Genomic DNA, 141,472 nt, shown 5'->3' on the forward strand with positions numbered 1-141,472 from the left:
AGTCACTTCTGTCGAGCTCGGTTGCTCAGGATCCTTCTCGTCGAGTTGTGACTCGAGCTCGGATAGGCTTTCGAGCTCGAGTCACCTATTTCGAGCTCGGTTGCCCAGAAACAAATATTGATCCCTTTTTGTTTTCATCTTCCGTCCATCAAGAAATCAAATTGTACTCAGAGCAGACAAGAAAAACAACTGGCTGACAAGAAAAACAACTGATTAGTTTAGCTTCTCAGCCCTCAGTGTATTTGATGTATTTGTAGGAGTATTAACTGAAAAAAAAATTGAGCATAGCAATTAGTATAACTATAATATTCAATTTTCTTCTCTACGGTAAGAATCGATTTCAGACTGAATCTAAGATAAATAGATTCCAACAGTTTGAACTATGACGAGCTAACTTCAAGGGAGATACGTGAGAAACATATTTACAAACTAAAATTCAGAGCACACGGTGAAAATTTGAGAAAATCATTCCGAAACCAAACCACAACGATAATTTGGTGAAGAAATAGATATCAGGAAATGTCAATTCCAGATCTAACTTGTGATCGAACAACGGTTAAGAAATTCTGTGTTTTTCTGAGACCCAAATTAATAACCTCCTAAATGGTTGATTTGATTTGATTTTAGCCAACCAAGATCATTAGGTAGGGCCAAAAGATCTATGATGTTTCAATTTCTATTTTTTGTCTACTTTCCAATTTGTTCATTTAAATTGATTCGAGTTACTTAATGAATCTTGCTTCTCAATTTTTGTTTCAAGAGATGAACAGATTTAAAAGAATTCTAGAAAAAAAAGAGAACAGAAGCAAAAAAAAAAAGGGAATAAAATGTATTTATAAACCTGTTTTATCCTTATGACAAACTTAGAAACGTTTCTGTAACACTCTAGAAGATATCCGGTCTCGACGAGTAGTGTCTGTTTCAAGGACCACAGCATTTCTTCTGTTCATTGGGTATTCAAGACATCGTTCCTCTCTTATTTCTTGTAGGAACATATTTGGATTACTTTGACTGTGGCGACGCTGTGTAGTTTCGTTCTGGCTAGTGTGGGATGGCCTCTCTCTGGTGTAGTTCCGTAACGGCGTCTGTCTAATCATGATAGTGCTGTTGCTCCATTCCCTGCCACTTGACAGGTCTGTTTCATATCGTTGAAGGCTCTGTCGTGAGTATCCTGGCAATGGGATCATTTGATTGCTGATCCACCGCGAAGTACTGGCACTGGCGCGGGAAGCTGTGTTTCGGGTATATCTCTTTGTAGTGAGAATAGGCGTTGTAGCAGCGATGGTAGACCTATGGCCACGCTGTGTTGACGAGCGCGGGCCTGTTTCATTTTGATGCAAATTGGTCTGTGTTTGTTCGGGTGACCTTACAACTTGGCTATTTCGGATCGCCTCTTTGGTTCTTGGTTGAAATTGGGAACATGGAGCGAGGTTTCACATGCATTCTTGCTCACGTGGATAGTTTGCATGAAAACAAGAACGACATTCTCGATCGTTCATTCCTTTCATTGGCGAATCACTTTTATCTTGCGTTCCTCCCTCACTTATGTCTAACTGGCTTATTTCCTCACAAAGCAGTCTGTAAAGTTTGCCGGGCTGAGAATTGCTTGCCTTTACTCTAGATTTCTTTCTATCCGGTAAGAGCGGGCAGGGATCAGGACAATAATCATCCCGAGAAGATCCCTCAATGTTTTCGCTCTTGAAGACGGCCGGAACTGTTTGAGTTCAGGAATATCGACGGGCTCTTTGTCCTCTTCCAATACAATGGATGTTTCGTTCCATTTGGTATTGAAAATCAGAAATTCGCGATCTGTAGGCTCGAGATGAACTATGGTTTGGTGTCGAATGGAAGTGAGAGTCTCTCTCTGCTTCCATAACTTCAATAGCTCGGTTTTGCCGTCCTTTAACTGCTGTTTGTGTTATATGCTGGCTATCTAAACCAAGTGGACCTCCTTCAAACGAACCAGGTAATATTGAGTTCCTTGCCGGCTCTTGCCTATTTTTGGCAGCGATACACAATTTCAATAAGGAAGGAGACCTTTGGCGTTGTTTCATATTGCTTTGGTTAACGAATAAATGCAGTAGAGAAAATTTAGAACATGAATAAGAACGATTTTCAGCCGAATTTGGATTCCATTGATTTTGCCCCGTTGCTCTCTATGATTGGTCCGCAAAGTGTCATCTCCTTACTCCACCAATCGAAGACAAAGCTAAAATTAAACGTTCCTCTGTCTCTCGAAAGTTTTCCTGTCATTTTTTCTGAGCTCCTTTGGACTTTACCCTTTTGTTCTGATTTGCCGAATATTTTTGTTTTGAATATGTGCTTTGGGAATAAGCTGTTGCTTGGAGATGTTAAAAATAAAACGTGATCAGAAAGGAAAAGATCGCTTTGGTATGTCAAAATCGAATAAAGAAGAAATGGAAGGAAAAAATTGATTAAAAAAGGTATTGAAATGACAATCGAAGTTGAAAAATATTTTGCTGCTTTCAGAATATTCCTGAGTTGCACTAAATTTAATTCGCAAACGAAGACTGAGTTTTTCATTTCATGTAGTGCTCATAAAAAGTGTCACGTTTTTGAGCAGAAATAAACGGAGGGTCGGGCCCGCCAAACGGTAGATCAAGGACGTTCCGCCGAGAACTTACAGCGGTGGAAATTAACGCTAATTACTTTTTCCCCTTAACATTCCTAACTAATCAAATTTTTCCTATGGCCAAAAAGAAACTAAACAAACAAACTAAATCCTATTGCGAAAGCGATTGAAGTTAGTAATGTGATGAAAAAAGGAAATGTCAAACAAGACATATGAAGTGTTTAATTTAGGATTTGTATGCCTTTAGTAAACTTTCTGCTGTTGATCCCTGAATGAAATGCCTTATTTTACTGATCGGCCGCGGGGTTTGCCTATTCGGTTTTGTTTCCTCACGTTTTCTTTGTGCCGAACGTGACCTGCTTCCCCGTTGTGGAAACTTATGCGTGAGAAGGAAAATGAGATTCGCGTTACGCCTTCCTTCCAAGACTGGAGTTCAAAGAACAACCTGGTTCCTCACCCCAAAAAGTGTGAAGCAATGATGCTAAAAAGAGGCAGTTTTACTGGCCCGCTCAACGCTCTCACACTGTGCAATCACACCATAAAATGGGTGACGTACGCACGACTATTAGGCGTAACCATCGATGACAAACTCACATGGGCTCAACATATTTCTGAAGTGAAGAAAAGCTATGTTAACAAATTAAATCTACTAAAGCGTAGTTCCTTTTTACCACGTAACATACTCCTAGATTTATATTTTAAGATAATTTTACCATCCGTTTCCTATGCGTTGCCGATATGGGGAAGTTATACTAATAAGGACGGGTTCCTTGCCCTGGAATCTCTACACTGTAGAGCCGCTAAGTTAATATACGGCCTTATGCGAGATATGCCCACCACAGAAGTATTTAAGACTGCCAAATGGAATTCCTTACACTTTATGTACAAAGTCAAGTTGGCAACATTAGCATATAAGATTTTTCATGATTGTACCCCTCCCTCCATGGGTCATATTTTAACCAAGAAAACTTCTTCTATCCATTATTTACGTACTTCGAACACAGTAATTGTGCCACGCTTTAATACATATTTTATGAAAAATTCAATAGCATTTAGGGCTTCTATTGTGTGGAATCTCCTTACCCCGGATCTCGCAAACACATCCAATGTCAAGAACTATACAAGAATGGCCTCCAAATCGAACAAATTACGTAACTTAGACTTTCAGGCGGAATCTCCGCAAACAGTGCCTCACAATAATGATAACGATTTTCTATATTATTGAGTATTAATATATTTTTATTCCTTAGGTTTTAGTTTAAATGCACGACCCCATAAGCGGCAACGCTTTAATTACCATCGTGTTGAAATAAAAGTTGTTGAATTGAATGAATTGAATTGAATTCCATGCGATGGAGAGGTCCTTCGTGGCTAAACTCGTGTCCGAAGTGTCTCAAGTTTCCCTTGTACCTACTTTCTTTTTATTTTATAAATTGCTATGCACGTTTCAAATTTTTGTCCGCATGTTTTGGGTGATGTGGATCTTTCTTATATATTTTTTGAAATTTTGCATGGGAAATTAGCGCACGCTCGGCCAAAGTTGATGCACTTGCGCATGCCTGACGCTTGACTTCTGTCTTGACCCGGTCAGGACTCGAATCCGGAGTTTTCGATTTGGAGTCCAGTGCACTAATAATCAAACTCCGGCTCTTCCACTTCTTTTCTAAACATTTCGCGTGTGGGAAAGGGAAGGAGGCATTCAGGCTGGGTAGAGTTAAATGCTTTCTCATAGACGTTTTTCTCCCTTCAAACCTTAATCTGTATGTCACCGGTTTGCATTTGAACGATAGACAAAAACGTGCTACAAAGCCAAGGTGATGCTTCTGGGCCGTTTTCACACTATGATGAAGAAATGTTAGATCATAGCTTAACCCTTTAACTCCCATGAGCGGCTAAGGCAGAATTTCTCCTTACAATATCAATACAATATCGAGCAGACAAGTGGTGAAAATAAAGAAAAACATTTATGAGAGGATTATTGTTTGATTCAATACCAAATTCTCCTAACCAACATCACAAGAACTAAATGGCAGTTAGTATGGAGAATTACTTATGAGATCTTGGGGAGTTAATGGATTAATTCATACGTAAAGGATTATCTTCCAAGGCAATTCGGAGCTTTTTAGAAAACGCTGACGTCAATACTTATTGTTATTTTGGCGGGTTAATTAGACCATTGTCGTGCGCATGCCTGAGGATGAGGTCACGTGTTTATGTTAATTGATCCGGCATAATGAGAACGGAAAAGATTTCCATTTCCACTCTTTTTTTGAGTTTTCTGATTGAAAATATCGTTCTCGATTTATGAATCGAAATGTCGACAAGACCTAAGATGCATTCACAACTTCATGCTGCAAAATCACCGAATGTCCGCGTCCAACGCACACTGATTCTTGCAGCTGTTATTTTGTGAGTCTAAAGAGACCTAAATTTTTATCAATGTAAGAGACACAATTAGACTTAATTGATAAGCGTCGCGCCGTTTGGTAAACCTTTGAGATCCTCATTATTCTTTTGTCCACTGCTTATCAAATATAGATGGAAACCGTGTTGATTCGACAACAGTTGCTCTCAAATAACAAATGAAAGATAAATCTCGCCGTAAACCAGGCACTCAGTCAAGCCCAATGGATGGAATTTTCAGAATTAAGAAGTTGTTGGCGTTATTTCTGTTTCTAGTATTTAAGAGTAAATGAAAGTTTTTATTAGTTACTACTACTTGAATGAAAAAAAGCTGTCTGTATGTGTGATCAATTTTAAATGGTTTGACCGGCCCATTTAATGTTCTGAAACGGAAAATTTCAAATTAGAAATAATCACCTGATATTGAAAACAGATGTTCATTGTCACTCATTATATTCACTTCAATTATACTATCATCAATTGATGAAGATATAGGTAGCTAAGTATAAATAAAGTAATATCACAGCGGTTTGAATCGGAACGTAATTAATGCTTATCAGAAATGTATGCCCTCTCCTTTGGCGAGAAATTACGCTAATGCTTGTGAATGAGCACGAATCACTTACAAATGTTTTAAAAAAACAGAAGGAAAACATAGCTAAAAGACAAAACAACAATTACAACAACGTCTGTAGCCAATCGAACGTTCCCCCTGAAAGAACTCCTTCAAATTGGAAAGAGCACTACAGAAATTATAAGGATCTTGAAGGCTGATGTGTTTCAGTCAACATGGATTCTGGGACGATGGCCGATCCCTAGAAAATGGTGGTGTGAGTGGGTAGCTGAGACATCATGGTTCTACGTCCACCTTCCTAACGAAACTTTGCGAAAACTCTCTGCGATATTGATCTGTCAATCGCGAGGAAAAAAAAAAAAAGAATGTACGAGGTATGTTTACTTCAGGTATAGAGCCAAGAACTTCTTATCAATAATGCAGTGTAAACTCGTTTACAGCTTAAATGTCAAAATTAGAGCGTTTCAACGTATGCATGAATTTGATGATCACGTACATGCCACTTCTTTTTGCAGATATCCAGTTGGTTAACAACATTTTTAGGACCATAACAATGTCAGATTGTTTCGATTGTGTCGCTGCTTGTCTGGCTGAACCGCATTGCTGCTCTGTAAATTTCAAACTTGCCGACGATTTATCGATATGCAATCTTAATCGACGCTGCCGTAGAGAAACAGTTGAGGATGGATGTCTTATGAAAACTGAGCGCTCTGTTTATTTTGAACTTTCAGATACTAAGGGGCGTTCTTCGGTAAGGGGAGTTATCAGAGTTAAATTGTATTCTGCAAATTTTTGGTCTTACAATGTCTCAATTTCATGGTTTATATATGTTAAAACAGTTTAAACCTCGCGTTAATTCATCGTAACTTTGTAATCGTTTGAATCTTCTCCATCTTTGTCCCAACTTGATATACCATTACACATCTTGTGTTTTCCTCTGTCACCGAACTCATATTGTGAAGTCCCCTGCAAGTTCCAGACAGCTTTTCTCTGCCAAAAAAAATTGATCTAAATATCGATACCCAAGCTCTTTTTCCATCGATAATAAAGACTACACCAACAGAATCTCAGTAAGACGTATGACAGCAATAACGTGCTGCATGCCTTATGCGTTGCTTTAATGTTTTCATGTAGAATGAATAGACGTCTTACGGGTATTCCTCATGGACAAATTTCGCGATACGAGCCTGAATACTTACTACTTCTGAAACCCTTAGGATTTCCGAATAGGGGAGTAATCCAAAACATAAGTTAAGAGGGATTACCTTATGATAAGGGGTGTAGAAGGGACTCAGTATCTAGAGATTTTCTCCTCTGTACCATTTTGTGAAGTGTCATTGATTGCTGTGTCTGTTGTGTTGCTCTGGTATTTGCTTTGATAGGATGGGGATGTTTGTGAATCTTCACCTTGTTTAAACGGTGGCGTTTTGACAGACCCCTGCAATGGCTACAAGTGCGTGTGCTACACTGAAAACACTGGGGAACACTGTGAATATTGGATAGGTTAGTAAATATTTTTAAAAAGTCTGTTGAATGGGGCGAATCAATCTGGCATTTAACAGATAAAGGGATAAATCAAAGAGACAGCGGCAAGAGAGACAACTGTCATAATGTGGTTGTATGCGCGCGTGTTCAACCCTCTTTATAGGGTTAGCTAGAGAGTTTCCTGAACCCGTTTATGTTATAATGAAACTTTGTGACAGTTACGCACGCTATCCAAGAACATGATACGTCGAGATACGTGTTAACCTGGTCAGCACTTTTGATCAGAGTTCACGGGCTGAATCCAATGCGATGATACGAGGCCACGACGAATCCCACGATATCAACAATGAACTAAAAATGTTAACTCTCCATCTTTTGTTTACAGATGACGCAGGAGATTTCGACCTAGAGGTTAATCATGGAATAAGTAATAGCGATTTCGCTTCATTTAATTTTGCGACCTCAGGTTTTTCCCCTGAAAAGCGTTGGGACGCTTTCACTGCCTGTTTTTGGTTCAAGGTTTTCATGGATACCAGCGCTGTTTATTCTTTGCTTGCATTCTATTCGAATGAAGAACTTCTCTTTAAGCTAAAATACAAAGAAGCCACTGGAAGGTTAAGCTTCAAAGGATACGCAAATGAGAGGTACTCTAAAACTCATGATTTTTTTGGTCTCTACATTTTGGGCCTAAATAATCATTACCTCATTATCGAAGCCAGAAAGACTAACCTTGAAATCATTAGTATATCATTCAGTTCTTAAGTCCTGGATTCTCCAATAAACATTACTAAAAAAAATTACCGCTAAAAAAATGCCTCAAATTCTTGCTGTTGAAAAGGAAGCTTTCGAGCCTGATACCTATTGTAAATGACCTACCTACGAAATGAAAAAATAATAAAGACATCCCTTGACATGAAAGCAACATGAACTAATCTTAACTACATGCAAAGCTTAACAAAATGACCTGAATTTTTTTTCAGGCCTTCTTCTCACTAGCACTTAAGAAGTGTTCATTACTGAAAAGATCGTTTCCATATTCATCTCTTGATCCGCAGTTCCCATTTATGATTTTCTTGTATTTACAGTCATTTATTCATTACTTCTCGGGTTTATTACGAACCAACATAAAGGTCAGCTTTCAGTTGGCTTGTTGGCTCAGTTGGTAGAACACTGCACCGGTGTCGTAGAGGTCATGGGTATAAATCCCGTACGAGCCTGAAATTTTTTTCAGGCCTTATTTTCAGTATTGCTTAAGTAGTGTTCATTACTGCGAAGATCGCTTTTAGATTCATTTCTTAATCCGCATTTTAGAGATATGATTTTTGTATACTCAGTCATTTATGCACGAATTTTTCATAGGTATTCATATTGCTCTTTTAATTTGGTATAAGCACGATGAATTTTTTTTCAGATTAACAAAATTGCACGAGCCCATTCAACTTGGTTTTTGACTGCACGCAGTATCTTGGTTATTTAATAAATTCAGTTAATCATTTGATCTATCAGACTCAATTCATGAACAATCTTATCCCTTTACAGTCTCCTCCAAATCAGAACCAAAATTTTGAAAGACACATCGTGGCATCACATATGCGCAGGGTGGGAGAACAAAGCTGGTATTGCAGAAATATTTATCGATGGCATAAGGAACATTCGTAGTTACGGAAGCCTCATCGGGTTCACTTTCTCGCGGGATGCTCTTGTCATTCTTGATAAACAGGGTAGCACTTCTTCCAGAAGTTATTTAACATGCTTGAGAATGTGGCCGAGTGTTATTGAAGACGAAGAAGTGAGAAGAGCATTTGAGGACAAGAAATGTAGCAACAACAGTTCTACCCCCTTCATTTGGCCATTGTTTAAAAGAGCTGAACGAGGCGGTGCTTTATGGACAAATTCGTCATCTCTCTTAAAAGAGGATTTGGGTATGAATTATCTCATTACTACAAAAAGTCACGAATAATTAATAAAAAAAAAATGTTTCTTGCATTAGGAACTGGCGATTCATCATTATCAGGTGGCAAATTGAAGAAATGTAAAATGGTTTCCGTGTTTACATAGCCTGATGTAAACATGCGGGAGGTTGGGAGAACACGAGCGTAGGGAACCACGACGCGAAGCAGAGTGGTTTCCGGCTTATCGAATTGGTTTGATGAATGGTATGACCATAGAAATTATGTTTAAATGGCAGAGTTAAGATTTTATTGTTCCTTAGACATACTGACAAGGCTGGTAGGGCCACTTTACGTCAATACCTTTCTATCTTATTAGAAGTTTGGTGTTTAGTATCGCTGAGTATTTTTACAAGTTGTATCGTATTTTTACCTGACCACAAGGCGAGTCGAAATAAAACAATGAGTCCAAACCGTCCTATAAGTTATTCACTATCCAAATGCTTTATTTCATGTGCATTTCTTAAAAAAAGGGGCGTGAGCAACTCAGACAGTGAAGCAAGCAAGCGCAGCCGACCGGTTAAACAGGTTCTTTTACAGTACAAAATAACCAATTGTCTAATATCGCAGGATATTTGTACTCTATTCGGGCGTTATTTGTACTCATGCAGTTGAACAATTAAAATGCGTCAGTGTAACAATCCACACGTCTGTACGCTTGGGAGATTCTTCTCGATGTCAACACTTGATTAATTTTCAATGTTTCGAATTTTTTCAATCCATTTTTTCTATAGTGACGATTGTCAAGGTGATATTTTTCTTACGGTTTTATTTTTACTTTGTAAAAGATCACATTGAAATTCATTGAATTCATCAGCTTCTTTTGCATTGCAGACTTTGATGTCCATTTTGAGCAAGGCAGCTACATTTCCATGTAGTCCTTCCAAATCACTGCGCTAACATCTTTGACCGTGTGCTTGTGGGAGAATTCTATCACAGATCATCAATCCGGCCAAATGTCTTTCCTCAGTTATACTACGCCAACCGACAGTTCTGCATTTGTTATGGACATTGGAGAATCATCTGGAATATTGCGGTTGACTGCAACAATTAACGGAGTTGTGTAGGTCGCAAAACCTGGGTTATCTTCCCATGGTTTTGTTCTCAGTTTGTGAAAAGGGGAAACGTTGTTAAAGGCGAAAGGTGGGGGGAGGGGTGGAGGAAGGGGTTGGGCAATGGAATTAACTGAACAGTTAGCCTTTCTTTTCGTAGCTCTTAACACATTCGCTTTTTTTTCATTTAACCAAAAAGGGTTTTAGGGTTGTGGTGAGAGACTGAAGCACAGTAAATAAGGGAAAATTCTGTCTTGGTCACTCATAGGAGTTAAGAGGTCAGGGCCTTGGGTACAGCGAGCTGTTGATAGGTCTGCAAGGGATCTGGGGCGACCCCTTTCAAACCTCTCGATCGTCTGCTTATATTTCAGAGGACGTACAGCGTATTCCATGTTCTCTCCTAAAAACGGCGTTTGGAATCATTTATGTCTGGTATGGAAGAACATTCCAGGAACCTACTCATTCTTCATTAATGGCACAGAAGCGATCAGCGGAATATTGGTGGGGCATCAAGGGCCCTATTTGTCTTATCTCTCGATTCCAGCCGGCGGTTTGTTAGTCATTGGTGGAAAAAAGACTGCGGCTCACATGGAAAATCCGTTTGTGGGAAGAATGACATGCTTACAAATGTGGTCCTTTTCCCTTACGGATACTATCATCAAAGCGTCATCTCAAAAGAAAAGATGCGAAAAATACTCTAATCCATTGCTTAACTGGAATGAGGTGAAGAGCGGGATAGCGGCTGGCAACGTGCGCCAGGAAGTTCCATCCTCAGTTACACAGCCGAATGTTGGTTAGAAGACACCCGTCATATTTTCTTACATCGGCTGATATTTTTATTGAAATCCTACAGGGGGATTGGGGGGGAGGGGGAAGCGGGGTTCGAACCCAGATCCTTTTATACCGACCTTTGCTTACACAAGCAGCAATTCCTCCTTCGCTCTGACGAAGGGTTAACGCTTGAAACGTCAGCTTTTAAACTCTTTATGGTGGTCAATTAACGATATCAACTCAGTTGATGATACCAAATTACCCTACCTTTACACTAGAGCACGAAATCTATGATCAAGTCCTTAAGATAGTCAACGTAAATGCTAATAAGAATAAAAAAAAAACAACCAAACGAATCTGTTGAACGATGTAACTAGAATATATGACTGCTAATGTTTGTTGATGGATTGTTGCATCTGTAACGAGCATTTGATTATACAACTCTCACTTAGGAATAACTGGCTCTCCCAAAAAAGTGCTTCCAATTTTATTTTTCTAATTTCAGTGTCGGAGGAGGATTTCGATGTACAGTTCACTCCTGAATCAACTGGGAGTTACGTGATGAAAGAGACGATAACAGGTCTTCAACTTTCTTCCCTGACCGTGAGCATGTGGTTGAAGAATGACAAATGTGATTCAAAACACACCAGTTTTGTTTATTCCACTACCGATTATGATAGCGAGATTTCGTTCAAACTGGAAGGAATCACGGCAATCCGAGAATGCAAGCTGAGTATTATCATGAAAAATTATGAGTAAGTTATCTTTTTCTAACCCAATTTGTACGTAAATTTAGAGGGGTGTTTGTTACATGCCCGTTCCAGGCGTTGAGTATGTAAACTGGGCGCGATAAGGACTGCCGCGACCCGACACATGGCCCCTTCGTATGCTTGCATCTTCTTCCGTAACATAATTACCAATTTAGCGCTTGAGAAAGGCTTCTTTCCTGTTGCAAATATAGCTATTGCTAATAATCAGACACTCACATAAATATTTACGATTTGTAGTTCACTAAAGTGCTGGTACACAAAACACAATATTATGAAATATAGGATGGGATCAAACCTCCAAAATGTCTGCTTGCCCAATCGAAACGTTCCCTAATTTCTACATAGTCAGACAACATTCAAGTAAGCGCACGCGTTATACCGGTCATATTTTGAAGTGTTTTTATGCATAACGACGAAATCAAAGAACGACACCAACGTCCTATCATACTGGGCGAATAAATTTGGTCAATGAAGGAATTTTCTTGTGGCGAAAGATTTCAGTGCTGGACACATTGATGAAAATTAATCTCTACGCCCTTTGCTCTTTCCCGAGTTTGTGTAAGACAGGGAGATGTAGACACAGAACTTGAGGACAAAGTATGTAAGCTGGCTACCTGCACTTTTCCCCTCCAGTCAATCCCGAGCAGGAAAAAGGAATCATTTCTCCTGTTCATCAAAGACAATCACAAGGAGGATTCGTTTCATTTCACATGTTAACAAAAACAGATGGGCAATGTTGACTGATTGAAATTCACTTAATAGAGAGAAACGTCATTCTCGGGCAGGCGAACCTTTAAACGAAGCGATGTTGCTATTTTTAACTCTAATGCCCCTGATGACGACTTCTGCCCGGGATTGTCGATAAAGCATCATTCGCTGCCACCTTGAAAAGTTAAATAGCATCTCTTGAAAGATCCAGCCACGAGATCGGCAGTATGAATTTACCGAAACCAAGGAAGATCTAACTATGAGAAAAATGGTATCAATTGTATGATTTTGAAGAAGAAATAGTTTCACCTTATTTTTTTTCCAAAATATCACCTGCAGGTTAAGTTCGAAATATATTGGACTGGATTCATCCCGCTGGCATTTTGTCGCTTTTGCATGGAGAAGCAAGGACGGAAATTACGTTTTCGTGGTCAACAGTTATTCAGACTTGGGGCTTGGAAAGTTTGAGGGCAAGACTATTGAAAGCGGAAACATCCTGATTGGGCAGCAAAGTGAAACGTAAACTTAGAGAATCCATTTTCTGGACGAATTACTTGTTTGCAGATGTGGAAGAAGTTTCTAAGTAAGGAGCAAATAGAAGAAATCTACAAAGGAAATGATGCTAAAGATGGCAAATGCCAGACCAACGACGACTCCTACAGATTCTTAACTTGGGCGCAGGTGAAAACTGCGAACACGAAAGGCGAGGTGACGTTTCATTGGCCATCAGAGTTAATTTGAAGCCCAAGTACTGCGGTTTCTTACAGTTAAGTGTGGTAGAACACAAACTAAAGTAGTCAAGAGGACCAATAAAATGGAATAGTCTGTGTGAAAACCGGTCTATATTCACGATCACACGATTGTAACGACGAGATTTTAGTAACAGATTTCTGCGCATTTGTAAATAGTACTTCACTGAGTGCCGTGTATGATAACTAGGAGACGGAATGGTATAGTTAACGAAAATAATCTTACTATAATGTATAGTGATCTTGCGACTATAAGCATCTCGTTGGGTTCACTGTTCACGTCCTTACGGTTAGAAGTAGCGACAAGTGCTATAATAGCAGTCAGTCATGTTGTAAAGATACGCCACTAGCCACGTCGCTGATTTGCCAAAATAATCTATATTAATCTGTAACGAGTGTAATTTATGAAATTCAATAACTATATCAGAGGAGATTATTAGTGTGACATAAAGCTATCCTGATTTACGTATCAACTTCATTTTCTTTATTAATTAAAACAGTAACTACCTACCAAGTTTTATTGAGACACTTCTTATACCATTATTAACTGGAAAGACAGCAGATGTGGAAAAGCTGTAAAACGTCACTGATCTAATCCCCTGGAGGTAACCTAACTACCTCAGGCAGAAATCTTGGCTATTTAGAGCCAAGATTGGGTTCTATGTCAGAGACCCAACACTCTTCTTGGCCTAGGTTGCGAATTCGGTAAGCGCAAGGATTGCTGAGATGAAGTTTGTAAAAAGAAGTAGAAAATTAAATGTATATATATATATATATATATATACATCTGTAAGGGCACTTTACGACCATTGATCGCTTTAAAATGATCCTAGTGAAACTACATAATCATTTAAGCTCCTAGGCTGGCTCCTCGAATATCGACGGAGACGTAAATTAAGGAACAGTCAGAATTTTTATTTCAAGTACACTTTTTTTGAGTCTACCACAATTTTCTCAGTCCGCTTTGAGTGCTAAAGAACTTATTATGCAAATTGCATTGCGCGTTGCAGGGTAAACTTTTGCGGGTGATCAAGTTATCGATCTTGGCAACTCTTTGAGAATTCATGGGGATCCGCTAAAACACAGTTGCTAATAGGACGTTTCACGAAAGGAAAAGGTCTTTGAATTTTCATGGAACGTAGATTACAAACTCAGAATAAAATCTCGGTCTTAAATGTTTCAAAAATACAGAATTACAGAGTAAGGCTTGAGAACGGCAACAAAAAGAAATAGTTTGACTGGTTACAGGTCTAGGGAGACATTACTCTATCTTTCAACAAAGAAGAAACTTTAGTTTTTATTTGCCAACAGGCATCGTTAAGATGTGTCGTTAAGAGCAAAATTATAAAATATCCTTCTGGAACTGTCGCTAAAATTACCCAGTAATTATAATGTGTGCCATTCATTTCATAGCTTCAGCAGAAATCTTCATTCGATAGATAAACTCTTTTTTCGAAAACCACTACCCAAACAACCCAGTAATAATAGTGTGAAATTTCTTACATGCCTTTACTTGAAGAAAAATATCATTTTAAAGTAAATTTCCAAGACCCTTATTTCGAAAACTAATAAACGAATTACCGGCCCCGTAATAATAGTATGAAAAACACCATTTGAAATTTCAACACTCTCATTTCTAAAACTAATTCCAATTTACCTAGTAGCTATGGCGTGAAATTCATTACACGCCTTTACTTGCTGAAAAATACCATTTGAAAGTTGTAGTACCCTTATTTCTAACACTATCGTCTATTTTACCTGGTAATTATAGTGTGAAATTCATTTACGCCACCTTCACTTGTTACCAAACGTAACACGAAATGCTATTTTAACATCAACAAGGATAAGTTGAGGTATTGACTTAAGCCTGGTTGAAACCAAGTCACAAAACCTTCTTACAAGTGAAATAATCTACCCTTTGCCCCCTATACGTGTCTTCGGTTTCCTCAACAAGCCATCCATGTTAGCAAATATTGTCCTGGTACCATACACAGATGATTCAACAGGAAAAGACAAAGAGGAAACATTTCCCCAATCTAGTAAATCCCAATGCTCAATTAGAAAACCTTCAAGACAGTAAAATCTATTAAATGCGTGAAGACTTATAATACTTAAAATTCGAGTTAATATGATCCTTGAATTTCTTGGAAAAAAGCATTATATCATTATTGTTCAAATTTAGCAGAACGGATCTCTTGCATCAAAAATATTTTTTCGAATCGTGTGATTCTTCAAGTACATAAAAAGTTTTAACTTGGATTAAATTCTAGCTTAAAAAATTTAAGAAGTTTGGGGATTGCATTGTGAAACATTATCTCAAAAAGTGAAAGAAAGTACTATTCTTTTGGCAAAAAAAAATTATGTTTAACAACATTACCCTCAAACTAGAAAGAAGTGGAAGATTAATCTCTCTCTGATGAAGAATCTTCCGGTTTTGATGTCATTTGATCGGCTTACTGATTACAGTAAGGCTGAACTAACATTAAAATAATAGTCGTCCTTTAATGATTTCGCGAATCACCACAGTCTCTCTAGTACTGACAGAAGTAATCACATATCTTATTAAAGAATTTTGTCGATCTTGATTGTGCTCATCACCTCTTAAGGTTCTTTAAACTGTTGAATTAGGCTCACACTGACTGCTCCGATAGCAGATTTCATTACCTAGGTTTCTGGAGAATTTTCTTCAGCATGTGGAATTAGCGACCCGATCACTTCTTCTTGGGAACCTTCTTGGTTTTCAGCTGGTTGAATTACACACGGAATTTCCTGTGGCTGGTCCTTCTCAGGAAGAGCGGTTGATTCACCTTCAGCTGATTCAATTACGCATGAGATTTCCTGCGAGTGGCCTGAGTCATTTTCGGGAACACCTGCTGAATGAGAGGTGTTTCTTTCTTCACAAACCTCGGCTCCCGCAGAAGATATAACTTGACGCGGAGTGTCATCAGACGCCTTTTCATCGTCAAGTTTACCACTAATCTCCTTGGACGCTTGTCGCGGGGAAACTTCTGCAGCTTGTGATGAGAACTGTTGATGAAGGTTGCCAAGACTAGCGGAATGATGCAAGCCGCCATTAAAACCGGATGCTATACCTAGGCCATATATAGATGGCCCTGACATAACCCGTTGAAAACCAAATCTTGAATTCAATCCACTCACACCGCCAAAGCCACCAAACTTTGATCCCCTGAGTGCGCCGAATTCTCTTGCTTGGGAGAGGCCACCTAAGATTCCAACGGACGGTAGAAATAACTGGTCACTGCGAAAAGAACCTCCTGGCTGTAAAAGGGTGCTGCTACGTGTAGCGTCAAACCCACCACTTAAAGACCTCGCATGAAAAAAAGGAGCAGGTGCGCAGGACGTAAGACCACTCTGAAGAGCTGATGCTGTGGAAGAAGAACCTCCGATGTCATAACCACGACTGGTTAGGTACTGATCATTTCTTGTATTGGAACCCTGCCCTACAGATCGCACATCATGAAGTGATTGGCTTAAAAAAGACCTGCTATCTTTAGCCTCTCGACTCGAACTTGCTAGTTTTTGCAATCTGGAGGCAATTCTGGGAGTTCCAGATTTTTCCCTTTGTTGTAAAGAACTCGAGCTTAGGTCTAACATTGATGATGAGAGCCTTCCAGAGTGACGACCAAGATCGCGGCTTCTCTCCAGACTTGGGGAAAACCTTACATTATTGGCCTGGAGAAGGACAGAACGGCAATTAAATTAATGACTTACTCTGTAAGCCTGGCAGGCTGCTTACGGCAGTGACGGAAGCCAGAAAATTGGAACATTTCATGAGCAGCACTAATCGTAAACAGAAAGGATTCTGGTTGAAGACCAAAGGGGGGGGGGGGGGCGGGGGTAAGGCAAACACTCAAAATTCGTAACACTAACCTTCTTGGATTTTGATCGGAGAGCTCGCGCTTGACGTTCTTCAATGTCGTCCATTCTACCCTTAAGAAAATTCATCTGGCTCTCTAATGAACTCCTCTTCGCTTCTAAGGTCAAGTTCTTGTCTTGTAGAGATTCAGTTACACTGGTGGAGTATCGCTGAGAAAGGAATCAAAATAAAGGATAAATTTCGGAAACTTTTTTAGAAAAATAGTCACAATGTTAACTGAAGCTTCCAAAAGAGTTAAGCTGTTTGGGAGGATCCTCCTGGTCTAGCTGTTTAACATTCACAAGTAGTAAGATGGTTGAACTCAAAGGGAGGAGCCGGTAAAATCTGAGATTCGCGAATCCGTTGCTCTGGAATAAAATACATTATCATCTTTGTTTTTGAGATCTCAGAGGAAAGCTTTTTCAATTATAGAAGACAATGAAAAAAAGGTTTTCAAAACATGAATGGGTACTAGAGGTTAACTGCACTTGTTGAGAGAGGACGACTAACAGTTTAATTGTTGAAAGAACAGTGCGCGTAAACATAAATTAATGCTTAACTCACCAATTTTTTGTCCATTAGCGTCGTTGATTTCATCTGAGCAGTAGTTGCCTGTAGTTTTCTTTTAAGATCTTCAATTTGTCTTTTGTATTTCTCCTCCAGACGATCCCTTTCTCTATCGAACTCCTCTTGCATTTGGGCTCTTTCTTGCTTGTAATTCGCTTTTATATCATATTTCTCTTTTCGCAAGAATTCTATCTCTCGCTCGAGATCATGTATTGTGACTTCCATTTTTCCACGTGAGGCTCTCATTTCCATGTCCAGCTCAGTTTTGAGAAAAGACTCCTTATTCGCAGAAAAGTCTTTGTTGAGGAGTAGGCTATAGGTGCTTTGTATTCCCTGATCAGAAAGCTTAAGCTGAATTTGCTTTCGCTGCTCCTGCAGAGACGTAATCTCTTTTCTCAATACGCGCAAAGTCTCCTCGTATTTCTCCCTTTCTTTGTTGAGAGCAACTCGATATTCCAGCTGGAGACTTTCCCTTAACTGACTCTCTATACTCGTCGTATCTTGTTCCAACTCTGATTTCTTATACTCGAATTTAATCTCCAGTTGATGAAGGTCTCTCCGATGCTTTTCCTCGAGGCTTCGTCTTTTGCTTTCAGAAACAGAGAGCTTCCTTCTAAGCTCGTTCATGGACTTCTGGGTACCTTCTCTCTCTTTTTGAAGTCTTATATCGCACTCTTCACGAACTTTCGTCACGGCCTCTGACAGTTCTTTGATTCGGCTGTTGTTGTTTCCTTTCCCCTTTCTAATTTTGCTCAGTAGGATCTCTTTTTCGTGCCTCAGCTTCTTCACTTCCTCAGTCAATTTTTGTACGGTGTTTTGAAGACATTTGTGCTCACCATCCTTTATTCGTGTAGTGTTTTGCAGCTCCTTCTTTAGGGTTTGTTTCTCACTTTCAAACGCTTCCAATTGAAGCTTGATTTGTCTTCTCAACTCGTCCATCTGCTCTTTGTGATCTCTCACCAGTTCAGCCATACTTCCAACTGCATCTTGATATATATCTTTTGAATCCCTTTGACATGAGTCGGTCTTCCTCAGGTTGTCGATTTGTCTTTCGTAGTCATCTATTTTTCGTCTATACTCTTCCTCAATCTCACTTCTCAATTTCTTAATCTTCTGATCACTATCGTACTCCATATCATCAAATTTTCGGCTGTACTTTCTCGCTGCATCATAAAGATTCTCTTGCAATTCTTTTTTCTCAGATATAAGAGTATCTATCTTACTCTTTAGCTCGATTATTGTTTTCTGAGAAGCCGTACCTACTCCTGGTTGATTAATAGTGTTACTCGCAGGAAACTCGTCAGAAGTCAAAGCAACCTGATTTGATACAAATTCGCTACTGGACGCGTTTTGTTTCCTCAATCTCTCCTCTATTTCATTTATTCGTCGTTCCATTGTTTTTCTCTCCTCCTCAAAACGCCGCCTGTATATCTCCTTTTCGTTGTCAAACTCGTTTCGGATTCGCTGTTTCTCTTCTTCCAAGGTCCTAATCTCCTCGTCATACTTCTTCTTCCTGTCGTACAAAGTGCTTTCCAGTTGCTCCGTCTGCTTCTTAAATACCTCAACGCTCTTCTCAAGCTCTTCTTTAACAGTTTTAGCTCTGTTCCTCTCAAAATTGATTTCCTCTGTTAGCTGAGCCGTTATTTCACTCTTCTTCCTCTCTAGACGTTCGTTTAACCTTTCCAAGTCATAAATTCTCGTCTCTAGGGAATTGATCTCGGCCTCCATGTTTCTGTTAACTTTCACCTGCTCGTTGTACTTTTTCTCGAGTGCTTCCTTTTCACTCAAGATGTCGTTAATTTGAGACGTCTTGTCCTTACTGAAATTTCTCATCCAGTCTTCCTTTTCATTTCTGAAATTTTCCTCCATTTCCCTGATTTTCCTTGAGAGACTCTCTACGTCCTCTGTCAGTCGTTTGTTCTTATCTTCTACTTGCTGCACGGATGACAACGAATTGTCCAGCTCCTTTACTAATTCTCTCTGCTTACGGATCATTTCATCTTTCTTGGACGTTAGCTCTTCGATCTCCTCTGACAGTTCTATGTTTTTATTTTCTATTTCTTTCTTTTTCTTAGCCTCTCGTTCCAATATTTGGCAGGTTTCTCTCAGTTCGTTTATTTCGTACATCAGCTCTTTCAAATTTTGCTTGCTACCCGTCGACTGAGACGTTGCAGTCATGCTGTCCTTTACTCGAGTTGTGGAACCTCCATCAGAAACGTTTTGCTCAAGCAGTTCGTTAATCTGATACAGGAGTTTCTTGTTTTCTTCCTCGAGCCTCTCTTTCTTCCGAATTTCTTCTTCGAGTTTCCGTTTTCCATCTTCTTGTGTTGAGAGTTGTCCCTGTCCACCGGAAATAAGTTGAGATGATGAGTGCGTTTGCTGCACCAAGTTTGACGGAATCATATACTGATTGACTGCTGATCCATTTACGTAGGAGATAATTTCTTCTCTTTCCCTCTCAAACTGAAGTTTAAGTTCTTGAGCTTCACGAAAAAATCTGTCTTCCATTTCCTTTCTTTGTCTGTCAGATTCCATTAATTCTGCCATTAGCCGTTCTATTTCCATTGACAACTCAGCTTTCTTTTGGATTTCCTCTTCAATATTTCTACGCAACTCACTGACATCTCGTGAGTACGTTTCCTCAAGGGTGGTTCTTTCCTCAATTATATCGTTTTCCGTTTTGTACGCTTCTTCGATTTTTAGGAGAATTTCTTTTCTTTCTTCCTCGATTTTTCGGATATTCTCCTCCAATTGATGAGTTTGTTCTTGAAGTTGTTTATTGTTGCTGATCTCTATTTCAAGCTTGATCTCAACCTGATGAATTTCTTCTTCATACGCCTGCTTCATCTGTGACATTTGAAATTCGTAGTCTTCCAGAACAGCAGACTTCGAGTAAAGCTCATTTTCTAACACCTTACTCTCTCTCTTGCAAACCCTTAGATCACTTTCGGCCTTGCTGTTCGCTTCCTCTAGACGACGCTCCTGTTCCTGAGTGAATCTTTCCAGTTCCCTCACACGATCTTCCAGTAGCGACTTTTCCCTTTCTAGCCTTATTACTTTCTCCTCAAACAACCTAAGCTTCTGGTTGTTATTTTCAGAAACTCTGTCCTCAAGTATAGCTTTGCTGTAGTCCTGTTTGTCTATTACATCGATGATTTGCTTAAAAAGCTCGTTTTCGTGGGCCAGTAAGGCCACTTCTTGCTTGTACATCTCAGTGCTCCCCGAGAAGGAACCTTCACCAGAGGAACTGGACAGAAAGACGCCACCGCTAGTACTCAAAGATGCCCCTTCTGATCCACCTTGCGTCGCTGCTGCGGTTCCCAAATTCACTCTTGTCTGGATGGCCGTCCTGAGTTGGCTAAACTGCGCTTTCAGGTGGCTATTTTCAAGGCGCAGTGACCGAAGCTCCTCCTCGTAACTCGCCAAGTTTCTAGAAACTTCCGACAAATTTTCTTCAAAATGTATCTTTTGGTCAAATTCTTGATGTAACTTGATCTCAAGAGATTCTCTGTCTTTCTTTTCACGCTCGTATCGAAAACGGAGCTCATCACGATCCCTGAGAAGCTGTTGATAATTACTTTCATAGAAAGTCGCGTCAAAGTCAAGGGGTAGTTCTGTTTCAAAGTCCAGGTAACTCTCAGCCGCCAACTCTCCGCTATAAGCCGCTTCCGGCTCCTGCTCAACTGAGTCCATTGCTAAGCTCTGCGAGGTTTAGGTGAAAAAGTATGCTGAACAGAAATTGAATAACGCAAAATAACAAGTCAAGAAAATGGTTTGACCTCCACGTTAAAAAAAAATAAATAAAAGGAAACCTCTGTAACTAATTTGGAATCATGTTAGCCACCTCCAGCGATTCCAAAGTACTATCATAACTTCCACCTTTTATGTGAAACTAAAGCTTTAAACGATTCATTGTGGAAGATTATGGGGTAGTGACTCTTAAATCGTGCACAAATTAAGCAAAAGTGGTGGCTCCAAACAAACGAAACACCTTCAAATGGTTTGGAATCGTCATTCCGTTCACTCTTTATGTAAACCACACGTTCAACAACACCGTTTTATTTCGCCTTTTGGGCGAAAATAATTTTTTTAGTAAAGAGTAACTGATGATTGGCGACCGTTGTCATCACTTTGTAATGGACCATGATTTGGAGGAGACTGTAGAACATCTTAATTTTTAATACATTAAATCAACCTAATCCTTGCTACTTGGCCAGCCTAACAACGTTTGTGGCAACGACTGTTTCATTTTGGTCCATGGGTTTTTCCGACTTTTAAGTCTTTGTTACCTTTTCCAACTATTCAGCGCGCCTCGTTGCGATAGTATTTTTTTTGCTGCTTCATCGAAAAAAATTTCTACGAGCTATCAGATATAGGCCAGACGCTGACAATCAAAACACTGTAAACTAATTAACGTTTTTTTTTCGGTAATTTTATCCTTAAAATGGTTAAAGACTACTTTAAAAGAAAACTTCAAGTCAGATACAGTCATTCAAATCAAACGGGTAAATCCTTTGCACTGTCTGACTAAAATCAGATTTGCCTTCTAAATACAGTAGCCATATAAATTCAATCAGCGCCTTACAGCCACCTCCAAACTGATCACTGCGCGTGGTAATAAGTACGAATTAGCTTCGTCAAAGTCAAAATCATAATGCTATTCTTAACTTAGATTTCTTTCATCCGATGATATATATGTCCTATTTCATACGGGTCAAGCTTTTCTCAACAAAACGAGAGATTGTGCAAAAGTTTTGAGTTTTAGTATTAATGCATGCTCCTATGATATAAACATTGGAATGACTTCGATGTAAATGCATGCAATTTACACGTACCTGCTCTGATACCAGCAGCCGTTTGTGAGTACCTGATACAGGTGTAGAATCCTTCCCGAGTTGAAGTGAATGCTTCACACTTTATGATTTAAAGCGAATGAATCTCCCAAGAGGACGAATCTTTGGGATGAGCAAAATCCTGAGATGGACGCCGAATTTAAACTCGATGTGGAGAATAATCCAGACTTGATGAGTTATACTGGTTGTGGGTAAAAGCAAGCGTTTCCATTGGATACTCAGGATGCTAAATCAAAACACACTGACATAAAAGGCAATAGTTATAAATCTGTTGTTTGTCCTCGTGTCCCAAACATAGGCTCTTAAGAGCTATGTGGTTTGAAATCAATCCCAAAACGCCAGCAGCGATGCTTGTTCTAAATAAAAACTCGATTAAAAGTTAGTTGAGGAATTCATATGAAGGACAAGAAAATAGGCAAACACCGTGGAAAAACGTAACTACCGGGATATAAAACTTTTACGTTATTTACAGCCTCGAGTTCTGTTGTGTTAGCCTATAAAAATCAAGGCAAAATCCCTTGTAAAGACAATGAGATCAAAGAGTTTCCTAATGAAGAACACTAGAAACACTCTGTGGTCGCAACTGGTATGGAAAATTCCAGTGAAATTTGGCTCAAGGATGCATTATTGGGATTCCTTTAGCCAATTAAATTTGATTTTCAGCGTTAAATGTAATTAGATAGATCCCACAGCTAAGAAATTGTGGGGGTGATATCATGGCATAATCAGTGTTGCTCTTATGTGTTCCCGACAATTAAAAGAAAGTAAGATAGCTTAAGAATGCTTCACACCTTAACTAACCGGCTACATTTCCTTGCCAGCAACTCAGATAATTAAATAGATCCTCTTAATAATCCGGGTATGATTCTCTCTTGTGATCTATTTCTAAGGGTGTTCCATTGTTTTAAATGTAGAAAGAGACTCGAATTAATCGATGAAATTCTCACTCTATAGCCTGGATATCTGATGAAAATTTGCCCAATATTATAAAACGATTGTGCAACCGTTGTGCAATTATTCCGGATTATACGCCACCCTCTCTTGTTATTGACAACTAATTTTTTGAGGTATACCTATCCCTTTTCTCAATTTGGTAATTCATCTTGGAGATTATAAAGAAGTGCGTTCTGATTGTTGGGAGATAAGCCCATTTCATGGAATGATGACCCAACGCAAGGTGATTGTCATAGCGAAGCACTCATTTTCAAAACGGTTTCTGCGATTTCGCGGTGTTACCGACTAGTCTTGCAGAACTATTTTAAATACAGTGAAGTTGTTCTTGTAATCAAAAGCAACAACAAAAGACAAATTGGTGTCCTTCGCCTCTGTGAATATTATCCCGTAGTCTCTTGGTGAGGTAACGCCGGACCACAAGATATTGGGCAATTAATGGCATAGGACCACTGAGACGCTGGACAGTCGCAAATAAACCAAATTTGTTCTTTTCATCAAATGTACTTAAATCGATGTCAGGGAAATGTTTTCGTAATGCTAGTATCTAAAGGAATTCGTTTGCATTTTGGATGCCAGGTGACACCAAAAGAATAAAAATTCCAAGAAGCTATACGTCCATGCTCATTTTTATGGTCAAAAGTCATAAAAGTGCAAGAACTGTAAAGGAATTTCTGTGAAGGAATGCGTTTAAAAATCTAAAACTCAGCAATTGCAAAAACCAGAAGCCTCATCGTGACTATCTTCTCTAATCAGATAGCCATTCTAATACTGCTGACTAGGATAATCTACACGTAAATGCCAAGGATTTATACAGTGAATGTTTATTTGTTTAAATATTCATATAAATCACGGGTATTAACACGTGTATATAGTGTAAAATTCACCACCAAGTGAAACTAGAGAGCCGCTCTTACTCTGCTCATCAAAATAAGACTCCCCGGTAATGAGAGGTTTCCAATTCTATATTTTATGTAGCATTTCGCTCTCTTCTTGTCACCTGGGCCAAGTTGCATAAAGGGTGTATAACGCTGTCCAACGGATAAATCGCTATCCAGTGGATACCAAAACGTATAGCGTTATCCACGCAATAGAGGTTTATCCAGCGGATAGTGTTATCCCCCCTTCGAACAACCGGGCCGGAATTTTAGAAGACAATCTGTATTTAAATGGCTCTAGATTAGTTAGTTTATTTTGCTTTCTTAATCTTTCTTTCTAAACCTTTCTCTAAAGTTAGTTTTAGGAGGAATTTGTCCCGAACACCCCAAATATTCACTGCTTCAGTGCATTTGGTTAAGGGCTAATGAACAGCTTGACAGAATCAGTTTTTCTTTACCAAAAATTGAGAAGCACCTCGTTTTGACCTTGCCCTGATTGATTCACACTTTGCCAAACTCAGAGAACAACAACAAAAATAGTTCAACCTCTACTAAAGAATAAGTCTCAACTAAATAATTGTCTTGTCTTAAGTGACACATGACTTGAAATATCTACTATAATCTTACGACGTTTGGGTATTTAACAGTGTGCTAAAGCAATTAATTTTGTGAAGTGAAAGACCATAACCTCTGGAGGTATAAACAGCAAAATTGTAAAAATAAACCAAGACATCGACGCTGATTGGCCAAGTCGTAAACATACATTAGATGAACTATCAAAGCCTTGCAAAGGAAATGCGTGTTTAAAATACAGGCTACGGTTGTTCAAAGGCTGAATAGCGCTATCCACTGTCTCTATCCGATGGATCGCGCAGTACGTTTTGTGAACACTTATTCATTGGATATTATCCGCTCTTTGAACAACTGCTCCCAGGTTATTTAAAGTTTCGGGCATTTCCTCGCATTTATTTAGAAGGGCTTGACATATTTAATTCAGTTCATGTAAATTAAATAATTTGATACAATTCGCATGTTTATTTTACAAACTACAAAGCGAACGAAACACCAAACAATTAAATAAAGGCGATCTAAAGATAAAGTGACAAAGAAAACATTGATGTTTTTGATTGGAACAAATACATTATGTCAATAAAACGTATCCAAAAGAAACAAAAGTAAGGGAAAATAGACTATGGCAGGTTTCCTTTTGTGTTTAAGATACAGGATCACGTCAAACTTTCCATGCTTTGTCAGCCAAGCGCCTGAAACAACAACCTTCTCTTACCTTGCTCACAAAAGGCGTTGCGAAAGATAAACTGAAGGCATTGAGAATTTACTTTGTGACGAAAGCTCTAGAATGACGTCATGCCGTAGGTCAAGTCTCATGACAGAAACAAAAACCCAAGACCAATATTAGGTTTTGCTAAGGCAAATATGAAATTTACAGACTCTTGCTTTTCACAGGTTTCTTCTTTGTTGATAAAGTTTCTACGGCTTAGTTCAGTCAAACAACTATGCCCTCTTTTTTTGCTAATTCATTCGATTTTAAGGATCTGTATCGAATCACTAATACAATCAAGAAATAATCCTCCTCAAACTTATTCTCGAACTAACCTGGGGATCTAAATTCTACAACAAAGCGCATATTTACATAAAGTTTGTTCAATTAAAGTAATACTCATTTGCCGCTAGAAGGGGCCAAACCTCCTATACACAGGTCTGGTTCTAAAGTATTTGTTACGAACAAGGAATTTTTGTAAGTCCATAAATGAAAAGTCCTGCTGACTACAAGGCTTGGCAAAGTCGCAAGTGTCCTGCGTGGGGAAATGGAAACTAGAAGTATCTCAATGTGGGTAAGGCATGACAATCTGAAATCCCAGTTGTTTTCAAGAAACGACTTTATTTCAACAGTATAAATTTCTTCGCGGAAAAGAACAATACTTAGTGAGCGGTAGGATTTTTTGGTAGGAAACGCAATGACAATACCATATGACAACGTCCTCTGGAGGTGACTTTTGTTCGTGCTACGTGATTGGCTAATATGTCTTCGTATCTGAATCCTTCGCAGGTCTCGCCAAAAGTGTGCAGCCCCCATAGAATCTTTAAAATCAGTCATTATATGATGCTAATTTTCGATATTCGGTTCTGTTTTCCATATTGTAAAACTATAACTTCACAGACTCTTCCTCTAATGTTAGCCCTCATTGCGCCGAAGGAAGGCTGATTGGCGAACAGAAATATGTTATAAACATTTCAGACTAACCTTTGTAGTATCGGCCTCTGAATATAAGATATTCTTTGATTTTAAAGGAAAGGAACACGCAAACGCTAAAGGAAGAAAAAATGCAAAATTAACATATGTAATAACAAATGGCATTTTTACTTTCCCGGTTTCTGGCAAATTCTTCATTAATTACCGAATAATTTACAACGAGTCTGGCGTTCTCTTGTTTGCGCAGGTTTCTAAATGATTTTAAAAATGTTAACTTTTTTTTTTTGCGATAATTTTACTTTTCCCATCCTGCCTTTTCTTCTTTTGAATTTTCGCTTTCACAAAATGTTTACCGTTTTGATAAATGTCGTTGAACACCGCGAAGGGACGCTGTGGGTTTTAACAAACGCAAACCGTCGCTAAATTATGAATCGGGAAATGGTGGTTGTTCACCCGCAGGATAACAGGTAATTTGTGGTAAATTGATAATTGAATATGCGAAAAACTACAATACGTGGAGTTTTATCTTATGATGGCCCGTTTTCCTTATACTATTTAATTCCTCTTCTTTATTGAATTTCCATCGTAAATTTCTCGAAAAATTATCAGGGAGAATTGGACCTGGCAGTATCACTATTTTCCTTCACTCTCCTCACTGTTTGCCGACAACATGAGACTATTGCAAAGGACAGAAACAGTTTTGACAAACGTACTAACTCGCATGTTATAGGACCTTGTTAAGAAATTTTCTCTTTCTTTCTCTTTTTTTATATAAAATTTTAAATGTTAAAAAGTCCACAAAAGGCAAAGCTGAGAAAAGTGGCTCCATTGGCATGGGAAAAGGAATAGTACACTGCGTTGTTCAAATGGATGGATAGGATCTGCGGGTATGTGGCTGTAGGCCGTACCAAGAAACGTTTGGCTTTGCGTACTTTAAACTCTTTTATCAACTTGTTGTTAATTTATAATTCATTTATGATTCTCACTCGGAGGGGGGAGGGGGGGGGGGTGCCTAAAGCAGCTTCTTAAAGCCTCAACCTGCGCTGCTTTGTTCCCGTCCTATAATTTTTTTCCTGCACCCTTTATGTACCCCCCCCCCCCCCATGCTATAGTATTTTATTTCGTCATTTTTCAAGTGAGTATTTTTTTTCGTATTTTAGTTTACCTTACAAACGTATCCGCAATTGAAACCGAAGGTGTCACCGATGAATCGACGAACGCTTGGGTCGAAAGTTATTATGTAATTGTAAGTAACGATTCTCAACCTGGATCATTCGTCAACTACATTGAAAAACGGGTTATCAGTATTGTAACTTACACTGTAAAATAATGTATGTTAGAGATCCACTGCAGCAATAGTTCACTAGGACGCAGTTTCCGTAACTAATTTTTTGCATAATTATAAGAAAGAGAGAACTTTCATCGAATTTCCGGTAAGAAAGGTGTGCAAATGAAAGAGTTATACGAAGATTGAAATACAGGCAGACAAACAGACATTCAGACGAACAGACATTCAGACAAACAGACATTCCACACACCAATCGACCGACAGAAGATCGGGGAATCAAACAGACCAATTTAAAAAATGCTTGTAAATACAAAATATGCAGAATAATTTAAGTTAGTCAAATTGACTCAAAGCAAGGTTTGCACTAATACAGGATAATTTAAAACTACAATTTGTTGTTTTTGCACGTTGAGATAGTTATAGACATGTATTTATACATTTGTCTTTTACCGAATATATGGGGCGACACTTAACGCTTTCCTCTTGTTTATTAATACAGTTAAAAGCAACATTATGACATTCAAGGTAAAAATCTGGGTCTTGAAGGAACGAGAGCTCATTACATCCGAATCCATCCTATCAGTTTCACTGGCTCGTCTGCTTGCCAGCGTATCGCTTTATATGGCTGCGACTCAGGAAATTACACTATGTAAGACTGGTATGAAAACTTTTCACTCTCCCCCAGTAGAAAATGGCTTTCTCCATGCAGGTATCAGTGTATTCGTGATGGATACCTCGGCTGCCGTATTAAACCTGTAATTTTTCTTCTCAATTTCCGATACACAGGCAATGGGAATGAATTAATTTAGTATCAACTCTGTCGAATCTGTTATTGTGATATATCACCAGTTCCTTGGGTTTCTAAGGTTGATATCAGTTGGAGATAGTAAAGGTATGTAAACCTTCGCACCGAATTTTGAAAAGCTGATTTTTCAAGGACGAGATCCTTGTTGGAACAAAAGTGTTGTATGGTCCATCATTTTAGTTTCATCCAGAAGTTTCATGAGTATATATGTTTTAATTATCCGTGTTGTAGCTCAAGCCTTGTAGCTCTTCGCGGAGTGTTTTAAAGGAATTGATTATCATTTTGAACAGGAATCAATCTTCAAGAAAAATGAAAGGTTATTCTACCGTGGAAGAATAGGAAGGAACCTACCAAACAAACCCCTTTGATCTGCCCTTGTATGAGGTGCAGACTTTGGCGATAGAGATGGGCCCTGATAAACCAGCTACCTTGAATCACATTGGAATCTGGAAAAAAACTTACAAGTCTTACGTTGGAGATGCGGAGGAAGAACAGAGAGAAGAGGAAGGAGAGGAGCAGCATTACCAGAGTCTGAATGATAAAGAATACGAACATATCTACGAAAATCTACCCTCAGCTTTTGAGGTACAAACGCTGATTGTGGAGGTGAACGGGAAAGAGGTCTTACGTTGGAGATGCGGGGGAAGAACAAAGAGAAGAGGAAGGAGAGGAGCAGCATTACCAGAGTCTGAATGATGAAGAATACGAACATATCTGCGAGAATCTACCCTCAGCGTCTGAGGTACAAACGCTGAGTGTGGAGGTGAACTAAAAGAGGTGGTACCGGGAGAGGTTCACAATGAAAACGGGTTTTATGAAAGTGTTTACCCCGAGAGCAAGCTCGACGAGAGACGACGAAAACTAGGGTTTCACGAGTTACCGCCATATCGAGAGATGTCAGAGGAAGAAGAGGGTGACTACGACGATAACGAAGACAGTGACGGTGATAAAGAGGGTTGTTAACGTATTTACGACAACATTTTCTTCCCTGAAGAGCCATCCGATGCTTTAAACAGGCGGACGCTTACATTTTCTCTGGAACAGACGACTGAAGATGGAATTTTCTCTTACGGAAACAAGGTAACAAGGAGATTTTGCTACAAATAGCAACATGCAGCTCTTTGTGAAGAAGAAGAAGAGTCAAGTGCTCCAATTTCTTTGAATTTCCACAAGTTATTCATCGTTTCGCCAGGCGTTCCTTAATACGTTAGGCTGACATGTAAGTCTTTTTCCTAGAAAGTTAGCCGATTTGTGTTTAAGATGTAAAAGGAGAACAGAAGTTTCTAGGTAAATTGTAGTGTTGCTTCAGTGGGGGCATCACAAGGTAACTTGTTTCATGAACTGAATCTGTTATGGAAATTGGTTATTACTTTAGAAACTCTTTGTGGTGGCCAATTTACCAGAAAAACTCAGTTGATAAAGCCAAATGATCTTGCTTTAAGATTTTATTTGTTTAACATCATAGATACGTACATTATATCGTATGATTTATTCAATGTAGAATGGACTCATTTGGTCGTGACTGTTATACAGGCTTGGCTCCGATCATTAAGATCTAGTTTCGTTTGTTTAAGACCGTAAAAATCAATTTTGTAATCGTTATTTGGGTACGGTGCAGACAACGCGGCAATGAGAAGCTGAAAACTTGGATTTTATGTGGCATACGGTTAGGAAACCTTTATTATTTCAATCAAATTCTGTATTCTTATATAATAAGAATGAATAATAAACTAACATTTAAGTAAATACTTGTGCTAATGATTAATCATCAAACTTTCCCTCGAGAAAGTGTGATTCGCTTCGTAATCCAACGGTCATCAACGTTATGTGCTGTGCATGCCAGTCTCATGATCGATAGACCTCTATGATTAGTACACAGGCTGGTCCTAAGGATCTCTCTCTTGTCTCTTCCGCGCGTATTCTGGGCTGAGATAAGTTCGTTAACGTCGCGGTTCACAATAGGCTCAGAAATAAAAAGGCCACGACACAAGCAAGGTGAACTATCAACTTCTTTATTGGTACTTAAGAAGTGCATCCAACAGTGGGCCATTTTACAGTTGCGTACTTTGTTACTAAGCCTTTGATTTGGAGTAAGGCTGAAGGTGGCCTTGTTGTGATAGAGAACAGTGTTTAGTCAGCGGGATAACAAAATAATTTATATTTGAAAACAGGAACTAGAAAAACTTGAACTGAAAAAAGCGATGAATATTCTCCTCCAGAATTGACTAACAGTTTGTTAATTGTTCAAGAAAATAATAGAATTCAAGGCGCTATGTATAATAATTCAAAAACATTTTATGTTACCTTTTTTATACTGAATGAAAATTTACAAAGACACCATCTTAGTAATGGTAGCGATGGTACTTATTGTATTGTCTATCCTCACGTAGCTTCTCTTAGAGGGGTTTGCTTCGTGGAGTAGGTTATTGTTTCGTTCATAGCTCCTGTTCCTGTGACCCACGTCTCTACAGTTAGTGTTGTCCAAACTGTCGTTAATCAAAACAGTAATTTGGAAGAACGGACAGATATCAAAGACACCAGAGTAAGTCAGAAGGGAACGAAGAAAATTAGTGACGGAGAAGATTCACTCGGAGTAGAAACTACAAACTTGAAAAAAAAAAACAAAACCGTTTCGTGGTTTCTCTCCGTTTCTATTGGAACGAACCTCCAACGATCAACAAATCATGAAGTACACAGTTCAATCAACCGGAAAAACAGTTGTTGGTTGCAAGGCACAAGAAGGAAAAGAACCGATTGGATGAACCATCTTAACATTTTTACTTATGTTTAGCGGTCAGATTCTATCAGAATTCTGATTAAGAAAAGTTTAAAATTTCTTCGGAGCTATATAGCCTAGGAAGGTACCATATTTTGTATCGTCATTTGGTCTGATATCGATGGCTTTATAACCATACCCATACGTGACCCTCCACGGGGTTTCAGGGAAAAAGGTGAACGCACGCACACGGCAAGTTATAACACGCTCGCACGCTTATGGTATGATACGCTTACCGTGCAGATATGCGCATAAAAACAATTGATTTTGGAAAGCGTGGCGTAGCCATTGTTTATATCTGGCTAACACGGTACCTTCCCACCGAGGTCAAAAGATTTTTTCTTTGCCTCGTGTGGTTCCCTGTTTCCCTTTATTAGGGCTAACGCCCTTTGGGTTATTCATGGGTTTAAATAGCACTTTAATTTACACTTCAGAGTTAATTCTCTGTTTCACCATTAACACGGTAGAGCTTTGTTTCTTTAACACGCTAGATTTTTTTTTTTTAACACCCTACGTTCCTTTGTTCCTTAACACGCTAGCTTATCGTACAACCCAGCTTACTTTGTTACTTGTGTTTGTCAGCTTCTCAATAAGTCATTGTTAAAGTATATTACTTACAGAATACAAGCGAAAATAAAGAAGATCTTCGGTCCTATTCGAAAGTTGTGATAAAAAAGGAAACATTCACGGCAAATCACGGCTCTTTCCGTCAGGATTTTTATAAGGAATTCAATGAGCACGACGTTTTTCACAAGGTTCAGAGGAGCTCAATTGGAAGACATGAATCACTTTTTCAAAACTTAATTCTTACCCTGTAAAATATATATCCTTATCGCTCCACGAAGTTAATAAGCCCAGTACCGAATCTTTGTGAAACCTTTTACCTTTTAGCAACAGATTTGCAGCTTCATGTCCCCTACGCGGTCGCTGTTCGTCACTCTATGCAAACCGGCATTTTTAAAATAAATAACTGCTAGTTAGCTGGCGCAAAACGAAGCTTGGCATCTCACGAGCTCTTAATCTTTAGCACTGCGGTCTATACTTTGCGTAACGCAACTGTAACGCGAGGGTAATTAAAATTCAAATTGTCGAAGGTATTAACGAGTTTTTTAGTGTACAAACTGAGCAAACTTTAATTTTCAAACTCCTCTGGACCCTGTGCGTGCATTCACTTGCTTTTGGTTTCCATAGTTACATCATGTACACTTCTAAACGTTTGCACGCACAAAGGAACAACCTAACGCCTCGTGACCGTGTTTTGAATTTTGAGTTCTGAACTTTACGGTTCTCCCGCCTTGATTTTATAATAAGAGATAGTGTTTTTTACCGTCCTCTTTTAGTGCAAACTCACAAAATATACATAATTATGATTGCATTAGGCTATTTACTCATATTCTCTTCAAATTTCAATTACTTTGCCTTACGCTCGGAATAAAACCCGTTAGCTAACAGATTGGCTTTCGAGTGTGGTCATGCATGGCGTTGATGGAGCACCAAGTTCTCCAAACAAATTTTCAAAGAAATTAATGGTACCTTAAAGGAAGATCTAAATTTTAGATCTTGGAAGCCACAGGGCTTGAACCAGTGAGTCAAACAGCAGAACTTTATGATAAAATAAATCACGGTGGATGGCTCGTTTAACTAAGCACTCAGAATTTATTTTGGTTAATTTCTCATTCAATTTGTTCAGCTCCGGTAAAACTCCATTCTTTTTCATTCTTTTTCATATTTCGTCAATTTGGTGCTATAGCCTGCCAAATTCACGTTAAAACCCGTTTAACATGTAACTAAAACTTAAAAGCTCCTCAATAGAACTGACAGTAATGTGTACTTATTGATTGGGTAGGAATATCGAACGGGAAAATACTTGGGTCAAGGTCATGTCGTCACATCACTACTTCGTTTTCCAACAAAACTGCGAAAATGGATTAGATATTTATCAGCTGTCGGATGTCATTTTGTTACGACACCAAATTCTAACTATCTCGGTTGTATGGTTGGCAGTTCGATTTCCAACGGGAGACCTAGATTTTTCTTAACCCGACGCTCGTGACGAGAAGAATAAGATATTTATTAATTGCAAGACCGCGCTGAAAATTTATCATCTTTCTTATCTTATTTTCTCACACGATGCTTTCAATGTTTCTGACTGTAACACTGTACAGAATGTAGGTCAAAAGAGGAATCTATGATAAATGGCCTTACTCTGAAGTTTTCTGCTGTTCAATATGAAATCTTAAGGGTCGAAGATCTTTTCTATTCGGAAAGGAGACAGAATGATTACTTCTAATGAGTAGAGGGGATGCGGCATTTATATCATTAAGTTTTTAATTTTATAGATTTTTTCTTCCTTTTTTCCTTTTTTCCCCTCTATTTTCCTAATTTACTGATTGTCGCTTTTTTAACACTTAATCCTATCTCGATTTTTTATCAAAGGAATTGGCAAGAACACCTAAACGAAATTCTCTGATCCATAGTCTTTGGGTTTTTCAGGAAGTCTGGCGATGAAACGGGAAAAAAATGGGAAAGGAAAACTTCTTTAAAGCGTTTTCAAGGGAATGAAATGATTCAAATGTATGATTTGGATTCATCATGAGTTTTTTTTTTTGCCATCAATGAATGATGATCTTGAATAATAATGGAGAATAATATTAAGTTTGATGTTGAATTTCGAAGCCAGCTCATGCAAAATGACTATTTTCACCACGATTGACATTCAGGCAGCAAGAAAAGGCTTTATTTTTTTCAAATTTGTTCAGTCTTTAACCACTCTAGTTATCATGCATTTTTGCACTAAACTATCAACTATAACATCATTTATCATCACGCAAAAAGTTTTATCTATGAGTACTGGATGCCCGTTTTATGCGAATAAAAGGCAACTTTGATTACAATGCAAGAATTATTGAGGGCGTTTTCTCTAGTTTGTTACGAGACATCCACCACCTACTCACTCAGAGGGGTTGCTTTCTTTTAATGAATGAGCGCTTCCTTCCCTTGGTGGGTCGAAGAGAGGCCAATCTGAATCCAAGATTACTGTCCTCTCCAAAAAGAGAAGCAGTAACCTTCAGCTTGAAACGTGGTTCCAATCCTTGCAGAATTTCTTTGGCTTTTTTTTGCTCTTCTGGGCTGACATGGAAAAACCTCATCGCGCGTTCAGTAAGAGGCTTCAATGGATACCGTGGGATTTTGAGAATCTGTTGGCGGGTCTTTCCTTGAAGGAGCTTCCATACCACTGGGTAGACAGGTAGCAAGGGGGCTTGGTATAAAATGCAGGTCTTCCCTTCGGGACTTTCTAGGTTTGGCAGATTCCTGTTGTCGATAAAATCGCTAGGGCTATATTCTGTTCCTTCCATGGGGTCCGTTAAGTTAGCGAAAAAGATGGTCAAGTAATCTGGGCCTCTGTTTTGCCAATCGGACCAGATCCTATCGATAAAGCCATGATGAAGGAAAAATTCAGGAGCTTCAGCAGCAGTAATGCTACCCATGTCACCGCCTATGTTGCGGTGAACTGTATTATGGAGATCCACTCGAAGGCCAATCTCGAAGTTGTTGAAACCATCACTGGTAGCGTTCTCCTCCATAACCAAGAAGACATCTATTACACTTGGGGTTAAGCCTGCGTAAACGAAAGTTGGTGACTATATCGACTTTCAATTACTCACGTCATATTATTATTGTCACGAAAATATGACATTGTAAACTATGAAATTAAATAGTTGCTTCGGGAATAACTCTCCACTTAAGTCGTGAATCTCAGGCGAAAAATATCTCTTTTAAGAACGCAATGAGATTCATGTGTTGCGATAAGTTGGATTCCGTTTAGATTTCCGTGGTTAAATGATTCAAGTATCTGCAAACAAATGAGAATGGCTACGTGCTCTTCCAATATAACATTACCATTTTTTTTTTGCATCTGAGGTTTTATAACGTACCAGATTAATATAGAAAGAACCCAACTAGTGGTCCAGTGAATCAATGATTACTTTCCTTAACCTCACTGTAATAGCGAATGAGCTATTCGTGTTTGCAGTAATCGTTGAGCAAAATAGTAAAATTTGTGAAGCTCCGATGAGTATTTGGTTCTTTTTTCTCAAGACTTCAAGCTTGCGCCCATTTTTTTATGTATTCCTGTGTGGTAGTGAATTGTGGAAACTGATATGATGGCTGCTTGAACGGACTTCATGGACGATTTTTTATAACTCAAGGTCCTGGCAAAACGTGGCAAAAATTTGTAAGTGATCCTGAAATTTGGAGGATAACCAGCAGCTCGTTGTGGCTATGCCTTTTCTATTTCATAATTTTTTTTTAATATTTAAGTGTTCTTTCAAAAATTCCTACCATAAAAAAATTCATATCGTAATTTGTAGCTTTTATCATTAAGAATACATTCAATCGCTTCGGGGAAATTTTCGCCTCCAGTCGAAAAGAAATTCAGCGTAGAGACACTTGAGTGGAATATTGTTCCACCATCAGTAAGGCGATCGGGGATATTAACTTTTAACCATGATTGAGTCAAATATTCAGAATTCGACAGAATACGTAACATGCAATATCCAAAGCCGAGAAAAATTGATAACCTAATATTGAAAGCAGCTAACCATGGAAGCGTCTTCGGAGACACTCCCCGTTTGTCTTTTTCCAAAGATCTTCACGGAAGACTCCATCTTGAACACAACGAGATGGTGGAACCCCATCGCCTCCAAGTCCAGATAGTCCGTCATACCAAACTCTTCCTTTGTCAGTGTTCCATGGGTCACCTGAGACGAGGCTCCAGTCCCAATAGGGCACGGTTACTCGGCAATCAACTCGGCGCAACAGGTTTTCATATTGAAGAATGAACCTGGCGAGGAAGTATCAAACAAGGCGCATGGTGTCAAACATAAAGCTGGTAAATGGAGAGGGTCGTACGTTCTTCAATGTAAGAGATTAGAAGGTTGGAGATATTTGCGTGTCCTTGATACCCGCACTCTCTTGACAGATTCAAAGATAAAGCGAATGAACATGGAGGGAGGCCTCTTGACTAGGCTCTGGGATGTGCATATCTCAATTCCAATAGGATTATTCCACTAGAATTATTTACAGAATTTATTTACAGAATTATTTACAACCAGTCACTCTCAGGCAGGCAGCTTGGGAATAAGTTTTGTGGATGAAAAAAACTTCAGATAACAAGGAAATAATATTTCTTAAGGGAGAACTCGTTGGATGAATTAATGAAAATGTAAACATCCGTATCCGTCACAGGCTTAAATCTGCTGAAATCGACATTTTGTGATACCTATTTGCACTAATGGTTGGAAAGAACGCAATGAGAGTAGTTCAACATGTTGAAGAACATTGACAGCATTTTAAACACGTCACCCTCGCCGCTCTTGCCCTCCTAGTCACTTACCAACGGTGCCAGGGAAGAAACTGGTCCTGCTCGTGAATTCCTTCGTAGAAGAGTTTTTCGTGCAAAGTAATAAGTGTCTTGTAATCCTCTCGATATATAGAGTCGGTTGAAGCTGTCCTTACGGTGTCAACGTACAACGTTTGCTCGTATTCAGTCATGGATGTAAACTCCTTTCGCACTCGGCAACAGTGCATTTGGCCATACTTGCAGTAACATGTATCACCGCACTCGTTAAAAACTTTGGCTCCTTCTCTGGAGCAAGACTGAGAGTTACTTAGACCCACAGCACAAACTAAAATACAAGAAAAATATAAATGAATGATGGACTTAACCTTACAAGGCTAATTTGACAAGACGGTGTAAGCCAATTAGGATGGGCCGCATACTACAAACGAATAATCAGAAACGTTATATCAATGCAAAAGTTTCCTTTGCGCAAATGCCATTGAGAAAGAACGATTTCTTTACCTGATAAAGCCACAGCAAGCAACAGCTTCGTCAACATCGTTTACAAAAAGGAAGCTAAATAAAGAGAAATAATTTTTTAAAGTTCAAATGTATATTATAAGACATTCCGGCGACGCAGTACCTCAGTTTCTTCAGGAACTTACCGCCTTCATGACTGACTGACTAACTGATCGACTGACTTACTGATTGCCTTGTTGTCTGAAAAATTGACAAAATGCTCAAAGGCGGATTATAATTGGTTCCCTGATCCTCCCGAAATATAGAGAGATTTTGGGCTCAAAATTCGACCCAGGGAAAAAGAAAGAAGAGAAAATGTCCCAAACATGAAACAATCGAGCAGCATGATCGGTTTGGGAGTCAGCGGGTTAAAATAAAGTGTGCCTGATCTTTTGCTTTGATTGGCTCTGTTCAGTAGGGATGCTCAATATAGGAACAATTTTTGGGGGATGAGAAGATGACAGACATCAAAATTAGCATATCGTGAGAAGCAAACTCGAGAGCTATTAAATATTTAAACATCACAATTTGTCTTAGGCATTTGCAATGGAAGACAGGGAGATGGATAAACTTTCCATCTCTAAAATTAACAGTTTTATCAGCCAGTTGCACACTAAATGACTACCTACTCAGAGTGTATTTAACACAATTGTGTAACTTTAGGGCAGGGCCCTTTTAAAAACTCACTCCGAATGTGCTGCCGGCAATATGCAATTTATTCAGTCTTAACAAGAAATATGATTTTATCCTCTTGTCGTGGGTCATGCCTCCGACAAAGTTTTTTAAACGTCTTGTCAGCAAGGCGTGTCTTGAGATTTGGGCCTATTTCAACAACGATATTTGTAAAGAGCGATTTCTTTTACTAAAGAAAATAATTTTTCAAGATACCAACCATATTCAGCTCTTTACATTTAACCTGATGTATGAAAGAAAATTCGTAAAAGAAACGCGCAAAAGAACGGGAGAAACTTACTTTGTTCAACTTGTCACAAGACTGTGGAAGCTTCTCAAATTCTTTAAAGCAGCTCGGACGGGCTAGTGTGTAAAGCTAGTGTGTTCGAGCAAGAAATGAGTATCCTTTTTATGTCATTTGCTTGCATAAATAACTGTCTTCTAAAATAGTTTCCATCGTGGGAAAACGCTAGAGGCAAAACAGATTGAAAAGCTTCTTCAAGTGCCTTTTTCCTGACTATGCTATGAGCAGTGATTTTTAAATCACCCTTTATCACCCTCCACTGCTCAGAGAACGGAAAGCTTGACATGGCATAAGCATCGTACTGTTACTTAATATTGTGACACGGTGGCCTGCTGTTGAAGAAAACATGCAATACTATTAACAAGCCACTTATGTTATCTGATCTAGACAAGTAAGTAGTTAATCAGAAAAAAAGAAAAGGGCGCGCTCACGCATAAAAGAAAGAAAAAGGAAAAAAAGATACATGTAAACTTGCTTACATTGTAATCTGCTTAGGCAAAACAACCAAATTGTATAAGTTCTTTTAGCCGTAGTTATTTAAGTTAGCAATACTTGTATTAAATATCTTAGGTGACTTTTCTGTTATTTGGCAAATTTCGGCTGAAGCGTAAAAACTATTTCAGCATGGAGTTTTTTTTACGCTTTCTGAAACCGTAAATTAGACCCACCAAATTATATTCTTCGCCCTTCTGTATTCATTCATTTCATGGGCCCCCCAAAAAGGTCTTTTCAAAAGCTTGTTTAACATGTGCTTCTAGTATTTCTTTATTACTTTATAAGCTAAGAGGAGTGTTAACGCCTTTGAAGCTGTGCGTAGAAGTTAAAACTAGCGCTGTATTACTGTATCATTATGCGCCAGAAAGTTTTTTTTTTAACCCAATGGACCGTGCAGACTGCCATTGATATACCAGCGGACGATGTTCTTAACGCATTTGAATTACATCATCAACCAAATGGAACGTTGGAAAATTACTTTTTCATCAACTGTGTGAGCTTTTGTACAGTTGTCAGAAACTATTGATTTGTAGCATCAATAAGTTAAGGGTGGGGCATTGAAAGTTTTTTTTTTTAACTTTACTTTCCATTATCCCTCCATGCTACGATCACGTACAGATAGTTGCATAAGGCTCTGTTTCCACTATACCGAAAAATTTGGTTTGGTATTTGCGAAATAATTGAATTTTTTGTTTTCGTAATACCGTTCGCACTTGAGACGTGCGAATTATTTTTGTAAACACAAATGTCGATCAATCGAAATAGATACTGAAATTTCGCGACAGTGCTTTTCCTTTTATGTCGTTTCTGTTTAAGTACAAATCGCAAAGCAAAAAGCCCCCGCGAAATGTTTTGATTGGCCTTCTTTGCTGTTTGCTTGCCATGTAAAACCTGATTGTGGCTAGTTAAAAATTACTTCTGGTTGTGTGGGGAAGGATGCGGATCGTGTATTTCAAAATTTCGCGTAGTGCGATCAGGTCCTAACTCTTGAAACTTGATGAATTTTTGCCAAAGTACAAATCATTGTATCAGTACTTTAATTTGTGGGCATTTCGTCCGGGCTGAGTGTGCAACGTAGAAAGGTTTTCTCAAGTTTCTTGATTCTTGTTCTCTGTTTTTCTGTTTTACATGTTTTACATGTTTAGGTTGGGATTCAGTTTAAAAGAAAAAAACCTAGATTCTTTTTGGTATTCAATCACTTTATAGACGGGAGTAAGAAATTTCACTATGTCGTGTTGTTACCTTCGCAATTTGAAGTCCTAGCCATTAGTTTGCTCAGCTTTGCAGTTATTAAAGTGCCTGTTCTTTTGTTTTATGGCCTGGTCTTTGTACGCCAGAAAGTGTTTTTGACTTAATTGACTTAATTGACACTGTTGAACAACAACCTAAAGAAACTTCATATCAGTCAAATGAAGCATGGAAATATGAGGGCTTTCACACAGTTTCCAGAAAGCGGTGATTTGTGATATCAACAACTATGGGGTGGGGTACTGAAAGTTTTTTAAAAATTTAGCTCCCACGTTTTGATATGTTGCTCATCTAAATCTAAGTAAAATAGGTATGCATGGCTGGGATGTTATCTTAAATCTGTGGAATTCAAAATTTAACTCGCTCGGCAGCATTGTGGTTTAAATCGACGCCAAGCAATTAATCGTTTCCTAACTACACGCCATCAAGTCCAACTTTAATCAATCAACTTATTTTTAACATCCTTTCTAGATTTTGCAAACGAGATTTCAGATTTAAATTTCAAAAGGTCCAAGAATGTCTTTCAGTATCTTTTTCTTTCAGTGAAGGAGCTCAGAACCTCACATTCTTCTCTCGAAAAATAATTGTTACAGTGTACATGATTCTTACTCCTAAGATTGTGCACTATTTTAAGCATGATGTCAATTTTAATCCAGTAAAGTGTTCTTGCAACAGCTCACTAAAACAATTCCTTTGTATATCTCGTGTGCCTTATTAAGCTTAACGTTAACGTTTCCAGGAGCTTTGACAACGCCTTTAAAGCTCCGTGCAGATGTCAAAAATTAATGTTGTAAAACCTGTTCTTTAAGTTTTCGAGAGGTAGTTTATCTTTAAATTCATGGGCCATGCAAAACGATGTTAAGATACCGACACAGTCTTAAAATATTCAAGTCACATAATCAATCACATGAAACATTAAAAATCACTTTTTTATCGATTGAGTGAGCTTTTGTTCAGTTGCCAGAAACCATTCGTGGTTTCAACCACTCAAGGTTGGGACAATAAATCTGAAATAAATTGGTTTTTTTCTTTTAACTTTAGCTTCCATATTAAACTACTCCATGCTAGCATTACGTAGAGGCGGTTGCATAACTGGAAAAACATGAAGTAAAGCACAAAGCTTTTTTATCGATTCTTTGTCGGTTTTTCGTCTGAACCGACTGTGTGAAGTAGACTAAGCTTGAAGTCAAGATGGTGAATTTCTTTATTCATGTTCAGTGTTTTGCATGTTTACATGTGGGTTGCGATTCAGTTTTAAAGAACACTTCATATTGATGTCTACACTTCTTTTTTTTCATTCAATCACTTTTATGGAAGGGAGCAAGACACTTTCAAGTCACTATGTCGTTTCTGTAGTTGTGCAATTTGAGGTCTCAGCAATTAGCTTGCGTGTCGTTACTGCAATTATAGTGCCCATTCATGATCAGTTATTAATGATCTACTATTCTTTCATGTTAATGTAACTGAGATAAATGTTTTTTAACCTTTTTTTCATGCTAATGTAAACCAAGAGCTTGTTGACTTCCTGTGTCAAAAATTCATGTTTTATGACTTGTTTTTTATGCATCAGAAAGTTTTTTGAGTTAATTGATCATGTAGTATAGCGTCGATAAACTGAAACTATTCTTAAGATATTTGACTCACATAATCAGTCAAGTGAAGCATTAACAAAGGATGAGAGTTGTTACATATTTGCCACAAACCGATGATTTGTAACATCAACAGCTGACGGGTGGGGCACGGAAGGTTCTTATTCCTTATCTTCCATCAATAGATATTTTGCTCCTCTAAGTAAAGTCAAATGAAACAAAGATTGAACTTCAATGCTCGCAAAGAAAGATCCATGACTAACGTTTTTAACTTAAATCTGGGGGATTCAAATTTTACTCACGCGGTGACCTTGTGGTTAGTGTTGACACCATGTGATTAAACATTGCATAACTACGCTGGCGTTTTCCATTTAGAAATACTGTCAATGTTAGAATTGTTATTTCGAATTTTTTAACACATTTATCATGATCTTCTCCTTAGGAGAACGATGTTGCACAGAGCGGAAGATCAAGAAAGCTACATTGTCCACCATTAGATGTATTTTTCAATTTTGCTCATCGTCATGCGTTGATGTGTAGAGAATAACAACAAATAATAAATAAGATAGAGATTATTCTTTAGTTACTACTATCATTTATTTCCTGAAGCGAATAATTGCATAGCTTTGTATTTCCCACAAACTCCATCTTTCAAGGTCGTTCACCCTTTCGAATGAAGTTCAGTTATTTTAGCGTTTTTTTTAGCCTCTTTGATGACTATTTCCTTTCGTCATCAGAGCAAAAATTATTCAAGGCTTGAGCTGAACCGTGCCGTCCTGTCTGAATATCGAAAAGAGATATATACGTAAATACATATATACAACGCTGTGGCAAGAAGCAGTGGGGTAAATTTATTCTTTTATCATTTTTCGTTCAGATCTCGTAACGGATTGTCTTATTATAGGAACGTCCCTTAACTCTTCATCTTCATTTATCTTTGAATTTACTTTAACTGATGATTGGCGACCGTTGTCATCACATTGTAATGGACCATGATTTATTTTCTACGAGCTATCAGATATAAGCCAGACGCTGACAATCAAAACACTATAGACTAATTAACGTTTTTTTCGGTAATTTTATCCTTAAAGAAATGCAAATGATTAAAAGGCTACGCTACCAGAAGAAAACCTCAAGTCAGATACAGTCATTCAAATCATACGAGTAAATCCTTTGCACTGCCTGACTCAAATCAGATTTGCCTTCTAAATACAATAGCCATTTAAATTCAATCAGCACCTGAGAGCAGCTCCAAGCTGATCACTGCGCGTGGTAATAAGTGCGAATTAGCTTCATCAAACTTAGATTTCTTTCATCCGATGATATATATGTCCTATTGCATACGGGTCAAGCTTTTCTCAACAAAACGAGAGACTGCAAAAGTTTTGAGTTTTAGTATTAGTGTATGCTTCTATGATATAAACAACAGCCGTTTGTTAGCTGATACAGGTGTAGAACCCTTCCCGAGTTGAAGTGAATGCTTCACACTTTATGATTTAAAGCGAACGAATCTCCCAAGAGGACGAATCTTTGGGATGATGAGCAAAATCCTGAGATGGACGCCGAATTTAAACTCGATGTAGAGAATAATCCAGACTTGATGAGATATACTGGTTGTGGGTAAAAGCAAGCGTTTCCATTGGATACTCAGGATGCTAAATCAAAACACGCTGACATAAAAGGCAATAGTTATTAATCCGTTGTTTGTCCTCGTGTCCCAAACATAGGCTCTTAAGACCTATGTGGTTTGAAATCAATCCCAAAACGCCAGCAGCGATGCTTGTTCTGAATAAAAACTCGAGTGACTGTTATTTGAGGAGTTCATATGAAGGACAAAAAAATAAGTAAACACCGTGGATAAACGTTACTACCGGGATATAAAATTTTATATTATCTTAAGCCTTGATTTCTGTTGTGTTAGCCTATAAAAATTCAAGGCATAATCCCTTGTAAAGACAATGAGATCAAAGAGTTTCCTATTGAAGAACACTAGAAACACTCTGTGGTCGCAACTGCTATCGATAATTCCGGTGAAATTTGGCTCAAGGATGCATTATTGGGATTCCTTGAGCGACTTAAATTTAATTTTCAGCGTCAAATGTAATTAGATAAATCCCACAACTAAGAAATTGTGGGGATGGCATCACTGCATAATCGTTGCTCTTATGTGTTTTCGACGATTAAAAGAAGTAAAATAGCTTAAGAATGCTTCACACCTTTGCTAACCGGCTACATTTTCTTGCCAGCAACTCAGATAATTAAATAGATTCTCTTAATAATCCGGGGTATGATTCTTTCTTGTGATCTATTTCTAAGGGTGTTCCATTGTTTTAAACGTAGAAAAGAGGCTCGAATTAATCGATGAACTTCTCACTCTATAGCCTGGATATCTGATGAAAATTTGCCCAGTATTATAAAACGATTGTGCAACCTCTCTCTCCTCTCTACCCTCTCTTTTTATTGACAACTTATCGTTTGAGCTATACCTATCCCTTTTCTCAATATGGTAATTTATCTTGGAGATTATAAAGATGTGCGTTCTGATGGGTGTGGGATGAACCCATTTCATGGAATGATGACCCAACGCAAGGCGACTGTCCTAGCGAAGCACTCATTTTCAAAACGGTTTCTGCGATTTCGCGGTGTTTCCGACGAGTCTTGAAGATCTATTTTATATACAATGAAGTTGTTCTTGTAATTAAAAGCAACAACAAAAGTCAAATTGATGTCCTTCGCCTCTGTCAATATTATCCCATAGTCTTTTGATGAGGTAACGCCCGGACCACAAGATAATGGGCAATTAATGGCACTAGGACCACTGAGACGATTGGCAATAGCAAGTAAACTGGTGGAAATTTTTTCTTTTCATCAAATTTACTTAAATTAAGGTCAGGGAAATGTTTTCGTAATGCTAATATCTAAAAGAATTCGTTTGCAGTTTGGATGCCAGGTGACAACAAAGGAATGAAAATTCCAAGAAGCCATACGTCCATGCTCATTCTTATGGTCAAAAGTTATAACTGTGCAAGAACTGTAAAGGAATTTCTGTGAAGGAATGCGTTTAAAAATCTAAAACTCAGCAATTGCAAAAACCAGAAGCCTCATCGTGACTATCTTCTCTAATCAGATTAGCCATTCTAATACTGTTGGCTCGAATAATCTAGAGGTAAATGTAAAGGATTTATGCAGTGAATGTTTCTTGTTTAAATATTCATACAAAAAACGGGTATTAGCATGTATATTTAGTATAAAATTCACCATCGAGTGAAATCAGAGAGCCACTCTTACTCTGCTCATCAAAATTAGACTCCCCGGTAATGAGAGGTTTCCAATTATACATTTTATGTTGCATTTAGCTCTCTTCTTGTCACTTTGGGCCAAGTTGCATTAGAGGGCGTATAACGCTGTCCAACGGATAAATCTCTGTCCAGCGGATAGAAAAACGTATAGCGTTATCCACCGGATAGTGCTATCCCCCTTCGAACAACTGGGCTGGAATTTAGAAGACAATATCGAAATCTTTCTCTAAAGTTAGTTTTAAGAGGAAATTGTCCCGAACACCCCAAATATTCACTGCTTCAGTGCATTTGATAGATGGCTGATGAACAGCTTGACAGAATCAGTTTTTTTTACCAAAAATTGAGAAGCACCTCGATTTGACCTTTCCCTGATTGATTCCCACTTTGCCAAACTCAAAGAACAACAAAAAAAATAGTTCGACCTCTATTTAAGAACAAGTCTCATCTAAATCATTGTCTTGACTAAAGTGACGTGACTTGAAATATCTACTGTAATCTTACAACATTTTGGTATTAAACAGTGCTAGAGCAATTAATTTTGTGAAGTGAAAGACCATAACCACTGAAGGTATAAACAGCAAAACTGTAAAAATTAAACCAGAGGACCGACGCTGATTGGCCAAGTCTTAAACATACATTAAATGAACTATCAAAACCTTGCAAAGTAAATGCGTGTTTAGAACACAAGCCCAAGTTGTTCAAAGGCTGAATAGCGCTATCCACTGTCTCTATCCGATGGATAGCGCAGTACGTTTTGTGAACACTTATCCACTGGATAGCGATTTGTAGTTATATAGTCAGTTATCCGCTCTTTCAACAACTGCTCCCAGATTATTTGAAGTTTCGGGCATTTCCTCGCGTTTATTAAGAAGGCTTAACGTATTTAATTCAGTTCAAGTAAATTAAATAATTTGATACAATTCGCACGTTTATTTTCAAAACTACAAAGCGAACGAAACACCAAACATAATTAAATAAAGGCGATCTAAAGATAAAGTGACAAAGAAAACATTGATGTTTTTGATTGGAACAAATACATTATGTCAATAAAACGTATCCAAAAGAAACAAAAGTAAGAGAAAATAGACTATTGCAGGTTTCCTTTTGTGTTTAAGATACAGGATCACGTCAAACTTTCCATGTTTTGTCAGCCAAGCGCCTGAAACAACAACCTTCTCTTACCTTGCTCACAAAAGGCGTTGCGAAAGATAAACTGAAGGTATTGAGAATTTACTTTGTGACGAAAGCTCTAGAATGACGTCATGCCGTAGGTCAAGTCTCATGACAGAAACAAAAACCCAAGACCAATATTAGGTTTTGCTAAGGCAAATATGAAATTTACAGACTCTTGCTTTTCACAGGTTGCTTCTTTGTTTCTACGGCTTAGTTCAGTCAAACAACTATGCCCCTCTTTTTTTGCTAATTCATTCGATTTTAAGGATCTGTATCGAATCACTAATTCACCGAGAAATAATCCTCCTCAAACTTATTCTCGGACTAACCTGGAGGTCTAAATTCTACAACAAAGCGCATATTTACATAAAGTTTGTTCAGAAAGATTCATTTGCTGCTAGAAAGGGCCAAACCTCCCATACACAGGTCTGGTTCTAACGAATTTGTTACGAACAAGGAGTTTTGGTAAATTTATGAATAAAAAGAGTCCTGCCTACTTAAAGGCTTGGCAAAGTCGCAAGTTTCCTGCGTGGGGAAATCGAGAAATATCTCAATGTGGTGAAGGCATGAAAATCTGAAATCACAGTTGTTTTCAAGAAACGACTTTATTTCGACAGTCTAAATTTCTTCGCGGAAAAGAACAAGGTAGGATGTTTTGGTAGGAAACGCAATGACAATACGACATGACAGCGTCCTCTAGAGATGACTTTTGTTCGTGCTACGTGATTGGCTAATATATTTCCGTGTCTGAATCCTTCGCAGGTCTCGTTAAAAGTGTGCAGCTCCCATGGAATCTTTAAAATCAGTCATTATGTGATGCTACTTTTCGCTACTCGGTGTTGTTTTCCATATAATTGTAAAACTATAACTTCTCAGACTCTTACTCTAATGTTAGAATTCATTGTGCCGAAGGAAGGCTGACTGGCGAACAGAGATATGTTATAAACATTTCAGGCTAACATTCGTAGCATCGGCCTCTGAATATAAAATATTCTTCGATTTTTTTGTGTACAGTAGAACAGATAAATCACTAGTATACCAGTCGAATTATTATCCATCGTTGACTCCTTGAACTTTTGCTAATACACAATTTTTTAAATACAGTGGATACTCCATTCATTAGGGCGCGTAAAAAAAGGCTGCCACGGAAGATTAAAGCCTGGTCGCTACACGGAGAAAACTACCCTTTAAATTTTGATGAATCTAAAATTAAAAATACAGTTCCTCAGCGGAGGCGATTTTCTGAAATTCTAAATAAGTAAATAAGTGCAGCTTAAAGGAAAGGAACATGCAAACGCTGAAGGAAGACAAAATGCAAAGTAAACATATGAGTGGTGACAAATGACATTTTTACTTCCCCAGTTTCTGGCTAATTCTTCATTAATTACCGCATAATTTACGACGAGTCTGGTGTTATCTTGTTTGCGCAGGTTTCTAAATGTTTTTTAAATTGTCAACTCTTTTTTTTTGCAATAGTTTTACTTTTCCCATTTTACCTTTTCTTCTTTTGAATTTTCGCTTTCACAAGATGTTTATCGTTTGATGAATGCCGTTGAACACCGCAAAGGGACGCTGTGGGTTTTAACAAACGCAAACCGCTGCTAAATTATGAATCGGGAAATGGTGGTTGCTCACCCACAGGATAACAGGTAATTTGTGCTAAATTGATAATTAAATATGCGAAAAACTACAATACGTGGAGTTTTATCTTTTGATGTCCCGTTTTCCTCATACTATTTAATTCTCGATAAATTATCAGAGAGAATTGGACCTGGCAGTATAACTGTTTTCCTTCATTCTACTCACTGTTTGACGACAACATGAGACTATTGCACGGGAGAGAAACATTTTTGACAAACGTTGCTAATTTAATTGAAAGAAAAAAATACATGTATTTAGGAGTATTTAATTTGTATGTTATAGGAGCTTGTTAAGAAATTTTCTTTTTCTCTTTTCTTATATAAAATGATAATGTTAAACAGTCAACTAAAGGATAAGCTGAGAAAAGTGGCTCGAAAAGGAATAGCACTCTGCTTTGTTCAAATGGATGGATAGGATCTGCGGGTATGTGGCGTCAGGCCGTTAAACCACGAAACCTGGCACGAAATTGTGGACGTTTGGCTTTGCGCATTTTAAACTCTTTTAACAACTTGTTGTTAATTTATAATTCATGTATGATTCTCACTCAGGGGCGCCTAAAGTAGCTTCTTAAAGCCTCAACCTGCGCCAAAGCTATCAATCAGCTTATAAGACTTCGCTACTCTGTTCCACAGACGACAAGGCCGGGAAATAGAACAAGTTTGGTAGGTAGGGCATAATGTTTTTCTCAATTTTGCTATAAAGATCAGACCGATAGCAGTGAACCGAGTAAAATCCCCTTGAGGAAAAATACTATTCGTCGCTTTTAAAGGGGGTGCTGCAGTAGTGGTCAGCTTGTTAAGTGAAACACAATACTTTTCCAGTTATTTAAGTAAATACTGATCACATAATGTAACTGTGATCTCAACTGCAGTTAATCAAATTTTCAACTTGACAAACAGGGTTTGAAGCCAATGTGGCCGCAGATCTACTTGTGTTTGTGCGAAATTCATTGTGAGATAAGGTTATATGAAGTTGACGTATTCTATATAATTGACAAGGGGGAAACCAGAGCACACAAATTAAAGAAAGACTTCGCTGAATCTCAGCTTGAAAAGGGACTTTTGAGAATGCACAAACAAAACGATAATGCCTGTAGAAGTGAGAGCCTAATGAAAACCTTCAGGCTTAGTACAAGCCTCAAGCCTCAAGGTTACCATCTTATAATTTTCGTTCAATTTTAGAAAATGGCAGAAGAAGACATTAAGAAACAACTGGCAGAGAAAACTGCCGAGGCAGCTTCTTTGAAAGAAGATCTATCGAAGAAAGCTGCCGAAGTTACTAGTCTGCAAACACAATGTGACGAATTACGGCAAAAATTGGAGCAGGTTCTGAAGCTGGCTGGAGACGGGAAGGAGGACCTGTTAGCTAAGATACCAGGTGGCCTTGGCGGCATGTTGGGCGCTGAATCCAAAGAGGAAGAAAAACCAGCGGACGCTGCTAAAGAAGCTGCTGAAGATGCTGCAGACGCTGCCAAAACTGCGCTCGCATCTATTTTTTAATGAACACAATTGTATTGATTAGCACAACGACGTAATAGGCCAATCGATCTCACAATGAATCGAATTTTTTTCGCTATTTCATCATTCTTTCGAACGAAGATAATAGTGGATTTAATTTTTTCAATTTTTAGACTGAGGCTAGTTATCCTGAAATATATGCGAGGTTTGGTATATACGTTAGTTAAACTGTTTTACTCAAGTAGTTTTAAGGAGGATTTTTCGCATGCGAGCATTGACTTCTTAGAATTTACCTCAGACATTTTTGTTGTGAGCTTAAAGCTAACTGAAAATTCCACCCAGAAAGGATTCTAAAGTCATTGATATTGGTAATGATATTTCTCGCTTGTAAATCATTTTTGACTATGGTAAATTTGTTTCAATAAATGCATAATTTTCTGCAATGTAGTCGACTGCTGGAGTGCAAAGCTATCGCTTAAGACGCTTGCAGATCAGTACAATTTGTTCATGAAACGAAACGTATCGAACTTGATGAAGTGAAATGCATCGACTGTCTGTTTGTGCAGGAAAGGTAAGGTCAGTTCACAAATAAAAATAATGCAGAATTACGTAGTTTTGTAGCCTTACAGCGATCCTAACTGCAACACCTCTAAATTTCGTTTTCAAGCTGTCTCTTGAAGATTTTAATCAAAGAAACCAAGACAAGTCCCTCAGCTTTTCTATAGCTCAAGCGAAAGAAACCATCAATGCGAAGAAAAAAGGAAACAAACTTTCAAAAGCACCTCCATTTGTTAAAAGAAATATCTGTTAAGTACTTGATATTAAATAAAATGTCGCGTATTATGCGTGGTTATCAATCCGAATTTTTTTTTCTGTTTGGCTTAGACGACACATTTTTTAACCCTAAACAATATTTCCTAAAGCTGGGTAATAAAAGCTTTTGTATTTCCTAATAACACAAAAAAATAAGCCGCAGAAAAATTACCAAACATTGAATGGTCTAATACAAAGGGAATAATTCATATAAGCGCCGCACGGTTTTAAAAACATTTTTATAATCTAAATTGAAAGATTAAACAAGCCATAAAAGTAGCATATTAGTTTCGATTTTAATCAGACGTCCTTTGAAATTCGATTGGTTGTTATCCAATAGTACACTCACATTGGATATTTGGGCCCATGTTTTTAATTTATTTGAAGTTTTCTTTCTTTACACATTGGGTTGTTCTGGGCAAACATTTCCGTAAGATAATAGGATATTTTTATTTAAGTCGAAAGGATTCTTTACCTGGCGATTTCACCGCGTAATTGCCGTCCGGCATCATGTTGACAAAATATCAGGTTACTCTATGAAACCTCGAGTAAAGTATTCGGTGATATGTTGTTTAAAAAAGGAAAAACAATGACCTTCACCGCAAATTTAGACTAGCTGAGTTTGTAGCGTTGTCAATAAAACTAAGTGGAATAGAAAAGTAAATGTGAGCACGTCAGATTGTAATCTAATGTCGGTTTCCCTCGAGCAAATGTCTGGTAAAAATTAACATAAAACAAAATTCAGCGTCAGTCTACCGCCCTGAATTTCACACACAAAGCCATTCAAGGGCTCTTGTGAACAAAACATCGCTCTTATTTCTTAAATAAAAAGATTGTCAAGAGTCAATAAAATGTTATAGCCAACAGGAAAAGCCCTCAGAATTTTAACTTGAAAAGTGTAGTGCCTGATGAAATAATTTCATACAAAGCTAAATGCGTTGATCTTCATTCACAAAGGTTCTTGAATATAGAACTCGATGGAAATGGCGATAGGAATCGAAACATCTTGCCTCAAATGACGAAAACAATTTTCCAATAGACTATAGAAACTAAAAAAAAAACTTGTCTGTTATTTAATCTAAATCTCAATGAGATTTAAAGCAAGATTTAACTTAAGCGAGGAGAGCCCTCCAAATGTTTTTATCGAGATAAAGCCACGTTGCAAGTCCACTTAAAATTCAATGCACGCTTTCGCGCCGAAACGTCTTTTTATGCAATTGCGAACACTCAAGAAAATCATGCGGTTGACCCGTTCTGTTACTTGAGGCTTTCTATTTATCGCTGCTTGACGGTACTTGCCATCCAAAGCTCGGGCCAGGCTCGAGATATCTCGGCAAGAGGAACACTTTTTTCTCTGGTGGTTTCGTTACCGAGCAGCTTTGATCTTCACGAAGATCTGGTTTAGAAAGAGCAGTATTCGACCAGCTTACTCGCGGTCTAACCGAAAACGATCCTTGCCGCTGATGTTCTGTTCTACTCCTAAACTCATTCTCCATGCTCCCTGATCCAGGGGTGATAACATCTCCCACATGAACCCGTGTTGCGGACGTAGAGCCAAACACATTTCGGACGGCGCGTCGCAATTCCCGCATTTTCCAGTAGTACATTACAGGGTTCGCGGAAGCGTTTATTAACGCCACCGTCTTGGCCATCTCCCATAAAATTGTCTGCTCCACGCTGGCCGTTTTTTCTTTAGAATGTAAATAGTGAATCATAGCATAGAACGTAGGCGCGTAGAAAATGAAGAACAAAACCACAACGTAAAGCATGGTGGCGGAAGATTTCCTATGTTTCCTTATGCTGATTGATTGAGGATGAAGCTTGGTTTGGTTGTCAATTAGAGCTTGGTGTCGACGAAGCACCAGAAATATTTTGATGTACATGAAAAGCAGCAAAATTGCAGCTATCGTTATGACAACGATTCCGATTGCTGTGAAGTAGTAAATGGGGAGCCCTGCAGGCCACGCGATAACCGACACAGTACAAAAGAACCAAGTTGAGCCAACCGATTTGAGCGTCCGCGACATTGTGACAATTTCACGGTATCTGAGGTGAAAATGGAGCGCAAGCCAACGCTCAGTGCTTATCATGACCAGGGTCGAGATAGATACAAACATAAACAACAGTAAGAGTGTCTCTTTCGTCATCCAAAGGCTGCAGTTGAATTGTTGCCCGCTTAGGAGAATGACATTGTGCGCGATGTACAAAGGCTGAATGATAAATCCGACGAGAAGATCCGTCGAAGCCAACGAGCACAAAAGGATATAAGGAGGATTGTGCAGGGAAGGTGTTCGCACAATTGCGTAAATTACTGGAAGATTTTGAATCGCAGCTGTCAGAGAGAAAATAGAGTTCAATACGATAACAGCGATGTTTGTCGAAGCAAGATGTTTCCGTCGATCGACGCTGTCGACCATAAAAGTACAGTTAGTGATATTCATCCCAGTGTTGACCTCGGCCATGCTGAAGATCTTCTGCTCAGACGAAGAGTCCTTTAAAACTGTTAACAAGTATGGCGGAAGCTGATTATGTGGTGACGGACAAACCCTCTGAAAGAAACCATAAACACAAAACTGAATCTGCGATCAGTTGATTCGTTGCTTCGCGCTTATTACAGCGCGTTGCGAGGTGCAAAATATGAGTTCGCCGTTACTTAGAGGTAGAAACTTAAAAATTCTACCTCCTCAAGTAGGAAACACTGTATCACCCACCAAGAGAATGGTCAAAAATATGTAAAGTGATTAAAGCGAGAAAGACGAGTAATTTGCACCCGTAATGCCTTGCGTTTTCTTAAATAAACACGTAGAAAGTCAAACGTCTTAAAACAAGCTGAGTTCAACAAATAGTTTTGGGCAGGTGGGATTTTCCAATAACGTAAAAGGAAAGGAAAAATAATTAAGAAGGCGTTTGTGACACTTCAGTCTTCTGATAACAGTACCAGTATGACTAGGCAATAACCTCCCCTTAAAAATATCTCACAATTTTTACCTCAATCATTTAGCCCCTGTTAAGATCTCCTTCCTCGATATCGAAAGAAGGTCACGAATAGTGGTTTGAAATATTATTCTAGCAATGTAAACATCCAAATGTACGTTTGCAAGCAATCTGTTCTAATGTACACAGTTCCCCGTTGTTCGAAAAACGACTAAAGTTTCCAAAGTAGACGATCCATAGTTGCTGAACAGATTGCGAGAAAACTCAGAATTCGATAATGCCTGAACTATCAACCGATTGAGGAGCAGATGAACCTTTGCTTTACAAAGGGTATTAGCAGGTGCAATTATATGTTCTGTCTCAAACGTGCACAAAGTCGCATATTAAAACGAAAACAGAGCACGCACTTTATGAAATAAAATCTCAATAACTTGATCCATTAAAAAATTCAAATCTGAAGCTGAAAGAACATAAACATGCCAAGGACTAGAATAAATCCCGGAAGATCACTGCACACGTTTTGATTGAAAAGTTTGCGTGCGAGTGGTTGGTAACGATAAACCACTTAAAGTGTTCAGAATGCTTTTAAAAAATGAAGGTAGATAGAGGTATTGTTTAACACGTTTTGTTTGTAACTTTTCAGATAAATGGAAACGAATAGATGTTAATGAAAAATTCTCGTGACTCTTAGACAACTTTAATATAAGGACAATTTTGAAATGAATATCTGAATTTAAGTTTGGTCACTCAATACCATAACTTTCTTATTCCCCTCTACATCCTACATTTAAAGATTGAAAACTGTTTATTGCGATGTAAATCTCCTTTGTTTTCCTAATCTGGCATACAGTTCAAAACAGTTTCATCACAAAACAAAAAGTTAAAACAAAGCTTCCTGCCGAAACCATCAGACTATGCTTTCCAAAAATGACACAATGAAATTTAGCAATAGCTTCTTACAAAAGAAAAGTTACAAATGGCTTTGTCATATTAAAAAGTTTGAAACAAGATATGGTGTCATGATCCTCAAAACACTTTAAGTTGAAAGAAGGGCACAATGCTATGTTTGCATTAGTACTAACAAATGCGACAGAAAATCTACGCATTGTGTTTCCCACACACTAGAAGGAGGAAAAAGTATTGCGTCCACATCATGAAAGCAGTTAGAACAATTCAAGTGCGTCCCATACCAAAGAAAGGTATTTGAATAAAGCTCGTTCCTAAAGGAACGTAATAAATAGCATCAAAAAGTTGAAGGATTTTTCAATTTTCCGGGTCACGTTCTACAGAATTTAACCCAAATGACGTCTAGATGATTTAGCAAATATCACTATAGACACCCTTCCTGTTTGTAAAATCTGGTTCAACCTGTCAATAAAATTAAAGAGATATTCATTCCTAATATAAATCACTTATTCTTATAGTTTCTAATTCGACCTCACTTGCATTGATCCGAGACGGTTCTTAGGAACTCTCTCTCATCATTTCCATTGTGGCAAGGCGATAACATTTGATAAATACGTTTCTCTTACAAACAAGACTTGCACTTTTAGCGGTTAAAAATTATGTGTGATATGAAGCTATCGTAACAGCGCGGGCGAAGATATCCTCGAGTTGCAGTATCACACGCAAGTTACATGTCAACAGTTTTTTGAACATAGAAAAGACATGACTTACTACAACTGCTGGAACGTTTAGAAATATGATTCACACGAGCTTATTACTACCTTGAACATATATGGTGCTTCAAATGATTTTGGTTCAAACTTAAAGAAAGAAACAAACCAACTAGAGTGCCACATCTTACACTGGCGGCTTTGTTAATAACCTCCCGATACCTGATCATGCTTATATGGTACTATTATCGTTGTGCTCAAGTTTATATCGAAAACAGCGGGATGCCAATCGATCAAAAGGATAATATTACAAATATATGTAAATTTGACCACGGATTACCAATATTAAGACGAGGCTTTAGGATATTGATTCTTTCGGCGAATCGAAGACCGCGTTTTTATCTCGAAAATATTTTGCGACACAAACTGGGCTAGGACTGGGCTAAAACCGCTGTCTTAAAAGGAGAATTCCCGTAAAATTAAAGTGAATTTTCCTCTCTACGAATCCAAACGAGTTTGCCGAGGAATTTTTTGATCGATAATTATGAACACTAAGCTTACGTAACTACAAAGATTACAAATCATAATTTAATTTAGCTTTTTACTTCCGCTACAAAACAAGGAGAGATTCAATGAGTACTGTGACTGTCGCTAAATAGAGCTGATTATCGACGAGTTCCATTTTGAAACGCAACATGAATATTTTCAGGCATGGATCGCCTTCTTTACCACAATTGGCAGTAATGTTGCAATCTAATTAGCGAATTTGCCGTTGTCGATCAGAATACAGCTGAACCTCGCGAGTCCACAACATTTTGACCACTGACAACGAATATCGTTGTCGATAAGAGTACAGAACACACTAAACCACAGTCGACTGGTTAATTATGCAACCAAAGGTACGACTTTTGGGTGCAAGCCCTGATAGCGCAAAAATTTTTTAAAATCAATAACACTGTTATCAACCTTCAAATTGCGTTCAGAGAAAAGGGTTAGGTCAAGGAAAGTATTTAAGTACGATCTTTCTTATTTTCAGGAAAAATTGTTCTGCTGAGGTAATGCAAACATACAAGCAAAGTGGTCGCTTTTTGAAAATTTTGAAGCAAATCAACGGGGCCAAGTGATTTCTACAAATAGTTTTTTCTCTAAAACCCTTTGAGTAGTATTACCATCAAATTTTTGTCTGTTATCTTTAATAGTTAGAAAACAGAAAAGTTTGACTTTGCAATTTCCTCATTTATGTACCCTCAAATGGTGCTCTCCTTTTGCTTGTTGTGCACGCTGTTTTTCCAGTGGGAAAATCTTGCTTCCTTTTTGTTTGTAAGTTTTTTCTATTCGCTTTGCCGTCGTCTTAATTGTTTTTAAGTTAATCATGTTCACATAAGATGCACTTGAATGCCTCTTAGAATCGAGGGAAGCCCTCACTTGTGCCTTTCAAATCGCACATTTTTCACATAAAACAAAATAAAATGAATGAAAAAGATGACTAAAAAGAGAGCACTTACACCGGATGAAGCCAAATGGGTCGTTCTGTGTAAATCTCTTGGCAGAATCCTAGTAAGCAACAGAATAAAGAGTATTCATAACCAGCAGGTAGCCTGTACGATTTTTAAAATTGAGATGATGTTTTTTCGCCTTAACAGCAAGTAAGCAGATAAATAAAACTCTGCCAGATCAACAAACATAGCAAGTTTATTCAGATGCCTATGCGAATTTCCTCTACAATTAAACATTTACGGTGGTAATCTAGACGGTATGTCGCGGAAGGGTTTTACAAGGTCAAACAGAGTGAACCGACAGAGGAAAAAAAGCTGTCTATTTGGTGAAAAATTAAAACATGAGCTGGTATTACAAACTAAAAGTGCAAAACGCACAGAATGTCAGCATATTATTCAGTAAAGCTATAGAAATGAAGCTCAGTAGTATCGAAATCTGGCTACGATATGCAGTCGTAAAGACAACAGTACGTCAAATATAAAGAAGTAACGTTATAGGGCCTTGATGGATGAGTTTACTTCATAGGGTGGTAAAATATCCTATATGTAATTACTGAGATCATGCAAAACAAGAGGGAGCGATTTCGTAAGCCACATATCATCATTTTGGTTCAAAACCTACGTCTTCGAGTCGTTTAGAAGTCTCGCTTTTTTCTCGTCTAGCCTTTTTTAGATCTTTGTTTGCTTTTTGTGTTTGGCAGTTTTCTCAGTAGAAAGATGTTTGCAAGCAACTGAAAGAAGATAAACCCTTATTTATAACCGAATGTAACTCAGCACTAGACATTTTCAAAGCTTCTCACACCAGAAACATGCCAAGTTAACTTTTAGCACACCTTGGATAACAGGAACTGATTCAAATGGCGGCTACTTCCATCATTACGCCTTTGCAATATTTTTCGGTGAACATCGAACGAGAACACAAGCCGTGCTTTGTTCCACAATGAAACCAATATGCAAATATTGGTGGGTATATTGTGCACAGTTTGTAGATGTGCAGCTGGCTGCAAGACCTTCAGGAAGACATTTTCAAGGAACTAAACAAAAGACTCTTTGACAAACATCCAGCCACTTGCATCTTACATGCTAATTTTTAATGAAAAAAAAAAGCAGTAGACACAGAAAATTCTCAAACTCGTCTGCTTATTATTCCTGCGTTTTCGTCACCGGGAGATGAATGATGATTTTCAAAGAAAGAAGTAAAGCACCGACAGGGAAAATTAATTTGATTCACCTGTCGTGCTATGGCAATAGACCGATAAATTGCTTCCCACTGCCCTTTTTAGAGGTTACTAATTCGAGCATGATCTTTGTAAGTTTTGTTTTATTTCCAGCATAACAGCAAGGTATGACAAATAACGAAAAAGTAGCGTACGACAAAATCGTGGAAAGGAAAATTGTTGAAAGGAAAAACGTAATTAATTAAATGTACTGGTTAGGAGATCGTCAATTATTATAGGAAAACGTTTGTTTACTATCGCACTCTCATAAGCATACGCACATCATTATTATCGACCAATAAAAGCTCTGAGAAAACTGGATCACGTTATCAAAAAGGCCTGTAACACTGTCTCTTTTTCTTTTCTTAAGACTGTTCTCAAAACTTGTCAAATTCTAAAGGATGTATCGATGGCTTCCTCACCATTTTAATATGTGACAAATCTGTCGTTTTCAATGTCTGATATTTCCTAGAAAAATTGCTTTATGAGAGGTACATAATGCCTCCATCACGTGGTTCTTTTCATTTTTTTCTCAACGTTTCAACAATTGCGGACAATCGACTAAAAGTGCAAAGCACAATAGTAACTGTCTGACACAAATGTTACTTCTTGCATTTTTGTCGGTTTTACCAAACGTAGACAACAACATAAATTGTGGGTGGAAAGGCGAAACTTTTTTTTTACACGTTGCTGAGGTACTGACATTACGGTGATCGATGCTTCAATGTTAGCAATGTTTGCTTTATGTCCTTGTAAAAGGAACTCAAATCTAATTCGGTGACCGCCGTTTAACTCCTGGGATACGTGTACTGTAGAAAACGAGTTGTCAATTGTTGTAACACTATACAAAAAGGTGTCAGTAGCTCCGTCTACAGGCGGCCCAAGCTCCAGCTGCGAGATGATCATCTTGTGAAATAAGAGCCATGGCGAAATTATAAGAGTTTGTATGGGAATATTCCTGGCGTGGCGCGAATTGTTTGCGAACCTTTATGAGCTAAAATCTCGCATTTGATTTTGGGGGGAATACGACCACTTTGAGAGAATTTATAGAGCAAATAGATTTGACCGATTTTCGTCAAATTTCGCCAAAACATTCCGGGAATAACGAGAAACGAAAGTGTGCCGAGAAACTTCGATATTTGAAATATGTGTCCCGTGGTGTCCATATACGCAACTCGCCTCGATATTTTTAGCTACTCCCACTTTAGATGCCGATATCTAGACAACCAAGCAGAGTATCGAAAAAGCCTGACAAACTTTCGTTGATTGTTGCCTTGTGAATAAGACTGTGCAGTCACTTTGCTTTTGCTGCGGCATCCGATACCAGATAAATTCAACTGAAAAACCTTCGGTCGTTTCACACCTTACCAGCTCCTGACACTTCCTTGAAAAAAAAGAGTCGCTTAAATCATATTTTTATCGTAACCCACAGTTATGAAGCTTTTTTCTGTTGTATAGTTTGTTGGATTTAGTGAAGCTAGCGCCCGTGCAATTTTTTTTCCCGAAGGACAACCGCGATTCTCCATACTTTTTTCTGTACATTTCCTAAAGTGCTGATAAGGAGATTTTGCTTAACAATCAAGAGCTCCAGTACTTGTTGATCATTTCCATTATTCTCACGACCTTTATGTTTGATTCAGGGGTGATACTACAAGGAGAAATTAGATGTTAGTCACTCTTACTTAGAGGCTGAAGGGTTAAGAGGCCTAATTAACATTTCCTAAATAAAGGGGAGGTCACGCGAATGGGAACTTGTGAAATGTCATTACATAGCCGCCAATAAATCACACCACTTGTTATATATAGAAACCAAACAACCATATGGCATCAAAAAAATTGGGAAAAACAAATTTGTCTGTTTTGTTGCGTCGAAAGCGTGGATCAGTTTTACCATCTATTTTGAGTCTATTACTTCTCAAGCTCTCTGTTCCCTGGTCCCTACTTAAGCCTACGTAGCCTGGTCTGAGATTTTGAGGATAAACTGTTTTTTCCAAACACACACTCATGGATAAACATTCTACCGCCAAAGATCCATTTGTAATCAACCTTAGTATTTTTTTTACAGAGTTGATCGGGAAGTTTAACATGCAAAGCGATAGGTTATTTGTTTGCGGTCACTTCCATACATTTGTCGGCTTTTTTTAGGCGATGGCGTCATCTGGTCAAGCGTCGCCTAAAGAAGGATCATGTTCCGTCTTTTTTTAAAGAACTGTTAGTGTTATGAGGGATTAATCGAAATGCGACTGAGAAGATCGAATTGTTTTCTCCTTCTCTTCCTCTTTAGTTTCTTCTCTTGTGATCGACAAATAGGAAGTTGAAACTGGTTCTGCGAAATTAAGGTTCTTGTAGTGTTGGTTCATCTTGAAGTGGCATGCATTATTGAAGCTCACAATGAAACACGTTCACAAAAAGCGGCTAAATTATTTAAGACATGCAAAAATGGGCGGCTAATCTTGCTCCGTATGACGGAGCTTTCATGAAATGTTAGTCAATGTTAGGCCAAATAAACATCATAGATTATGATACTTTCGCTTTTAGATTTTGCGTAACATGGAAAATCTTTAACAATTAAAGCCATTAGACAATGGTGCTCTCTCTCTCTCTCTCTCTCTCTCTCTCTCTCTCTCTCTCTCTCTCTCTCTCTCTCTCTCTCTCTCTCTCTCTCTATATATATATATATATATGTATATATTTTTTTTAACTCTAAAAAAAGCTAATTATTTTCTTTTGACTAAGTCATCAGAAGGCTTAATAAAGATTTTACTGCGTGCCATAAATTTCGAGTTGGTTTAATTGAAAACAGAGAAGGTGAGAATATCCTTTTAGAGCCATACCAGTTCTTTTCGTTTAGTTTGAGTAAACTGGAAATGTATTTTAAGAAAAGATACTAGCCTCACTGAGTTTCCATGGTAATGCCTGCCTCGATAAACTTCCCTTGATCCTTGTGCAGTTAACCGAGCCAAGTTAAGCAATTAGCATGCTTAAACACTGGGCAAAATTTATAACAGAGAAAATTTGCATCTATATCGATGACGTATTTCTCTAACTACTACAAAAAGGTTGCTTTTTTAAACGAAAGTACATCGCATAGCATCAAGCCTAGATTTAGAGGAAACTTTTCTTTGAGGCTAAATTCAGTTTCAAGAACGACTGAATACGTAGACAGCTGTAGAATATGCGGAACCTCTCTCAATCGAACAATATTCACGTTGAGACGATAACCTGAGACGACAACCCGACGATAAAATGACGATAACCTCACTTTTTCCACCAATGAACATAATACATCTCAAGGAAAACTTACCTACTAAGATTTGGAATAAAGTAAGACGAAAAACCCAAAAAATACTTGTCGACGTTTCTTGCGCAACTTTCCTCATGAGATAGTATCTAGGTAAGAGACCCTCTATCTTAACTATATTGATACAGCTGACAACACCTGTCCATTTCAGACAGCATGAATATTCTAAAAACAATTTAGTAAGGACAACTTTTATTCGCAAACGCACCAGTTCTTGACAAGCTACATGCTAATAAGACGCGAAGAAGAGCCACGACTTGAGCGAAGTATTCAGTGAGAACATTTTCCTTGACAAATTAATCTTAGCGAATAAAAAGAGAAGTAGAGAAGATTTTTTTCGTCCTGTCTTGTCGCGTGGGACAAAGAGTACAAAAAGAAATAAAAGAAAAGTATGACAAGTTATTTCTAAGGAAGTCGTTGACGTGTCCAACAATAGACAGGCTAATTATATCACAGAAAAAATTGCGGAGAGGGATATTTGTTAATGTTGACAACTTCATAGGGACACTAGCCAAAGAAAATGAGAATGGTTTAAGGAAATTTATACCCCAGCAAGTTTTCTATCCTGTTACGTGGACTTGCCAAGAGAACACAAGAAAATTGACTGAGCACGGGTGTTGTAAAAGTCAAGTAATAGTGTATACTGCCATATCCTGGAAAGAAATTCCAAGTGATCGCTACGGGAATCGAGTTTAGGATCTTCTAATAAGTAATTCGGATGCTCTGCCATTAGCTGTTAGAGAGTGGCGGGTCTTTGAACTAAAGTTCATTGGATTACATTCTGCATACTAATATGAATTGGAAAATGATGTCATTCCTCTGCGCAATTATGGAGATAAGAAGGTAACGGGGATGATTTCTTACTGTAAGGGAAGTCGGCATACTCAAAGAAAGCAACTTGGAGTATGTCCGACATGAGTTGAACCCATGATCTGTCGCTTACATCTAATCAAAACTATTTGTTGCTCAACGTGTATGCTTGCCTGCCATACGCTGGATTACTCTTAGTAATGCAGGAAGTCGAGCAAAGCTTTGAGAATTTAATTTTCCACCTTACTTTCAAATTAATCTTACTCAAAGACGGAACTATCAAGAAAAATAACAGGCAGAAAAACACAATTTCCGTAATCTTTTGTTTAACCTATCACCAAATGGTGGCAATACTTTATCATGTATTCATCTTTCGCTGCGGAGCAAGTTTCCTTGCCAACTTTCTTCTGCTTTCTTTTACAACTAATTGATTTTCATTTACGTTTTAGGTGCAGAGAATTCCTGATAGACAGGATGTCGACCATAGAATACGGAACACGCGCGACGTGACTCTTTGTAAGTGGTATATTCTAACGTTTTTAATTTAATGTTTGCGTAATCAACATTTATAGGAACGCTTCTCGCACTCTATCTTCCCACCGCACGAAGACTGAAAACTCACATCCTCTAGAGGCCTCTTCCCGGGCACTTATGCAAGAATCGCTTACCAATTTCCCGGTGCAATTTACAGTATCACTTGGAAAGTTACTGAAAGCAAGAAGTACGTGTACCAGCGTCGGCGCCTATGTTTTCATTTTGTAAGTTAAAAAAACTGTCGTAGGCGTTTTCAGTATGTATTGGTATAAATTATTAACAAGTGTAAGAAACAAGGAAAATTTCTTTGATACCATTCTTTTTAAAACGTCGGCTGGTATTTTTTTTGACATTTTTGAGCGTAGAAGAAAGGCAGTGACGGCATTTGCATTCGACCAAATGGAAATTATTTTCAAAGCACTTAAGAAAACCCTTTGACATAAAAAGAATAAGACATCTTGAATTACGCTTTTCAAGAAAGGAGTATTTGGTTTCTGATTGGCTCTCGGATAATGGCCAATTTATTCTGTCGACTTCAGCATGTGTAATTCCCTTCTCAATCGCGTTCATTGGTTATATACCTGAGGTCAGTCGCAAAGTCAGCCGAAAACAAAACTGAATTTATGGAATCGATGACGAGAACTTATTTCGAAGTTATTAAAAAAAAAAAAATCTGTAGAAATATCATGTCAACACGAGTTCAATAATTCATTTTTTATGCAAAAGTGAGTAAAATTTAACTCTTCTTTGTTTATAAAACAAAAAAAAAATTAAGTGTCACACCCCCACTCCCGCCCGCGATAAATTAAAAGTAAACAATGAGTCCAAAGCTTGTGACTTTGAGTAGAAATGGTCATATTGATAGTAGTAAAAAGAGATGTACGAATCACAGCCTTTTCCTACAGGTATGAGCTAAGATAGAATATCAGAAATAACTGAATTGGAGCGCATAAAGCAAACGCGAAAATATGAACAGGGTTATCTCTACCTTAAGACTATTGCCGTGAACATTTCCAAGAGAGATAAAAGGATATTTAGCCCGTAAATTAAACAAAATATATATATATATACACTTTTTCATGAGATAGTAATGAGATCCATTAGACTGATCAACGACGAAAACTAACAAGTTAACATCAGTCATCAGAAATGAGCCAAAATACAATTTTACCAGGTTTTGGTCAAGTAACTAAGGATATTCTCGAACAATGTTTTTAGTCTGCACCACATTATGGTATCGTTAAAGGAGGTGTTCTGTTTTCGGATTTTGCCACCAGCAATAAGCAATGGTTTCCTGCCTTTCAAAAAGTGACCTAAAGTGTGTGCTAGTGATTTCGAAAGTTCTTTTGAAGCTCTAGCAAAAGATTCAGCGGCAACAGCTTGGAAATTCATTAAAAGAAAATATATTTTACTTTAGAAAAATACCGAATTACAAGAAAGTCAGTTTTCTGCAAAAAAAACAGGTTTCACTCACAAATTGGTGCATACAAATTACAAATGCATACAAATGAAAAATTGCGGTTTTGAGGTTTCAAGAATTTGGCTTGTGAAAAAACGAAAACAAAGTCTAAAGGTATATACAGAGATACTTTTCCTGCATGGACCCAAAATAGAATTCGACTGACAAATACTTCATAAGATTAGGTACGTTAAGCTAAATTCTACATTGCGAAATGCACTCGGATATGGTTAGGAATAATAACGCGATATTTGACATGCGAACGTTTGGCAAGGGAGGTGTTTGCTCGTCTGGTGGCTGTTTTCATCCCTATACTTATTATTCAAGAAATTGGTAATTTCTGGATATCATCCCATGAACTCAATTTTCATGGCACGTTTAGCACTATTACGCGGATTATGTAGAAAAATACTTTTCATTGCAAAGGAATAAATTATTTGAAATCCTTTTCAAAGCGCTTGGCACATCGTCAACGCGATGCAAAGGTATTTTGGGTTGTATACAAAACGAAGCTATGCCAAACAAAGTTCGAAATTTCTGGACGAAACAGAAGTTTGAGCAAGTTCTCAAGCACGGATCCCTGCCATTTGCTGGTTCTGTACCGCGAAGAAGTTGCCATTATTGAGAAACAAGAAACTCGAGTATCTTTTCGGCGGTAATCATTACTGAACTTCAGTAACGACTACCAGTTTAAATTTTGGGCTTGACAATAATTTTCTGGGCTTGAACAGTAATTTGGAACACGTCTTTCCTTGATTAAATGGATGAACCAGCCGAAGAGGGATTTACTGAAAAGGAGAATGACTCTTTTACTTCAGTCGCGACAGAAAAAACCCATATTACAGAAAGCGATGGAGATGATGCAACCTCAGGCAAGGAAGTAAACGAAGCACTGCCAGAAGACAAAGAATCAGCTTACAAAGAACCTGATGCATTAGAAAATGACAGTGATCCTGAAGAAGGAAAACAGGATACAGATTGCGCACAACTAGAGATACCCAGAGGTGGAGATCAAGACACCATTAAAGGTCTCGAGGATGATGTTGCGACAGCGTTTGTAGAAAATGATGCTGACTTGGCCACCGGTGGCTTGCTCGACCATGAAATGTCAGCAGCGGAGATCGATGGAGATGAAAAGGATTCAAGACAAGAAACAGACGGATTTTCAGTGGAAGAGAAAATATCTGGCATAACTGACCCAGAATCGTCAAATGAGCTCGAATCTAAACCTCAGGGTTCTGTATTGGAGGAAGATTTGCCTACTACTTCAGGCAGGGATCTACAGGACACCTATTTACTAACTGAGCATGAGGATGTGGCAGACAAAAATCATCAACAAAAACAAGAAGAAGATGAAGATATCTCGGTAATGCCAATAGAGTTGGATGAGAGTATGGATGAATTTCAAAAATCTGAAACCTTCAAAATGGTGGAAGATAGCACCTTAGAAAAAAAAGATTCAAACTTCCATGATGACCAGGAGAATGAAGACCGTAGCATAGTCGAAAAGGAGATTGTAACCGATAATCTTGATGAGAGTAAGGATGAATTTCAAAAATCTGAAACCTCCAAAATCGTGGAAAACAGCACCTTGGAAAAAAAAGATTCAAACTTCTATAACGACCAAGAGGATGACGAGGAGAATGAAGACCGTAGCATAATCGAAGAGATTGTAACCGATAATCCTGACAGGTATTTGCAACAACATGATAACAACTTCGAACAAAACGCTCAGGTAAACAATACTAGTGAAGTGGAGGATGCACGATCACATATTGATGGCGAGGGAAGCAAAGGGACCACAGAACACTTTGATGACGTCGAAGGCCGGGAAAGTGGTTTTCAGGAAGGACAGGAGAATTATGACGATGAGGAAAACCGATCAATTCCAGAAGCGGTTGAACGAGATGGACTTAAAGATGAGGAGAAAAGGTCGGAAATGGACAATGTTTCATTGCATTCTGAAATACACGACGATGAAGGCGCTCTTGCGCGAGATGAGGTACAAGATAGTCATTCAAAGGAGAGGGCCACTTACGAGTCTTATTTGGAAGACGACTTCCTTGCAAACGATAGAGTTTCAGGCGGTTTCTATGGTGATGATGACTTATCATCGATATTTTCCGATGACGGTCGCGACATGTCAAACATACTTCAAGAAAACAGGATCCTGAAAGAGGCCATGAGCCAGCTTAGGAACGATAACCCCGATGGATTCACCGACACCGTCAGCGAAACTTCAGATGAAATTGATGATTTTCATTCGTACCCGTACGGAACAGGTACCGACCATAAATTGCAGACCAGCAAGTGGATGGCGGACAAAGACTTAAGCGACGCAAGGATCAATGAGATGTTACGAGAGAAGAGGGATAACCAGGCAAAAATACGACAGATTGAGAGAGAAAAAGCGATCTTTGAACGAAGATATAGGCAGGACAAAATAGAAAGGGACTTCCTCGAGGAAAGATTCAATTTAAAGTCCTCTCAACTCGAGGACGAAATAAGGAATTTAAAACAAGAAAACCAACGGCTAAAACGAGGAAATACACAAGGAAAAGTTACGACTTCAAGTCTTGGAGTAAAGAGTTTTGAAAGCTCAAAAGAACCAGGAATTGCCTCCCTAAGTGATGATAATAATGGCCGCTCACCCGGGCAAAATGGCTACGCTTTAGATATCGCCATCTTGGCAAAAGAAAATGAGAAATTAAGTGAAATAATAGACCACCTGCAAGACGCCCCCATGAGTGATCCACTCAACGACTTCGTTGAGAATTTGGACAAATATGTTCCCAAAGAAGAATACGTGAAGCTAGAAAAGGAAAAGCTTAAGTTAGAAACAGCTTTAAGGGAGAAGGAACGGATGTTGAAGGATCAGGAGAGATTGATGGAAGAGATGAAATTTGACTTAGAGGAAGAAATGGAAATCCTGAAAGACAACCTGAAAAAGGCAGAAAATAAGAACAAAGAGAAAGCCAAATTATTGAGTCAGAATGACATTAAGATAGTGGATATCAAAGCTAAGTTTACAGAAAAAGTAAGCAAGCTCGAGTCTAAATTAGAACAAGAAGTTTTTAAGAAAGAAAAACTTGAGTCGGTTATTGTCAATCTGAAGAAGTGCAACAACAGCTTTGAAAAAGAAATCCATGACATGAATAATCGAGTTGAAAAACTACAAAAACAAGAACTGGAGGTGGAAGCCAAGACTCGTCGAAAAATGGAGGACTTGCAAGAACGCTTGAGAAAAGAAACAGAGGAAAAAAACAAGCTCAGTCGAAATGTCGAAGCTCTACTACAAGACTTAATGCATTTGAAAAGTAAAATGCTTGAAGATTCGGAGAAGCACGCCAAAGAAAAAGAACTGTTGAGAGAATCGGTTGAAACTGAGAAGGCAAGAATAATTGCAGGACGAGAGAACGAAAACTGGCGACTGAAGGCTGAACTGGATGAGGAGAGGAAAAGAAATGAACAGCTAATCAGAAGAATGGCAGATATTCCAAGAGAAACGATCGCTTCTGTAATGGAAAGCACGACGGAGTCGGGTATTTTTGAGGGTGCTTTCAATGACATGGAACCAGAAGGTCTTTTAGAGAGCACCATACAAGAAAAGCAGTATAACGAGCCAGAGAGGGATAACATTGTTTCCGACATGAATGAAGGCCGCGCTAAAAGTGAAGAACGGTCATGGAATAGTACCACACTCACAGAAGATAACAGCGGTGACACCAACAGACTGCAGAAGAAAGTCTTGGAAGTAACAAAATACAACAGCATTATGAAGCGAAGAAATAAAGAGATAGAAGAAGAGAACATCAATTTGAAGGAAAAGATAGAGAGAGTAGGTAGAGATGTGACTAAGATGAGAGAACTCGAGGATAAAAACGAAGAGCTACAAGAAGAAATTGCTCGAAACATAAAGAAGCGAAGCGAAATGCAAAAGAAACTGGACGACATGATTGAAGAAATCGATGACATCACCAAAAATCTGAATAAAGTAGAAGGGAATAATGCCTATCTCAGCGACGAAGTTGAACGGCTAACAAAGAAGATCAAAATGATGGAGGAAGAGTTTGCCGATGAGAAGTCCAAATTAACATCATCTATGGAACTGGACAAGAAAAACGCAATCGATGAAACTGAAAGACGTCTGGAAGAGCAAAAGGCAAGAGGCAAGAAACTGGACACTGAAATAGAAGATCTCCAATGCGATATAAGGACTCTTAAAGACGCAAAAAGGGCAGCAGAGGAGAAATATGTGAACGATACGAAAGAACTCGTTGAAAGGCATAATTCGGAGCTGGCTAAAGAACGAGAAAGGTACCGACAACTGCAGGATGAGTTGAATAACAACGCTGGAGCTGTTCGAAGGGTAACTGAGGAATGGGAACAGATGCTCCGAAGTGCTGTGTCCAGATACGAAGACGACCTGCAGAAGAATGAAGATGAACGAAGGAAGTTGGCAGATGAGTTTCAACGCCAGAAGGAGGCCATGAAGTCTCGATTTGAGAAAGAAAAAGCCAAGTTGGAACAACGCATTATAGAAATTGAAAGAAATGCAAGATCACCACCAGACGCCATTAGTAGTTATCAAGATCTACAAATAGACCTCTTCTATGACCAAGCACCTCAGGAAGGTTATAGTGAGGACGAAAATTATACCATAAGAGATATTGCCGAGGCAAATGACAAAATAAAAGGTCTTCAAAACGAAAAGCAGAAACTTGAACAGAAACTAGCTCAAATTCATAAGCAGTACGAAAAACAAAAAACTGATTTGGAAAAAAGACAGCGAGAGGAAACGCAGAAGCTCGAGGAGGCACTGAAAGAGGATTTCAAAAGAAGAATGGAAGAAAACAAGAAATACTATGAAGACCACTTAGACGATATCCGACGAAAACACGAGAAAGAGGAGGCAGAACTAGCTGAAAGATTTAAAAAGGAGAAAAAAGAGCTGGAAGAGAAAATAAAACAAGATATTTCGAATAATTTGTCTTCTAGGAGCACTGGTCTTGAAAACAAAATACAAGATCTCGTTTCTCAGAAAGTACAAGAGCAAAAAGACATAGCAAAGAAAACGGAAGAAAAATACAACACGGCACTTGCACAAATGAAAACTAGGGTAAAAGAAATGCAGAGTGAAAGGAATGAAATGAAAAGAAGATTCGAAAGAGAAAAGAATGTATTGGAGGCCACGATACAGGCATTAACGAAAGAGCTTGAAAAAGGAAAACAGGAAAAGAAGGATCTAAAAAAGAAACAGAAGAAAGACAAAGCAGAAATGGAGGAAGCTTTTGAAAATGAAAAGAAAGAGATGAGGCAGATATGGGAAAAGTGTAAACTTGACACAATTAATCAAATCGAAGAAGAATGGATAGAAAAAGTGAAGAGTGAAAATGCAAAATCTGAAATTTTAAGGGAAGAACTACGCGGAGATTTTGAAGCAAGGATGAAACAAATGAAACTGAAGTTTAAAGCAGAAAAAGCAGAGCTTGAGAAACGGCTGGCAAACGCTACCTCTGAGGCTAACTCTCTTGCAGAAGCTAAGAAGGACATGGAGGCCACCATGGAAGAGGATTATAGGCGCAAACTGCAAAAGGAAAAAGAAAACATTGAAAGCACACTACAAGGTCTCCGCCAAGAGATAGCACGGCTGCGAGAGCACAGGAAACAACTACAAAGTCAAATGTCTAACAGAGAAGGTCGCGCAAACGTCAGTGTTCCGTTATCAATGGAAAATAATGCACAAGTCTTAGCGAAGTTGGACAATGAATACCAGGAGCAGATAAGGAGAGAAAAGGAACATCACGAAGGCAGAATGAGAGAAATGGAGGAAGAGATCGAAAAGCTCCATGTCGATCTTTCCCAAATGAAGACCAAAGCCCGCCAAGAAAAAAGCAAGGTGAAAGCAGAATTTGAAAGGGAAAGAGAAGAGATGGAGGAGCAGTTCGAAAAAGAGAGGAGCGAGTGGCGGACGAGGATGAACTTTATCGCAACGATACAACCTGGGGGATCACAAAGAGTGAGTATTTCGCTCTCGCCATACTTCATTACATTGCCGTAAAACATAATTGTATGTTTGCTGTTATTTCCTCAGAGATCAGCTCACTTTGAGAGACGTTCACGCGATCTGCGGGAGAGAGAATTGTACCACAGCGATAGAAATCCTCACAGAATGCAGCAAAGTGGGGAAGCACGAAGTCAACAACATTATGATGTGTTGTCTTCGACTGGGGAACTGTAGATTAATATGACCTACGTGATTGTACATGAAGTGATTAATTGCTGGCCCCTACTCCAGTGGTGGCAGCTTATGTTTGGAAACAATTCCTTAATTGACACAAACAGAAATGAATGAGAAACGATACAAAAGGAGCATTATATTCGCTTGGTTAGGCCTGTCTTTCGGTATTACACTGGTAAATATTGGAGTCAATCTCATGGGGTTTAAACTTTTAACTGAAGCCTTTTGCTCTACACAGGTACTCGTAAAATAGGATTTTTCCGTCTCAGGCGGAAACGTACTGGTAGCATCAAGTAATCAATTTTAAGTGGTCAAGGAAGATAAAAATTGAAAAAAAAAACAAAAAAAAAAACGAGCCGCTCAGGCGATATAAGAAATCATTTACAGCTGATTCTAAAAAGGAAACGTAAATTATTTGATCCGAGAACACAATGTTGCAAATCCACGAACATGTTTTTGCATGCGATTGCATCTACACGTACAGTATTCTGCACGATATTCGTAAGCTGTTTTGAATGATTCTTTCGGAATCGTTAGGTTTGAATAGAAACATTATTTAAGGTCATCATTTCGTGGTAGATTTACAATTGCGAAAAGAAGTATATCTTAGGGTGAGTTAATACAGTGTATTTTGTTTTGAGGAGGAATAAATTCTTACTCATCTGGTAAACTGCTGTTTTTATCATGTGATTTCCTTGTTTTTGCACTTCCCTTACGTACTGTGGAAATAATTAACGATGAGCTGGAGGATCAGAGAAAGATCAGTTTGTGCATATTAGTTTATGCCTTTCAGCCTCACGTTTCTGTTCAACATCATTTCAAAAGTTAACAAAGTTAGGATTACATTTGGAAAATATGATATAGCCAGTTCGATTCCTGTTTGAATATTTTTTTTCACCCTGGTTATCTGTATGTTTGGCTATCAAATACATAATATTTGAAAGAAATGCCAATCGAATCAAAGGGGGCGCACTTGTGTAAAGAGAGGTAAGAAAGTTAATAATCGTAAAGAAAGAATTGGATTATCGAATAACCGTTACGGTTGATTTTACATCTTTTAAGTGTGGAATGCTATATAGACAATACAACTACTCTCCCCTTTTGTCTTATCGTTTCCTTTTTTATTTACCTTAGAAGGTGCCATCATTTACATTTCAAACTAGAAATAAACTGAGAGCGAATGACCCCCTAAGGTAAAATTGGAATCTTGAGAAGGAATGTGCGCATTTTATTTTGTGATGAGCTAGATTTGGCCAGCGTTAGCAACGCTGCAGATATTAATCCCTCGATCATTACCATTAAGCACACAAACGAAAACATTGACAGCTTTCTGTAAGCAAAACGCACATCTTGGCACGGAAAATCACTTGTAAGTTCAATTAACAATGTCGGCACATCTACCTAGTACGCAACAAGAAGCACTATTTGCGGCTGAAGTCAGATATATAGCTAAGCGTTCCTTTCATTCGTCATGACCAAAGACGAAATATTCAATTGTTTTAGAGTGAAATCACTATTCCGCGAATAGCACACAATTATATTAATTTTCCCACAAATCATTCAGAGTCTCTGATCAGTTTTGCCACACAACGTTCTGAGATTCGCGTCATTCAGTAGTCATAAACCCGATCCAAAGCGTTTCTTCTCGATGACGCTGATCAGAACTATTCATGGAATATTTGAGGTTTTGAGCGGTCCAATAACATTGGTCTGCAGCTTGCCACCTGCTATTCACAGATATTTCCCAACTTATCGGTCAATAAAGGAAATATCGAACAGAAAATAGAAAAGGATGTGCCCTTCGGTTTTACATTTTAAAATGGCTTTACTGTTTTGAATTGTCGTGGAAGAATCGTTATTAACAAAACAAGTTGGACTTGCAGCGAGACAAGTAAGTAAAGGATAACAACATCCTTTTTTTGCATCCTGCTGAAGTTGCCGAACGATTTTTCTTCACCCGTTCTTACTGCTTATGATAGCTTTACAGCATTGTTATTATTTTTCAATTTTCACATTCCTGTGAGTGAAAAGGACGTTGTCTTTTTTTTTTAACTGCCTCTACACCACGGTGGAAAATTCATATTCTGTCTTACTGGACGCATACACATGATCTAGATAATGAATCTTACAACTCAGGACAGACGCATACAAAAGTGAAAGACTCATTTTTTTCGGTTAAAAGCAACTGCATCACAAAGTTGTGCTTTTTGACGAAAATATTGTGAACATGAAACAGCAAAAGAAACCGTAAAACACTGTGAAAAGTGAATTTGTCATAGGACTACAGATACATCTTATGACACAAAAATCTCCTCTCTTGCCGAATCAAGTCTTCCATAATTTCACTCGATCAACGTCATTACCCTAGGAAAATAACGATAAAATGACAAATGTTCAAATTTCCCGATTTGAGAGTGATTCCTATTCCTTGTTGGAGAGTAAAATGGCCCCAAATAATAAACAGACGCTGTGGTCGACTGTAACGCCAATGCATGGTGCATTCTGTTTGAAACCAATTAAACCGCACAAGCGAACCATCAGAGACACAACACAGATAAATCGTCCTGAGAAGATACTTAAAAAAATAAACGATGTAAACACTACTAGACGAAGAAAAAACTACCAGTTCGGGCCCCTATAACAGCTTTTCGCTAGCCATATCAAACCATATTAAGAGTAGTACTTAGTTTTGATGTCGTTTATCTGACAAAAGGCACATTGCATCAGGTTCGTTTGCTCAACTGACGTTTGTGTATGTAACTGATAACTAAAATTCCAAACTTCAGCGACGGTCTAATGACATCTTGAAATTATAGAATTGTACTCAGCTCGGTATGATCTTGCCCTTTCGCAATATCTGTTTATGGCTAATGGAATATTATCATTTTTAGGAGAGAATTTATATTTTTCTTCCAAAGTTTAATATTTTCTTGAGGTTGCTGTCACTAAAAATTTGGAGTAAAGTAAGGAGATGATCCCGCGCTTCCCCTATAAACGGATGTAATAACAAAACTTATACGACAGTAACAGCTGTCCCAAAGCCATAACTTAACCCCTAGTAAGACTCCTTTTGGCTAGAGCAAGATTTCAGCCTTCACCCTTCCCTCTTCCCATAGATGTTATAGCCGTGCAAAGTCTGGGAAACCATACAAAATACTGCGGGCGTACCTGCAATATACAGGCGTCCAATCATAATTAGCATAAGCAGAAAACTGAATTTATGTCACTAAGTCGAGGAGTTCGCTCATTAAACGTCTTCGTTATACTTCTTGATATTAATGTCGAAAAAAAATTTGAATTTTACTGGAAGAGTTATACGGCTTTCGGAGTTCTAACAAACCTCTTCCGTGATTTGATGGACACCCTAATGATTTCAGACCATTCTCAGCAAAGTAGTGCTGAGCTCAAGCGACAACAATCTCCGAAAAACAATTAGTGACGAGGAAAAAATCTGTCCTCTGCTAAAACATTCTCACCTTTTCGTTTATGGAGATCTTCCTTCCAGTTTATCAATCCCTGGTTTCTACAGATGTGTCTTTTTAACATGAACGATAAAAAAAAAACACCATATGACGTCCTAAGTGCGAAGGTCTTTATCGTGACTTCTTGTCTAAAAAAAAATCAGTAAATATCTACCGATCGCTGCACAGAAAATATCTTCCTGGTTTAAAAATCACAATATCTGTTCACTTATCCAATATGGCTGACAATTAAAATTCAAATGTTCTCCAAACTTTTATTAAATAATTTCAATGACTCACATTTTTTTAGGAATCTGTTCAAATATCCCTATGGCCCCGGAAAGGTCTTAATGTGATCTTAAACTGATGGTGGTGGACTCCTACCGCAACAAAAGTATGCCAATTTATATGAAAGACCTTTGCAGATCACTATTTCAGATTGGAACACGACCAACTCTCATCTTCTTTATTCTTGTGAATTTTATCATCCACGTGAGAAAAAAACTCAGAACTCAGCCCTATTATCAGTGCTCATTTTGTTTTTAGAATCACGCTTTGATTGATAAGCTGTTTAATTGTCATGTCATCTTAGATAATTGAAAATAGTAATTATTCAATTTTTTTAAAACCTTCAGCTACAAGGCAAAAACGATGAACGCAAAATCGTTTCAATTAATCTTGGTGTGTGGACTTTCAAAGAATTATGGGGAAAAATTGATTAAAAGTTCTAAATTTTAACACCAAGATGTGAAATTATGGGCAAATAAACGAGAAAGCATGTCAAATCAGCGGCGTGGAGAGTAAAAAAGAATAATTGTATCAAGACTAGGACAAATTATAAAAATGTCTCTTACAATATTGTTTCATGGAGCAGGTAAAACCTTAAGAGCGGGTATCAACATAATTTTTCTAATTTGGCTCTGTGTTAAAAGGGTGCTTTAAATTATTAATTAATGTTTCCATGGTAACCAAGTAGCCTCTTAACAATGATATACAAACGCCGAAATGTGAAATAAATTTCCATAAGCACAGAGCGGTACAAGTATATGAATAATAAGCGGGGATAAAACAACGTCAAAAAAACAATAGCATTCTCCCAAATATGGTATTTTGGAGTTTGCACAGTTGACATAATTATATTTTACAGGTCTGATTAAAATTCTGCATGGAACGCGACACATTTATCATTGCAGTGGTACGTAGATGCCACTGAATATCTAAAATATATTTTCTCATTTTTGCGTAGACGATATGGGGTAAAGACAAACACGATGGAGAGTTCACAACAGAGTGTAGAAAATTTGGAAGTTGAACTAGAAACGACAACTGGTAGCCTTGAAACACGCACGCAAGAGAATTATCGACACGAAATAGAAGACATAGTGAGAGGATTTATTATTGAGAAAGACATTTTGGCCCAGAGCCATGAAGAGGAAATACGTCGGATGAAAAAGAGCTTTGATCTGGAAAGAAAACAACTTCTGCATCAGCTGGAATTGGACAAGGACCAAATGATAGAAACTTCAAGAATAACAGAATCCACAGCGAATGGTGTCGCTTTCGCCGTTTCGGATACCGTTTCTCACGACACCGGTCAAATTCGCTCTTTTTCAGGCGCGGAGAGCTTAGCGGGCGCACAGCGGTTGGGAAGCTTTCAACCAGTTTCTAATGGGGGCCATGATATTTATGATGTGGATTCCAATTTAATACGCGAAATCGCAGAGGTATATCTACGAATAAATAATGGTCCTTTGACCAGCCAGATGCATCCAGAACTAGACTTGGAGGATAAATATGAGAGAGAAAGGGAGTCACTTGAGAGGACCTTCCACTTAGAAAAACGCGAGATTAGGCGAAAAATGGAGGAGGAATATCAACGCCGGTTAGAACAAGAAAGAATGAAGTATGAGGCAAATATAGCCGAAATGAAGACAACTGTTTCTGAGCTACATTGGCAGAAGAGAGAAGCTGAAAACTACCTCCGTCACGAGAAGGAGAAATGGGAAATGAATTCGGAAAGGGATAAAAACGACAACGAGAAAAAGTACTTGCAGATGCTTCAAGATACGCGACGAAAATTGGACGAAAAGCATGGTAGTGAGCTGGAGAAACAAAGAGAGAAATACGAAGAAAACATTTCTGACTTACAGATGGATATTTCGAAGTTAACGTTACAGCTGAAGGAGCTAAACGATAATTTGAATCAAGAAAAAGACATAATAATGACCAAGTTCGAAAGAGAGATAAAAGAAATGGAGCAGGCTTTTTTAGAGCAGAGAAGCTCCTTAAAGGCTAATTTCGAGGCAGAGTTTATGATGCGTCTTGAAAATGAAACTTCACTTCTCAAAAATATCAACGTAAAGCTGAAGGAAGACTTGGAAATCATGGAAAAAGAAAGAAAAGAAATGGAGAAGAAGGGTAAAGAAGAACGACGAAAGCTTGAAGAAAGGTTTGAAGAGGAAATATCGGAAATGGAGCAGAGGTACTCTGAAGAAAAACGAGCTTTGAAACTGAAACTCGAAGAGAGATACCAACTTGGACTTGTCAGAGAAAAGGGAGGATTAGAGGAAACAATTCAAGAAATGGGCGAGGAAATCGCGCTTCTGAAACAAGAGAATGCGCAGATGGAACTCACATACGCCGAGAGGCGGGAAGAACTTCGAAGGCAGTTGGAGATGGAGAGGGAAGACATGAGACGAAACATTACCATCGAAAGGGAAGAGGTGCGCATTCGAATTGAAAATGAGTTATCGCAGAAGTTGATGCTGGAAAAATCGACTCAAGGCGATATCTTCCAACAGCACGAGAGAGATGCACTCTTACTTAAAGCTAAGTGCGATGATTTTGAGCGACAAATGTCGGCACTGACCCAGGAGCGAGATGTGTTGATACGAGACCGTGCAAGGCTCGAGGAAAATCTGAGAAGCAAGGAGATACGTCTGACGGATATGAACGATGGACGGATTTCGAACGCAGAGGGGTGGGACAGTGGCACCAAACTGAAGGAAATAATCCGTGAAAAGGACAATGAACTGGCAGCTGTAAAGTACGAGAATCAGCAACACGAACTGAGTCTGTCAGCGATGAGACGTGAAAAGAATGATCTCCAAGACGAGATAGCCAGCTTAAAGCGGCGATTGTCTAACTCAACGGAGCTTTTTGACGTTAAATTCGGAAGCAATGAAAGCGGAATGGCATCTTTAGAGGAGAGTTTGAGAAGAAAGGAAGGCGAGGTGAGCTCTTTGCAAAGAGAGAAGTATGATCTTGAGAGTCGACTATCATCCATACAGCGAAAAAATGAAGAACTAGAAGATGAAATTGCAACACTGAGGCGCAAAAAGTTAGACGTTGAAGATGAAATCTCTGCTTTGAAACGAGACAAAGCTGAATCTGACAGTCAAATGGGATCACTGAAGAGAGACAAAGCAGATCTTGAAGACCTTATCACCAATCTAAAGAGAAAGCAAGGGGAAGTTGAAGACACCATGTCTATTATAAAAAGAGAAAAGGCAGAACTTGAACATGAGATCTCTATCCTAAAACGGAATAACACGACGATGGAGATTGAGGTTCACAGACAGTTCAACGATCAACGAGAGCGATCCCGTACTACGCATCGCGATCACGTCACGCAAGACAAAATAACGCCGAGCGCTACGAGAGAGACCCTCTTCCAATCACAAGACAGCTTTATTTTAAATAATGGCGATCACGGTTCTGATCTTGATAGGGACGCTGATAAATTGCAAACGAAAGTGTCTGACTTGCTAAGGCAACAAAAGGACTTAGAAAGCGCCATACGAAAATTAAGCCAAGAAAAGTCTGACCTTGAGAGGGATTTAAGAGTACAACTCGAGTGCCGAAGAAATGTACTACATCAGGCCAACGAAAGCCCTTTACAAGAAGATGGCAAAGAGGACATTTGGATGTTGCAGAGACAAAAAGACGACTTGGAAAGGGTGATAACCTCCTTAAAGAAAGAACAACTTAAACTAGAAAGTGCGGTTTCTCAGTATCACATACAAGAGACAAGTTTGGAAGGGAAATTGAACGAGCTAAAGGATCACAAGGCGAAGATGGAGCTGGAAATCCAAGCACTGAACCACAAGAAACAAACGATTCAAAAAACGATTGACGTTCATCAGAGAGACAAACGAATGGTAGATGGGAAAAGAAAGTTGCCTTCTGGGATCCCTCGACTCACGACTGATAGAACTCAGGAAGACAACAACACAGATCAACAGATTACTGACCTGCAACAAGAAAGGGATGACTTGAAAATGCAACTCGTACAGCTTCAATCAGAAATAGTCACAAAGAATGTTCACTTCTCTGAAGAAGCCCTGCAAACTGAAGAAAAAGAAGTTCTAGAACTAACTAAGATTCGCAAAGAGCTGGAGAAGGAGATAACTCTTCTGAGGAGAAACAAGGCCGAAATGGAAGCTGACATCATTGTCGTGCAAGAAGCTTTTAGGCAAAGAGAGAATGACGTCGATTATTTACGAAAAGAGAGAACGGATCTGGAGCTGCAGATCACAGCACTAGAAAGCCAAATCACACGGCTGGGAGCTGAATGCTCTGTGACTAAAGATGAGCGAGACAAAGATGAGAACGAGGTTGATAAGCTACGCAGAGAAAAGGCTGAATTGGAGAGAGACGTTTTTAGTTTACAAAGCCAGCAACGGCACCTTGAGACGAATATTTCAGTGGGCGATGAGGCTTGGAGGAAAAAAGCCATAGCAACAAATGGACTGCAAACAAATGTCCAAGACATCACTAACAATCTGGAAACTTTGGCGAGGCGAAAAGAAGATTTGCAAGCAGAAATAATAAAGATCAAAGCAACAAGAGATCAAGAGGAAAGAGAGATGCAACAACTTCGCAGAGAAAAGTCCGAAATTGAGGTTCAGTTGTCCGTGTTAAGGGCGGAGTCTAACGAACAAGAACAAGAGTACAGGCCAGAGCATGAAACGCATGATAAAGAGGGGTATTTGGGATCAAGGACTAGCGACGTTCCTACCACACAGGTGAGAAACATAAAGGGTGCTTGTATTTCTTGTTTACCTTTCTGTTTGTTTAAATTTCAATTTGTAAGGAGTGGGATGGGAATTTGGCGATATTTCATCAATTATTACGGACTAATGGTGCAATGTTTTTGGATGCTTTTGATTCGTCAGATCTGACAAATCTAAAAGAACTCTCTCTCCGTTGTGCTAACAGAGACCAAACGAGTAAGCATAACCAAGCTACGCCCCTCTGCGTATTTTCCAATATTTGGCACTCGACACTCACGCAGAGGTGAAAAAGTGCTAAATACACGTTTGAAAAATGTGACAACGGCTCAAGCAACCTATATCGTGTTCTTTTTTAAAGTGTCGGGTTTTTGCTTAAGGCAAAGGTTGATAAGCCTATTGACCTTTTTTATCATTTACAGGAAGAACTAAAAGACTGGCTGAAACAAAAACAAGATCTGCAGTCAGAAATTTCAAAGATCCAAACCCTAAAAAGCAACGAAGAAGACGATTTGCTGAATCTTCGACAGCAGAAATCAGACATGGAGATGTATATTTACGATTTGGAAATTAAAAAACAGAGTCTTGAAATGGATGGGCTGTATTCAAGATCCGAGAGACAAGAACTAAGAAACGCGCCAGATCGAACGGAAGTAGAGGTGGCTTTCACAAGCGATCGCCAATCGGATAAAAGTGAGGTTGACAATTCACAAAACTACCATACTTCACAACAGCATGTATCACATCAAACAACTCCATTCTCATCATCAGATAGTTATCAGATGACTTACAATAATTCCGATAACTCCATCGATAATTCATATTTGCACATCAATCACCAACAACGCGGTCTTTCATCTGAGACTCTCTCGACAAACCAAAACAGTTCTACACTCCACGAAGACTCCACCAAGGAAGACAATACCGTGGTCTCATTGAGACGGGAGAGGAACGAGTTAGAAAGCCAAATCTACGACATGAGAATACAGCTCACAAGACTGCATGCAGAAGTGACGAGTCTGGAAAACAGAAGGACTGTTCTAGAAACAGTGCACCGGGAATACGCTACCGTTGATTTGGAAGTAAAGCTGACAAAAGGCCATGTTGTTGGAGTTGACACTGATCAGGACTGCAATACCGCAAGATCTATGACCGAGGTAACGGTCATTGTTTACTAACAAATGAATAAGAGTATCATGTTAGGGGTACACGGATCGGCCCACAGTTGACACAGTTGATGGTCCTCGTCTTAGCTGTAGGATTTTCCTCCGGATTTTCCGGAGAGGCGAACCTCTTTAACACTCCAAATTATACATTTGACCAGGAACCAGTGCATGCCTCATTCGTAAATCCCTATTTTGTTTTAATGCATTACAAATTCACACAGTCTTTACCGGTGGTGACAAAGCTAACAAGACAAAATCTTAACACGTTTATATATTTGAACAAACTACACTGAATATCCTAAGTAGTTTCAAGATTTAATATTCTGAAAATTGTGCAGTTGAAAACTTCTTAAACTTGCCGTTAAACTTGAATCAATCTTGCGGTTGCACACAATTTGGGCACTTAAATTCATGTGCACAGAAGTTTTACACGTGATGAATGAAAACAAGTTACTATTCCTATGAGCTTAGAAAAAGAGACAAAATTTGCTCTTAATTAATATATAACTGTAAAAAAGCTGCTTAATAAATAGAAACCTTAGTCCTCTGAAAACATTTGCAATAATTAATTATTTCTCTCTTTTCGATGTTTAGGATGAGAAAGATATTTTAATTCAAGAATATAAGGATCAAATTCGACAACTAAAACAGCAAAAGCTTGAATTAGAACAGAAAGTAAGCCTACTGGAGTGGCAGCTTGAAAACATGAAACAAAAGCTGGAGCTTCAGGAAATAACCCACCGACGGGAAATGAGCACTTTGAGCGAAAAGGTACACTTAGAACAATCTTGATTACTAATCTTCACATTTAGCAGGAATTGATATAGTTTTGTACTTTCAAATCCTATGGGAAGACCTTCGTTAACTAACACCTGTTGTTGGTTCTGTTTTCATGGAAGGCCAAATTCAAAATCCTGGCAGAAAAAATCTCTTATATGGAAGCAAACGCAATCACATATTTCAGGATTGAAAATGGGAAAGTATTTTAAAGTCCATAAAATGATGCAAAAATATTCATGTAGTCTCTAATAGAGCTTGGCTATGAATAAGAAAGCATTTGTAATCATTAAATCAATGCAAAAATAGTCTAACAGAGATTGAATTAAAATATGCTTTTCTATGACACCATAATCAATTTTTCCAACTTCTTACAAATATTAACTTTGGATTTTATGATCAAATAACAAAAATTTGTTTTTTCAATGCTGTACACTCAGAGAAATTCCTGAGTGTCTGAGGGCTATTTTACCAAAAGTTTGAGGTCCTGACTCTTAGAAGCTCTCATGAGAGTAAAGTTAGACAAGTTGCCCATGAAAAAAAAGGTTGGTTGTCTGTGGCACCTGCTTTCTGCTAGGACCCAGCCCTGTTTTTAATTAGCCATCTGACACCAGTTATAACATATTATGAATACTTTTAAGAATGTATATATAAACATTCACCTTTAAAAAAATCCATCTTGCCACAGAACCAGTCATTTCATGGTTTCCAAAGTGACAGACAAGATGACACTCTCCAGGTGTTTTATCAGAGGCTCTCCTATTTCCTCATGACTGGTGAACATAGCAGCAAGGAAATTATGGAAGAAATTGAAAGGCAAATTTCAAACCTACAACAAAAGGTATCAAAATTTCAGCATACACTTTCATAGTTAAGTTACAGTTCAGATAATATCATTTAATTAATGAGGCTACTTATTGAAAAATCAGGCATGTTACATCTTATGTCAATGGTTCTTGCTTATTGGACCATAAATTCAGAGTCCAGAATCAAGTTATGGACACTGCCTCACTAAGAAGTAAAAATGATCTTGAGAGGTGAAGAGGATTTTTTTTGGGTTCAAAATTCACAAGTTTTATCAAAGATTTGAGGGTCAGAAAGTATGGGATCTTTTTTCAGTAAAAATGATCTTGGGAGGTGCAGGGGATTTGTTTGGGTTCAAAAATTCATGAGTTTTATCAAAGCTTTCAGGGTTAGACAGTATGGGATTTTCTTTTTGGTTAATTTGCATTGTAGGGATGATTTAAAAGCTTACTACAGGCTGTAAGAGTTTTTTTTTTGGGGGGGGGGGGGTGGGAAATCTCTTTACACCTCCTGATCACCAAAACACCCAAGCCCACCCCATAATGTCATTGTGATAAGATCTGGATAAGACCACCAGCAGGTGAAATGATTGCTTTGAAGAGAGAACTAGAGAGGAAAAACAAGGAAAATGTTGTAGAAACTGCAAATAGGTATATATTAGCTACATCTAAGGGGGCTTCATGCTTTGAAATTGTGCTAAGCTTTAGCCGCAGTATAAAGGAAGCTTCAACAAATTTCACTTTATTATGCGAAGGAATTTAATATTATTTCTGTGAGTATCAAAGAAACATTTCCACTGAGACTTCTCATTCTTCCATTCCTAATGCTTTCCCTGCCTCCTATTCCTATCAAATAAGTTAAAATTCAAATTGATTCCAAGTACTCTAACAAATATCGAAAGTATCAATAACAATAGAACTTTCATTTGCACGATAAGAATGACACATTGTAAGATTTCTGGTCATAATATGGTGTCAAAAAATGCACATGTAACTTCTCACCAAAGAAAAAAGCTTCTCATTGAGGTAAAGAAGGTACATATCTTTCAGAAGAGATGTCTGAATCTAAATTATTCAATAAGCGAATAAAATGGACCAAGGATATTTTCAGTCAACACACAAACATCGGAGCAATTCACCTTGTTATCGTGGTAAAGATGCTCTTCCTTCTTGAATTCCATTCAGCCTCCTTTCTCATACATAAGATATTTTAAGGTTTCGAGAAAAGTTCTGTCTCAGAATAAACGAATGGGACCGTCCTTTGCCATAAACATTGAAAAAAATCCTTCACCGCTAGATTTCTTTCGGCCGCTATGTTGCAGCCAACGTGCAACAAATTTCGTAAGTTCCCGGGCTGCTTACGACAGAGTGATCCTGGTACTAAGCTCACCTCCAGTCCGTCCAGTCCGTGTCCACAAATGTCACACATTCCACAGGGACGTATGTCACGCACACCTCTATTTTGTACACGTTTAACCTTAAGTTTATAGATGTTTTTATGGTACCTTTTTCCTCAGACGGCGTTTGATTACAAAAACACTAAAGAATTCGTGACCCCTGCCTCTGTGAAGCTGGATAAAGAAAGATATTCTTCTAAAATTGATGGAACTGTTCCTCGGGAGTATGCAACTCAATTAAAGGCGCAGGTGGGAAAACAAAGATCCATTTATTTACAGATCACAGACTACCCATAATCTTATCATGAACTTTGTTATAAAAAAAAAAAAAATCGGAGAGTAACTGAGTATGAGTTATAGTTATCGTTGTCGTGATCGGGATCGTTATAGTGGTTCTAATCGCTATAGTTGCCTTTGTTGTAAGAAGAGCCCTTTCCAGTAGTCGACACGTTTACATGAGGTATTTTTAATCTGTTTTTCTGCAGATGGAAACAGCAGATAATCAGCTGAAAACATGCGAGAAAATAATCCACAGATTGTACGGTGAAAACAACGATCTTACACAACAAAATCTGAATCTGGAGGGAAAGCTCAAGTCAGCATCACGTTCTCAAGAGAAGCTTCAGCGCAAGAAAGTCCTTCTGCAAAAACTTGTCGATAAACTCAATGGTCAAGTAGAAAAAGATGCGATGCGACATCAATCTTACTTAGTATTGGAACTCGATAAAGATGTTTCTTTATAAAGGATCGGTTTAACGGTTTTTAAATGCGTACGAGAACCAAGAGGGAAATGTTCATCCGCACACTTTTTACTGGTTATGTAATTGAAACCTTGGGATCCTTTTTTGTTTCTGAAGAAGAAACAAATGCTGTGCAAGTCACGTGCCCATTGGGTTGTTCAATGATTTTGTATCATCGTATCGGGAAAATGTAACGTAAACTTTTTATAGGTTTTTTTTTAATCAATATTTTCGGACTGGAAATGTTTTATTGTACTGATTTAGTGAGAAACCTTATAAACGGTGGGTTTTGCACCCTAAAAAAACATATCAAACTTACGTTTAACATCTGCCTCTGTAGATTTTCGTGACATGTCACGCAGTCTGAGGTCAGTCAAAAACACGCTACTTTTCGAACATTTTCCTCTTTTTCGTGTATTTCATTTGAATTGCTATCTTTCTTACCTTCAGTTTCTAAAACTAACGTACATAAGCTTTCTATACCACTGTATTTGAAGGAAATCATTAAAATATTTCGTTCGGGTTTTTGAGACTTATGGTTAGCGATTCAGATATGTCGAAGAGGGGTTCACGCCACATGCAAGCAGTGGTCATGGAGTCTGGGACTATAACTCTAAAGCGCATGCCTAAAACTGGTCATTACCGCGAAATACGAAAAAAACAATAAATTTGGCGCAATTTGATGTACAATACATGAGGTTTGGATATTGTTTGGGTTCGGGAAATGGGACTCGAAGTTTACGCACTGGTGATTTTTTCTTCGCTGGCTCTTCTCGCGGTGGCGGTAGATGCACAAAACGATTTCGGCGAAGAAACAAATGGTCCAAAAGGGGAAAAACTGCCTTGGTTTACTTACGAAATAAACAAGTAAGTAAAAATTGCGTTTATCGAAGTGTATTCCAACCTGTTTCTTTTTTCTTTTTAATTTTTTTCAATTTTTTTTCACCGAACTGATTTTTTTTTTATCAGCTATCTCATATATTCCCTGTCGAAGAAGTCTGATCAAGAGCCGAACGACGAAAGTGCTGATTCTGTGATTGTGGGAATCGTGGAAAAAATATTGAGGGAATCTGAGATTCGCGGAGTTGTTATAAATTCCAGAATTCTCAACGTCTTCAGGAAAAAGATTTCTCTCCTCCATTCAGCGTTCAAGAAAGCGTCAAAAAGTGGGGGGAAAATTATAAAGAAGCTTATTGATGCGTGGAAGGCAAAAAACCACTCCTTCAAAATTTTCTATCATGAGCTTGAAAACAACTCATTGATTGAGGAAAACCAACAGCTTCGTGGGCAGAAAAGGAAAGCTGAACTGGATTTAGCCGCAGAGCAGGCAAAGAGATTAAAAATTGAGCAGGAGTTTGAAGATGTTATTAGGGATTCGGAAAACAGAAAAGAACAATACAAACAAAAATTCAAAAGATTAGCGAAAAAAGCAGCAAGAATGCAAAAAAAGGGACAAAGAGGTCCAAACAAAAGCAAACGTTTCACTGATTATACCAAACAACATCAGGCAAGATTAAGGCGAGGATTTAAAGAAGACTGCCACTCAGCACTGTCATTTTTAGGCCTCTACAATTTTATTGCCACCAAGGTTGAGGTATTTAATAATGACACTCAACAATATGAAACTATTTCATTGGTAGAAGAGGGAGAGTTACAACTATTGGAAACAGAGCCAAGAGAACTGACTGACAATGATATTGATGACATCAATATGTGGGTTTACTTGAAGGAAAAATTGAATATATCTAATGAAGCTTGGCATGAGTTGGCCATGAAGTGTAAAGACATGCCCACAAAATATAAAATATGCAAACACCTAGATAAACTAAATGCCAATTGGAATCTGAGAAGTACACCAGAGGAGGCAGAGGGAGTACAGATTTCTTTCAGGGGGAGTCTTGAGGAACAGATAAAAAGGCTGCAGAAAAATGGAGTATTGGACAAGGTCACTACTATTAAAGTAAAGCTCAGTGGTGATGGTACCAACATTGGGAAAAGGCTTAAACTTGAAAATGTCACATACACAATTTTGAATGAAAAGGATGCAGCAATGAATGAAAAAGGGAACTATGTTCTAGCAATAATTAAGACAACAGAGAACTATGACAATCTTAAAGAAAGCCTTGCTGATCTAAATAATGAAATGTCAAATTTAAAAGAAATTACTGTAAATAGTCATAAGTATAGCATTGAGTATTTTTTGGGAGGAGACTGGAAGTTTCTAGCCTGTGTTTGTGGTTCAGGGGCTGCTAATCAAAATTTCTCTTGTATTTGGTGTAAGTGCCCAGGAAATGAAAGGTTTGACATCAGTTAAAAGTGGTCTATAACTGACAAATCTCTTGGGGTAAGAGATTTACAAGAAATAGGTAAGTATGCAAAATCTAAGCAATATAATCGTAAAACCAATCCATTATTTGATTTTATTCCTATTGACCATGTAATAATTGATACACTACATTTATTTTTGAGAATATCTGATAATTTAATTGAACTTCTGATCAGGGAACTTCGCAGGAAAGATGCCATCGACAAGGTATCTACTTTTTCAAATGGGTTTTGTCGAAATAAGTATAGACATATGGCTGGGTATGAGAAATTTGTAAAAGAACTTGGAATTAATTTTGAATGGAAAATTAATAGGGACAGCAAGAAGTTGGAGTACAGAGACCTTACTAGACCTGAAAAACTCTTGCTTTTCCAACATATTAATTTTCACTTACTATTACCAGAGTTTCATAATGTGGACAAGCTGCAAGCCCTTTGGGGTAATTTCATAGATATTATAGGTGATCTTAAACTTAATTACACTACAGATGATGCTATCTCTAGCCTCAAGGACAAAATCAAAAAATGGTTTCAAAAATTCTTAGACCTTTACCAAGCAAAAGATGTAACACCATATATGCATTCTTTGTATGTTCATGTACCTGAATTTTTAAAGCTATACCAAAATTTAGCTTATTACACTCAGCAAGGTATGGAGAAGTACAACAACACTGTATCAAAGGACTACTTTCGATCATCTAATCATAGAGGGGTTTCTGCTCTAAAGCAACTTTTCTTGAAAAAACACAGAATACAGCTTTTGGAAGCTGCTGGTTTGGAAAGGGTGAAGGAAAGCTACAACTGTGGAAACTGTTCAACTTCTGGCCATACCATCAAAACATGTACTGCAAAATGCAGCAAATGTGATGCTCCCACTTTCTGTGCACATCTTGTTAAAATAGATGGTAAATGGAAGCCAAGATGTGATTTAATCAATCAGTAATGATATAATATATCAATGTATTAAAGGAGTGTATTACCCAAAAACTGTTAGTAGAAGTTGTGTAGAATAATTTGCTATGCCTGTGAAATGTTTCTTGTATACAGTATTCAAGGAGTCTTTTTCAAAAATGTTACTGCATTGATTACAACAGAATCACAGACTGAAATATATGGGTCATTTATAACCACATGTTTACATTTTATGAATGTAATTCACATGCAATTAAAATAATTCTTTGACATCAACTATCAAAATCAATAAACATGTGCTAAATCAAATATATTAATGATGGACCATATTTTTGTATCCACATCTGTTGCCATCTCCACGCACAAATGTAAAAACGACTCGATGCCCGTCTTCGATTTCAGATCTCACGTATTTATCGCCAATTAATTTAAATTCCACTATGGGGTTTCTTTTTGTCAACCAAAATCTCACAGTCCCTGGTACAACATAAGCAAAATCGCCGTTTTCATTCATGATCCGCTCATTCCACTTTGTGCCGATATAACAATCCAGAGTTTCATTTGAAAGAATTTCATATATGAGTTTATTCCTCTGATATTTTTTGGATGAAATCCTCCCAAGACTTTTATAGAAAACATCGTCATCGACTTGAATTTCTATACGAACTTTTGAATCCTCTCTGCGCCCGGAGTACAACTTTCGCTTGATCTCCCTCTAAACGCGTTCATAAAAAGTTTGCTGGCGATCGCTGAAGGAGTCATCGATTGGTTTTGACATTGGTTCCAATCGCATTACGGGCAAATTATGTTCATCGCAAGGCCTCCATTCGTCAAATTTCTCGCAGTACCCTTTGAAATGAATTTTGCCATGTTTTCTCGCTTTGTCGACCTATATTATCTCAACAGGATAAATATTCTTATCCGTAGTTTTTATTTTCTTGCATTGCTTGGTCTTAGCTTCTGCGAATTCGTCAATAAATCTCTTCGGAGTCTTATGCTCCCGCTTCACTCTGTTAGCCGCCATTTTTAACATTGGCGCTCTTTGCTTATTTAATTGCTCTGCGCATGTCAGGTGAGTAATACGGTGGCTTGGGACCAATTTAAGCAAATGTTCAGTTTTCTATGGGATAAGTTTGATATGGTACAAAGTACTTGGAGGACTTATTGGCTTCGTAGAGTTTCCCCTTTGATATTTCATATTTTTAGTCATGGAAGAGGTGTAAGTATTCAGACTAGGAGAAAGCTTATGTACATTATTGCATAAACAATAAATGGAGGCAAAACTTCGCACTTGGCCATATCGCGGGAATTTGCCGGAAAAATCCTGCGTCTCGTAAATTTTTTTCAGGTTTTATTCAAGGTTTTAGCAGTGTGATCTACAAAGCGATCTTTTGGAAAACCCCGTGGGAACGGATTTGACTGAAAACTCGGGTTGATGCTGAATAACGCGCCAAAGTTTCGGTAGCTAACGATCCTAAAAACTCTGTTTTTCTGTTGTTCATCTCAAGATTAAGACATTAGTATTCTCACAAAGCCTTGAAATTTTAGAATTGAAATTGCCGTGAAACGAAACAGAATACACTAGCTCAGGAGTGAAGACGGGCTCTATTACTCTTAAGATTTATGGTTTGAAGTACATCAAGGTTCCTAAATTTTAAGGGACGTGCCCCCCTGAGGACCGAATCTTGTCACTGAGGTTACCCCACTTCATTCGCTGCTCTGTCCCCACGTCAGAGATCTCTCGACTGAGAATTATTAGGCGGGATTTTAAGCTGCATGAATAAAAGATTAAAAATTCAAATTATTCTGGTCATATTTTGGCATTGTGTACTTATTATTCGCCATTGTTTGTCCTTCACTTCGTGATGGATAAATTAACACGTTTCTTAGTTACTGGGTACCCTGTGGAGGTCACGGCATACTTGAATATTTATAACGCTCTGCAAATTTCCATATTTGATCAAACAACAACGCCTCAGATATCAGGCGATTCAGCTGTTTGTTGCCTGAGTTTGATCAATGGATGAAAAGAAATGGGAAAATCTTCCCGATCACATAATAGTGGGGATCTTGTCTTTTCTGGGACTTTCTGACAGGTTAACAGCTTCGCTTGCGTGTAAACAGTGGCGTGAATGTTTCGGTTCTCCGGTGTTATGGCATACATTCCATTTCAAATTCGTCGATTCAAAAGAGTTCAAGTACGCAAAATGCCTGGAGAACCACGGTCATTATCTAAGAACCGTAGAGATTCATTGTAATCAAGAAGATAAAATCAACAGAGAAAGTGCTTGCACGCTTATCCTCATGTTAAGCGGTATAAAAGAGCGAAGGCTTGAAAGGTTTACTGTCAAGTTTCTCGGAGAGAATCCTTTGTTCTATGCAGGACAGGAATTTATCGAGTGTTTACGAGTTCTGTTCGACAAACCCAACGAGGATGTTGAAGTGCTCTCGACGTTGAAGTTAGTGGATCTAAGCAAACTTCCGATCGCCTATGGCGACAATTTAATGAACTGCTTGGTGGAAAATAATCGCGACTTAGAGTTACTGAATATTCAAAACGCGGCCCTTGTTTGCAAAGTCACTTCCGGTTGCATAGAAAATGTGCTTGACATGTGCCGGAAGATGAAGTCCCTCGCGCTTCATCATACTAGCGTGACAGAGGAGATATTGTTGTCTCTCGCTGAAGAGAACCGGACTCCCCTCAATCACCTCTCTATCGACTGTAGACGAGAGGAAAAATTTGGAAAAGACATAACATCAGAAACGTGGGAAGTCGTTAGGAGGAAGATTCCTAACTTGCGTGTCACGCTAGCTTTCGACACTTCCTGTCCGATGTACAAAGTTGATATGATTTTGAAGCCCGAAGTTCCGGTGAAAAACCTTCGCCTGGAAGTCATGTCCCAAGTCATCGACCAAGTTTATTTTGCTGCCATGAACTACAGTGAAACTTTGGAAATGTTGTCGATTAGTACGACAAGTAGCGAGGAACTCGAAAAGGCGTTGTTGTATCTTGTCACGAGGTGTGATAGACTAAGAGAGCTATTTGTGTTCCAGTGCTACATTTCGCACGACACGAAACAAAAGATTCTGGAACTTCGTCCTCAATTGCAAAAATGCTATATCAAGACTAAGCAGCTGCCAACGAATTGAACGGAAGAGTGAGTTCCGACCGAACTGGAGTTAGTGCTCTTTTCCTTAACGAATGCTCGAAATCATGATATTTTCTGAGTCTGAATATTATCGAACTTTTCCATTGGTTATCAGTCCGGATTTGACCCTTTCACCGCCAAGATCTCGTTATAGGTTCTTTCTATTCTCTAATGTATATTTTGTATAACCCTAGGCGCAAAGAATTGAATTCAATTTAAACAATGTTCACATGATGATCTTTTCCGGCATGGTCTGGGAAAGCAAAAGGGTCCCAGAATCCAGCAGTACACGCCCAGTCATTAAGAGGATGTGTCGCCCACTTCGACCCAGGGGGAAAAAATTGGTTTGGAATAAGGCTCATTGTACAGAATCTCTTTTCAGTACTAAGGTAATGGTGAAATATTAGTATTTCTCCCGTTTCTGAGCTCTGTTTATCATGGTGCTTTTTACCATGGTGCTTTGCTGAGTGACCATCCAAGATAAGAGTGCCAATATAAGGATCTTGTTTCCATGTTTGGCATGGAAAAAATTTCTCTTAGAAGGAAAACGTTTTTTCTTGGTGTGCCATGGGTCAAAATGTGTAGCCTGTCTGTAGAATCACTCCAAATTTAATTAAAAGGCTAAATTTGAGGTCCAAACAATAGCTTCTTACTTAGTCCTCAGTTTCATGTTGAAAATTAAAACCGCTTTGTTTTTTGTCAATGTTGAGCTTTAAATACTCTCACTTGTTAAATGCATTCATTCATGAGGTACACCCAAGGCTGAAAGGTAAAGTTTCTATCACCTCATGACCCTGTATTATCTTCTTTCCCCTGTCATCATCAGTTTAAAAAAAACAGCTTCATTTCTTTTTCATTTTGCTTACCATTGTCAAAGGCCTCCTGCAATTTCTAGTGAATATTTCCCTCTGATAATTTGTACTCAGCCACATAATGGGGTTGGCTTTGAGTGGACACATTTTTCCCCAAAATAACAAAGTGCAGGCAACTCACTAACAATAAAACTCATTTAGAACAATTTTATTGACACAGTTTCACTCTCATCACTATCATTTTCTTATCATACATGGAAAAACAAAAGGTAGAGTTGTTGAGACATATCAAGTTTTAAGACTATCTACAGCTGGATGAATTGCCACCATTTTAAATCAAAGAGATGTCAACTGGAAATGAGCCATATGTCATATATTAACACTATTGCAGTGAATTAGTATAAACTTATCTGAAATGTGGTATTTTGCCAACCATCATCATAAATAACCAATCTTAGAGACACTCAATGTATTTTATTTACAAATCAAGCCTTAAATGAAACATATTTATTTCCTTTGGTCTCATTTCCATGCCTATTACTGTGCCCATAATAAATCCAGTAACATCCCATTCAGTTCATTAATAGTGCAACCAAACACTGAGTGCCAATTTTCAAGATAAATTTCAAATGAATTCTTCCTCAAATATATTACCTACAGATATTTTTTAAAAATGAAACCAATTGAACTACTTTATATCATTCTTGCAGTGAAAAAGGGCTTTCCATTGTAAAATGAATAAGAAAAAAAAAAGGTTGTATCAGGAAATTTTTGGATTGCTATCCATTTAAAACTTGATGTCAATCAAAACTACAAAGTTTATAAACAGAGACTAAATTTAGCCACCAAAAGTTAACACCCAACACCATTGATCACCCAACGGTGATTTCCTAAACGTCTACGCATACGGGTAACACTAGCATCAATCAAGGCAGCACGGTGTTTATCCCTTGCATCATCATCAACTCTCTTTTTGGTAAGTCTCAAGAGACCAACATTGCGAGCTGTGGCATTCAAAGACTCCTGCAGACCTTCTCCTCCCTTAACAATCTCACGAGCCTCAGGCAATTGGTTACCAGGATGACGTTGGTAGACTTGCACTGCTGGACGGTCCAAACGCTCACGAGTGGTAAGGTCAGAATAAGCAACAGGTCCCTGTTATATGAGGAGACAAGCTTGAGATAGATGAAGTAGTACAAGGAAGGTTAAAGCAAGAGGTCCTTTAAGGATTATCAGTTTCATATAGAAAATGTCTTTGTGTTATGGCTGCTATGCCTTTATCACTGTACATTGATTCACTACAAGTTTGATTCATGTTGCATTATGTTAGACTGCACCCTAATGATGTTATTGTTTGTCCATTAGGGACATGGTCATTTAAGTTTCACCCAGAACTGCATTTTTGTCAGTTGTCTTAGCTTGGAAAAACAATAAGTTGTGTGTTTATCATAAGAGCATTTTGCCCACCTTTTTGTTTAAACTCCAACTGTTATGAAAGTGCCTATTTTCCTTTCTTTATGCCTGTCTAAATATTTAGCCTTTGGTAGTTTTGCCCAGTTTCATACTAGTTTTTCATTGCACCTTTTTGCAACCTTGTGACATGTGGTTTACATTGTTCATGTTACGTCAGAATGCTACCAAATTTACCCACTTGGCTATGAAGTTTGTGTTAGAGTTTGTTATAAAGCAGTTCTCATTTATCCTTTTGAAGACATAGTTTTTTGTGTGCATTTAATTTTGGGTCTTAGCATAACTTGTGTCTTTGTAAAGGAATGTGTAGAATATTCGTATGTATGTTTGAAGTTAGCTTAGCTTAATTCTTTCCCTATAATTTTCATATTTCTGTTTACAATAAGTACTTGAATATCTGGACTACATTAAATAAAACAATTCAAGGCTTGTCCATAAAATATATCCTCTCTTCAAAGTAGATCTCTACTTAACAACTTGCAAAACTCAGTTGTTGTTGAAACTTTCTTGCTTGTGTTGGGTGCTTGTTTTATTGTGGATGACCACAACTTTTAAAACCAGAGATTGGGAACCACTATAAGATCAGGCTTGTGGGCCCATGACCCTTAGCATTAATAAGGTACAGACCATTTCTAAAAAAAAAGGCCAATTTGCAGTGATGGTATGGGGACTGAGAAAAGAAGTTCATGACTGTATACTTTTAGGTGTTTTTATAAGTGGTCTAGCTGTTGTTAGTTAAAAGTACAATGCACTAGTTCCTTAAAGGTTTAGCTTAATTATTAAATCTACATACCAGTGTATATCCAAGAGCCATTTCTGTGGCATCATACCAGCGCTGACTTCGATGAATGGCCATTTGAGTTTCACCGGCACCAACCAAAAGATGTTGCTGTTGTCACAAAAAAAGGATAAATATGTTGTCAAAAATATTTTGGGCCAGCTATGGTCACCAGAGGGTAAAATACAAACCAAAACGTTTCCATAGTATTTTAGATCCTAAATTAAACAAATATTAAAGGTTCTTGGAATTATATGTCAACTTAAATTAACCCTTTAACTCCCAAATAAAATTGGTTATTCTCCTTACAATCAATCATTCAATTCTCATAATGTTAGTTCAGATAATTTAGTATTGGATCAATTAATTATCCTCAAATTGATATTTTTTTATTCTCATCACTTGTTTGGTTGATATTGTGAGGAGAAATTATGTCTTGGTCACTTATGGGAGTTAAAGGGCATAATAAGTTGTACCATTAACAATTCAAATTTTTACATCAAGCAGCATTCTCTGATTGAAACTTTTTGCTCAAAGAGTTAATAACATCTAATTATTGTCTTTTTATATGGTTATTGGACAAATGCTAGCTGTTGAGATATTCAAGTACCTTATATGCATGTCAAGATTCTGGATATATTCTCATTTCCTCACAGAAAAACACTTTCTAATTTAACCAATTTTTAAGACTGAGAGGGCCGGCTGTTAACCAGTGAATACTTTTTATGTAATTATGAATTTTAACTCCAGTTGCTCATGAATATGTATTTTTTTTTAACACAACCAACCTTCATGGTGACTGTCTCAGCAACTTTCTGAGTCAATCCGTCATTCACAGATTGATGAGCTGCCTTCTGTAGCTTAACTGTCTGCTCAATGGCTTCTGCAACTTCCTTGCGCAAATTAGTAGATCTCTGCCGTGCCTCTGCTGCTGTTGAAATCACCCTTGCACATTCAGGAGTGTAAGGACCCAGTGGTTCCACAGGTGGTGTGACAGGCTTCTCTGCCTGATCCTTGATGCCAGCACCACGGACTGCCGATACAGCGTGGCATATAAGGTCCAGTACCCTTGACCTCTCTTGTAAGGAGGCAGTGAGCCTTTTCCTTGCTCCATCAAGCACTTGAAGCTGTTTCTGAACAGAGCGAAGCTGAGCCTCCAGAATTCGCTTAAGCTTCAGTAAATGCTTGCGCTCGGCTCCAAGGAGGTCATCTGCTCCATCAAGGTCCTTTTATGATCAGAAAAATGTTATCATTTGATTAGAAAAAAGATTAAAGGAGAAAAATTAAAAACTTTAATTAAGACAAATACTTATTCACATTTGTTTGTTCCATTGTAAGTACACTTATAACTGCACATTCAGTGTAATTTCTTTTTAGAAGCTGAGGACTCAACCCTTCTGAGTCTATAATTAGGTTATTGCCAGTTTAGATAGTCACCTCAGCATAAAAGCTATCCCTCTGAAAAATCTTAGTGACTACAACAATGTAAACAATGATTTTTAAACACCTTGTGACATTTATTGACATCTCTCAGAATATATTTTTTCACGGTATTATCACCTGCTGGGTTCAAGAAATGTTTAAAAAAGTATCATTTACACAATCCCCTCATGCTTAAAATGTTACAATGACACCCTCGTGTCAACTCTGTGTATATGAACACGTAAATAAATAATCATTACCGATTTGTCTTGCATGGTTACAGCTACATCTCAACAAAGACAAATTTTTCAGATTCAACACTTTTGATTGTCAACTCAATGTGCTGATTGAACGAAAACACATTTTTCTGTTTTCAAAATCCGTCCACATTAAAAAAAAATTAATGATGGCTGAACAGTCATCATTAGCGAAAAGGGTATCCAGATATTTTCTTCTCTCATTAGCAACTGATCGTGTCTGAAACAAACAATTTTCTGACTATTCAAAAATTTCATTAAGAAAACGACATCGCTTTGCTGAGCTATCAACTTTCAGCGAAGAGCAATACTTAGGTTGAATATCAACTTTAACCTATCTCAAAGTATTACTTACAACAGAACAACGGGACGAGAAGGACATCAATTAGGGAAATGAGTAATATATTGAACTTATGCAGATCACAATACAGCTCAATTTAATCTTCCTTAAGTGTATGACATTCCTTAGTATCTCAAAACGAAATTTTCGAACTAATGAGTGCGAACGCGCACGGATGAAAATAAAATATTGCAGAGCAATAACAGCCTCATGTTACCTTTTCTCGTGGCGGTCTCGTTTGCCGTTGCATCGTAGATCGTGTGTTTAAGATAATATCTTTACGAATATGCTCCAGAGTCTTTTCTAAATCTTCCTTCCCTCTCAACAGAGATTTTATCTCTTCATTCGTGTCTAACAAACTTTCTCGGAGCTTCACTAAGACAGCCCTTGTCGCCCGAACGTAGGCATGTATTCTGGCATTGCTCTGTTGTATACTAGTGTCTCTTAGAGATGGCAATGGGTCCAACTGCTGTCCCAGCTCACATGCTTTGTCGCTACGGTTGAGAACTGTCTGAGAAAGTCTTATGTTTCTTATACTTGCATTTTTCCACGGATCAGAACCGATGGTAGCCTTTGTAACTTCCATTTCTTCGGGAAAATTTTGCCACTGTCTATGAGAAGAATGCAGTGCGACTTTATGTTGTGTGCAAACCGCGCGAGAAGCCACACGTAACCATGGCAACTAATTAGCCTCGTTTTCGCATTTCCCAAACGAATAGAAAGGAAAATACCGAACGTGAATTCCAGACTAAAAGCGTTAATTATTTAAAAAGCATCACAAAAGAGAGCGGTGTTGACAAGGAGAATATGAAAAGATGCATTCACTTACATAGGAAGAACCCCTTACTGGCCTTATTTCTCACGTCACACTTAACTGTTGTTGCGTGACAAAGTATGCCACCGTATCCAGCTCGATTGACTTGAAGTTTATTGGGGTACGACAATTGTACAATTTGTCGAGCTCCTGGTTTTCCTCATATAATTCATCAAACCTTTTTATCGAATCCATGGTGTCACTAGAAATCGAGACTAGCCATACCATCTCAATTATTTAAACCCCCCCTTCCCCCCCCTCCCCCCCCCCCACCAAATGACCGGTTTGGTAAGTTTCCCCCAGCACAGTTTATCCTTAGAGTAAAATACCGACAATTTTGCCAAGAGTGAAAGCCAGATAAGGCCATTAGGAGTTGCACTTTATAAGTTTATTTTTTTGGATTTTGTTTTGTTCGACTTTTCTTCTGTTGAAAACAAAAATGAACAGGAAGAATTTAGGAACAGAAGAAAAGAATGGAACAGTAAGAGAGTTTTCACAAGTTCGTTTCAACGAGGTAAACAGGATCTGCAAGCCTCAAATTGATTGATTGTCGAGTATGTTTGTCCGGGTGAGGGTAATGAAGTATTCCTGAAGTGTCAACACTGACAATACATGAGTCCTTGAGTTTTCAGTTTTCTTCAATGCCTTTTAATTTCTTATGATAATTTTAATCTTGAGTCAGAGAAGTAATTGCGAATAAGACTCAAGAAGAACGATTTTCTTTCCTTGCACGACATTCTTCCGTCTCCAAGGAACAGTGGAGCTTTTTATCATTCAAGTCACATGATTCACTAATCCAACAACCTATTGTGTTTTTTGCGTCACCCAGTGCAATTAACTTATTACAAAACAAATTAACCTTGTAACACAATACGCGGACCGCCATGAACAAATCCTCGTCGAAGGAGCCTTAAAATTATTATGTCACCGACTTAGTCAAGTAACCACGAAAGCTTAACATGACTGATATACAATTATATCGGGATAAAACGGGGAGCTTGCCCTAGTGAGTGACTTTAGACTGAACGATGGACAACGAAAAGAGATAGCGACTCTGACTCTTTCTGTTTGTTTACAGTTTGTCGCACTGGGCACAAAAGGAACCCGCGAGGCACAGATTCATAGCTGGGAACACAGATCACTGGGCAAAGATGAAACATAAGGTAGACTGGAAAAATATAGATTAGATTATAGCAGAAGATTATTTAAAGTTAACTAATTTCCCTTAACGTGAACTCGATAGTAATACACAACGATAAGATCTGTTGTTAGGCAAATGGCGGTGGTTTTCAAGCTCGGGTTTCTAATAGTCTGTTCATCTGCCAGTTTTCACGTACAACCGATTAAAGTTGCATAGCTCTTTGATAAAACGGCGTAATTTTGCAACGATCGACGAACTATCGAACTGAACTGTTGAAAAATCCTCTAGAAATGTCACGCAAAAGTTTCTAAGCAGCTGGATACTGATAATTTGATTACCTCACGACAGAAAACGAAATATTGGGGGCTTGGGACTGTTTCTATGTTGAAACGTCACGTTTCGTAAATCTCTCGGCTATACATAATTAATTGTGTATTTATTTATATGGGTCTCATAGTAGGTGTATCATTTATCAGCCTAACACAGCGGGACCGAAACGGTCCCAACCGAGTTAACCTTTTAACTCCCATGAGTGACCAAGACAGAATTTCTCCTTACAACATCAGTACAGCATCAGTACAATGTCAGGACAATATCAGTACAATATCAGTACAATATCTGTACAATATCATACAGACAAGTGATGAGAATAAATACAGATATCAATAAGGGGATAATAAGTTTATCCAAGACCAAATTCTCCAAACTAACATCACAAGAATTGTATGGCAGACAGTCAGGAGAATTCCTACTGAGATCTTGGGTGTGAAAGGGTTAATAGGTCTCTTGTTAGTGCAGTTCCATAGCGTCGCAAATCTCCGGGTTTGTATCCTTTTTGAGCCAATAGGAAATATCTTTCTCATAATAAATAATAAATTAGTGTTATGTTCAATTTCAACCATGGCGGTTTGGGAAACACCTTAGGGGTCAATACCGGACTTACAGGTCTTACAGGTCTTACAGGTGTACTCCAAAACGCTCGACTGGAAACAGTCTCCTCTTAACTCTTATGATAACATCCGCTCAGGCTATCAAAACGTCAGTCACTACTACAGTCAACAGTCCTTCTCAAGACTACTCTTACCCAGACGATCACACTACACGGTGAATCGATATTAAAATATCTTACAACTGTCAGCCTCATAACAATTGCCTCGCGATAGAGCAATCGGTTGACCAATGCGTGACTTTTTAAGTTCTTTTTATCTCTCTGCTCTAAGGTTGCTACATTTTCCATTCGAGACACGAGAGGACAAGTGAAGACGTTCCACGGTGATCGAATGCGGCATGAGCAACATCCAGGTAAATATGAACAATTTACGTAATAGTTCTTGACTCGTCGAACTATTGAAATTGTTGCAAGGCGGGCTTTCTGAGTAAATGAGGGTGACAACGTGGTCTGATAGCTAGTCCATTGAACTCAGGGTTCAGTTGGGCAGCACACTTCCCTTTCAGTGCCTCTCCAACTAGGGTCCAGTTGTATAAATGGCGGATAACGCTATCCAACGGATAAATCGCTATCCAGCGGATAAGTGATGGCAAAACGTACAGCGCTATAGGGGTTTATCCTATGGATAGCGTTGTCCGACCTTCAAACACCCGGGGCCAGTAATGTAAACTTGTACCAGTAAATTTTCAGGGAAACCTGGTGAAAATGATGCTGTTAGTAACCTGCGATAGACAAGTCTCCATCCATAGGTAATACCAGTGGTCCAAGAGAATAAGTTTATCATCTCTTGCAATGTTCCTAATCGCTTCATTCAACGTGCAATTTCAATTTGCTCCGCCTAGCTCACGTATAAAACTTGTGGAAAAAAAGCGACAACATAAGATTTATTAGCACAAAGTCAAAGATGAAAGTCCATTATTTAGTTTAAGGGTAAGAAAACTGTGATCCAATTCTTTCTAAACCAGACAAGAAGTCAGAAGAAAAACTCCTCAAGTTCCGGCACGAAATTGACGGGACCTTAACGCGTATAGGTGGGCCAAATTTCAGCGACATTCTCGTCAAAGAGCTACACGGTAACTTGCCAGGGGATTACCACAAGCCACGACCCTTGCCTCCCAAACTGTTGAGGACATCAGTTAATGCTAGGGCTAGAGAGGGGTACTTGTACTGGTATATGGAGAAGCCACCACCAAAGAGTAAGTTCTGCAGTCAAGCACTTGGGAATTCTTTGTCTCACTAACCTGTGTAACAATCTCTTCTGTTAACTTGAAGAAAAATGATAAAAGCATAAAGCGGTAAGGGGCAGTCACGCTGTGATGGACTTCCCATTCGGCTCACGCTTTTGCGTGACTTCCGCTTGGCTCACTGTTATACAGGCTGACAATAGGCGTTAAGTCTGGTTCTTTAAGGTCACTGAACATTTTTTTCCTCGCTTTTCAGAGGGTACGACCACGTTTGGCTCAGACAAAACCTTCCTTGGATTGGGCAAAAGGTTTTTTCCCTGATTATGGTCTAATCAGCTGGCTGGTTTGAACACTTGCGATTGAATTAACGTTGCATCGGTGTGCTGTTGAATCGTGCAATATGATATACATACATTCAGCAATATTTTACGCGCCGTATAAAACAATTAAATTGGGTACTAATAGAGGTGTAAGTTCTTAAATTCTGATTATACGTAGCGTGCGCATGCATGCATCAAGCTTGCACGTACTGTTATTTTAGCAGAATTGAATCTTGTCCCATGCTTTCGATCAATTGGGGCAAGCGAGTGAGTCGGGGAAAGAAACGAGATCGCACTCAGTATAGAAGAAGCAACAGCTTCCTTTCATGTCCTGCTCTACTGCAGGGGTGTATCCAAGCATTTTTGATAGGTGGGGGGAGCTTAAAACTTGTATTCACAAAAAGGAGAATTTTTTTCTTTCCCTATAGCCAGCCCACATTTTTTAGGGTGCTGACAAATATGTCTAAACGAATGGATTTCTAAATACTTCACACTGAGTAGTAAATGGCGTTTCGGAAGTTTTGGTGTCAGACAAGAAGTGGAAAAACACCACAGGTCTGAAGGGACGGGAGGAGGGGAGGGGGTGGGGGCTGGGATTCTCCAATCCCTCATTTGTACCCACCACTTCGGTGTTCAGAGTTTGTTTTTCTTTCGTCATTGGGCGAGATGAGTGAGAAAAGCTAGAGCTTTACTTGATAAGAGATTAGGAGGATTGAATGTAAGAATGAGACAGAACCCTTCCCTTCCAGATGTAAACAAAGCATTTGATTTCCCTCCTCGCTCGTAGGCTCGTAAGAGGAAAAAAAAGCCAGACTACAAGTGGACCAGGTTGTTTCTTCTAGAGTAGAATAAGATTTCCGGAATCATTTCAAAAACAATTAAGAATGCTAATTGGTTAATGGTTTTTCTCTTGTTTGTTTTTAAATTGGTAAAATACGTGAAAATCCTCTTCTCACGAGATCATAACAATAAGCTTGGCGTACTGTAAACAGCGCCGACAGAATACGCCCGTCAACTAGGAAAGGGCGAACCTCCATGCATGCGATCACTAAGCAAATGATTGAATTATCAGATGGACCGTCACATCTGTAATATATTAACATCTCCAGTCCTAATACATGTGGTTGGTTGTAGTCGATGCGAAACCGGCAGCGAGAGCACGCGAATTGCATGCGATGAACGTAAACAAAAATTGTTCCGAGGGAATAATGCTGCTAGATTTCAAGAGTTTAAATGCTTTTTCTTTTTATTAGTAAAGATCAAGTTTAATCTACTGTTTGTAGTTTGTCTCCTGACAAAATTCAACGCAATTATTATACCTAGACCCTCAAGGATACACTACTTGGATTAGTTGCTCTTAACACTGAGACAATGCAAGAACAATTTCCTCGGGACGAATATTAAAAACGGCAAAACCTTAATCCAGCAAGTATAAAGAGGCCCTCTACTACACTTGTAAAGGTCACAGTTTACCCTGAAACAGAATATGATTCGGTCATTCACCTTCCTGTACTTTATACCGTCCTTTGTGACCAATGCAGTCTTGTGTGGTGCTTTCTGTCTTTTTTGCTGTTGCAACCTGATACGTCACATATTGAACATCCTTTTGGGACGAACATGATTGATTGAAAAGTATTTAACTGGTAATTCCGCTGATAGAAATTCTCGACTGAATCGCCAAAGTGATTATAATGGACGTAACAGGGTTGTCTAGGAGTTAAAACATCATTAACAAAATTTATCGGTAGTCATCACTCCACGGTTCCTCCCATTGCTCGAGCACCTTTAAAATTCTTGTGCTTCCGTTTTGTCCCGTCAAATGATAGTGTGCTAAGAAGAAAACTATGCGCTTAAAACTATGTCCTAATCAAATAAGGATTGATCACTTTATCAGAGGATATGATGGGATATTTGTAAAGTGATTTGTTGTAAGCATATTTCCGGATCAGTTGCAACAACTTAGAAGTCCATAAATATCTTTGAAGTCATTCAAATTCTCAGCAGGGATGTAGTGATGTTAATATTTTCGAACTTTATCACGATAATTCAAAATAAAAAAAGAAATTCGTCACCCAAATGAAACTTTGTAACATACGGTTGTATTATGGCTCACTGTAGTTAATAATCCTGTCTGTGTCAAGTCAGGTACAGGTATTAGTGAAAGATATCTACTAGAATTGGTTTCGACCCTTCTTTGGTTGTTTTGACGATACTTTCTAAGACAGAAGGTAAGCTTTCCTGGCTTTACCTTGATACACGACGCAAAGTTTGGCGCCACTCCCGGCCGTCTTATCAAAATAAAGATCAGTCACTACTTGGCAGGGCTACTTAACTACTGAAAGGCGTTGTAAAGAAAATCTTTCTGTCAAGCCATGTAGACGAGTTCTTTACTAATTGTTATCTCCTTCCAAGTAGATGAGTTCTGCACTAGTTGTTAACAAGTGAGCTTCAACGGTTTCTGGTAATGAAACAAAGATTGCCTTTATCACCAGCTAACAACGACATCGTTCTATACGTATAATATTGAAGTCAATTGGATAGTCTTAAAATCACCTTCTGAGAAGGAAAGCTTAAAAGTAGTCCTCTTTTACTGAGGTCGAAAACAATCTAGATTGGCGTGTATCGTTTCTGGTTACAGTGACAAAAGAAAGCGTTTCCCTTTTGTAAACGGCTTGTTTTACCATGAATAACATTTATTTAAATGATCTTTGAGTGTAAATACACGGGACAAGGGTTCCGGCATCCAGTGTAACATCCCATTATGACCCCACAACATCTATACAAAATGTTGTTTTTCTCCTCGACTACGAAAATGGATGGAAGGAAAGCATCACGGGAACACTCGTTGTTGTTGTGGTTGTTTTTTTTTTGTTCCTAAAAATTCTTGTCCTGCAGAGTAACAGCTTGAATTAAAGCCAGGATCAGCAGGAATGTAGAAGGTCCGGAAATTCACTATTAGTGAATCAAAATTAATAACAGAGGCCTCGAAAAGGAATTCACGTTAACTGTCCACGACTGCTTTCCTTAATTTTACAGCTGTGGCCCTCTATATCACCTGATTCAGTTTATCCACCAGTCGTTCATCTTCCACACCCTACTGTTTTCCCAAAAAAAGTGAAAATCGTCTTAGAAATAATCTTCAAAATAAACTCACGTCGCGGTTAATAAGTCAGACGCCATAGATGACATATGCGCCAGCGGCGTTTGTGCATCGTAGGAAAGTTGAAGCTTACAAGTTTGTCAGCTCTATTCACTACTAATGATATTGCTTTAACAACTGTTTACTTTGAGGCTCAATTAGATGACAAGCTTAACCAATCTGTCATTGGGTTTCATTTACAGATTTTAATTACCGTAATTAATAACGATGTTGTCTTTATAAGCGAAAGCTGTGACAGCAGTGATTTAAACAGCTCAACTAACTATCACGAACGCTTAGACAGAGGAGTACAAACCCCCCTCCTAAGTGCTATGGCCGGGCTACAAACACGCCACTTTCTCAAAGCCTTCACCTTGTTTTCTTTACTCTTCCTTTACAACTGCTCTGCTAAACTGAACGTTTTCCTGGAGGCAAAAGAGGTATCGCGTTTTCTTTATGGTAAGTAAATAAATCCCAGTTCTTGCAAATAGAATGACTTTCTTTTGTATAATTACACTTTCTACATAGTTTTTCATCCCAAAATTTACGTCCAGGCATTGATTTCATGACCCCAGAGACAAAATTTAGGTAGCTTTTGCATTTTTGCGAATGGAAATGTTGCGATCAAATACACCGATCAAGACTTTTTGATTGAAAATATTCAATATAGGAATGGCCATCCCAGTGTCTCCCATGAAGATGGCGTCATGCGTTCCCTATTGTTGGTTTTATCAGTTTAGATGAAAGCCATCACTTTGAGTGCAATCTACAACTTTCGTCAGCTCTTCAGAGCAACATGAGGTCTTTTATCGCCTTTTTGTATCTCAGGGTTATTTTCGTTGCACGGCTTAATCGTGCAGTCAGAGACATCCGGATAAACAGAGTATGAGGACAGTTTTCAGCATTCTTTCTCAATAAACAACTCTTCCATGCACTCCGAAAATTTGGATAAGGTCACCTGCAATAATGACAATAATTCCCTAACAGAGCCAAAGCTGTCTATTAAGAATTGATATCTTTTTAAAGCGGCTCTGATTGAGCAAGAAGACCACAAGCATTTTTCTATTCTTGCATGCTGTGTCGTCGTCGGAGACATCGATTACATTAGGTAATTTGGACCACAAAGTTATTTGACTCCTCCCTGTTTTGTCTGGCGTGAAAAAGAATTGTGAAAACTAGAGTATATTGGTGTCCTTGAGCACAAACGCCAGAGAAACATTTAACATGTTTTTCAATTCCATTCCAAAGGAAAAGAGAGAAATCTAACGCGAGAAATAATTTTACAAAAAGCCACGTCTTATTACTGAAAACTTGCCCTCTTTTTGATGATTTGGCGTCCATGTGCTTTGGGCTTTTTTTAACGTTTAAGTTAACTGGCAAGCCAACGATTTTGCGTAAGATTTCCCGTAGTAACTTTATCATAAACAATAAAAAAGACGTTTGGAACCTAATGCAGTTACTCATCCCGTAGCTTGTTATTTTAACTACAGACTACGCAGTAATTAACATTTGAAGCCTATTTGTAGCTTGCAGATTCCTTTTTATTTACTTGCTTAACTGTTTCGAAGACATGCTGTGATGAATAACACTTCGTATAATGCCAAGAGACATAACAGTATAGCTTACATGTAAACACCCCTTGGTTTCAAACTAGTATTGACTCTCATTAGTGAATTGTTATCAATCAAAATGGCGTACTTTTAAAGCTTATTAATGAAGATAAAAACTTGCGGAATGGCTTTCCCTGTGTTTAATGAAGCGATTCCCGACGATCGTAAAACGATATCCTATGATAAGCTTCTTTTTTTTTTTTTTTTTTTTTTTTTTCTTTTCAGAATGTAAAGGTATCAAGATATTAGCACAACCGAAACAGCCATCCATCTAAATTAACATCATTTTTACCTCCGAGAAAGGGAAGGGGAGGAGGTGTGGGGGGGAGGGGGCGGGCGGTGTCAGGCACGAAATCCTGTCATTGATTTTGTCATATCATTTTAAATGAAAGGCATGACACATAATATTTAGAATTAGATTTAAAAATTTCACCTTACTTATTTCCGTCAGTTGAGAAACGCATCACTATTCATTTCCTTCTTAAAACAGTGCCCTTCTCAGTCGACGATTTCTTCAAATTTCTTCAATTGCGATTGTAAAGCCTTAAAGCCGGCATGAACTAATTTCCATGAAAAGATAACTCTGGTACTTAGAGAGTCTAATGTTTACTTTCTATGCCATTAGATTTACAAACAAACTTGTACCTCGTCCGAGATGGTATTGTGGCCCCCGTGCTGAAGACACCGATATTGTCAAGCATGATTCCTCCAATTGACCACAGAATCAAAGACCTCAAATTTCGGTTCAATGGCACTAAAAAGGTAAAAAAGCACAACACTTTCACTTTTACGCCTGAGTGGATAGAACTGAGAAAGATTGTGGATACCGAAGAAAAAAAACTATCTTCCCTCGTACTTCAATTTCTGTATCTCTTACGGTAATCATTCAAATTGCTTTATTCAGTTAAGATAAAGCTTACGCTTAAGGAGACTATATAAACTGGAATTTACCTAAATTCATCATAAAAAAAGTGATGTAAACTAAAATTCGAGAGACCTGGACAACTGTAGCTTCTTGCATTAATGAAAAATAAAATGAATCGCAATTAAAAGGGAAATGATCTCACGTAAAAATTGTTTCCATATGGAACTCGACACGTTTTGATTACAAAGAAAAGCAAACGAGGCATAGAAGAAGCTTTGTATTTATTTCGTCCCAGTCGTGAAAGTTTATCACAATCCTTTTTTTTACGTTTTTTTTTTGACCCCTTATCTGACGGGCAAAAATAACTCAAGAAATGAAAATTTTCCCACGCCCAGCCAACCATAACGAGACGAGAACAACTGAAATCGTAAATCAACGAAATAATGAGATTGGTGACGCTGTTAAGCAATTATCGGTTAAAAATGAGATCAGTGATTGTAAAATTTGACGACCTGTATCAAAATGTATCTGGAAATTTTCCATGGCGATGATAAAATTCGTTGGTCTCTGAATTGGTAAGTAAAAGTTCTAAGGAAAGGCAAGACTCTTAAAATGTAGTTAGGCAGAAGTTTACGGCAGGAAAAAAGCTCGGGTTGGCGAATTAGTTCTATGTTTGTACGGAGAATGGCTGCAAATTTCCAATTTCTATGTAACGTTACTATAAAAGAAATTAAGTTTCCGTCTTAACAGGTAGGCAGCCCCTTAAAGTTACGATTATGCTCTCAGTCTCTCATGTACTAGATGAAATTCACTATAATTTAGTTCGTTCCCCTTCAGCCGAGAATTAATTTGTTGTGTTTTAGTAGCTTTTAGTAACTCGTCCTCGCAAAGTGTTCAGCAACTGTTGGTGGTATGACACGAAAAACCTTATTTTTCCAGGTTCAGTATTCCTTGAACTTCAAATCGAGCAACGAAACCATCATGAGGCATCCCACGACTAACATCCGTTTGACGGGACTCGTACCCAGAAAAACCAGAGGTAAGAATTTCAGTGATTTGCTTCAAAGATATACGCCTACAGTTCGAAACCTCTTCTCGTAAAGGGTGGGGGTGAGTGCATGATGGAGCCTGTTGAGACAGAATACTTTCACTTTTCCGCTTGAGTTAAGACAAAAAAAGAAACGAGATACTGTTGCATATAACACTATTTGAGACAGTTGGCTACTAAACTCAGTGAAGATTTGCAACTGGAAATCATCTAACTCTCTAGGGGAGCTTGAAGGGAATTTTTGGTGGATGCCAATAAATCAACACAGTCATTAACGCACAAAATGAGCTTTCATTATGCGAAAAGTTAAAAAGGAATCTGGTAAATTCTATTTGGGTGTTAATCCAAGCTTGCAAGTATATAATACCATTATTTCACCGATGTGATATGGATTATGTCACTCCATATCCATGTGAATAAAATTTATGAGATGAAAAAATCTCATAAAACTGAATTGATAAGAAAAAAAATATGAAAGATGCTGATTTTTGGCTGAATTTACATTACTTTATATCTGTTACACAAGATGATGTCGTCTGATTGAGTAACCTCCATGTTTCCTTGATTTCATAAGTTTGAGTCACATTTCTCAATATCTTTTAATTTGAGCTGTAACGGTCGAAAACGTTTCTCAAAATATCACAATCGTTGTTTTCGTCGTCAGCTGTTTACCGATCCGCTTACGAAATAATAGATTTGGTCATCTGCCAATCAAGTCTGAGTAGAGTAATAGCATTTGAGGGACATGGGCTAATTATAGATGGTCTTTTGAGTCGAGAAATGTTTACAGGGGCTCAGAACATGGTTTTGGGCTTCCATCGGTTGAGGAATGAATATCATTTTTGTTATGAGGGGGTGAAGGTAGCTGTTTGATAAACATGCGATTTGTTTGGAACTACTCACGACTTATGTGATCCTTAATCTGAGGTAAGAGACTCCCGCAATGGATCAATTTTCTAAGAAGGAAACAATTCCAGTGAAAAACCATTACGTAGTAAGCAACACGGTAAATTGTTCAAGAAAAGGATACGATTTAATTGTGGACATCTTGTTATATTTAGATTAAATCCAATGCATGTGTTATCTCAATTTCTTATCTCAAAACCCTGCTCCGAGTTAATTTGGTAAAACTGATGAGCAAAACGTCTTTGCAGGGTGTTAACGATGTTATGAATAAAAGTTTCCGTTTAATTGTGTGGAGCTTAGCGGGCATTTTATACTCTCTTGGTAAAATATGGAACAATTTTGATCGAGTTTCAATGAGCCTCTATGCTACATTTTATTATATGTCATAGATTCATTTCCGGTTTCAAGTGTCTTGTCTCACGATGAAAAAAAAAATGATATTTATAAAGATAGTAATAGAAATAACGATAAAGAAGATAAAAAATTAAAGCGAATTTGCTATAAAATAATGAGGAAAAGTCAAAGAAAAATATTACCTGCCATAACGTTGGACATGAATCTTCTTTTAATTGTTTTATTTGTTCTTCTGGTTTCGCAGTTAAGCATAATTTTGTCATCCTGTCTACAAAAAGAAGCAAATCGATTTTCTTAATTTCTTTAACAGATAAAGAACGCCTTTTACTCGCCAGGCAAACTATGTTATTCATTCGGCTAAGAGCAAGCTCTCGTTGGCATTGCACCACTGGCGCAAGCCCTTGGGGTTTCGAGGCAGCGACCGAATGCAAACGCGGGAGACTGGTCTGAGAAAGGCCTGTAGGGGTTCTGGCACGCTAGACCCTTCATAGACCTCTTGCATGCTCGCTTTGTTCACCAGGTCGAATCTCGCAAGCTTCGCCACTTGAGCTGTAAGTCTCATTCATGTAGAGCCTCGTCGTAAGGTGGTTATAATTTCGTGCCCAGATCCTACCGTGTAACTGTAACTGAACCGCTTGGCCGTTAAAGGTCTGGAAACGAGGCTAGGTTGGTTATTTGGCTAATCTATTAATCAATGTCTCGTGGTCGTCAACAATTGCAAAGAGAACTTCTCCCATCCTGACCAAAACTTGTCGACGGCGTCCTCCCTGTCATCGTTTATGACAATAATGCCATATAGGCGAGTTTAAAGTTTTTACCATTCTGATGCTTCATTATTACTCTGATGTTTCTAAAGAGGGAGGGGAGAGAAAGGGATTGTTAGGCTGTTCTTGTTCTTGTACGTTGGTTTTATTTTTACCCTTCGATGCAAGTGACTGAGGGCACGAGACTTTACTCCGTAAAGATTCATATAATTTCTATCCTCAAGCGTTTCACAACCTGGGTAAGGGTCACATAAAGGGAATTTATGTCGCAAGGAGACTACCTCCGCCTTTTAAGCTCTATTGGCCAATTGAAAGCACGAGAATGGTGTAAGAGGAAAAAAAGTGACCCCTTTGGTACGAAACATTGAGGAAAGAAAACGTAGAGAATTTTAAAAGAAAAATTCACGTTGGCCACGTTTCATGAATATCATCATTATTACATATATCTTTTGATTGGGGCACAGGAAGTTGGTTAGTCATGTTGTATGGTTTTATGAGCATAAGAAAGCAGATTATTTATATCAATTACATAAATTAGAGAATGTTTTGATATTATTAGCCCACTGACCTGAAAAATCCCAAACTTTAACTTTGGCACCGGATGAAAGATTAAGAGGATTCACTTTTTCTGGTATAATCGACGTTAATCCTCTGATTAACAACCTTAGCAAATTATTAATATGGGTATTCCATTTTACACATTGATGGTCAATTTCCACTCTAAAATCCTGCGATGGGTTAAAATCCATTAGTTTTACTTTATTTTGACTTGGACACAGAGGAATTCTTGATGCTATTTCCTATTAGATTATGTTTCTAAAGAACCGGTGATATCTCTCCTGGGTCTTCAAGCACGGAGGGTCAAAATCTCCTTGATACATTTCCTTTAAATTACAGTTCACCAAATCTGCAAGGTCAAGAGTCTATTGATTATTCATGTCTATGCAGGGCCGCACATCGCATTAACCTTGAATAAAAGGCTTACTAAAAAATATTCTCCGGAACATAGGAAGATAGGATGATTCGATTGTTAAGTGAATTTTCGTGTAGTATTAAGAAACGACATAACCCAGACCACAGTTAAACGAGATTAAGGATTTAAAAGGTTTTATGAAAAAGAGGAAGATCTGAAATAAATTTAATCCATTTACAACGCTATCTGCATCATAGATATTAGCTTCGCAACGGCCCTTTTCCTCAACACGTTATGTCTTACTCTTTACTGAAGAGGGTCTGATTACAGATCTGGTTCTTTTGTGGGCACAGAACTTAGTCAGCCATTGAGCGTAATCCTTTTCTTCTGCAGTTTTCCGGGTGAAATTCCCGTGCACCGGGAAGGTAACAGGAGAGGCCCAGCTAACCATTAACATCAGCTTTGCTGAGGTGGCCGGAAGCCAGATATGGGGTCCTCTGAGCCTCACTTTGAGGCGCAACTGCGTGGCTGGTAAGTACGCAAAGGAAAAAAAGAAATGAGTGAAAAAACTACGCATAAAGGAAACAATGATGAGAGAGGGAAGTGAAGGTTTTGAAAAAAGAAATTAGTGTATTACTGAGTCACTTCATGAAGATTCTGGATAGAGGAAGGACCTGAATCGAAATATTTCAGAGTGCAGAACTTCGAGGAGGATAAACATGTAGTCCTAATGAACTTTTTTCCAACGAAAGGGAACCCTTCGAGATAGGTATACATATCAAGCGCATGTCATTAAAGTAACAGCGTGTGGAATTATCAGTTTAATGTCTGTAGTCCCATATTTGTTCTAGACAAACACAAACGGACCAACACGGGGCGGAATTCCTCAGAACAAGGAGGCTCACCACTTCCTCCTCCAAAGATTTGCAATAAAAGGTGCAATAGGAGACATGTCATGAGAAGGTTCTGTTTGAGTGATTTTGGTGAGTTACGTCATTGCTACTTGGGGTTAAATCGCCTTTTATGAAAGCTGATCAGACTCTGTAGTATTTTCTTCATGCTTCTTATGCACCATTCAATTCGAAGCTTCAATATCCCTCACAGACAACCGACGGGGATTTGACCGTCGTCCGTGCCCGGGGATGGGTGATTTGAACCTTTTTTGACTGGGGTGGGGAATTTGAATCGGAAGTTTCATGTCTTTACAGCGGGATACAAGTGTTATATCCTCAGATATGGAGGTGTTTAAAGGTAGACAGTTCGCTTTGCGAGCAAATTGTTCTGAAGAAAAGATCTACAAGGTCTAAGTTTTAAAGCTCGGTCAATGTGTAAAAAGTCACGGTAGCTGATTTTTCCTTTCACAAAAAAAAGAAAACAAAAAAACTTACCATCATATCCGGCATTCGGGTGAGGCACTTGAAAACAATTTTTTCCGGGGAAGTGAATTAGAACAAGCAAATCTTCAAAAGTTCAGATATTCGGGAGATCTGCCCGGAGGAATGTTGATTGATCGATATGAATCACGCGTGAAGTATTGTCTAAGAGTCTTTTAGCATTTGTGAATCCTATGGCAAGATATTTGTGTTCTACAAGAATCGCTTTTAAACACAGAAGCTATTTCTCACATATCAGTGACCTCGGCAAAGTAAATGAAGAACTCTATCTGTGGACTTCAACCTGGTGTTTAGTACTAACTCAATACGAATGCGAGTCGTTATGCAAAATACAACTTAATGATAAGAAAATAAATAATCAATACGGACCCAATCTGTGCGTACGCTAATAACAATCTCATTCATTTGTGTTTACTTGTCAGTGATCAAAGCCCGAATGGAATCCGAAATTATGAAAAATGGCTTGCCTCGTTTACGAGTCCGCATACTGCGCATGTACAAACAAGGGAGAGTCAAGATCAACAACAGACATCAGTTATTGGACAAGAGAGGACTGGAAATAACCTGCAGCTGCAGTAATCTGAAGGTCAACAAAGTGTATCTGATCCTGGGGAAGGAAGACAAGCGAAGACGCCTGTTGTACTTGGACAATTTCTCGACAGCAGTTGATTGGAGTAAAAATGGTAAACAGTACATTAGAGCGAACAGGAAGAATAATTCTTGTCCTCAGAGAAGAACACCTTAAAACGAACAATACCATGGCGACGATCCCTGTAGATTTGAGGCACCTAGATATTAATTGTAAAAACTCGGTGAGATTTATCATAAACAGAATACTTGCCAGAACATGTAGACTTGCTCCATAATGTTTTTGCCAGCGGTTACGTTTCAAAAGTACTTCATGTAAAGGGCTTTCATATAAACCACGCTATTAAAGGTTTGTTACCTCAGGATTAATTGTTCAAGTGGATGGAAAGTGCTTCAGGGCAAGCGCTCAGCATGCATTCGTCACTGCGGTTTATTTGGCGGCGGTAGAAGCTGGGCATATTAAATTATGGCAAGAACACTTTTGCATTTTGTCAAGTTAAGCTAAATTTGAGAATAAAGCACATTTTAAAAACGCACAGAAATTTTTACTTCGTCCTGATATCATTGTCAAATGAGATATGGTAAAAAAAGTTGAGTTGGTTTATGCAAGTAGATTTAAAAACACTTTCAAATAATTTCACAGTTCCTCATCCAATAATTTTTTTTCCGTTTTAAAATGGAATAGTACTGAAAGAGAATTGCTCCACAAGCGAAGATTATGGTTGGACATTGGAGCGTGAAACCTCAATCAGTGTACCTGTCGTCATCCGAGGCATAATTCAGAAGCGTTCACGCGTCCAGACCTCTATTAATAGGCATTTCCAAAACAGTTAAAATAATTCAGGGTACCTACAACAGACGTAACTTATAGGGCATGTTCTTCCGTTACTATTTCGACTCAGCTGTGTCTACTTCCTGTTACAGATCAAACGTTTTTAGACAAAAGCCTCCTCAGGCTTTTTTGTGTGTAAATCACCCGTGCGTAGTTTAGGAACCTTGATGAATAATTTTGGCGCGTGTAAAATAATTCAGGGTACCTACAACAGACGTAACTAATAGGGCATGTTCTTCCGTTACTATTTCGACTCAGCTGTGTCTACTGTCTGTTACAGATCAAACGTTTTTAGACAAAAGCCTCCTCAGGCTTTTTTGTGTGTAAATCACTCGTGCGTAGTTTAGGAACCTTGATGAATAATTTTGGCGCGTGTAAGTTTGTATAAAAGAACTATGAAGCCGTGTCCGCCAACCTGGCTTTATAATTGGTACTACAGGCTAATATTTGTTCTCCATTATGGACATTTTCGGCCGAAAAAATACTTTCAACATCCACGAAAACGAAGTCAATTGATCAGTATACCCACTGTGAAAAACAGCGATTTAAATACGGAAAATATACGATGCATGGTAATTCAGTCACACTTGACTTGCCAGGCAAATCGTGTAATAACACAATTACAAAATAGTGAACAATGAGACTAGAATATCCATTAATCAAACTAAGTATCCTTCACTCAAGTAAGTAATGCAAAGTGCATAAAAATGTTTTGGTTCAAAAAAATGAATGAATGAGACAAGGTAGAGGGAGTATTGCCTCATCTCATAAATTCAAAAGACAAACTTTCCCTCGGTAAATTACTTTCGATTTCCTTCCAACATGAAAGCAGACTTCAAATGCGTCATTGCGTAGGCATAATAAACTTTTGAGTTTATTTTTGGAGTGTTACGAAACGACAGCACAGAATGTTATCTAGTTTTACTGACAGTTTTTGAAGTTTGGATTTGTTCCATTCATGAGGAATTAAACAGTTCATATGTATCATAGTTTCTTATATGACACAAAATGCAGAATTTTTAGGGAGACAACCTGATCGAAGTTGCAAATATAAAGAAAAATTTCGTAAGAAAAATCCCTATGGGAAAGTGCCAATCCTACAAAACTTATAATAGTTTAGGACGATCATATAAAAGAACCAAATAAACACATTTTTTATATAGCTTGTTCACTGAAAATGGTTTAGTGGTTAAAAGCATCGTGGAATAGTATAGTATTTTCAATTTTCTTTTATTAAGTTTTGGTTCATTATTTTCCTTAGCATAAAAGAAAAGAGGATGAATATTTTGAACAATTTTTATAAGAAAATTTTGAGGAAAAGTACGATACGGAAAATTATGGCGTGATTTAACTTAACATCAGAAATTAAGGGGAATTTTTTTCTCTCTCTTTTGATCAAGGCTACTTTAAGGAAAATTAGACGTAACTGCTGATTTAAGCCTCCCTTTGATGCCCAGTCACGCGGAACTGACTCACAGGTACGTCCTAAAATGAATAGAAACGTCACTTAAACGGTTTAAAGTATTTTTAGTTGTCGAAATCATACGAAAGGACTATTTAAGCAGGACCTAGGAACTGAGCAAACTGAGTGAATTCAGAAGTCTTCAGCGCGGTCGAGCGAAGAAGAGATGAACATGTCTGCCTCGGTGATAATTCAGGTAAAGGCTAAATTCTTATTTAATAATGCATAGTTTTGTTTTAGCGTGACATTTTTAAATACTCATTAGTACCGTTACGACAAATATAAATGTATATATTTATTAACCAACTGCACAAAGTAGAGTACAAATAACGCGCGAAAAGAGTACAAATATCCTGCGATATTGTACGGTTGTTTGGGCAGTTAGTTACTATGTAAGGTAAAAAAAATCTGTTTAACTTATCGGCTGCGCGCACAACGCTTCTCTATCCGCTTTGCTTTTCCCGCCTTGGCAGAAAAAAAGGCAGTTGGATAATAAATAAATTATTAGACGTTTTGGTGTGTAGCATCACTGAGTATTTTCACTCGTTGTTTGTATGTTGACTCGTCCTACGGGCTCGTCAAAATGATGCAGCACAACTCGTAAAAATACTGAGCGATACTACACACCGAAACGTCTAATAGGATAAACATATTTCTGTTTTCGTTTTGCTTTACGTTATTGGTATGACCACTTCAATTGAACTGAAATTTTACTTTCTGATGAGCTATCTCTCCGCACAAATTGTCTTTTGGTTATTTTCTCGACTGGTCCATCACGTGATCAATTTTTCAATTCCTACATCTTTCAGTTTGCCGAAAACAGAATTAAAACGTTTATTTGAAACTAGAAGAATTATTAATTTATTTAACTAATTTTGTTCCTCAAACATTTGTTCAGTTACTCTCCATGGCTCTGTGCGTATTAATGATGAACTCTAGTATACAAGTGCAAGCAAGACCTAGGATTTCATCAGTCTCTCTATTCCATGGGATGATAAAATCTTCAGGGAAAAGTACCGTCAATACGAGTCAAGATCGGCGTATGGTTCACGGCGCAAAATCAGAGAAAACTGCATACTTAACTTCAGCGACCCAAGGAGAACATGTTACCGCTGAACAGTTCAAGAGAAGGTTTCCAAAGAGTACGAAAGACAATCAGTGTATAAAGAAATTTGATCATCGTCTAATTTATAGTTATGTCTTTGAGATACCACATTGCAAAAAGGATTGTAAAGAGAAAGTAAGGTTTGTAACTTTCTCAAATGGCAAGATTCTATCAGTGGTTTACGACTGTGTCAAAAGCTAAATCGTGATGTAAAATGTGATCCCTAAAAAAAAAAATTTATAGTAATATATATTCTAATTTATCAAACGAAAATAACCCTTAGAGCAAAAGATAAAAGGTTAATTAAAACACGTTGTTAGTTTCACATGTTATCTGTTCTCGTGTGAACAGTTACGAGCATTTTTTTTAAATTTCCAACTACAATGTGCTATTAAAAATTTGCTACGAATGTAGGTATCTGACTCTTTTTTAGACTTGAATTAAAATATTCTTGGTTTTATTAGCATCCAATAATCGTATTCAAGCGTAGAATGAGTCAATAAAGTGAAAGTAAATATATCCAATTAGACGTTTTGATGAGTACTATCGCTGAGTATTTATACGAGTTGTGCCATATTTTGACGAGTCCGTAGGACGAGTCAAAATACAAATAACGAGTAAAAATACCCAGCGATACTACACACCAAAACGTCAAATAAGTTATTTACTATCCAACTGCTTTTTTTTCTGCCAAGTCTTTCCGTTCATTTCTCATAAGGCGAAGAAAGGAAAGCTGATAGGGAAGCGTAGCGCGCCCAGCCGACTGGTTAAAAAGGTATTTTTATAACACAAAGTAACCAACTGTCAAGATAACCTTACAATATCGCTACCCAATGCAGTTGAATGATAATGTAATTTATTCGGTTGTTGATGACGTAGGAAGTGGACGCCCAATCTTCAGAGCAGCGTGTGCTAATGGATAAAATGTTCGATGGGTAACAAGAAACGAAAGTGAAACTTAATAGGCGGAAATGACACACCTTTTAAAGAGGTTACGTCATTGATTCCTTCAGTTTGCTAAACATATGCAAAATTTACTGATCCAACTTCTTCAAATTATAACGTCTCAGAGGCTGGTGCGTAAGTAAACGAATCGCTTAGGTGCGTGGGAATAATCCGTCAAAAATTCCCTGCTGTTATAGGATTTTTTCCTGTTTATGTAGATGAACAGTAAGGGCAGTGGAAGAATTCGAGAGAGCGTGTTTACCTACTCCAATTCGATAACAGCACGCGTAGCAAATCATTTATCTTTAAAATTCATAGTCGTTAATAAATGCACAGTCCAGCAAATTTTGCGTTGAAGTTATAGCATCATCTACGACTTTTGATCACGAACAATTGTCTTTGAATGAGCAGTGATGCAAATAAGCATATTGTGCCGCCAATTTTGAATATAGTTTGTTCCATTGCATTTTTTTTTTTAGTGGAAACTAATTGAAACTTTCTAAGTTCCAATTTTCGTAAATTAAATTCTTAATAACATGCTTTCCTGAACTGAAAAACATATCAAATAAAAGATAAAAAGATTTGGAATTGTAAAAAATTGTCTTGAAAAGCCAGCGTTTTAGCAGCAAATTGAAAATCGATATAAATTAGCTTCTTCCTCAAGCGTAAGGAAACATGATGTGCTGGCCAATGCTTTACATGTAATCCGTTTTGACACAACCAAAAGTTTTGTTTCCAACTCTTGTGATAGCCACAAAACTCTCTGAATAAGTCACCTTGAGCGTTTTGGTCGCAATTTTCTCTCCCTACTTTTAAATAAAAGATGCATTTACATGTAATGTGAAAGTATCTCGTGATCACGACATAACTGTAGCAGTGTTTTGGACTTTAATAACTCAGAATCCAGAGTTCGACAGAATAAATCATCAATTTTTAAGACTTCTTTCGAGACTGTGAACAAACGCAGCATTTTGACTTTGTTTTGGCAGCTAGGGAATTTATTGCCGAGGCGGGGCGGGGGATTTTTGGGGGATCACATAGTTGTCAGGTTGATCACATCATTTTCAAGGGGAACGGAGCAATAACTAAGACCGGCCCCGAAGTATCTTTCATCCCTCAATACCATTCTTAGCAAAAGCGAAAATTGCTTATTTCAGATGAGATCATTTTGAAAAGGAAGCAGAACTCAAGTATAAAGATGTGTTTATCCCTTATTGATCCCATCGTTCGAACAGCAACAAACCCATCAGTCCACTTCATCGCTAAAAGTGAAGCAAAAGACCACCTCGTAAATAATCTTAACAGGATGCCAAGCAAAAAACGTCATTTGCGACGGCTTCCTGTGGCTTGCTTTAGGCGGTTTAAATCAGGAACATGCAAATTTTTTTTTACTGATGCGGCTTCGAAACTTTCGTCACAATATTTTTCATGCTTTGTTGGTTGCTAACTCTCAGCTGAATTTAAAATGTACAGCTAATCAATATCTTTATCGGTTTTAACAGTTTTCATTTTTATTAAATCACTCTTCAGTAAGTCATTAGTCCCAGTTTTATTTCGGAAGGGAAAACGATATCCTTCATTCGATTCAGGGAGTGTTATACAGAAATGATACATCACTTATGCAGTCACTTCTTAAAGGAAGTTTTTTATCGAGACCTGTCCCGACTAACTGAAAAAAAAGGTTGTCAATAATTCTTTTGTGCGGTTAAAAATATTGTTTCCTCGTAAATTTGGAGTGAGCAATTTAACTGCAAAGATCGTAAGATTAATTTTCCAAGAAACATGCTTTCCTTTTTTTCAATAATTTTCTTTAGAATTTGGTCTCTAATCAAAATGCACTCCCTGGTTGATACTCGCCCTCAATTCTCTTAACCCACCTACGGTCACCACTACGTTAAAAAAGGTTAACATTTGAGCTTCGTTGTCGTTGATATTAACGAAAAAGTGGGTGGTCGAAACACTGATAACAAGTGAAGTAGAGAATATTGATTTCTCTTCACTGGACTAGCGGTTAGTTTCGCCTTTTACTTGTCAGTTAGATTTTGCTAGAAAAGATTGATTTTAAAAAGGGTTCTCTAAGTCACAGGTAATTAAGCTATTGCCTCGGGGTATAAAGTCCATTAAATGGTTGAAATAATAGCGTGCGGGTTCAGCTTAATCAATCTTGTTTATCGTTTCAGTGATACGGTTGACTTACCCAATCTTTCATACGGTTCATTGACTGATCAACGGAAAACGGAAAAGAACTTGTGTATTTATGGGGGTTTGAAAAAATCCTTTTTAATGCAAAAATTTTTACTCTTAGCTGAAGAATAATATGAAAAGATAATATTTTGACGAACTTATTAAATACTGAAGGATACCTTACACTCACAGACCATTCCAAAAATGGACTGCTACGGAGGAACACTGACTCAAATCTCATACCACTTCCATAACCGTTCAGTTTCGAGAGGGTGTCTTAAGATAATTTTCCCCCTAAAACACTTAGCTACTCAAATAAATTAGTGTTGCTGTTATCTTGAAGTAACCTAAAAGAAAATACAATTCAATTGCGTCAAAATGTACCAAGGAGCGCTGAAACCAACCAGTGATAATCTCCTAGAAACAGGGAAAAAATATTTATATTTTTGGTTTATGGAGAGTATATAAAAGGTTATGGCGAGAGCATAAGCACCTGTCTTTGAGTGAAGATTCAAAGAAATCTGTTTTCTGGAAGGATCTGAAGAAGAACAAAACATAAAATGGTCAACTTTGTACTACAGGTATGATCTGAGGCCACCTTTTCTTATTTTTTAACCCAGTATTATAATATAACCCAGTAGAAAATACAATTCAATTGCGTCAAAATGTACCAAGGAGCGCTGAAACCAACCGGTGATAATCTCCTAGAAACAGGGAAAAAATATTTATATTTTTGGTTTATGGAGAGTATATAAAAGGTTATGGCGAGAGCATAAGCACCTGTCTTTGAGTGAAGATTCAAAGAAATCTGTTTTCTGGAAGGATCTGAAGAAGTACAAAACATAAAATGGTCAACTTTGTACTACAGGTATGATCTGAGGCCACCTTTTCTTATTTTTTAACCCAGTATTTTTTCCAAAAATGTGCGGCTACCCTGAAAAGAGAGAAGTTTGTATCCTCTATCACGGCCTGCATGGGAAATCGACGTCAAAAATGAGCAAAATCTTTAGCTGTCACGACCTTTACAATCGATAAACCAATTCAAATTATATTATCGTCGTCATGTCGTCAATAGTTGCATTCTCTTTGTTTGCTTGTCTCTTTCTTCCTTAAGCAAAGATCTAAGATAAAATAACAGGAATAGAGGTTTAAAAGGGATAAGTCCTTTTCGCATGAAATGATTATCGTTCTGACTCACAAAATAAATTTTTTACTTTTCATTTTCTTTTCTCTCCTTGGTTAATTTAGATCGTTCGTGCTTTTTCTGCTGTTCTGTTGCTGGCTCTTTCACTTGGTGCTTTTGATCACGCTGACGCCAGACCGTCGTTTTTCGCGGGTGGAAGTGGAAAGGTCAATTGTTCAACTATAGAGGTACAAATCCTTGCTCAAGCACCCGTAACTGTGACTGAGCCGAAGTCGTATACTGAGAGCGTCAGATCTCTTGTTGTATGCAACAGAATTATAACTTACCATACTTGTAGGCGAGCTAAAAGCTGTGGAAACCTAGCGGAGGTGAAGGCAATGTACGACTTTTCCGATTGTTTTCCAAAAAGAGTTATGGAGAACCCCGTATGCGGATTCCCCATAAGCTGTTGCTAAAAAGAAGTAGATCAAGTTGAAAAACAAATGTCCAGATGATACATTACAGATGTGACTTTAAATGCATGGATCTTAAACGTCTTGTTTACAAATATACACAACTTTAAACGTTGCCTTCTTGGCTTGGAAGGCACGTTTCCCGTAAGTTGCTTTAGAAGAACTACAATAACTAGATTAAAAATACGTCAAAATAGCCCAGTAAAAAATTTTTTTATTGTATCGATTGTATCGATGATCGTTATATGCAGACTTAAGATTCGATGATTTATCATAGCTTTGGCGTATGATCAATTGAGTCTTTTCCTTGCGTATTTCTAATAAAAAAATGAAAAAAGATAACTATACGTGCACTGTTATGAAATGATCCAGAGTTTATTCCATTATCTTGGCATCTCTACGTTACTTTTCGATGATTTATCACAGCTTTGGCGTATGATCATTTACGTCTTTTCCTCCCCTATTTCTAATAAAAACATGAAAAAAGAAAACTATACGTGCACCCCTGTTATGAAATGAGTCAGAGTTTATTTCATTATCTTGGCATCTCTAAGTAACTTTTCAAAGATAAATTGCATGTGGTCAAAGAACTTTATGAAGAAGGCGGTCTCCCCAGTAAAGAGTTTAAGGAACATAAGCCAACATTACGAACTTTGGCACGAAACTAGATTTCAAATGATACTTTAAGGTTTGAAATTATATTTTAAGTTTTTAAATTATATTTTAAGTTCAGTGACTACATAATCAGAGAGACAGAGGAACCAAGAGACAGATAGTGCACTAAGTTAATAGGTCAGTACTTGAGCCATAATGCCGGGTGTGGACGTGTCATTTTAATATGCCCCAATTCAAAGTAAGCTAAGTTAGGAGCTTCAACACATAAAGCATAAGGACATAGAAAAAATGCAAGTCGTACTTAAGCAGCGGTAGATAGATATTTGTATGAAACGAAATCATGCCGAAGAAAAATCAATAGTGAAAAAATGGTAGAGGAGATGGTCGCCTTGGAAAAAAAATAAGAAGCAGAGCAATTGACATGAGTGGAACCCTGAGATATAAATTCCACAAATATTAGCATCGATTATACTCGGAGACGTAAAGATGAAGAGCCACTGGACCTTAAAGTAAAAATAATGTACTACGGCAAACAGTTGAACAATTTATACTTTATTATTCTTCGGTTTCCTCTTTCTAAAACGTTGTCTTTGAAATTTTTCCTTTTAACTTAAGGTTTTTGGCACAGGCCCACCTCATTAAAGGTCTATAACACTTCCTAAACTGCATATATCCTTCTCCGTCATGAATGAGAGTGACATTAATTCAAACCAATTTATATTTTTCGAACAATTTATTAACATCAAAAAGGGTTTATTGATTGTCCATCCACTTCTGATAGTTAAGTGATTTTAGTGGAATAGTATTCCTATTGTATTCCTTTCGAAACGGAACAGATGTAAATGTTGTTTACATGCAGATTATTGTTCTCTCACTGTCCGTTGCAGACAATCGATTTAGTTGAAGGTTTATCCACAAAAATATATTATTCTTTTATTATATGGTAAGGTAGTCTTAAGGTATATCCGCGAGAGTTCTGGTTGGTCAGGTTTTTGCTATACGGACCGTTTCCACGGAAACGGTCATAAACCGTGCGTTTTCTTTCTTGACAGTCGGCAAATTGAATGGAAACAAGCTTAGTCTGAGTGCCATATAATAAACTACTAAATAAGCTCGCTTTCTCGAGCTGCACTAAGAAATATTGGCCCTCTGTCTGTACTGTCTTGACCTCGAGCCGATATTCACAGTACGGTCCACGCGCACGGTTTTAAGACGTTAATAATTACTAATTGATTTTCAAAAGTACCTACACTGTTTATGGTTGGGTTTTCTAATATTTTCCTCTTGCATGTTCTAGAGAATATAACCTATTTAACTCTCCACAATTTTCACTATCCGAAATGTATTGGAAGTATGAAATAAATCAATCTTTGACCTCATCAAATGCTTGATTAGCCATCAAGCAAAATTTATTTCTGTGCATTTGATTGTTGCATATCAACAAATTTGCATGAGGCATTTGTTTCATGATCTGTATAATTACAAGAAGATATATTTTTAGATGACCGACTTCCTGTCATGAAACGAAACAGTTGAAAAAAATTAATTAAGAGAACAGATGAAATAAAGGCGTCACATAACCTCATTTAGAGGTGGGGAGAGGAGGTTGAGTCGTTGGAAGTATCTGAGCATCCTGACCTTCCAAAATGTTTTCCTACTTAAAACTTGACAATTGTCTTGTAAAGGTATAGATTTACCTGTTGAATGATACATAGGAGAGAATCTTCAGTAAATGCATAAGTCACCAACAATAAATTATAACTTTGAACACTCGTTTTTCTACTGACGGGCTTAAAACAAAAAATATATATGCGGGTCAATTGAGGGAGTTTTTACTAGATTTCCTGTCATTTCGAAATCAGTGCGAATTTCAAAATAACACCTTTCTTAAATAAAAATTGTGTATATGTAATTCTAAATTCAGTTTTCACAAAAGATCGTGCACAGAGTTATAACAACTTGCATCCATTCCGTTCGCACGTTCAAGCAACCGACGCTGACAAGTTATTTCTTTTCCTTTGTCGTTAATGAAGCTAATACGAATAACTGTTCTAATACCTTAGGCACAATTATCATGCTCTTGGTGGCAATTCAAATGTTTTCAGATCCCTATCTGTTGTATTCCGCTGATTTCCGTGCACTACAATTGTATTAATTTTTCCGGTCCTCAACTCGAAAATAGTCATCTATTGTAATTCTACAGTTTCTCAACTAGATTCTTCAGACTACGACATTAAATAAGTGCTTCAAAGCCACATAAATGCGCTAACAAATATAATGATCTGGATCTTATTTGAGGTCTTCAGTGAACGCTTACTTAAGCTTTTCGTGTGTGTGTTTACGCTCGAGTACTCATAGTTATGCGCACTATCGGTTTCATCCCAAAATATACCTAATCAGTGATGTTCAAACTGCCTGGACTGGCCACGACGAACAGATCAACGCCTAAAAGAAATGAGAAATTGTTCGGCTAATAAAATGACTGTCGTTTGCACAAAATTAGTTTTTTCAAGGCTGATACCAATAAGACATGCAGAGGAAAATTTCGAAGTTCATTTGAAGTAAACTACGATGACATAAAGAAAAGGGTTTTTAAAAGTTTGTCCTCAAAGAACACTTTGCCCACTCTTGCATTAGTTCCGTTACGAAAATGTTTATCAAGACATACTTCTTCCTTTAAAACTGATTTTTCTACCTTCTGAAACAAACCCAAAGGATGCTGATATAAAAAGAACTTTCATCAGTCGCGAGGCGATGAAACATAACGGTTTCAATCTTCTCCGGGCCGAAAAAATTTAGATATTTTTAGTTTATGGAAGATATATAAGAGCTAATGATGAAAAGGTTATTCATCAGTGGCTAAAGAAAGATTCAAAGATACCTGTGTTCAAGAAAAAGCAAAAGAGACGCAGAAAAAAAATAAAATGGTCAACAACTCAAAACAGGTGCAATTATCATCTTTTTATCTTTTTTCTTTTTAACTCAAGGCTATTTTTCAAGTTTATTGAGCTACTTAGCTGAGAATATGTGATCAAATTGAGATGGACAATAATTATCTAACATTTGCGTTGATCTTTGGAAATATATGGCTGATGCAAGGACATCTGTCGAGCATTAATAGTTCAAATAGTCCTAACAATGCAAATAACATTTGTAATATCCATCAAATGTAAGTGTGGACAAAGTTATTTTAGTATTTACTCCATATCTTCAAGGATCGTCCTAAGACTATTTTCTTCTTGCTCTCTTTTTTTCTCCAAGCATTACGGGGTGAAATTTACCAAGCGATTTATAGACTTAGTTTCGTTAGAGATGAAAACTGCAACTGACTTCAAAGAAAATAATATTCAAATTGAGACAAGAACCTTTTCCTTTATATTTGACCTCACTTCACTGTCCCTTACATGGTTTGTTTCAGATCAGCCATGCTTTTACACTCTCAATGGTATTGGCTCTGTCTCTCAGTACCATTAAGCTCATTGACGCCGAACCGCCGTCTTTCTCGCATGCAAATGGAAAAGTCACTTGTAAAGCAATAGAGAGGCAAATCCTTGCTCAAACACCAGTAGATGTATCTGAATCGAGCTTGAATACTGAGAATATCAGATCGCTTGTTGTATGCGATATTCTTATAACAATACCTACTTGTAAGAAACGCAAAAGATGTGGAGGGCTATCGGTGAGAAAGGCAGATTACAGTTTTAACCATCATTGTTTTCCAAACAACGGTAATAAAAACCTGAATTGCGGAGTTAACGCCACTTGTTGCTAAAAATATCATATCAAAAGGATAAACAAATGCTCTGGTAATATATTACAGAAATGATGAAAAAATGAAATGTTAAAATGAGGAAATAGCTAACTATAATACGTGGAAAGGTATTTTGTGACCTACATGTACGAATCAAAAGTATATAATTTGATATTCTCAGGCAAATGTTCTTCAATAAAATGTAATGGGTAAGTCTAAAACTTCGCAAAAACTGCTTTTTCCCCGCCACTAAAGATCGAATGTAGCAAATAAAGATTATTTGATTCAATAACGTTTTATATTAAATCACATGCAGGTAAAAAATAGATATTTGACAAAAACTGTAACAACCCAAGCATTTTTCCTATCGTAAACATAGTTATATAAACGGTTTGGAACATCCATGGACAAGAAAGTCAACGGGTAGTACCCTTTACATTATTCGGGAGTGTCAATGTCAATCAATTAAGATATTAAAAAATTTTAAAATTGCCTTCATGACTGAATGATAATTTAATAGTTAAGTAGTCACTAAATAAGCTCGCAATGCTGTTGCTACTAACAAATTGAAACATAGTTTCAAAAATCTGGCGCCTAAAAGACGCAACAAACTTTTGGCGAATCATGAAGCATTACGTCTAGTTGCGTACCTTTCTAACAGACTAAGTGCCCACAACAAGCTAAGATTCGAAGATTTATCATGGTATCGGCGTATGACCAATTAAGTCTCCTCCCTCCACCCCTCTTAATGTCCAGTAACTGAAAAAAGTAGAAAAATATAACAATGCGTATACTGTTGAAGTTAAATGATCCTGTGTTTATTCTGTAATTTTAGCATCTCCAAGTTAGGCCAGTTTCTAATCCAGAATTCCTGTATTTAACCCAATTGTTCAACTCAGCAATAAATTTACTTTTCCAAATTTTAACATGCACATAACTGATCACTTTTCAAAGGTAAATTGCATCCAGTCAAATAATTAACTACATGTCGAGCGCAACTTCGCCAGTTAAGAGTTTAAGGTATATGAACTAATTTTAAGTTCAGTAGTCGTGTCATCATGAATCAAAGTTTTTCATTTAACTTTAGGTTAAGTTGTAGGTCGAACTCACTTTCGACTCTTAAGAACTCCTCCTAAAATAAAAATATCCTTTCTCCATTATGAATGAGAGTGACACCAATTCAAACCTTACTATATTTTGCGTAATACGTTTGGTTAACATCAAAAATGATTTATTGATTGTCCATCCACTTCTGATGGTTAAACTCTTTTAATGGAATAGTATCCCTAAACAAAAACACTTTCGAAACGGAACAGTTGAAAAAGTTGTATACAGGTCATTGTTCTCTCACTGTCGGTTGCAGACGATGAATCTGGAGAAAAGTTTTTATATATGTACAACAAAATGTTATTCTATAATCACTAATTGATTTTGACAAGTACCTACACTTTTTGTATTTGAGTTTCCAACATTTTGATTGTGCAGTTTTAAGATCGTTTTGAGTCTATGCCCTTTCTAACTCTCCAAAAATAGATAACTTATTCGATTTGTGAATATATTAATTGTTGAACCTCACCAAATGCCTGATAAGCCATTGAAAAAAATTCTTAAGGTAAAAGCAAACACATTCAATTTTGGATTATGAATTCACTTTGAATTCTCTAACGGTGACGTTGAGCAGAAAATTTAAACTAGCCTCCTATGTTTCTGAGCATTTGATTTTTGCGTATCAACACTTTTGCTCGAGGCAAGTGTTCCATTTCCGCGACATTACAGGAAGTTACATCCTTAGATAAATGACTTCCCGCTATAAGATGAAACAGGTGGAAGAAAATGAGAGAACAGGTGAAATGGGGGACGTCACATAACCTTATTCAAGGAACGGTTAGGTTGTTGGAAATTCCTAACCATCCTTACCTCCTAAACTTTTTTACCCTCCTTGAAGGCGTCATTTTTTGTGAAACGTTATATATTCACTCTTGAATGGTACGTCAACTGAGATCTTGGAGAGAGAATCGCTTCCAAATATCAACAACAATTTGAACATTCATATTTTGACTGACGGGCTTAAAATAAAAAAAAAAAGAAATATACAAGGACCAATTATATCAGCGACCAACGTTCATGAGTCTTCTCCTTTCCTTCACTGTTATTGAAGCTCATACGAATAATTTTCTGATACTTAAGACACTATTGATAATGGTCTTGAAGCAATTGGAATGTTTTTAGCTTTCTTGTATTTGACGTAGTCCCCGGGTTTTCCTTCTCTTCTTTTAATTGGATCATCTGCACGGTCGTCAATACAAAATATCTAATTTCTTGTAGTTTTCCAGTTGGTTAACTAGATGCCTGAGGTCATTACCAGAGACAAGTATTCTAATATCTTAGTATGCCAGACAGTAATAAATAAGATGATAAGAATCTTTTTAAAGTTCTTTTAAAGAAGTTTCAGACGAGCTATTACAGGTCCTCTCGCCCGGGTACTCGAAAGTATAAGTATTTGTAGTTTAATCGTAAAATCCTAATCAACGATGCTTACTTTGACTTGGCTACTCAAGCGGTCCACCGACCAAATTAGGCAATTTTTTTTATTTATTTTTATTTTTTTTACAATCTATTGATCTTTGTCGCAAAATTAGTTGTTTCAGTGGCTGAAGCAACTGAGAAATGCAGGGGAATCTTTTGCATGTTTTAGAAAGTTTAACTGGTACAATATTTCAGAAAAGGGTTTTTTTAAGATCGTTCTCAAAAACTATTTTTTCCTGCATACCAATCCCACATATGTTCCGTTTCGTGTAAATGTCTTTCAACATGCCAGAGGCATTAAGCTACGAGAACTGAATGACGAAAATGAGTTAACTTGACCACCATCTGAAACAAACCCAAAGGATGCTGATTTCTCAAGAAAGTAAATCCGGAGCCATGAAACATGACGGTTTCATCTTTTAAAGACCGGAAAAATTTAGATATTTTTAGTCCGTGGTGGGTATATAAGAGCCTATGATGAGGAGGTTATACATCAATACTGAGCATAGGAAACGTTCAAAGATACCTGTTTACGAGAAGACGTAAAAGAATCACAGAATACAAAATGTTCATCAATCCAAAACAGGTGTGGTTATCACCGTTTTTTTCTTTAGTCGATATTTTATTTATGTAATGAAACTTTGATGACATGAATCATCTTCTGTCACCTTCTCATGCATCTCAATGAAATTATTGCCCGAAGCAATGTAATATACAAACAATGAATATAGTCTTTACTTTACGTTAACTAATTTCAAATTACATTAAAAGCCTCTGAGACAATTTTATTTTCGCTTGTTTTCCATAACGTCTAAGATCGTCTAAAGTTATCTTACTTGCTTTTTAGACTTTTAAGTATAACAATCTGAAATTTAGAGTGACTCAGAGACTTAGTTACATTTAGGATAGAACTTACAACTGATCTCCTTGCAAGTAACAATTTAAACTTTGTAGCGAGTGAACTAATGCAGTTGTATTTGACCTTACTTAATATTGTACTTTCCTTTGTATTTTTCTTTCTCCAGATTGTCCACGCTTTTACCGTTGCCATGTTGTTGGCTCTGTCACTTAGTTCCATTACGCTTGCAGATGCCAAACCACCGTCCTTCTCGCCTGGAAATGGAGTGGTCAGTTGTAGAGATATATGGACCCAAATCCGTAATCAAACGTCTGTACCTTTATCTCATACAAACTCCAATACTGAGAGCATCAAATCTCTTGTTGTGTGTAACAAAATTGTAACATACCATACTTGCAAGGAACACACAAGCTGTGGAAAGCCCGTGCGTGTAATGTACGAGTTCGATTGTTTTCCAAACAACAGAAGGAAGGTCCTTATTTGCGGGTTTCCTGGTGCCTGCTGCTAAAATAGGATATCAAAAGAATGAGCAAATATCATGATGATATATGACAGAAATAATAAAATTGAAACTTTCTTTTAAAATACACATTTTTTTTGTAATAAATTATGGATATTACTGACTGTAATAGGTGGATATGGAATCAGTGACGTATATTAATAATAAGCGTTTTTACTTTTGCTTATAAACTGCCAGAAAGATGGCTTTGAAAATTGTTATTTCTCCACTTTAAAATCGGATGTAGCAAATAAAGATTACTTCACTATCAAAATTTTGCATCAACCGTTTTTTCTTAATTAACAACCAATTACCATGATGAGGAACATGTATCGACACTTTGTCCGCCAAAACGATTGTTTTCTCCTTTTCAATGATAGGTCTCTCGTGAACGGGCCACAATAGTTCGAACCTCACCCCGTATTCGAGCACTAGAGTGTCAATGTTGAATGATAAATGATCAATTAATTTTCCCGTTGAGACAAAGAGAAAATGGTCAAATAACATTTAGGTGATTTATAAAGGAAGCAATGAGAAACTTCCGATGGGATCACCTCAGACAAATAGGAATATTTCTTCCACTAGAATCTCTCTGCAAAGTCCAATATTGCCCATCTAGTGTTTTGAGTGGTTTGTGCTTAAAAGGCGGAAAAAATATTTGGTTAATCATCACGCATTACCAAGCGCACCGAAAATTGTCAGCGATTTGAGCGCTCTTGCATACCATGGCATGATAGGCAATACAATTCAAAGTTTGATCGAAAATGGTTCTGATCTTTTTAAAATTAATTTAGACTTCTACGTATTTATAAAAAAATTCCTCACATCAGCGGCCTAAATAAAAGGATTCTAACATCACCAATAACATATCTAAAATCAACTTGAGCAGAGTGTATTCTAGTTTCCGTGTTGTACTGGATGAATATCAAAACCACTATTAATTAGAGTCTTAATAGTCATCGGTTTCATAAAAATTCTAGCTCAGACTTTTTTGCGTTGTAGTGCGATGCAGTAATAAATGCTCAGAGATTTTAGCGATGCGCGTGAGAGTTGCCTGAAATCACCGAGGCGTTAAAAAAAGTCTATTTGATGAGGTTCGTAACTGTCTTGAATAACGGACTTTTATTCCCTTTTTTTCTATTTTGAGACTTGCTAAGACAGGCCACCGCAAAATCTTAAAAGCTTGAAAGTTGCTTTTAATTACACCAGTTCTAAAATCCAGATGCATTTTTTCTATTCACACAAGGGCAAAACGATTCATTCCACACTTTTGTTTCCCTCCTTGTACCATTCTCTGGTCAGCTCCAGGTAAGACAGTCTATAAGCTAGAATAGCGCACAGCTTAGATCATGCACAAAACTGTCGAGAATGTAGAGCGAACGCTTTTGACCATTTTTTTTTCCTCTCGTGACTTTCAAAGGATATGGGACGCTATTCTTCCAACCTGATGTAAATATTCTTCCTTTTCTTTTAGACATAATTGAATTATTGCCTCCAGCTAAAGAAATGTTAAGCCTTTGGTTCCAGTGAACAAATTATTTTACCATTTCAGAGCTGGCTTAAGAACCTTTGCATTTAAAACGGGCAAAATGTCGCAAACTTGACAACAAAGAAGATAGGTAATGCTTTAAAACTCTCGCTAGATACAGAATAGTAGTCGTTTAAATCAGAGCCATATAAAAAACAATGTCGACGATTAGGAGGCTACAATGATCAATTCTTCACTTATCGTATCCATTTCGAAAATACTCTTTAAGAAATCTGATTTCTCTAAAATCAGGAGAAGACGAAATTGATTAGCCTTCCTGTTCTTTAAGAGCAACCCATAGATAATAATTACGACAAAATGCTGTAAAGAGCTTAATACAATAAGTTGAGCTAGTAAAGAAAATACTGATCTCTTTCTTTGATTTTAATTGGTACCTGCTGAGTCTTGACTTAAGTCATAAATCTCGTATATACAGTGGCCTTTATCAGTAATAAGACTCAGAAAAAGACAGCAAAATCTCTCTCTAAGAGATACAGTCTTTCAGAAACTAGCAAACAAATGTGACTCGCAAGTCAACATGGGACACTCATTTGAGCTTTATTTCAAATTGATAAGGACTGCTTTTTATTTGCTTATTTGACGTATCGGTTTCAAAGATGAACATCATGTTATTGTGTCTATAGACTGGTCGAGAGAGAAATCAAAAGAGGACCTTAACTGGGTACAGAACTTGACACCATCTCTGAACTAAATACACCATATATTCACATGAAACAAAAAGCCAGATGTTTTTGTAATCATTGTGTTTTCTATTGGTTTTTTTAGATTGTTGTTACCATGTTGTTGGCTCTCTCACTTGGTGCTGTTAGCCTCGTGGAAGCCAAACCACCATCTTTCTCGCCAGGAAATGGAAAGGTTACTTGTGCAACAATCAAGGCACAAATCTTGGCTCAAGCACCCATAGGTGTGACTGATCCGAAGTCGTACACTAAGAACATCAGATCTCTCGCTGTGTGTAACAGACTTATAACATACCATACTTGAAGGAAAAGCATAAGCTGTCGACAAATCTTGCCTGTGTATGCAATGCACGACTTTACCCATTGTTTTCCAAACAATGGGATAAAAACACTAAACTGCGGGTTTCCCATCAGCTGTTGCTAAATAGAAATTAAAGAAATGAACAATGAAATTGAAACTTATTTATATTTATATGTGCGAATTTTAAAAATGTTGTTTAATATTCTTATGTAAATGTTTTGCAATAAAGTGTAAAGAGAAACTCAGCTTGTCGCTCGAAAAGTTATAGAAAGATTGCTTGGAAAACTGTGATTCCTCTATTAAAAAATCGAATCTAGGAAATAAAGATCATGCAGTTGATTATCGAACGTTTTGCGTTTTGATGAAAACTGTAACACCACTTTTCCAGTGATGGCCACAGTAATATTCATGAAAATGATTTTGCTTGTCAGGAAAAAGGTTTTCACGGCCATTAGAGCCCCATATTCGATTCGAGCGTCATCTAGATGTAAGATTATAATTTAATGATGGGCCATACTGTGAATATCGGCCCGAGGTCATGATAGTTCGGACAGAGGGCCAATATTCTTTAGTGCAACTCGAGCAAGCGAGGTTATTTAGTAGTTTATTACATGGAACTCAGGCAAAGCTTGTTTCTATTTAATTTGCTGGCCTCAAGGAAAAAAACACACGGTTAAAGACCGTTTCTGTTTGTTGATCCGGAAAAGTAACGTTACAGGAAATTGCCCATGAAAGTAGATCATTAGTAAGACTGAGAAACTAACCTTCATGGCATGCCTCTGTTGAATTTTATATTTCAAAGAACATAAAACTTTCGCTAACTTGACAAAAAAGCGTTTAGACTCCCGTGGAGCCAGGTCGTTAGAATTTTTATTATGTAGCGTGACCTAAAAGAGACGTCGAAAGATTTTTAATGAGCCAAAAATGGTCCAAAAAAGGTCCAAAAAATAGTCCAATAGTGCAAGGTTTTAATGGTCCAGTCCATGTTTTACCCTATGCCCTTCTTAATAGGGCATAGTTATATTTATAGTGCGTGAATGTTTTCATCTTTTCTGCTTTTGTTCTTCAGCAGACGCTACGATAGAAGGAGAGAAAATCTTGAGAAAGCTCAGAGCGAACTGGTTCTCTTGCACATAAAACTTGACATTTTAAAGTATCGAGATCTCTCGTCGATTTTCATAGAAACACTGATTAGAATTTTCTTAAACTCGCGCTAAACACGCGATGGTCGACGTTCTAGCATTGCAATTAGCATCATTCTTTACTAGAGCAAGTCAGTCAGATCTCAGAGATGTTTTACGACTTTTTCTGCCGTCTCAATTCGAGGTACCTAACTGAAGAGCAAAAAGGTGAAATGACGCGTTAAAGAAGGAAGTTCACCTTCCACCTAGTTACATATTCAGTTCACGTTTTGGTGGACTCTACCTGAAATGTACGTCTCACCGCAGGAATGTTGATCATATATCGGACGTTATAGCTGGGCACACGGGACTGGAGGCTCAATCGACAAAAGCAGTGCAGTAAATGCTTTCTACTTCGCGTGGGTTATTCCTTGGACATTGACTGTTTACGATGAATCACATTCTATGTCATCTCATAGCATCAAGAAAGTTTCAAATTGCAACGAACTCTTAGTTACGTATTCATTTCACATTTTGGTAGACTCCAAAGTACGTCTAACCACAGGGATATTGATTATATATTGAAAGGTAACAAAGAGGACCAATAAGAAAAAAGAGTATAGTGAGTGTACTTCACTTGGGTTGTTTCCTAGCGCATTGATGGTTTTCATCGTTTCACATGCAATTCATGTGATCTCACAACATCAAGAAACTTTTGTATTAGCCTCTTAGTTTAACTTAATCGATGACACTGTTCCTTTTTTATTGGGCGCTTGAGTTAAATTGTGCGTGGAACTTATTGTCTTCGAATTCTTGTACAGTACAACTCTGATGTCAGGTATCCACCTCGGAGAAGCCCCAAATTATTCCCGTTTCAAGGTTTTCAGTGGCTTGTGCTTTCTCAAACAGAGCAGATACCTAATGATTGTGTTCACTTCTAAAGATTGCGTTCTAAAGAACACAATCTTTGAAAGATTGTAAAAGATTGTGTTCATTTCCATTTTGGAATATGTGCATTGAGTTTCCATAAGAAACATTTTTGACGAGAAATAATCTACTAACTCACTAGGAAAGAAAAGATATCGCGTGCGTGTCTTGCTAAATCATCGTTTCGGTAGTTTTAATTCGAAACTGTCAGCTGTCTCTATAGTTACGAACTTGCTGAGCCAGTTAATTCTTTTTTCGGCCAAATATAGTTAAAAAATATCGTGTAAATCATAGAGGGAAGACAAAGAACTTTGTGCACCAATATCAGCTAAAATTTGGACTACAAATTCAGTCGACGACCACAGCTTTCACTGATTGGATCGCCGAGAACTTGAAGTCATCAACAAGCAGTTACCCAGACTTTGAATGATGTCCTCTAAAGCCCTTTTTGTGGTAAGTTCAGAATATATTTTGGACAATTAGTTTTCTTTAGACCAATTAATTTATTTTGAAGTTAGATCACTTCTTTTAAATATTGTTTTTACTCTTTTGTCCTTGTACAACAACCGCTTAAACTAATTGACAAATTTGTTAACCAGAAGTGTTAGGTAGGCTTGTCTCAGTGAGAAGATACTATTGTAACTTTTCAATGATAGCTCTAAATCAGAGGTCGTGAAGTTTATCTAATTTTTGAAGTTTGAACTAAGATCAAGGCAATTGAGCAATTTCTGTCAAACGCTCTTACTATTTCATCATTCCCTTTCTCATTGCATTATTCTCCATGGGCAAGAAAACATGTTTGAATCTTTCAATTGATTTAATGCCAAATTTTTAGCAATTAAGGTAGAGGTAAACAGAAAAATTGTTTTAAATCAGTGTCTCTTGTTTACACACAAAAGTATTCCCACCTCAGAGTTATACATTTGTGTTTATTAGGCTGAGAAAACATACACAGACACAAGACAAACGCAGATAAATGGAGTTAAGAGGCCTTGAATAAACCGAGGAGCAGTTCTTGAGTTTTGCAACCGAAAATTGATGCCGAAAAAGTGTTAAACAAAACCAAAATGTGGCCGTTACTAGAGTGACGTGTCTCACTCTCTTGACGGCTGTAAAGTATGAAAGCTAATCCAACTATTCGCTGTGCACCAACCACAACCACTTTCCCCAAGATCTAGTTTTAATTCAAGTATTATCACAAACTGCAAAATACAGCAGCTCAACATTCATCAAATCCACATGTATTAACTTTTGTGTTTAATGAAAGTTATGACTAACGGAAGATAAGCTAATTTGCCTCCACCACTCAACGGGGCACACAAAGTGTTGATATCTGGGCGCCCTGGCCAGCCAAGCCACCAATATGCTAACAAGAGTTTATTATAATTACGATTGAAGGAAACTGAAGATATATTAATATTCCTTTTTTTTCCCGAGCCCGCCCGCTGCGGATTATGAGCCTACTACTGTAGGCCGCCCGCCGTTTCTACCAATTTTGTCTCTTTTTAAAAGAAACAGCGATTTGTTTTCTCATCTTACAAACGAATTAATTTCTGCGTTGATCAGCGAACGGTATAGCCTGTCTGACTCAAACTCTTTCTTTCGTTTGCAAAATAAGAGATCCAATCGCTGTTTTTCCATCCTGATTGAGAAAGAAATCCTCACATCTCCATATTTTTGCTCCGTTGAACCGACAATTGAGATGAATAGCTTCTTTCCAAACTTATACTCTAACATGAATCGTTCATCTACCAGATGAACTCCTAGACATATGTTGCGGCTGTTAAAGCTTCAAAAAAAATCATGGTGAGTCCGATCACAACTAATTTAAAATATCCCTTAGTAGATACTCTTTCCGTCGTAGTTTGTTGTTCTTATCAGATATGTAACATAGCCGGTTTTGAGAAGTATCCCTATTATCAACATGTCTTATCGATCGATCCTTTGGAAAAATGATCAAATGAAACAGACTTCGAGCAAGTAAGCACTGCTTCAATAACACGTATCACTTACAATCACTGTTATACAACTTCACCTCCTGAACTCCTTTCACATGTTTTCCCTCTTTTAAAAGCAACCATAGAAATCTCACCATGAGGGGTTGAGGGGGGAGGGGCTGTGCTGATTCAATATTCTGACCTTCTTTCATTCTGAGCCTTAAAACGTCAGAATTTGTTAGCAGTGTAAAAACTTCAGTTTCAACGCAAATTAGTTTTCGTGACTTAGTGACTTACCAAAGAAAGAATATACATATTTTGATGTCAGAAAATGAATCTTCAGCTTTTCCGTTTCAATTTTTTTGTCACTGCTGAGGACAACCGTAAGAGATCTTAATTTCTCTTTAAACATTATAATGGAGCGGATGTAAATAATAACAAGTGCAGAGCAATAAACTTAAGACCCTTTTTATGATGAAGATATGATTTCTGACGCAGTCTGATTGATCATTTTAACAGCGAGATTAACTTAACCCATATGAACTGGACTGGGATTCTAAACCTTACCGCTTAGAAAACTCAGTTCCAGGTCTCAAAATTTTTATAAAACATCTCGTTTCAACTCGGAAAATTACTGAAATCACATTTTACTCGCCATCCTATGAGATAAAGGAGATGAAAACAAACTCCTTCTCTAAAACTGATTCCAGGTGTCTTTATAAACTTTATCCAAACCAATTTTTATTAAAAAGGATTGGACAGATTTTATTTACTGAAGTGAAAAAGAGCAAATGTTAAAGTACAGTAGTTGTACTTTAATAAACCCATTCCCTGATATGAAATATGACTAAGCACTATTTATCGAGCCAAGGTAAACAACGAGACAGCTTGAGTTCAACAGTAAAGAAACAGTTTGTCGCAATACAACCTTAGCCTTATAACTAGCAACTCCGGGACCTTTTAGAGCTATTATTGCTTCCTTGCTTCATTACTGTTGTTCTGTTCATTTTAAATTTCCAAAATATATGCAACTTGAATTTCTCGCTCCTCCCATAGCCAATAATCGCCGCAATTCCTGCGAAGAAGCCTCACGGTGTAGGAGACCGCCTTGCAACGGACGTCGCAGCCACTGCATGTGGCATTGGAGACAAATCTCGGCACTGTGTCTATGAAATCTATCACTGCGTACGTGAAAGGACATTTTCCAGAGTGAATCGACCTCTTCGAATTCTTTCGGGATCCTTGGTCTTGAGTAGGAGGGTTGGACGGAGGAACGATCATATAATCACGTCGATGAATGAACCGAAGGATGTCATCCGAGGACGTTTTGTTTGAAACCATGCCAAGGCAAGTGGCAAGGCTGCTCCAATTTTGACTGCATGGCAAACTGCACACAACGACACAGGAAGTCAGCAATACTAAAACCTGAATTTAAAGATAATATGGGAACATAAACCGAGTTTAAAACCATGACCCTATCTAACAGAACGTTGAACTCTCAAAGAAACGTGTTAGTATTACTGCTATGCTTTTCTAATCAACCAGAGGGCTTCGGAAAATAAAAATTTAACATCGCAATATTGTTTAAAACGACTCGCCGGCGATAAAGCGATTTCCAGGTAACTTGCGAGTTTCGAAAGTAGTTGGCGATCACTTTGATGTTGCTCTAATCCCCTTTTTGATTGGCTGTAGGAACTCATTACATATTCAACAACTCATCTAAAGCACCAAACTAATTGTTTCTCTTGCCATTGACATTAGTTTTTTGAATTATCCATTGATTTCTTCCTCTCTCAAGTGGTAATTCCAATTGCTCTGGTTTCAGTTTTCTGCCGCTTTTCAAAAAGTTTTCTGTGTTTCAGGTTTGATGCTGGCTACATCGTACATTTAAGGCCGTGTTATCTCCACTTTTATACATTGTTGTTTAATCCTCTCTACTTATGCTCAACATCCAAAGGTGTACGCTTGATCAGGGTGCTTATGGAACAATATTCAATTTTGTGATAGTGAAATAAGAACCGTTTCAAGAACCATGCGTTTTGGAGGACGAGGAGCCACCTGTCAATTATGGCCAGCAATGAAGATGTTCTAAATTGATTTTGGCCCAGAGAATCAAACGCGCTAAATCTGTTATTTTGCTTGACTGCATCTTTATATATTGCCAGAAAATTTGGATAGATAAAAATCAAAACGAAAAAATATACCTCGAATAAATCAGCTTCCATATCTAAACCATTGTAAAGAATTACGTCTGAACACAACTTACCGCAAGTTTGTACATCGTTGTATGTATTTCTTTGTTTGTTCGCAAAGACTTGCAAGTGACATCCGGCTAAGCTGGGCATTTCAAAGCTTATATAGCCTTAAGCTTCGAGGCACAGCTGAAAGGGCACTGTAACCAAATTGGAATTTTTCGATAAAATGATGCTATTTCTAAATCTAGGAAAGTTGTAATATTAAAGCTATAAGCACTCCGAGTCTATATGCCAATATTTAAATTTGGCGACCTTCAAAATATGTTTACAAGATATTCCTACAGTGATTGTTGTTCTTCAATTCTTTAACTGATATTTATCTGCAAATATTACAAGATCAATATCAGTGAACTCCGAGTGGCCTGAACTGTTCAGGAACGCAGAAATAGAGTGAAAGCCTAAACTTGCATGTACCTTGAATAGGTTTGATTCCTTGAGCCACATCTAAAGTATCACAAAACTTCTAAAGTAGATAAGCATGTCCGAGTATGTAGTTATTTTCCTTCTACCGTTTCCGAACACTGATTTCCATTAGCTTGGGTATGTCAGTCTCTAAACCACAATAATAAACAACGCCTTGATGAAAAGTTTAATGATTCTGTGTCAAATAACATGATTGTATCTGCTGCAGTGGCAGAGGCATTAATGCAAACGAACTCGATTTTCTGCGGGAGTCTCCTCACCTGTATCGATGTATCAAGCCATTTCTTCCCTGCCTTATTAATTTGTTGTGTTAACGTGGCTACCAATGTAATCTCTCGACCCTAACCATTATTTTAAGTTTCGTTTTAGAGGTGTTACACAGGCGGTGTTCATGCATTCTGTGTTGAAGCTCAAGGCAAAATATAATATCTGATTTTCTCAACCGATATCACCACAAACTCGTAGCATCCATTCATTTTAGGAATAGCGAAGAAGAACTCAACCCTCCTCTTTCAGAGAAAGCAATATTAGATCTGTTTTTCTCATTGCATATTTTAAATCGATTAAGTGCTCTGTCTCCCTCCAGAGAGTCACAGCATTCTTATATTAATATGAATTCCTGAAGAAAAAGAGTTTAAAAATACATCCTCCATAAATTTCCCCAGCAAACAAAGCATAGGATAATTAATTCAGTTTAAATTTAAGTCATTGTAAGTTGATGTCGTTAATTTAGGTCAAGAGTTTTCCCCTTTGAACCAAAAACAAACCGAACGTTGGGAACGTCAATTATCGAGCTTGGCATGTTTACAAACTTTTGTTTAGTTCTTCCGTTGCTACTGGCTCGCTCGCTTGTTCTGAAATTTCCCTTTCAATTAACAAAAAGAAAAAGCTAAAGTGACGCCCGGAAAATGGTAGGACATTGTACAAAATTGGCAGATGGCGTGACCGTTTCAGCTGAGCTTTGTGTTTTGTACTCTGATAAACACACCCAACCAACCAATTATAGTGCGTGTTATATCCGAACTTTATAATAAACTCAAGTAAATCGAAGCTAAAAAATAAAATGCAAAAAATTTGGAAAGACCGAAAAAATATACACAGGTGAACAATTTGACATCAACTTAGTTTAAATTGCAATTAAATAACCGATAAGCATGCACTATGTTTGTTATGTAAATAACTGAATCGTTGATAAAGTCTGAAAAATTTTTGGTAAACAATTCATGGATATGAAAGAATACTGAAACTTTCTGAAAAGCGATGAAACCCTTTCCCTGAAGACATATATATATCGATACATCTGTCACTATAATTATTTTGAACTGTGGAAAGGGAATAAGGGAAAGTACCATAATTTATGTTGGAAGGAATATTAACAATCAGGCTACAGTGGGCCGTACTTGAAGCTAAGAAAAATTACAATTTACACTAGCCAACGCAGGTTATGTTAGCTGGAAATGGCACGTTTAAATTCTTCAATGGCTGAGAAATAGAGATTTCATAAAGCTACCTCTCACCTTCCTTATTTTATAGAGTTCACATCAAAAATAATTACATCTACAATATCTTTTTATAGCTATGAACTGAAACATAATTATTGCCACACTATCTATCAACCATCTACATCTGAACTGTCTTTTCATATTTTTTATTAATATCAAAATAAGTTAATTAAAATGAGTAAGCTTATGATCCTATTTCTCAGAGCCCATAACAACATATAAACTCGACCTTGCTTGTCAGTTATCAAATGGCTTCACTGTGGATTTGTTAATTTACTACCATAAAGAGAAACGCACAAAACTGCTGTTTTTTGTTTTTTTTTTGTTTTTCTTTTTGCTAATAAGGGAAAGTTATTTACTTTCTTGTTCCATTTCAAATAATGAAAGCAAAGGTTATTTGAAGTTGGGACAATATCAGCTCGATAATTATGATTATATTTGTCTGAGACAGCACATTAATGTTGCCTATGTTTGGCAAATCTATTGTCGGAAACTCAGTCATCTTTGACTGAATGGAGAAATAATATTGGTGGCTATATCAATTTACAACCGTCTACAATACATGGATGAAATGTCTGGTTATACCAATTCATTACAGTCAGGTGTCATTTCAAAGCCCGGGTTTTAACAGGATATAAAGCCTGAAAATGCGCTCTCTCCGAATACTTGGTGCCTACACAGGTACACTGAAAGTGTCCATAGCATCGATATCTAAATGATAAATATTTATGTCTCGGTATAGTATTAAAAGGTTACCATTCGGCCAAGCTTCAAAAGACTTAGATGTCACAGGCAAGTCCTTGCGAAGAAATGTACACACCTGTGGTAGGTTTTGATCAAGTTGTGTCTAAACTAATCCTAAGCTACTGTTCTCATCTGAAACCTAACGCAATTTGTTCATTTTCATTGTTCACCATCTGTAAAATTAGGTAAAGTTTTAGATAGCGTTTAAAAGGGCACAGTTTTTAAAGGACATGGTGCTGTTCAACTTCTTGGAAAATTCATTTAAATTTCCTTGACCAGCTCTTCCTTGTGTATCGAAGTAACTTTCACGAATTTGCATCCATCCTAATTAATGGTGCACTTTAAAAATTAGATTTCTAGAGGATGAAGAGAAATTCGAAAAAGGTTATAAGAAGATATAACACCGCCCTGCGTGTAGTCTGCAGTCTTGTAAATCCTTAGATAGCGTCGGAAATTTAAAACCAAAGTAATAACAACAGCCATGAAACACACGGGAAAAATAAAAGAGGGTAAATAAATGATCAAATGAACGTCATAAATCATGCTACTTGTGTCAAGCACAGGAGATCGGATCTCTATTAATTCAGTTTTGCACATGAATTTTAGTAGTAGTGTGGATTCTTGCAGCAAATAACAAGCGGATTAAAGCAACAACGGTGTAATCGCGTCTTTTTCGACTTGCAATCTATTAAAATCGCTTCGCCGCTAGCAAATCTTTGGGTGGTCAGTATTACAATGTCATTTTCCCTCTGAAACATTCTGATTGATTTTTAAATTTAAAAAGAGAATAACTCAGATATCAACAAGTTCCTTCCAGAGTTACGCATTCTGCTAAATAGTATCATTGTTGTAAACTCACTTTCAAACAACATGATTATCGTTTTTGAATTTTGGGTTTTCTTATTGCCTCGCAGTATGTATTCTGCCATGCCGTCAAAATTGGAGCGGGCTATCAACTTGCCTTGACTTGGGTACCAATAAAACATCCTCAGATGACATCCTTCAGTTCATCCACCGTAATGGTTACATGATCATTCCTCAGTCGAATCCTCCAACTCAAGGCAAAGGTTCCAATACGAAAAGGTCGATTTTCTCCGGAAAATGTCTCTTTACGTACACCTTGACAGATTTAGTTGACACGGTGCCGAGGTTTTTGGGCCATGCCACTTGCAGTGGTTGCGACGTCTGTTGCAAGCCTGTCCTCTACACATTGAAGGTACTTCGTAGAAAGTGCAGCGATTATTGGCTGTGGGAGGAACACGACATTCAAGTTGCTTATATTTTGGAGATTTAGATTGCGCGGATCAGTTGTAAACAAGTAAGGCAGCAAAGATAAATCGCGGAACAGTTAATTGTAAGACTAAAGAGATATTGTTTCGAAATTGTTGAAGCAATAAATATGATCCTCAGTTTACAATGGCTAGATTACGAGTGCCACAAAGATATTATTAACTAGAAAAAGGTCTGAGTTTCGCCATTAACACTTTTTGGTGTATAGATGTAAAAACATTTGTGGATACAGCTAGTTTTGCTTTTGTGTTTGGTTTAGTAATTCCTTATTGTAAAGGTCTCAGGTAAACTTGAATAAAATCAGAGATGATTGTTGCGAAAAGGCATCGTTTCAAAACACCTTTTATCAATATCCCACCTTTGCTATCAACTTTTTTTAATCTGGCTTTTTCCTCTCTTGAAGGTCCGAGAAAACTGCCTAATATATATTATCCTATTTCGGGAGTTCTCAAGCAATATTGTGCTTTAGGCTGATTTTCAAAAGACAATAGGTTGACTTCTTAAAGAACTATAGATGACCAGCGCCTGAAGCATTAAAACACACTTCACGGCTTTTACCACTGTTATTTCTTTCGCGGCTTATAAAGAAAATAATAGTTTATAACAAGCTGTATCTTACGCGCATTTGATTGGTTCTTACTTATTATCTATTGGAAGAGAGACGCGTAGACGTTACAATTAAAAAAAGATTTCGCTAATTCGTTATCTCATAAAACAAATAGATTCCATGTTGCCGTGGGTCTGTCCAGTAATTGATCAAAAAAGACGTTAAAATATGACATGGCTTTTGTGAAGTGCCATCACTTCTTCCTTGGTGCCTGGTTGCTGAAAACAAGAAGTAGATGCTGGGGATATAACTTCACAAACATTTTACAGGAATTCGTTCGAGCTTTAATGACAAGGGAAAAAAAACCAGGCATGTACTATGAATTAATTAAGTCAGCATACATAACTGTTATGCAAGAGAGAATACTTCTTGAAACATCAAGGGGAATATTGGTGCTTCCAAAGTCTCTATGATTTTCAATTGTGTTTGTTTCAGTCTCTGGCTTGGCGAGACGTTCATATTCTTATCCTCAGTAATTTATCAAACTGGTTAGTCCAACAGAAATATCTCACAAGTCGGCACGTTGAACTGTAAACGGCATCAAGTGACACGTTGGTAGGGATGTAATTAAATCATTTTTAGTAGTGGAAGTTAAAGAAAGAAAGATAAGTAGGGAACAAGAACATGTAGCAAGCTTAAGTAAAACGGAAATTATGTTCAGTCATTCATTCTCGTGTGTATAACGACCCCAAACTATCGCCAGTTCCTCGCGCGGTCGAAAGAACGGGACAAAAATATCAAACTCGTTTCCAAGTCAAGTGAAATTGTGATTTTTACATTACTTTGAAATAGTCTTGATAAAGTATGTAATAAGTACTGAAACTCCTTATTTGGATAAGATATTTATTGATAACCTCATAATTAAGGTAAAGAAAACCGTCAAATTTTGGGACGACGATTTCAATAAGACACTTCGCTGTCGTCGTTCTGATTTTAAGTATTAATTTAATTGTTTCAAGTTGAACTTATGCTCATAAATAGGGTAGATATTCCTAAAATCTAAGCAAAACTAGCAAAGAAGTGCGACATTTCTCTCTATCAGAGGAGTTCCAAAGTCCAAGATCAACAAACGGTCAAGCAATCGGTTATCACTGCGAGCTAAATTTGTCATATCTGTTTTGTTTTGCATTGTTTCTCCAAAGAAACTGAAACTCGATCTATCCATCTCCATTTTTCTAATGGCGTTACACGTGAGTTGCACTTTACAAATACCTGCAGGATATATAATTTCTTCAGTTTGCTTACATAAGGGAAAGGAAGACATTCCAGAGGAGAGGAATTTGACTGCGCAAAAAGATGTTATCAGTCGCGCAAAAGCAGGAAGGGAACTTATCAGTAGCTGATTATCAGTGACCCTGGAAGAAGATGCCCCCTTCAAATTAAAAAAAGACTCCGAGATTCGTTCCCCGAGAAAAGAAAAAAATTCATTGCTTTATTTACAATTATTCTTTCGTGATTGCGCGCCGCATAAAAGCTTAAGGTTTTAAAAAGAGAACGAAGATGATGACCTTTTCAAATAGCACACTCAATCC

The 141,472-nt window shown here is 37.8% G+C and overlaps 13 protein-coding genes and 1 long non-coding RNA gene across 29 annotated transcripts; 10 read left to right on the plus strand and 4 right to left on the minus strand.

Annotated features, from left to right (window-relative positions):
• The first annotated feature begins 8,622 nt into the window (after positions 1 to 8,622).
• LOC149046655 (uncharacterized) lies at positions 8,623 to 10,119 on the plus strand. Its single transcript, XR_016186217.1, has 2 exons — positions 8,623 to 8,977; positions 9,839 to 10,119. It is a non-coding gene; the product is annotated as an uncharacterized LOC149046655 (long non-coding RNA).
• Positions 10,120 to 10,282: 163 nt separating this feature from the next.
• On the plus strand, positions 10,283 to 13,529 carry LOC113679102 (uncharacterized). Its single transcript, XM_089203750.1, has 3 exons — positions 10,283 to 10,849; positions 11,333 to 11,582; positions 12,645 to 13,529. Exons 1-3 carry the CDS (start codon positions 10,447 to 10,449, stop codon positions 12,826 to 12,828), a joined length of 837 nt encoding a protein of 278 aa, XP_089059876.1. The 5' UTR covers positions 10,283 to 10,446; the 3' UTR covers positions 12,829 to 13,529.
• Positions 13,530 to 14,331: 802 nt separating this feature from the next.
• LOC113679085 (uncharacterized) lies at positions 14,332 to 21,512 on the minus strand. The gene is made up of 3 exons (XM_089203752.1): positions 17,496 to 21,512; positions 16,946 to 17,101; positions 14,332 to 16,747 (listed from the first exon to the last, which is right to left on the minus strand). Exons 1-3 carry the CDS (start codon positions 21,189 to 21,191, stop codon positions 15,719 to 15,721), a joined length of 4,881 nt encoding a protein of 1,626 aa, XP_089059878.1. The 5' UTR covers positions 21,192 to 21,512; the 3' UTR covers positions 14,332 to 15,718.
• Positions 21,513 to 33,270: 11,758 nt separating this feature from the next.
• LOC113677035 (uncharacterized) lies at positions 33,271 to 37,183 on the minus strand. The gene is made up of 4 exons (XM_089202889.1): positions 37,125 to 37,183; positions 36,657 to 36,948; positions 35,863 to 36,104; positions 33,271 to 34,880 (listed from the first exon to the last, which is right to left on the minus strand). The coding sequence occupies exons 1-4, from the start codon at positions 37,159 to 37,161 to the stop codon at positions 34,216 to 34,218; spliced, it is 1,236 nt and encodes a 411-aa protein (XP_089059015.1). The 5' UTR covers positions 37,162 to 37,183; the 3' UTR covers positions 33,271 to 34,215.
• A 9,136-nt stretch (positions 37,184 to 46,319) lies between these two features.
• On the plus strand, positions 46,320 to 49,442 carry LOC113679099 (uncharacterized). Of its 5 annotated transcripts, none has more exons than XM_089205134.1 (4): positions 46,320 to 46,546; positions 47,430 to 47,550; positions 48,091 to 48,204; positions 48,724 to 49,442. In XM_089205134.1, the coding sequence occupies exon 4, from the start codon at positions 48,727 to 48,729 to the stop codon at positions 49,039 to 49,041; it is 315 nt and encodes a 104-aa protein (XP_089061260.1). In that variant the 5' UTR covers positions 46,320 to 46,546; positions 47,430 to 47,550; positions 48,091 to 48,204; positions 48,724 to 48,726; the 3' UTR covers positions 49,042 to 49,442. The 5 variants fall into 5 exon arrangements, with proteins under 5 accessions (XP_089061260.1, XP_089061257.1, XP_089061258.1 ...); XM_089205131.1 differs by having other exon boundaries at positions 46,405 to 46,546; positions 48,091 to 48,208; XM_089205132.1 differs by lacking the exon at positions 46,320 to 46,546 and adding an exon at positions 47,894 to 47,965 and having other exon boundaries at positions 47,504 to 47,550.
• Positions 49,443 to 50,096: 654 nt separating this feature from the next.
• LOC113679098 (melanocyte-stimulating hormone receptor) lies at positions 50,097 to 80,665 on the minus strand. 10 transcript variants are annotated; one of them, XM_089205124.1, is made up of 4 exons: positions 80,499 to 80,665; positions 72,897 to 73,030; positions 55,868 to 55,916; positions 50,097 to 52,361 (listed from the first exon to the last, which is right to left on the minus strand). In XM_089205124.1, exon 4 carries the CDS (start codon positions 52,272 to 52,274, stop codon positions 51,084 to 51,086), a length of 1,191 nt encoding a protein of 396 aa, XP_089061250.1. In that variant the 5' UTR covers positions 52,275 to 52,361; positions 55,868 to 55,916; positions 72,897 to 73,030; positions 80,499 to 80,665; the 3' UTR covers positions 50,097 to 51,083. The 10 variants fall into 10 exon arrangements, with proteins under 10 accessions (XP_089061250.1, XP_089061252.1, XP_089061253.1 ...); XM_089205126.1 differs by lacking the exon at positions 72,897 to 73,030; XM_089205127.1 differs by lacking the exon at positions 55,868 to 55,916.
• Positions 63,259 to 70,090, plus strand: LOC149046656 (uncharacterized). Its single transcript, XM_089205120.1, has 2 exons — positions 63,259 to 69,198; positions 69,274 to 70,090. Exons 1-2 carry the CDS (start codon positions 63,940 to 63,942, stop codon positions 69,418 to 69,420), a joined length of 5,406 nt encoding a protein of 1,801 aa, XP_089061246.1. The 5' UTR covers positions 63,259 to 63,939; the 3' UTR covers positions 69,421 to 70,090.
• On the plus strand, positions 71,150 to 83,095 carry LOC113679080 (uncharacterized). The gene is made up of 7 exons (XM_089205121.1): positions 71,150 to 71,311; positions 74,128 to 77,908; positions 78,316 to 79,050; positions 79,654 to 79,830; positions 80,525 to 80,677; positions 82,157 to 82,285; positions 82,522 to 83,095. The coding sequence occupies exons 2-7, from the start codon at positions 74,153 to 74,155 to the stop codon at positions 82,777 to 82,779; spliced, it is 5,208 nt and encodes a 1,735-aa protein (XP_089061247.1). The 5' UTR covers positions 71,150 to 71,311; positions 74,128 to 74,152; the 3' UTR covers positions 82,780 to 83,095.
• A 375-nt stretch (positions 83,096 to 83,470) lies between these two features.
• Positions 83,471 to 87,526, plus strand: LOC149046657 (uncharacterized). The gene is made up of 3 exons (XM_089202620.1): positions 83,471 to 83,643; positions 83,746 to 84,755; positions 87,522 to 87,526. Exons 1-3 carry the CDS (start codon positions 83,501 to 83,503, stop codon positions 87,524 to 87,526), a joined length of 1,158 nt encoding a protein of 385 aa, XP_089058746.1. The 5' UTR covers positions 83,471 to 83,500.
• Positions 87,527 to 87,950: 424 nt separating this feature from the next.
• LOC113679084 (F-box/LRR-repeat protein 8) lies at positions 87,951 to 89,865 on the plus strand. Its single transcript, XM_027196028.2, has one exon. It carries the CDS (start codon positions 88,033 to 88,035, stop codon positions 89,161 to 89,163), a length of 1,131 nt encoding a protein of 376 aa, XP_027051829.2. The 5' UTR covers positions 87,951 to 88,032; the 3' UTR covers positions 89,164 to 89,865.
• A 301-nt stretch (positions 89,866 to 90,166) lies between these two features.
• Positions 90,167 to 94,889, minus strand: LOC113679083 (tektin-like protein 1). The gene is made up of 4 exons (XM_027196027.2): positions 94,459 to 94,889; positions 93,011 to 93,448; positions 92,238 to 92,333; positions 90,167 to 91,129 (listed from the first exon to the last, which is right to left on the minus strand). The coding sequence occupies exons 1-4, from the start codon at positions 94,825 to 94,827 to the stop codon at positions 90,827 to 90,829; spliced, it is 1,206 nt and encodes a 401-aa protein (XP_027051828.2). The 5' UTR covers positions 94,828 to 94,889; the 3' UTR covers positions 90,167 to 90,826.
• A 1,002-nt stretch (positions 94,890 to 95,891) lies between these two features.
• LOC113679086 (uncharacterized) lies at positions 95,892 to 99,923 on the plus strand. Its single transcript, XM_027196030.2, has 5 exons — positions 95,892 to 96,061; positions 96,134 to 96,218; positions 97,417 to 97,498; positions 98,111 to 98,341; positions 98,586 to 99,923. The coding sequence occupies exons 1-5, from the start codon at positions 96,015 to 96,017 to the stop codon at positions 98,648 to 98,650; spliced, it is 510 nt and encodes a 169-aa protein (XP_027051831.2). The 5' UTR covers positions 95,892 to 96,014; the 3' UTR covers positions 98,651 to 99,923.
• A 2,093-nt stretch (positions 99,924 to 102,016) lies between these two features.
• Positions 102,017 to 113,478, plus strand: LOC113679075 (uncharacterized). Of its 3 annotated transcripts, XR_016186342.1 has the most exons (8): positions 102,038 to 102,247; positions 104,024 to 104,160; positions 105,203 to 105,302; positions 108,642 to 108,779; positions 109,100 to 109,231; positions 110,065 to 110,325; positions 112,463 to 112,540; positions 113,423 to 113,478. XR_016186342.1 is itself a non-coding variant. In XM_089205430.1 (7 exons), exons 1-7 carry the CDS (start codon positions 102,121 to 102,123, stop codon positions 112,480 to 112,482), a joined length of 915 nt encoding a protein of 304 aa, XP_089061556.1. In that variant the 5' UTR covers positions 102,038 to 102,120; the 3' UTR covers positions 112,483 to 112,607. The 3 variants fall into 3 exon arrangements, 2 of the variants coding, with proteins under 2 accessions (XP_027051823.2, XP_089061556.1); XM_089205430.1 differs by lacking the exon at positions 113,423 to 113,478 and having other exon boundaries at positions 112,463 to 112,607; XM_027196022.2 differs by lacking the exons at positions 112,463 to 112,540; positions 113,423 to 113,478 and having other exon boundaries at positions 102,017 to 102,247; positions 110,065 to 110,766.
• Positions 113,479 to 117,538: 4,060 nt separating this feature from the next.
• On the plus strand, positions 117,539 to 118,547 carry LOC149046658 (uncharacterized). The gene is made up of 2 exons (XM_089205431.1): positions 117,539 to 117,626; positions 118,007 to 118,547. Exons 1-2 carry the CDS (start codon positions 117,606 to 117,608, stop codon positions 118,355 to 118,357), a joined length of 372 nt encoding a protein of 123 aa, XP_089061557.1. The 5' UTR covers positions 117,539 to 117,605; the 3' UTR covers positions 118,358 to 118,547.
• The last annotated feature ends 22,925 nt before the right edge of the window (positions 118,548 to 141,472 follow it).

The sequence above is a fragment of the Pocillopora damicornis genome, chromosome 4 (assembly GCF_964200805.1).
Source record: "Pocillopora damicornis chromosome 4, jaPocDami1.2, whole genome shotgun sequence".
NCBI lineage: Eukaryota > Metazoa > Cnidaria > Anthozoa > Scleractinia > Pocilloporidae > Pocillopora > Pocillopora damicornis.

Excerpts from the sequence above, each read along its gene's own strand:
- LOC113679099 (XM_089205134.1), top strand. The coding sequence starts at position 48,727 with ATGGCAGAAGAAGACATTAAGAAACAACTGGCAGAGAAAACTGCCGAG.
- LOC113679083 (XM_027196027.2), bottom strand. The coding sequence starts at position 94,827 with ATGGAAGTTACAAAGGCTACCATCGGTTCTGATCCGTGGAAAAATGCA. Across the intron at positions 92,334-93,010 it reads CTGAGACAGTCACCATGAAG|CAACATCTTTTGGTTGGTGC; the intron begins GTTGGTTGTGTT and ends TTGTGACAACAG. Across the intron at positions 91,130-92,237 it reads TGGCTCTTGGATATACACTG|GGACCTGTTGCTTATTCTGA; the intron begins GTATGTAGATTT and ends CTCATATAACAG.
- LOC113679084 (XM_027196028.2), top strand. The coding sequence starts at position 88,033 with ATGGATGAAAAGAAATGGGAAAATCTTCCCGATCACATAATAGTGGGG.
- LOC149046657 (XM_089202620.1), top strand. The coding sequence starts at position 83,501 with ATGGGACTCGAAGTTTACGCACTGGTGATTTTTTCTTCGCTGGCTCTT. Across the intron at positions 83,644-83,745 it reads TTTACTTACGAAATAAACAA|CTATCTCATATATTCCCTGT; the intron begins GTAAGTAAAAAT and ends TTTTTTTATCAG.
- LOC113679075 (XM_027196022.2), top strand. The coding sequence starts at position 102,121 with ATGGCCGGGCTACAAACACGCCACTTTCTCAAAGCCTTCACCTTGTTT. Across the intron at positions 105,303-108,641 it reads CGTACCCAGAAAAACCAGAG|TTTTCCGGGTGAAATTCCCG; the intron begins GTAAGAATTTCA and ends TTTCTTCTGCAG. Across the intron at positions 108,780-109,099 it reads GAGGCGCAACTGCGTGGCTG|ACAAACACAAACGGACCAAC; the intron begins GTAAGTACGCAA and ends TATTTGTTCTAG.
- LOC113679102 (XM_089203750.1), top strand. The coding sequence starts at position 10,447 with ATGTTCTCTCCTAAAAACGGCGTTTGGAATCATTTATGTCTGGTATGG. Across the intron at positions 10,850-11,332 it reads AGTTACACAGCCGAATGTTG|TGTCGGAGGAGGATTTCGAT; the intron begins GTTAGAAGACAC and ends TTCTAATTTCAG. Across the intron at positions 11,583-12,644 it reads ATTATCATGAAAAATTATGA|GTTAAGTTCGAAATATATTG; the intron begins GTAAGTTATCTT and ends TATCACCTGCAG.
- LOC149046658 (XM_089205431.1), top strand. The coding sequence starts at position 117,606 with ATGGTCAACTTTGTACTACAG. Across the intron at positions 117,627-118,006 it reads TGGTCAACTTTGTACTACAG|ATCGTTCGTGCTTTTTCTGC; the intron begins GTATGATCTGAG and ends TGGTTAATTTAG.
- LOC113677035 (XM_089202889.1), bottom strand. The coding sequence starts at position 37,161 with ATGTTGACGAAGCTGTTGCTTGCTGTGGCTTTATCAG. Across the intron at positions 36,105-36,656 it reads TTTCTTCCCTGGCACCGTTG|GTTCATTCTTCAATATGAAA; the intron begins GTAAGTGACTAG and ends CTTCCTCGCCAG. Across the intron at positions 34,881-35,862 it reads TCTCCGAAGACGCTTCCATG|GCTTAACCCCAAGTGTAATA; the intron begins GTTAGCTGCTTT and ends TCGTTTACGCAG.
- LOC113679098 (XM_027196045.2), bottom strand. The coding sequence starts at position 54,548 with ATGTGGCACTCTAGTTGGTTTGTTTCTTTCTTTAAGTTTGAACCAAAA. Across the intron at positions 52,362-54,473 it reads AAGCACCATATATGTTCAAG|AGGGTTTGTCCGTCACCACA; the intron begins GTAGTAATAAGC and ends GGTTTCTTTCAG.
- LOC113679080 (XM_089205121.1), top strand. The coding sequence starts at position 74,153 with ATGGAGAGTTCACAACAGAGTGTAGAAAATTTGGAAGTTGAACTAGAA. Across the intron at positions 79,051-79,653 it reads CCGCAAGATCTATGACCGAG|GATGAGAAAGATATTTTAAT; the intron begins GTAACGGTCATT and ends TTCGATGTTTAG. Across the intron at positions 79,831-80,524 it reads TGAGCACTTTGAGCGAAAAG|AACCAGTCATTTCATGGTTT; the intron begins GTACACTTAGAA and ends ATCTTGCCACAG.
- LOC113679085 (XM_089203752.1), bottom strand. The coding sequence starts at position 21,191 with ATGGACTCAGTTGAGCAGGAGCCGGAAGCGGCTTATAGCGGAGAGTTG. Across the intron at positions 17,102-17,495 it reads CGCTAATGGACAAAAAATTG|CGATACTCCACCAGTGTAAC; the intron begins GTGAGTTAAGCA and ends TTCCTTTCTCAG. Across the intron at positions 16,748-16,945 it reads TCCGATCAAAATCCAAGAAG|GCCAATAATGTAAGGTTTTC; the intron begins GTTAGTGTTACG and ends GTCCTTCTCCAG.
- LOC113679086 (XM_027196030.2), top strand. The coding sequence starts at position 96,015 with ATGACTGATATACAATTATATCGGGATAAAACGGGGAGCTTGCCCTA. Across the intron at positions 96,062-96,133 it reads AAAACGGGGAGCTTGCCCTA|TTTGTCGCACTGGGCACAAA; the intron begins GTGAGTGACTTT and ends GTTTGTTTACAG. Across the intron at positions 98,342-98,585 it reads GGAGAAGCCACCACCAAAGA|AGGGTACGACCACGTTTGGC; the intron begins GTAAGTTCTGCA and ends CTCGCTTTTCAG.
- LOC149046656 (XM_089205120.1), top strand. The coding sequence starts at position 63,940 with ATGGATGAACCAGCCGAAGAGGGATTTACTGAAAAGGAGAATGACTCT. Across the intron at positions 69,199-69,273 it reads AACCTGGGGGATCACAAAGA|AGATCAGCTCACTTTGAGAG; the intron begins GTGAGTATTTCG and ends TTATTTCCTCAG.